A 144,179-nucleotide genomic window follows, 5' to 3' on the forward strand; every position below is an offset into this window, starting at 1 on the left:
AGCTGCCATGGCAACCGATCACCGGCCTCTGATGATGTTGCGGGGGGGGGGGGGGGATTGGCCATGCAAGATGGCGGAGCCCCTGTAATGGTAAGTTAGGTGCCACGGTTCGACCGCTGCACTTAACAGGTTAACTGCCGTGATTGGTGCTAGCACCGACCGTGGCAGTGACAGGCGGGTATCAGTTGTATTATACAGCCGACATCCGCTGTGTATGGAGAGAGCTCAGCCCATGTGCTCTCTCTATAACCCCTCGCAGTATGAGGACGATACAGTTCGTCCTTGTGGGCAAAGGTGTTAAAGGTCATCTACATCAGTTTGACTGAAAGGCAACGTTTGAAGAGAAAATTACTTTTTAAAAAATATGTAAATGAGACAGAGGTGCTCAGGCTTACGTTGCCTGAGTGCCTTTCGGCATCAGAGGGTTTTAATTTATTCCGCCCCCTCACTGTGATCTTACTTCCTGCTCCCAGCCAAGGAGCTAGGAGCCGGCCCTGTGACGTCACAGAGCGTGTCATGTGCCTTAACTTAAGATGGTCGCTGCATATATCTGACTGAATCCTTTGGCTACACCTGTTAGATGTGCAACACCCATGCCAATGCATAGGCAGGCAGGCAAATATTGCCCTCTCCAGGTCAGGATCTGTTAGGGGAAGTCATGGAACCACTAGGAAGGTTCTAAAACCTGGGTATTGTGTAATTGCAGCTGTAGATACTGCATGGAAAGGCAACAGTTAACTGGTGTATGTAATCATCCAGTGACCTATCTGTTATGTTAGCTGGAATGTGATTGGAGAGGTTCTACCACCTGACCAGGGGGAGTATAAAAAGCCCTGCTGGCTGGAAGCACATGGTCTTTATCCGAAGGAGAGTGTGGACCACACCTTCAGTTCTGCCACAGCCATCAATCCCAGGGACTACTAGTGCCTCAGGCCTACAGCCTGACACACAGGGCAAGTCTGGAGACTCAAGACCAGAACTGCAGCTTCATCTACTTGAACACTGTTCTCCCTGAACCATCCTAGTTTGAATCTACTATCAGGCTGAGTGTACCTTTCCAACATCCCAGCATCCAAGAATCTGCTGTGTTATTGTGTTTGGCCATTGCCTGCTGTTCAATAAAGAACTGTAAGTTGATTTGCACAATGTTACCTCCATCTGAACCCTGGATACAGCTGCTTAACATTACGGGCTCCCCATCCATCACCCAAGGACTCATCCTACAGACACTCGGGAATTGCCCCAGGGAGAAACCACTGCATCAGCCTCTCCAACCATATTTCTTCTACACACCACCTCCTGGAGACCTGCCAGGCTATAGGTCAGCCCTCCAGTCCCCATACCAAGCACCGTGACCAATACGTACCCAAGGCTGCACTAGTCAGCCACTACGGTATTCTGGGCCCAGCTGCCTGCAGGCCCCAAGAAAAGGCTAGACCCCGGTGGAGGATGTTGCAGATGATGATGTCATAAATGGGTGGAGAGTCTGCATATTATGTACCCCTTTCGAACAGGTGTAGTTAATGCTGCCATGTAGCAGCTACCTGAGTAGCACAATAAACCTGTTTAACTCTGTTTGGACTGCCCACTAACTTTAGACTTCAGAGACACCCGGAGACCCTAGGGACAAGGCAGTAGCGGTTTATTACCACTTCTGCTTTCTCTGTTCCTTACAGCATGGTGCTGAAGTAGCACAATGCATAGAGGAACAGAGCCACTGCTGCTGTATAGCTCTGATCAACCATTTTCCCCGGTAACTGGGGCCTTTATAGGTGTTCCCAGGGTGCATAATCTGGTGGAGGACCCCCACAGAATGTATCCCAGACAGGGAACACATTTAGCATCCATGTAATAGGTAGGATCCCTACCTAGGTCTCATGCACAAAAACGTAAAGGGGACTATGATCTGACAGCACAATTTGTGGATGGATCACTGTCCCCAAAGATGTCTAAGGTGCCCCAGTAATTAACATACAGCCCACAGTAATTGATAAATTTGCAGCAAGAGGACACGATCACTGGAGGGTGAGTATATAAGTTTATTAATTATGAAGGGAGGCTTCTGGGGCATTTTATTTGTAAAGGGAGGCTGCCGAAGAATTTTACAAGTAAAGAGAGGCTGCTGCTGGGTCATTTTATTAGTAAAGAGAGGCTGCTGGGGCATGTTATTTGTAAATGGAGGCTGCTGGGGCATGTTATTTGTAAAGGGAGGCTGCTGGGGCATGTTATTTGTAAATTGAGGCTGCTGGAGCATGTTATTTGTAAAAGGAAGCTCCTGAGGTATGTTATTTGTAAAGGGAGGCTGGTGGGTCCAAATTTAAGATCTTTGGTTTCAACCACTGTGTCTTTGTATGAAGCAGAAAAGGATTGAACTCTACAAGCCTGGTTCCCACTGTGAAGGATAGAGGAGGAGGTGTGATGGTGTGGGGATGCTTTGCTGGTGATACTGTAGGGGATTTATTCAAAATTGAAGGTATACTGAAGCAGCATGGTTACTACAGTATCTTGCAGCGGCATGCTATTTCATCCGGTTTGCGTGTAGTTGGACCATCATTTATTTTTCAACAGGACAATGACCCCAAACACACCTCCAGGCTGTGCAAGAAGGAGAGTGATGGAGTGCTACACCAGATGACCTGGCCTCCACAGTCAGCAGACCGGAACTAAATCGAGTTTTGGGTGAGCTGGACCACAGAGTGAAGGCAAAAGGGCAAACAAGTTGTAAGCATCTCTTGAACTCCTTCAAGACTGGTGGAAGACCATTTCAGGTTTCTTTTGAAGCTCATAAAGAGAATGCCAAGAGTGTGCAAAGCAGTCATTAAAGCAAAAGGTGGCTACTTTGAAGAATGTAAGACTTATTTTCAGTAAATAATTTACTGTGTTAATTCATGGTTTTGATGAGTTCAGTGTGAATCAACATTTTTTATAGTCATGAAAATACAGAAAACTCCTTTAATGACAAGGTGTGTCCAAACTTTTGGTCTGTACTCAGAGGACCTGTCACCAGATTTTGACAACCGTGACTAACAATGCCTGCTTATAAAGGGTTACAAGTCCTCTCTATATCACCTAAAATTAGCTGCCAGTGGGGCACTGTACCTTAATTACAGTGATACTGTATTCAAATTAGCTTTTGTGACTCATGTCGGGTATCTGTGACTCTCTCTGGCAGTGAACCACGCCCCATTATTGTGACTGACAGCTCTGTGTCTCTTATTATCACTACCCTGCCTCCTTGTACTTAGGGACTGTCTGCTAAAATTTAACTGTAGAAATATAACGCTCTATGTACAGATGAGAAATATTGTGTCAATTTTTTTACACGGTTCCTTGTGTTACATTCATGACGTGTGACCAGTGACATCATCCTGTCTTTCAGCTGTCACAAACAATAGCAAACTGTACACCATGTATGTGATTACATGAAATCATGCTGTGATTTCATGTGGTCAGATACATGTATGGGGTACAGTTTGCTATTTTTAAGAGACTAAAGGAGCTGAGATAATGTCAACCTGGTCACATGACATGAACTTTGACCAGTAAGGGGATGGGGGGGATTAGATGGGAGGGGCCGTATGATCAGGACACGCCCTCTCAGATGCCAGATAACATAAGATAAAAGGTCATTTATGTGGAAGTAAGGTAAACAATTTTTAGCTAAAAGAAGGGCGTGATACCCTGGTGATTTAGGCCCAATAACATACACAGAAGTTGAAACAAATGGGCTTGAATGGCTACTAAAGGGTCCAGTAACCTCCTCACCTATGACCTGTTTGCTTGTGATGAGAGTGTGTGCATAAAAGCTGAGTGAGTTTCTGGGATCCAGACAGACTCTGGCATCTTTCAACCTGCCACTGACCATCTGGCATTTTCATCCAGAAATTCCTGCACAAATGCCACAAAGTATCTCACCTCAAAAAAAAAAAAAGAAAAAAAAACAGCACAGAGACAAACCTCAAAATTTTAGGAACAAGGTAATTTGAGTGATGAGACCAATATCAAACTTTTTGGCCACATCTATAAACATTATATTTGGAGAGGTATCAACAAAGCCTAGTATAAAAGGAACACCATTTCTACTGAAAAGCATAGGTAGATCACTGATGATGAGGATGTGTGAGCTACAAAAGCACACAATACTTGGTCAAAGTTAAAGGAGAGATGAATGCAGCATGTTATCTGCAAATACTAGAGGCGAATTGGCAATAATCAGCCAGGAAGATGCGCATGTGATGTGCTTGGACATTCTAACATGACAACAATACAAAACACATGGCCAAGTCGACCTGTCATTGGCTACATCAGAACAAAGTGAAGGTTTTGAAGCGGCCATCTCAATCTCCTGACCTCAATATCATTGAGCCACTCTAGGGGGGATCTCAAGCACACAGTTCATGCAAGACAGCCCAAGAATGGGCAGCTTTACCATCTGAGAAAATAAAGAGCACCATCCACAACTACCAATAAAGACTTCATGCTGTCATTGATATTAGAGGGGGCAATACACTTTATTAAAAAAAATGGAGTATGTGAACTTTTGATCAGTGTGATCCGGATGTTTTTGGTTGTCATTATGATTTAAAGGACATCTACCACCAGGATGAAGGATTGTAAACCAAGCATATGTACAAGCTGCTGTGCACTCCCTCTTTGAGGACCTTTTCTTTTTTAGTTTCTCAAACCCTTGTTTTTAGAAAAAAAAGGTTTAAAAAATTATGCAAATGAACCTGGGTCGCTCCAGGCTTAATAGATGTGAATAGAGCCTGGAGCCCCTCGGGCTCATTTGCATATTTTTTTTAAAAAACTTTCGTTCATAAAAACAAGAGCTTAAGGAGCTAAAGGAAGAGCAGATCCTGACAGAGAGGCCACACACCAGTATGTCAGTGTGCTTGGTTTACAACTCTTCATCCTGGTGGTAGATGTCCTTTAAAAAGAGAACAATAAATTGCTACACCCAACCACTAACCATGAGAAAAAAAATGTTTGTGTCATTATTAATATTTTCTGAAAACAGGCCATGAAATCCAAAATTTTGCAGGGCTATATAGACTCTTGAGCACAACTGGTATATGTGTGTAGCTCTGTACACACTCTTAAACTCATCCTTGTTTGCATCTAAATATAAATAATTATTATTAAACTTATATGGGAAGATTTATCATGCTTTGTACACCAGTTTAGAAAGTCAGTGGTTATTGCTGAAACATCTGCAAGGTTAGAATTCATTCCAGCACACAAACAATGCCTCAAATCTGCTAAGAGGCTGGATCCTCTAAGTATATCGAGCATGAAGTACAGCGGTAGGGGGGCAAGTTAAGAATGGTGCACAATGCGCTAGATCTTAATAAGTTTCCTCCATACCATTGATTAAGGGGTAAATTGAGATTTTATTGAACAGATGTTTCATAGAATGTATTAACAATGACATGTCAAAAAGGAAGAGATACATTTACTAATTTTACCACTGTAAGTTTTATTTTCACAAGTAGTTAAAGAAGAAAATAAACCAAACAGTTTCTTACATAATGCAACAAAGCCCTACGTATGATCGGAAACTGCTTTAGGGGCACACAGCAGGAATGGAAGGAGCACTGCTTTTGGATACCAGATTTTACTAAAATGGATTTGAGGTGTTATGTCACAATTACAGAGGCCCATAAATATTTAAAGAGGACCTGTCACCCAGGAAAAACACCCCCAACAAATTAGCTCCCCCTCATCCTGTCCCCAGCCCCTATATATTTATTGCATTTTTATTAAAATTTTTAAACGATCCGACCTCTTATAGAGCCGCATCACATAGAGCCGGCAGCGACTGCGCAATACATGCGCTGCTGCCGGCGATTGTTACAGGTCCCTGACTGACAGGGGCGTGAAGGGGGTATGTCGGCCGGCTCCCTCATGAATACGGCCGACTGCTAGGGAACTCGTACAACTTATTTGATAAGAGGTGGGATCGTTTAAAACTAAGTATAAAAACACAAATTTTAACAAAAATTCAATAAATATAAAAGGGCTGGGGACAGGATGAGGGGGAACTAATTTGGTGGAGGGGGTTTTGGGGTGACAGGTCCTCTTTAACCTCTTAACGACCTGTCTTTTTTTGTTTTCTCATTTCTATTTTTCACTCCCCACCTTAAAAAATCTATAACTTTTTTATTTTTACTTTTTTAAGAGCTGTGTGATGGCTTATTTTCTGCGTAACAAATTGGACTTCATAGTGATGGAATTTAATATTCCATGGTGCGTACTGGGAAGCGGGAAAAAAATGCCAAATGCAATGAAAATGGTGAAAAAACGCATTTGCGCCATTTTTTTGTGGGCTTGGATTTTACAGCTTTGCACTGTGCACCACAAATGACACGTCTACTTTATTCTTTGGGTCGGTATGATTACGGGGATACCAAATTTGTATAGGTTTTATAATGTTTTCATACATTTACAAAAATTAAAAACTCCTGTGCAAATTTTTTTTTTTTTTAATTTTGCTATCTTCTGACACCAATTACTTTTTCTTACTTTGTTTTACGGAGCTGTGGGTGGTGTCATTTTTTGTGACTTTTCATGATGCTTTCATTGCTATCACTATTAGGACTGTGCGACCTTTCGATCACTTTTTATAGATTTTTATAGATTTTTCAAAATGGCAAAAAAGTGCAATTTTTCCGTTACGGAAAGGGTTAAAACAAGACAGCCTTGGATCTACGGAAGACCCGAGGCTGTCTTGGCCCCGGATTGCAGCTCCCCGATGACGTCACAGGGAGCGACGATCTTCGGCAAGATGGCAGCGCCCATGCGATCAGCGGGAAAACACCTGATCCACGAAAACATGCGGTGCAATATGCAGCAAAGACTTAATGCGAGCCCTCTCCAAATAAAAAAAAAGTGGAAAAAGTAAAAAAAAACACTACATATTAGGTATCAATGCTACCCAAAATTCCCAATCTATAAAAATGTAGAAACGGTTATTTCTGGCGGTAAACCCCATAACAGAAAAATGTGCTTAAATGGCTGAATGCCATTTTTTGCAATTTCGCAACACATAAAAAAAGGTATAAAAACTGACCTAAACATCGCACATTCCTGAAAACGGTACCAATAAAACGTCAGCTCATCCCAGAAAAAATGACACCTTATCCAACTCCGCACTCCTAAGTATGAAAAAGTTATTGGAGTCATAAACTTTTTGTACCTAAACAAATGTATTAACACCTAATAAAACCTATATAAATTTAGTATCCCTGTGATGGTACCTGAGGCCACATTTACACTCAGCATTTTAGTTGTGTTTGGAAATGCAATCCAAAGGCTCCACTCGTGATCACATATTTTGGTAACATTGGGGCTCATTACTTACCAGGTCCAGTCGCGATCCAGCTTTCTCCGACGAGGATTAGGGTTCTGCCAGGATTCACTAAGGTCGTGCGCCCGATATCTTGTGACACTTTTAGTTTTTTAAATTCTGCGGTTTTTCCGAATCCGTCGGGTTATCTGACGACCACGCCCTCCAATTTCTTTCGCGTGAAAGCCGGAGCGATGGCGTCGAAATCCGATCGCGTGCCCCAAAATCCTGGTGGAATTTGGCGCAATACGGAAAAATTCCAACACGTTAACTGAACATGAAAGAAAAGCAATTTTACCACAACATATGATTGCAGGTGGAGCCTTTGGATTGCATTTCAAAACGCAACCAAAATGCCACACGTAAATCTGGCCTCAGGGGCTCTACAAACACGTTGTGTCACCTGAAAACTATTCTGCCCTACAAAAGCTCGATGGTGCTCCTTCCCTTCTGCGCTTTGCCCTCTTACTCAGAAAAAAACTGCCTAATATATTGCTAGATGCATTTTCTACTTTTGTTAATGTGGGTAAATTTTGCAGATAAATTAATATTTTAATGTTAAACATAAGTGAATTCCAAATCATAAGTGAATTCTAAAATGTCTGTAAAATACATAAAGGGTTAACAAGCTTCCTACCTGCTGTTTTGAATAGTTTGAGGAATGAAGTTAATAGAACATAATATAATAGTGATATGTGGGGGGTTTCTATTAACAGAACTTCCAAAACCCTTATGGCCCCTACACACGTTCCACTAGTGCCGCGTTCATAACGTGAAGAGATACAATACTGCTATTGTATCTCTTCAAGTAAAATTCCCTGCCGTGACATTTGGTCCATCCCTTTATAATAAAATGCGTTCATAATGTGACGCTAGCACACAGGGTTATCAATCGCATGCGTTCGGCCTGAACCCCACCGCTCAGGCCGAACGCATGCGATTGATAACCCGATCGCATGCGTTTCTCTGGAAACGCATATGTGATCGCCCCAAGCCCCGGGCCCCCTTTGTGAACGCGCCATTAGAAAATGCATAACAACAGCTGAGGAGAGGTGATTTGCCTAATTACATTACTGTTTACATTTGTTAACGCAATGCGTTCATGGATGCATTTTGTACAGACATTTCATAGAGGTTTCATTGTATAATCAGGTTTTGACTGTTTCCTTTTACAATCCATAGGACAGATCAGTTATACAGTCCATAGCTCAGGATTCTTGTGTATTGCTAAGGTAAGTTAAGCAGTTACATAGAAGATGACATTCTCTTTCTATTTCTATTACATTCCATCTTTATATTAGATATTTTTATATCCACTCCATGGTAAAAAGTCAGTTAGGTACTTCTACTATAAGAGGAGTAGTATACTCAGAGTGTCGAATACCCATTGAGTATGCAGGTGCTTTGCTCTTGCCACTTGTTACCTTCTCTGGACTATAAGCACCAGGACCAGGGGCACCAGAGCTGGATTTTGAAGTCTGGTGTCTCCCAAGCATGGAGTAAGCTGGACCCCTTCGCATGTAGATGTTATTATCTGTTTGGTAATAGTGCGCTGGCCCAGGCGTGCTAGACAAATCTTCAGAGTGCCCTCCACGATGTGTTCGGCCAGAGAGACTGAAAGAAGGGGCAGATACTTTCAAGGGAACACGGGGACCCACTACTGGAGGCAAGGAATAGGTGTTTGGAGCTGGTACTTGATCTACCGATCTATACCGTGTTCTTGAACCCATGGAGTATGATGGTGGCTTACGATGTGTTGGAATGAGGCATTTCTCAGGTTTATAAACTCCAGGACCTGGAACAGTCGCCTTATTGTCTAGGAAACATAAAGCAATGGTTACAGTTAGTTTAACCCTTTTGTGACTGGGGGTCATTGGGACCTGAATGTCCAAGTCAATATTTGCAATTTTTACTTATTTCTTTTCATGACATGTGAAACTTTAACTTGACAGGATAGGATGAAATGTATGTGGTAATAAAATAAAACGTAAACTAAAATATGTAAAAACATGTACGGCATTAATCCGTCACTCTTGCCTGGCTACAGATGCATAGGGTGAATGTACAGGCGGTCCCCGATTTACAGACAACCCCTAGTTACAAACGGACCTCTGGATTTTGATAATTTACTGTACTTTAGCCTTAGGCTACAATAATCAGCTATAACAGTTATCAGAGGTGTCTGCAGTCAAGCCTTATTGTTAATCCTGATTCTTATGACAATCCAAGGTTTTTAAAATCCAATTGGCACAGACACCAAAAAACATTGATAAAATATACAGTTCTGACTTACATACAAATTCAACTTAAGAACAAACCTACAGAATCTTGTACGTAACCCGGGGACTGCTTGTACTTCTGAAACGGTCAGTAATGTCTCCCTGCAGCTCCTTTTGCATTCTGCCTTCAGCTGACAGGCTGGAGAAGGGCACATTTCAAACGGATATATCTTCTAAACAATCAGTTGTAAAATAACCAAGCATAATTAATATTAGGGATGTGTATAGCAGTTTCCACTAATTAATGCACAAGAGATTTTACAAGACCAATGTGGTATAGGTGACTCCTGACATCATGACATTGCTTGAACAGAGAATGCAAACAAGGCTACAGTTGTTAAAGATGGACATTGTCTCCCTCTAGTGGAAAAACTTATTAATTGTTGATAAAAATGTTTAAATACTTTGGTGACTTAAAAAAATGTAAAAGCTCTTTAACCTCTGTCCATATGTGTCTTAAAATAACTGATCCCCTTATGCATCCAAAAAAACAATTCCACACAGGTATAGGAAATGAGAGCTCCACCCACAAATTGATGCAGGCAGCAAGATACACATTTCTTCTCCCTTTCAGAGTGCCGTCAGTTTTAGAGTTCTAGAATTGCTCCACACAGCTTGGAACTTGTATGCAGCCATGTATAAATCAAGAACGTTCATTTATTATTGTGAGCTCTGTGTACAACCACGCACTAGCAGAAGGGGATTGTTCTATCATTTGTGGCCCAGATAGTCACCCAATGGGGCACATTTACTAAGGGCTGTGCACCAATTTTCCATCACACGTTCTTTTTAGTGCAAACTGCATGCACAGGTATTTTAGAAGTGCCTGCACCAAATTTGTGTCACACGCCACACTTTTGTGCAGCTGCACTAGGCCTCATTAGGGGGCGTTCCTGTGCTCAGTTGGACCATGCACCATATTTAACATGCAAAGTCTGACAGAATTGTGTTGCACAAACCATGTTAAAGGTGCACCCAAAAAAAAGTGGTGCACTCTGCCGAAGAAGTGCCAGATTCATGAAGAACGTGCTCCAGAAATCCTGAATCTGGCGCACCCTGCACTGTTGTTAATAAATGTACCCCATTTGTCTTGGAAACTATGGCCATCTGTATGAGTTCACTGAAATATATGGCCATGTGCTTGCCATTGAAACATGGGTTAGTATATAGAAATAATGCACATTTGATGCAGATTTACCAGAAAAAAAATTACATCAATTTTGAATTACAACCCTAAAGTCAAGTTTTATATACTGAATTTTGACCCTCATCCATGCATGCATTTTTAATTGCACGATGGTACAAAGTTATATATTTATGTGATATTCTCTGTTTCTAGTTATATTATATTCATATCAATTTATAGATGTGTTAAAAAATGAGACATATAAGCTAAAAGGGTTATTTCTTCCTTTGCTTATTCATTCATAGTTGCTGAGACACTCTTTTCGTCTTAGTTAGAATGTGGTCTTTCCTTTTCAGTGATGAGTCATGTTTTTGGCTCCATAGTCAGAGAATAGTCTAAAGACCGCATGGAAAAGTTTTGAAAAGACTTTCCTGAGGGAAGCTCCCACCAGTCCTTACTCCCAGCTATATGGAGGGGGGTTGCAGTAGAAATACTCTTCTCTGGGATGTCATTGGTTGGCAATAGCAAAGGTAACTTCACCATACATCAAATTATTATTCACGTTACTTATTCATGTTCATGTGTATGTTGGAGAAACCAATAAACTATTTGAATTAAAACTTTGGACCCACTGTTCTCAAATGGATTGCAGCAGTACACAGTTTGTTTTCTCATGTGTCTATGAAAGTGATCCGATTCCAGGGATATTCGTGATCTGTGTCCAAAGGCAGCCCCTTTTATGCAGACAATCGTAATAGGTAAATATGGTCACATACCCAGACCAGTTATGTATTACTTCTTTAAATATTAGGACAGACTATTCACTGCTAAGCAATGTTTGGAATTGTCATGTTGTAAATTGATATTGTAACTTAGTACCTGTTCTAAGGTACTGTGTCAGTACGTGGTAGCCACTGCACGTCAGTAATCTGTAATTGGGGCCACTGCCCAAGCTCACAATCTAACCTCCGCCTTAGAGGGATGAATGGGGCACAAGCCAGTTTTAGACCACTGCCACACAAGGTTTATTGCTCCCACTTGATTGTGTTCACCCCCACATAAAATGCAAAGGGCATCTATTCATACTATATCTGGTTAGGGTTAGTACACATTAGTTAGGGTAAATATTGGGACTTTCCCTTGTTAGGACAGGAGTTATAACTGGGATGCCCTTTGAGCGTTAGGGTAACAGGGATAGTCGACAAGATGCCCTTGTGAGTATAAACCTGCTCAGGCAACCTGAATACCGGTATATGTGGTAAGATCCACCCATTTTTTTTATTGTAGCTTTCTAACACCAACTAACCAATGTGCATAGGTGTGAGATCATCCCTACTAAAGTGTGTTGGCAAACTATGATTGATATCTTTATAGCTATCACATATTAGTACACTTGTATATGTTTTTTTTTCAATCTGGGAACATTAAAAGCTAAGTTTTATTCAGTCACTTTGCTAAATTGTAATTTTATTTGAAAGGAGTGTCAATTGTGTTTAAACAGGTTCTGTGGGTTTTTTTTAAAAGTGATTATTATTTTTATAAGAAGAAAAAGATTTTTGACTCTTGTATTCTTTGATGAAAAAATTACGTCATGGGAGTTGGTCACCAATTTATGATGGGGGTGCATACAACTAACACTTGAGAATGTATTTGTTAATCCATGTGGGTGAGATGGAGTGTTGTTACAATAACCATTAACAACCTTTAGAGATGGCAACAGTGAATTATAATGTAGATAATAAGTCAGCCAATTGGAGGCCAAAGGCTAGATGGGTCCCATGGCCACCCAAATTGCTCACAACAGAGCTGGCTTTGCTACAGGGATCTGGGTGTCAGGGATACCTATATTTGTAAGCTGCTTACCTGCACTATGCTTTCCCTGTCAGGATATTCTGCATGGTGCTTCACACTGGTGCTGCCTCCTGCTCCCAATTTTGGAGATTCCCCGGCAATTCCTCTTTTTCTGCTAATAACCTTACTGACGGACAGTTTCTTAGCAACATAAGGTGACAAGATTTAGGGTTATAATCAGGGGCGTAAATAGTAAGCATGGAGCCCCATAGCAAAACTTGGAATTGGTACAAGATACAAGATGACACTTTTAACAACACAATTCAAAAGGCTTAAAGTTAGATATTGATATCACAGTACCGATATAATTATGTAGCAGTACAGAAAATATAATGACAGCATTGCTATAGTACAGAGATAAAATATGCATGATGTCAGAGTAAAGCACACAGCAATGCCATTGTTCAGGAATAGCAGACACAGTTTACTTAAAGCACAAATATTTACACACAAAATAATGTCATAGAGGAATAATGCACACATGGATGTCAAAATAATCAGATAATAAAGACATTGATATAGTACAGGAATAACGCACACAGTAATATCATAATACTGAAATTATGGACAAACTGATGCAAACTGAAGCCAAGGTACAGAATCGTGATCCAGGCACAACGTCAGGAAAAGGCATGAAGTCTGGGAAAGCGGCAGAGATAGAGGTCAGGTCCGAGGTCACAAATGGGATACAGGCAAGGCAGACAGGGGAAAAGGTACAAGAACTCACAGGAAGCTTTCTCTTAGGCAATAGAGCTCAAAGATCCTGCAGGGTATCCTGGGAACAGCCAACCTTGAAGGAAACCTGGGAGTGCCAGCGCCAATCAGTGGTGCGTTGGCCCCTTAAATCCTCGAGTGCTGGAACGCTTAGACCATGCCCAACGGGAGCAGGAGCATGGAGAGGTGAGTTTGGTGCTGGGACAACGCACCGCGGGATCATGACAGGACCGGGTAAGTAAATGTGCCCCAACGTTCTTTACTTGTAGTGAATTTATTTCATGAAGTGCACCTTCTGCAGCAAACTAACCCCACAACATGCTGCTGCCACCCCTATGATTCACAATTGGTGTTCTCAGGTTTGCAAGCTTCTCCTTTTTTCCTCCAAATGTAACATTTAGTTTTAGTTTTGTCACACCACAGCACATATTCCCAAACAGTAAGCTCTTGATTTCTGTTTACATTTGCTAACATTAACCCCTTAAGGACGCAGCCATTTTACAGCTTAAGGCTTAGTCCCATTTTTTAGATTCTGACCTGCGTCTCTTTATATGGTTATAACTTTTGAACACTGTTACTTATCAAAGCGATTCTGAGATTGTTTTTTCCCCACATGTTGTACTTCATTTTAGTGGTAAATTTTGGTTGATAAGTTTTGCGTTTATTTACAAAAAAAAAGAAAAAAATGATGAATTTTTAGAAAAATTTGCCATTTTCAAAATTCAAAATCACCGCGTTTTCAGGCAGATCGATTTACCACCTAAATAACTTGCAGAATAACATTTCCCATTTGTCTACTTTACATTTTCATAATTTTTGAAATGTTTGGATAATTTATTTTGACGTCACGTGGCCTACAAATCGAATAGCGATTTTCCATATTTTCATATTTGACTATTTTGGGGAATAAATACGTTTTGAAATCAAATTTTACATATTTAGCAACAAAAACCCCCTATATAACCAACCCATTTTCAAATCTGCACCCCTCAAACTATCAGAAACAGCATTTACAAAGATTGTTAACCCCTTGAGATCTTCATAGTAATTTAATCAAAATGGAGGTGAAATTTAGAATGGTCAAATTTTGTCGGTTATACGTTCATTTAGCCCTAAAATTTACACATTTCCAAAAGATAAAAAGAGAAAACTCACCATAAAATTTGTTCTACAATTTCTCCTGAGTGCAGCGACCCCCCACACGTGGCCGTTACTTGTGTTATGGGGGCACAGCAAGGCGCAGAAGGGAAGGAGCACCCTGCAGCTGCCAGGATTTTAGTTTTCTTGTTGCCCCTTTTTGAAGGCTATAAAATTTTCGCTTTTCCGTTATTTGGGCCATGTGATGGCATTTTTTTTGCGGGACGAGATGCTTTTTCTAGTGTTACCATTTTGGGGTTGGTATCACCTATTGTTGAAAATTTAGGAACTTTTTTTGAGGTCATGAGTAGAAAAGCATCAATTCTGTACTGGATTTTTTATTCTTTTTTTTTTCGTGTTCACCGTATAGCCTAATAATCATGTTATCTTTATTCTATGGGTCGATACGATTACGGGGATACCAGCATGAATATTTTTTCTTATGTTTTACTAAATTTGCCAAATAAAACCCTAATGTGGGGAAAAATCTATCATTTTTGCATTGCCGTCTTCCAAGTGCATTGTTACGTTTTTGGCTACAGAGCTGGTTGATGGCTTGTTTTTTGCGGAACATGTTGTTCTTTGCAAAGGTATCATTCTGGAGTACATATGTTTTGTTGATCACTTTTTATTGCATTTTTAGTGGGATATAATAGGTAAAAATCATAATTTTTGGCAGGTTTTTAACGTTTTTTTTTTACGGCGTTCATCATATGGGTTCAATAGTTATTTAGTTTTATTCTATGGATTGTTACGGACGCGGTGATACTATATATGTGGGGTTTGTGTTATGATTTAGACTTTTTTGAGCGTTATATGTCTCTTTATATGTTTTGGGGCTTATGGGCATTTTTTGTGATTTATAAAGTAATTTTTTATCGAAAAACATTTTTTTTTACATTTTTTTACATGATCCACCATGGGATATGAACAAGCAATCATCTGATTGCTTGTTCTTGATAATACTCTGCAATACTAATGTATTGCAGGGTATTAGCAGTGCCAGCCTATGCAGATGCATAGGCTGACACTTTGCCTTTAAGATGACGTCACAGATGCCATCTTAAAGGCAATCCCTCCAGGCTTCTCTGGTGTCCCGATCGGACCCCAGAGGTGCCAAAACAGCGATCGCCCCCCCCCCCGAAAACGGTGCGGGGGGGGGGGGCGATCGTGGGGTAAAGACCCCCAGAAGGCATGTTAAATGCCGTGGTTGCGTTGACCGCGGCATTTAACGGGTTAAACACCCGCGATCGGAGCCCACTCCGACCGCGGGTGTTAGCTGGGGATGTCAACGGTAGATTACCGTTGAAATCCCGCGGCTAACGATGCCAGTTCGGCTGCTATGCAGCGCTGAACCGGCATCGTCTCTGCGCAGTAGCTGTACTGCGCTGAGCGCTATTCGCGGGACTCAGCGCAGTACAGCTACGGCGCAGAGCGCTAAGGGGTTAATCAGGCTTTTTCATGTTTCTTTTGTTGATTTCTGCGTGACAGTGGAGCTTGCTGAGTTTCTGTGTCTTTCTGTTCTGAGCCTGTACCCACGCCCCCCTGCAGTACCTGCACGGAGTTCACTCTGATCACTTCCTGTCAGCACATTGTGAGCAGAGAGCAGCTGCAATCTACAAACTACAAGGAGATAAGTGATCTGGGGGAAGGAGGAGGCAGGCACATTTATTTACAAGCCACTTGACTTCCCTGAACAGTGCATTGTCCGTGTGTAATGCTGCGTGCGGCAATTCACTAAGATCGTGCGCCTGAAAACATGAATGTGTCGCTTCCCCACTCAGGTCCAACAGAGTTCACCATCTTTTTTGTTTTGCATCTTTAACATAGGGAGTGTGACACAATTTCAATGATAAATACGGCGCTCAATTCGAATCACTCGGCAAGACCGGCCTGCACCTTATTTGTGTCGCATGGAAGCCAGCACAGCTGCACCACAAAAGGGTTGCATGCTCCATAAGTCGCAGCGTACACACTTTTTAAATACTTGTACAAGCTGTTTTAGGGATAAAGAACATGAACAGTCCGACTAAAATACGTTGCAAAGCCCTTAGTAAATGTGCCCCAATGTGACTGCTTAAAGAGTCCCACCCATACAGTTGTGATTTTGCAATGAGCAGCTTAGGAAATGATAGGAGCTAAAACAGCAATAAAACTGTAAAGTAAGGAGTTAAAATGATCTTTATTGCGTTAACATCAGTAGGTGATTGAGATGTGAGAATTTTCTTTCGTGGGAAAACCCCTTTAAGGACATAGTAATCTTAGTGTCTGTAAAGTTTTGACTTTGCAGAAAGTAATTTCCATCTGATTTCATGTCAGATAGTGAAAAATGCATATGTGCCTTTTATATGATGTATGTAAACTTCTGGTTTCAATTGCATACTGTGATAGTAGGGTCTGCTTCACTATAATTCCAATTTTTTAATTCTATTTATTTTTATTTATTTTATCTATATAAAGTACAGTAAGTGTACTATGCCATGCAATTATGGGGCACTGTGTGATTCTCCTGTGTACTGATCCAAGAGTTTTCAGATGTTGGCAAAAGAATTATGCTGTATGATGAATAGTGTAAATCATAGGTGTATTCTATTTTAAAAACCTTGTACATATGACTTTGCACAGCTAACTATGTCTATGTAGTAAGGGTGGTTCTGGTAATATATATAGATTTCACTGACTTTGTGAAAATGGCATGCTGTTCCAAAACCCTCCAGCAGCAGGGTGTCCACATTGAAGGCCAAAGACATGGCCTTATCATTGAGAGAGCAGTTGGTTGTTCCAAGTCTCTAATGTCTCGAAAATTATATCTTTATAACATCACAAACTCAGTCCCCCAAGAAGGCTGGTCACCCTCGAATGAGAAATGCAAGAGATGGCAGGATAATATGGAGAATCACCATAGGTAATTGTTTCAACACTGCAGCTGAAATTGTTTTCCAGTTCAGCTCTTAAAAGGGTAAGGACAAGTCTCATCATACATTGTATCAATGTTTTATAGCCTTTGGACTGATATCCCACTCTGCAGTGACCAAACCTCTCATTATCAGAAAGGGCTCACAGTTCATTTTAGTGAAGAAAGCAAGCAATTTATCCGGATCTGATGGGAACCATTATGTTCGTCAACAACCTGGGGAATTATGGAACCTAAAGTGAGTAACCAAGTCATTGAAAGACGGTGAAGGAAGTGTCATGGTGTGAGGAATGTTTTCTGCAGTGGGAGTGGGACCTCTCATACAGTTACATGGCAGAGTAAACGCAAGTGTGTATTACAACCTTCTTTAACTATACATGGTTCCTTCCATGCATTCCTCACTCAATCAGCCAGAAATTTTAATGCAGGACAATGACCCCCGTCACACAGCTAAAAGGCAGTTCCTTGAAACACCGAAACAATGAAATGGCCGTCCTTATCTAAACCCAATAGGAAACCTCTGGAAAATACTTGGTGACAAAGTTATGGTCAAGAAACCCACAGCAGTCAAAGAAATGTGGAAAATGTGGACCAAAATCATACCAGAGCAGTGTGAGAGACTAGTGAGAGATGTCCTGTGGCCACAAATGTGATGAAGTCATTCAAAGCAAAGGCCTGGTCATTTTGTGAAACATTTTTCTAGTGGCATACTGTACCCCATACCACCAAATGTTGATCAATGAAGATTACATGATTTCCTAACAAATAAATTGATCATAGACTCTACGTTCATGTTCTCAGAAAATTTATCTCCATTGTGTATATATATATATATGTATACAGCTAATAGAGGATATCCCTCTACATGATTTATATTGGTTTTCCTTTCACTTTGACCTTTCATTTTGGTGATATCTGATGGGCAACACTCCAATGTTGCCCATCAGTTTATATTATAAGGTCCCTTTATATGTACATATAGGTTTATATACACTCACCGGCCACTTTATTAGGTACACCATGCTAGTAACGGGTTGGACCCCCTTTTGCCTTCAGAACTGCCTCAATTCTTCATGGCATAGATTCAACAAGGTGCTAGAAGCATTCCTCAGAGATTTTGGTCCATATTGACATGATGGCATCACACAGTTGCCGCAGATTTGTCGGCTGCACATCCATGATGCAAATCTACCGTTCCACCACATCCCAAAGATGCTCTATTGGATTGAGATCTGGTGACTGTGGAGGCCATTTGAGTACAGTGAACTCATTGTCATGTTCAAGAAACCAGTCTGAGATGATTCCAGCTTTATGACATGGCGCATTATCCTGCTGAAAGTAGCCATCAGATGTTGGTTACATTGTGGTCATAAAGGGATGGACATGGTCAGCAACAGCAGTCAGGTAGGCTGTGGCGTTGCAACGATGCTCAATTGGTACCAAGGGGCCCAAAGAGTGCCAAAAAAATATTCCCCACAGCAGAAATCAAGACTCATCAGACCAGGCAACGTTTTTCCAATCTTCTACTGTCCAATTTCGATGAGCTTGTGCAAATTGTAGCCTCAGTTTCCTGTTCTTAGCTGAAAGGAGTGGCACCTGGTGTGGTCTTCTGCTGCTGTAGCCCATCTGCCTCAAAGTTTGACATACTGTGCGTTCAGAGATGCTCTTCTGCCTACCTTGGTTGTAAAGGGTGGCGATTTGATTCACTGTTGCCTTTCTATCAGCTCGAGCCAGTCTGCCCATTCTCCTCTGACCTCTGGCATCAACAAGGCATTTCCGCCCACAGAACTGCCGCTCACTGGATGTTTTTTCTTTTTCGGACCATTCACTGTAAACCCTAGAGATGGTTGTGTGTGAAAATCCCAGTAGATCAGCAGTTTCTGAAATACTCAGAACTGCCCTTCTGGCACCAACAACCATGCCACGTTCAAAGGCACTCAAATCACCATACTGATGCTCGGTTTGAACTGCAGGAGATTGTCTTGACCATGTCTACATGCCTAAATGCACTGAGTTGCCGCCATGTGATTGGCTGATTAGAAATTAAGTGTTAACGAGCAGTTGGACAGGTGTACCTAATAAAGTGGCCGGTGAGTGTACTTTTGTCTATTCTGTTTTTAATGGTAGCAATATGGTTAGTGACAATGTTAGTATTCTGTTTTTTTAAAAGACCATGGTAAATGTAAATGTGTTATGCCTATGATGACTTTGTAACCAAGTCAAAACAGGTTGCATCATTTATACTACAATAAAGAATCAAGTTTGATCCATATGCCTGTAAAGTTCTTACGGAAGCAGTGCCTGGTTAAACCCCGTCTAGCTCCTTTGGCCATCTCTTTCCACTTAATTTTTGAAAACATACCCCAACCTGGTGTGATTGTGCAACAGAGAACGACATGGCTGTTAGTTTCCCTCGTCATGTTATACAACAGCTGAACAAGGCGTTGTGCCCATAGTCCAGTGATGGCCAACCTATGACACGCGTGTCAGCACTGACACACGTAGCCATTTTCAGTGACACACGGCTGCTGGAGAAAAATTGCTGTAGTGCAGTTTCCTGGGGCCAGTCAGGCCGTCGGTCGGTGATGTGGTCTGCAGCGAGCGGCTGCATCTCAGTCAGAGAGATCGCAGCTGCTGCTCCTGTCCTCCAGTCCTGCTCTGCGGAGGCCGCGCAATGACTCCAGAGTGGAGCAGTCCCAGCTTGCAAAGACGAAACCTATGCTGTGCCTCCGCGGGAACATCTACAAAAGAGCTGAAGCGGCCTGAAGAGGAGTAACGGAGGTCCGTGGTGTCGTTGGAGCCTGTGCCAGTTAGGTAAGTTAATTTATTGAGTTGAGCTCTGCTGGGCTGGGCTGTGATGTACACTGCTTTGGGGGGCACTTCTCAGGACACAAATGTCCTTAAAACTAGCTGTTGCTGGACTGCCACAGGTTCGCCATCACTGGAATAATTCCCCCTCCCCCTCACTTATCTTAGTTCATGGAACCCCACACAAGTTAAATAACAGCAAGACCAACAAAAGAAACCAAATGACCAATTAACACAGAAGTCACTAAGCAGGTAAGTTAAAGAACTATACATATTTGTTATTTAAACTCTAAATATCACAAAATAAGGTTTTTTTTCTAAAGGTGACACACCACCCGAGTTATGGATGTTTTTTTGTCGAATTTTGACACACCAAGTTCAAAAGGTTGCCCATCACTGCCATAGTCCAACACGTGAGTGTCCAAGGTAAACATTAGTCATCTTCTTATTAATCTACCTTTTATGTTTAGACATACTACTTTGTGTCTTCTTTGCTGTCCCAGCTCTTCAGTTACTTGTCCACTCATTAGTTGGTGTGACATGACCACTTCTTTTCCCAGAACTGGAACTGGATCTGTAGTAGTCTTGGTTTCTATGTAGTACAGTTAAGAGATATACACAATACCAAACCTAACTGCCCTCGTTCTGCGGGACAGTTCTGAAATTCAGGGTCTGTTTTGTACCATGTGTCATGGGTGCCCCTGTAACCATGTCTCGAGTCACAGACACACCCGTGTTCCTCCATGTGCCCCTCCACGCCAGCAGCAGTTGCACTCACCTTACCATGCTCCAGCGGTCTGGTGCGCGGGTCCCTGCCTCCTAGTGCGCGCCGACTCTGTGAGACTTAAAGGGACAGCGTGACGCTAATTAGTGCTGCCGGACGTCTGGCCTGATAAGTGGCCAGCTCCTTCCTTTGACCCCTGCCCTTATGCCATTGGGAAAGCATTCTCTGACTGTCTGTGTGTTATCCATTGTGACCTCCTGCTACGTTCCTGACTTCTTCCAACCTGCTTTGCCACCTATACTCCGCTCCCAGGTGTTGGCTTGACTACCCCTGATCCTGTAAGTAAGATCTGGCCGTGGATCCGCTGATCTCATGTCCCAGCAGATTGCCACGCAAGGCCAACAACTTGGTCAGCTCACCACCATCTTGTAGCAACTGTTGGCTACCCAGTCTTGTCCATTTTGTCCACAGCGTTCTGGAAACACGCGCACCTAGGGTTCTTTGGAGAAGCGCCCGTAGGTTAGAGCAAAGCTTCTCCTCGTCTGAATATTCCGGTCCTACTTCAGGAACAAGTTGCCAATTTCAAGCTTCTGCCTTCCTGGATTCTGGCTCTGCAGGAAACTTAATGGATGTTGCCCTGGTCTCTCAGCATCATCTCCTTGTGGTCTGTCTTGAGAAGCTGATAGTCATCTCCTCCGTCAGTGGGCAGATCCTCTGCGATCCAGTCTGATACCGCACCAAGCCTCTCTTTCTGCAAGTCGACCATTGCACAAAGAGAGGCTATCATTTTACGTGCTACCCCGGTCCACGTCTTCCGTCCTTCCGTGGTCAACTGCGCCACCCACCCGTGCTCAACTGGCAGACGGGGAAGGTTCTTCGCTGGAGACCAGGATGCCAGTCACACTGTTTGGTGGTACCTCATCCTGTATCCACCACGACTTCCCTGCTAGAACTGTTGCCGGGCATGTGGGTCGGGTGTATCCACTGAAAGAGCCTGAAACCGCGGCTATGTCGGCTTATGTGAAGGAAAATCTGCAGAAGGGGTTCATGCGCAAGTCCTCTTCTCCTGCCTGTGCTGGATTCTTCTTCATGGCCAAGAAGGATGATTCACTCCGCCTGTGCATTGACTATCGCGGTCTTAATAAAGCTATCCACTCCCTCTGATCACTGAACTTTTTGACCACCTAAGTGGAGCCAAGATTTTCACCAAGTTGAACCTACGGGGGGCATATAATCTCATCCACATGCGGAGGGCTATGAATGGAAGACCGCCTTCAATACTCATGATTGGCACTTTGATTATCTGGTCATACCCTTTGGACTGTAATGCACCTGCCGTATTTCAAGAGTTCATCAATGACATTTTCAGAGGCATGCTTTATACCTGTGTCGTGGTATACTTTGACAATATCCTGGTGTTCTCTACGGACCTTGAATCCCATCAGGTCCAAGTATGACAAGTTCTCAGGCGCTTAAGGGCCAAGCTCGAGAAGTGGCAGTTCCACCAAAAGAGTCTTCCCTTCCTCAGGTATATCATCTCTGACTAGGCTCTACAGGCAATCCTAAGCTGTGGCCTCCAAGCGGCTGAAGAAGCTTTCTCCCAGTTGAAGTCTACCTTTGCCTCTGTTCCCGTTCTCACTCGGCCTGATACTGAGAAACCATTCCTGCTAGAGGTTGACGCCTCCTTGAGGGCCCAAAGGTTGAACCCTCACGTGTGGCTTCTTCTCTAAGACTTTCTCAGCCGCAAAGAGGAATTATTCCATAGGTGATGGGGAGCTTCTGGCCATTAAGCTTGCTTTGGAGGAATGGAGTTATCTTCTGGAAGGAGCTAGTCATCAGGTCTGTATCTGCACGGATCACAAGAACCTATTATACCTCCAGACCGCTCTTGTGTCTCAATCCACGACAGTCTCGTTGGTCCCTCTTCTTCTCACGCTTTAACTTCTTGATACATTTCCCTCCAGCAGAGAAGAATGTCAAGGCTGATGCTCGTGCCTCAGAAGTAATTGGGGAAGAAACAACTCCTTGACATATTGTTCCTCCTGAACGGTTGGTTGTTTCCACTCCTGTGGACCTCCAGCAGCTTCCTCCTGGCAAGACCTATGTCCGTCTGGCTCTCCGGAAGAGGATACTGACTTGGGGCTATTGGTCTTGTATGGCTGGGCCTGGGGTTCAGAGATCTGTCGCTGTCATATCTCGTTTCTACTGGTGTCCAGATCTGGTTAAGTACGTATGAGAATTTGTATGAAATTCCTGTTCCCCGTAACAAGTCGTCACGCCTCAAGCCAGCAGGTCTGTTCCTGCCATTACCGATAGCCAGTTCCCCGTGGACTCACATAGCCATGGACTTTGTTGTGGATCGTCCGTCCATCTTCTGTTAATACTGTCATTTGGGTGGTCACAGACCAGTTTTCCAAGATGTCCCACTTCATTTCTCTGCCTGGTTTATCGTCATCATTCTGGACCATGCTGTTCTTCAAAGCTAACTTCAGGTTAAGAAGAGGGGGAGGCCGAAGGGGGGGGGGGTTCTGTCACGGGTGTCCTTGTGACCCATGTCTCGTGTCACAGGTGCACCCGTGTTTCTCCGTGTGCCCCTCCACATCAGCAGCTGTCTCACTCACCTCTCCATGCTCCAGCAACAGCTCCTGTCGTCCGGTGCACATGTCCCCGCATCCTAGTGCGCACGCGTAACGGCTCTGTGAGATTTAAATCTAATTGGTGCTGCCAGCCATCTGACCTGATGAGTAGCCAGCCCCTTCCTTTGACCCCTGCCGGATCTTTGTGCCCTTATGCCATTGACAAAGCACTCCCTGACTGTCTGTGTATAATCCGTTATCACCTCCTGCTACGTTCCCAACTTTGATTCTCTGCCGCCTGTCCTGACCTTCCACTACGTCCCCGACTTCAATCCTATGCCGATTTTGTGTGTAGAGTCTGTGCCTTGCCTTGACCACCACTGCAAGCAAAGTCACGCCTGTGGAGCAACCTGGTGGTATCCCACTGCAGCAAGTCCAATCTAATTTTTGTGGCGGGCTCTGGTGAAAACTAGGAGCTACTTAGACTCCACTCCCAGGTGTCAGCTTACGTCATCGCTCACAGTGGTACAGTGGGTCCACTACCCCTGATCCTGACAACATGCATATTTAATTAGACTGTTTTCCGTAATGTTTCTTGGTTTTGGTACTGTATACATAGAATAAGCTTATTGATTGTTATCATATCTTTTGTTATGTTAATACCTTACAACCTTCGATGTAGTCACATCATATAAAAACTTAAGACCTGTAAGAGCCCACAAGCTTTACACAGCTCAGGGTTCATGTTTTGTTTCTATTTTCATAATTTTATTACTTTTCCTTCCTGCTTTTGTAATTTCAATGTTGAATGTATATGTGCCGGACACTTTTTATAGGACGTACCTGCTGATTTGCCTCGTGCCAATATGGAGTAGGCAGGTCCAGCACTTCGACCAAAACGTGTAAGGCATGGCTCCACATAATACCGCGGTCCTGGACTACAATCACTAAGATGAGCTACACGTAACAGTCAAACAAGAAATAAACAAAAATGGAGAAATAAAAAGAAATAAGATTGTCAGATGATAAAGTATGAAATCGTAGAATGCAAATAGATTGAGATAAAATATATAAAAGCTGCTATGATATCATACTCACCAGAGTGAGTTGTCCTTCCATGGAAAGAATATGCTGGACTGGAATATTTTGTGTAGTCATGACCCACAAACCCAACTGTAGGTGGCAGGTTGTACCGACCAGGACCAGGACCTAAGGATGTGTATGTGCATTGTGGTCATGTCCATTACATATAAGTATCTGATCATAATATGCATAAAACTCACATTCATCAAGAATTCTGTATCTACATAGATACCAAGATACCAGTGTGAACTGAAACATTACTTTTATTAAACGATGTTAGACATATTGGGGCAATTATTTAAGACTGGAAAATCATTAGGCAGTCTTATTGATTCTTGGACTAGGGCACAGCACAACAGATTTACTAAGAGGTTCCAGTCTATTAGCAAATCCAGTGCAGCATTTGTCTCCAGAATGAAACCTACACTAGGTCTTGCCTGGTATAGATTTCCACTATAACCTTTGCCACAATAACCTTTGCAAGCCATAATAAGTTTGGCAACCAAAGAATCCTACCGACCAAAACCCTGCGCCCGACATGCCCACTGTTCGAAAAAGTGCCGTTAGGGACAGAAAATCCTCATAAAGTCGTAATTGCCTTGCTGTGCGCCAGGAATTGAGACTTTTTCATGCCTTGTATGCCAGAAAATTGGCTACATGGGATTCTGCCACTGATTCCAAAGTATCACTGATGCAGTAGGTAAAGATCTGTCTACGAATTTCATACAGTTTAAAAATGTGAGTGTAACCTTTAGTTACAGATAACTCAGATGTGTCCATGGAAGAGCACAATAAAAGCACAAGATGACATTTGCAATTACATTATACAAGCAAAAAGAAGAAATCCATCCCACAACCTACACCAGTAACTTATTTTAGGCTCTATGGTGTATTATAGCACTTTCTAGAGATAAAACTATGGAAGGGAGACATGAAAAGTTGAAAGTTTTAATATTTAGTTATAACAGAGGAAATACAAAACAACTACCAAATAAAAAGTAATACTAAAAGCTCATATACTAAGTACTTACCAGTCTCCTTTGCAGCAATCATGGGTATCTTTCTTTCTGTATGCTCCTCCATCTTTTAGCCCTCACTTGGCAATCTTTTCTTGAATAAGGATTACATCCAGGAAAAAAAATGTTTACCAAAATAAAATAAAAGTCATCTAGGTAAACAGTTCATTTGGGATAATATTATATTAATAATAGTTATATTTCCACTTCAATATTATATAGCCTTGAGAAGAGATGTCCTGTCATAGATGTTTCTGTGTTACTTTGCAGGTCACAGCATGGTAATGTGACCTGAGGATGTTCTAATAAGTGTAAGCTTATCCTGTTGCTGTCTCATCGCCCCCTCCCAAACTTGCCAACAGCCCCACTCACTCAGGTTCCAACTCACTGGTGCAAGACCAGCTCCATTATGACTATTGCACTAGCTTATTTAACTATTTATTCACTTCAGTAACCGGTTGCACTGTGTATTTCTCTTTAAAGGAACACCATCAATTTACACTTTGTTTCAATAAATATAATGTTCACACTCAAATTTACTAAGTTAGGATTTCATTTACACATGGGTAGAGATGAGCGAACATACTCGTCCGAGCTTGATGCTCGATCGAGCATTAGCGTACTCGTAACTGCTCGTTGCTCGGACGAGTATTTCGCCCGCTCGAGAAAATGGCAGCTCCCGCCGTTTTGCTTTTTGGCGGCCAGAAACAGAGCCAATCACAAGCCAGGAGACTCTGCAATCCACCCAGCATGACGTGGTACCCTTACACGTAGATAGCAGTGGTTGGCTGGCCAGATCAGGTGACCCTGGGATAGACTAGCCGCTGCCCGCGCTGCTCGGATCATTCTCTGTCTGGATGCCGCTAGGGAGAGAGCTGCTGCTGCTCAGGGAAAGCGTTAGGGTGTTCTATTAGCTTACTGTTAGGCAGGAGTGATTCTAAAAGAACCCAACAGCCCTTCTTAGGGCTACAATAACGTTATAATTTTTTTTTTTTTTTTTTTGCAGCTAGTACCATATTGTGAGGAATTAGCAGGGGGACTTGCTACCGTTGTGTTTAGCTCTTAGTGACACACATATCCACCTCAAACACCAAAGTGGGAAAATTTATTAGGGGTTTGAGTAGAATTAGGCACAGTCTGCCAGTTTCTTTTTATTTTACGTTTATTTTTTTCATAACTCAGCGTCATCTCATCTGGCATAGTAGTGTGCTGTAATACTTGGCTAGAAAATAGCCATAGGAGAATACAAACGTCTTAATTACGCCTACAGTAGCGTTATATATATTTGATTTCTGGTTGATCTGCTGGTGGCTGTACTTGCTGCAGTGCATCTACTATCAAATTGGGAGCAATTTGGAGTCAGACTTGCGACCACTGTGTTTTAGTGACGCACATATCCATCGCAAAGACCGAAGTGGGAAAATTTATTAGGGCCCGGGGTTGTATTTCAATTAGGCACAGTCTGCCAGTTTCTTTTTATTTTACGTTTATTTTTTTCATAACTCAGCGTCATCTCATCTGGCATAGTAGTGTGCTGTAATACTTGGCTAGAAAATAGCCATAGGAGAATACAAACGTCTTAATTACGCCTACAGTAGCGTTATATATATTTGATTTCTGGTTGATCTGCTGGTGGCTGTACTTGCTGCAGTGCATCTACTATCAAATTGGGAGCAATTTGGAGTCAGACTTGCGACCACTGTGTTTTAGTGACGCACATATCCATCGCAAAGACCGAAGTGGGAAAATTTATTAGGGCCCGGGGTTGTATTTCAATTAGGCACAATCTGCCAGTTTCTTTTTATTTTACGTTTATTTTTTTCATAACTCAGCGTCATCTCATCTGGCATAGTAGTGTGCTGTAATACTTGGCTAGAAAATAGCCATAGGAGAATACAAACGTCTTAATTACGCCTACAGTAGCGTTATATATATTTGATTTCTGGTTGATCTGCTGGTGGCTGTACTTGCTGCAGTGCATCTACTATCAAATTGGGAGCAATTTGGAGTCAGACTTGCGACCACTGTGTTTTAGTGACGCACATATCCATCGCAAAGACCGAAGTGGGAAAATTTATTAGGGCCCGGGGTTGTATTTCAACTAGGCACAGTCTGCCAGTTTCTTTTTATTTTACGTTTATTTTTTTCATAACTCAGCGTCATCTCATCTGGCATAGTAGTGTGCTGTAATACTTGGCTAGAAAATAGCCATAGGAGAATACAAACGTCTTAATTACGCCTACAGTAGCGTTATATATATTTGATTTCTGGTTGATCTGCTGGTGGCTGTACTTGCTGCAGTGCATCTACTATCAAATTGGGAGCAATTTGGAGTCAGACTTGCGACCACTGTGTTTTAGTGACGCACATATCCATCGCAAAGACCGAAGTGGGAAAATTTATTAGGGCCCGGGGTTGTATTTCAACTAGGCACAGTCTGCCATTTCCTTTTTTATTTTACGTTTATTTTTTTCATAACTCAGCGTCATCTCATCTGGCATAGTAGTGTGCTGTAATACTTGGCTAGAAAATAGCCATAGCAATAGGATAGCATCGTTTGGTTTTAAAAACTAAAAAACACAAAAAAAAAACAAAAAAAAAAAAAAAGTTAAAAAAAAAATACAAGTTATAACTCTCATTTTCAAAATGTTTAACCCGAGGGCTAGGGGTAGAGGACGAGGGCGGGGACGTGGGCGTCCAACTACTGCAGGGGTCAGAGGCCGTGGTCCTGGGCGGGGTGAGACACCACCTGCTTATGAGGGAGCAGGGGAACGCCGCAGAGCTACACTCCCTAGGTTCATGTCTGAAGTTACTGGGAATCGTGGTAGAGCACTGTTGAGGCCAGAACAGTGCGAACAGGTGATGTCGTGGATTGCTGACAATGCTTCGAGCAATTTGTCCACCAGTCAGTCTTCCACGCAGTCCACCCATGTCACCGAAATCGGCACTCCTCCAGCTCCTGCACCTCAGCCTCCTCCCCCCCAGTCTGCCCCCTCCCAGCAAAATTTGCCATTTGAACCGGCATACTCTGAGGAACTGTTTTCTGGACCCTTCCCACAGTCACAAACCACTTGTCCGGTTGCTGATGAGCAATTTTCCGATGCCCAGGTTTTCCACCAGTCGCAGTCTGTGGGTGATGATGACCTTGTTGACGTAGTGGAAGAAGTGTGTAAAGAGGTGTCCGACGATGAGGAGACACGGTTGTCAGACAGTGGGGAAGTTGTTGTCAGGGCAGGAAGTCCGAGGGGGGAGCAGACTGAGGGATCGGAGGATGATGAGGTGACAGACCCAAGCTGGGTTGAGAGGCCGGGTGAACACAGTGCTTCTGAGACGGAGGAGAGTCCTCGACCAGAACAGGTTGGAAGAGGCAGTGGTGGGGCCAGACGGAGAGGCAGGGCCAGAGCTGGTGCATCAGCGCCAAATGTGTCAACTAGTGAAGCTCCCGTGGCGAGGGCTCCTGCGGCGAGGGCTAGATTTTCAGAAGTCTGGAGGTTCTTTAAGGAAACACCGGATGACCGACGGACTGTGGTGTGCCACATTTGCCAAACCAGGATCAGCAGGGGTTCCACCACTACTAGCTTAACTACCACCAGTATGCGCAGGCATATGAATGCTAAACACCCCACTCAGTGGCAACAAGCGCGTTCACCTCCGGCCGTGCACACCACTGCTCCTTCCCCTGTGTCAGCTGATAGTCAGCCCCCTGCCCAGGACCCTGCCACAAAAACCCCATCGTCACCTCCACGATCCTCCACAGCATCCACCAGCGTTCAGCTCTCCATACCCCAGACGCTGGAGCGGAAACGCAAATATAGTGCAACCCATCCGCACGCCCAAGCCCTTAATGTGCACATCTCCAGATTGTTAAGCCTGGAGATGCTGCCCTATAGGCTAGTAGAGACCGAGGCCTTTCGCAGCCTCATGGCGGCGGCCGCCCCTCGGTGTTCGGTCCCCAGCCGCCACTACTTTTCCCGATGTGCCGTCCCAGCCCTGCACCAGCACGTGTCAGACAACATAACGCCGTTTCTGACAAGGTCCACCTGACCACGGACACGTGGACGAGTGCTGCCGGGCAGGGCCACTATATATCTCTGACGGCACATTGGGTTAACTTGGTGGAGGCTGGGACCGAGTGTGACCCTGCGGCTGGTCATATACTGCCGACGCCGAGGATTGCGGGGCCTACCTCGGTCCAGGTGTTTGAGGCCTACTATGCCTCCTCCTCCTCCCACCCCTCCTCCACCTCCTCCTCCGAACGACCATCCGTGGGCATGGCGCCATCAGTCGCTAGCTCTAGGCACAGCAGCAGTGCCGTCGCTAAGCGACAGCAGGCGGTGCTCAAACTGCTGAGCCTAGGCGATAAAAGGCACACCGCCAAAGAACTATTACAGGGCATCACGGCGCAGACTGATCTGTGGCTGGCACCGCTGAACCTGAAGCCAGGCATGGTTGTGTGTGACAACGGCCGTAACCTGGTGGCGGCTCTGCAACTCGGCAGACTGACACATGTGCCATGCCTGGCCCATGTGTTAAATCTGATAGTTCAGCGTTTCCTCAAGACATACCCCAATCTGTCTGATTTGCTCACGAAGGTGCGCCGCATCTGTGCGCATTTCAGGAAGTCCAGCACAGATGCTGCCACTCTCAGGGCAGCGCAGCGCCGCCTCCAACTGCCCGCTCACCGACTGTTGTGCGACGTGCCCACGAGGTGGAATTCAACACTGACCATGTTATCCAGAGTTTACCAGCAGCGCCGAGCGATTGTAGACTGCCAGATGTCAACTTCCACCAGAACTGGTAGTCAGGTCAGTCAGCTTCCTCAAGTCTACAATGAGGAGTGGACGTGGATGTCTGATATCTGTCAGGTGCTGAGTAACTTTGAGGAGTCAACACAGATGGTCAGTGGCGATGCCGCCATCATCAGCCTCACCATCCCGCTGCTTGGCCTGTTGAAAAACTCTCTGGTCAGCATGAAGTCGGAAGCTTTGCGCTCCTCACAAGAGACAGGGGAAGAAGATTCCCTTGTTGATAGCCAAAGCACCCTTAGGTCTGTTTCTCAGCGCATATCGGAGGAGGTGGAGGTGGAGGAGGATGAGGAGGAAGAGGAGGAGAATGTTGGCGAGACACAAGAGGGGACCATTGTTGAGTCCTACACTGTTGAGCGTGTATGGGCAGAAGAAGAGGAGTTGGAGGAGTTGGAGGAGGAGGAAATGGACAGTCAGGCCAGTGAGGGGAGTGAATTCTTACGCGTTGGTACTCTGGCGCATATGGCAGATTTCATGCTAGGCTGCCTATCCCGTGACCCTCGCGTTCAAAGAATTTATTCCAGCACCGATTACTGGGTGTTCACTCTCCTGGACCCACGGTACAAGCAAAATCTTTCCACTCTCATCCCTGGAGAGGAAAGGAGTGTGAGAATGCATGAATACCAGCAGGCCCTGGTGCACAAGCTGAAACAGTATTTCCCTTCTGACAGCGCTAGCGGCAGAGTGCGTAGTTCTGCGGGACAAGTAGCGAGGGAGAGTAGGCGAGCAGGCAGCTTGTCCAGCACTGGCAAGGGTACGCTTTACAAGGCTTTTGCCAGCTTTATGTCACCCCAGCAAGACACTGTCACCTGTCCCCAGTCTCGGCAGAGTAGGGCTGATCTTTACAGAAAGATGGTGAGGGAGTACGTAGCTGACCATACCATCGTCCTAAATGATCACACAGCTCCCTACAACTACTGGGTTTCAAAGCTGGACATGTGGCACGAACTGGCGCTCTACGCCTTGGAGGTTCTTGCCTGCCCTGCCGCTAGCGTCTTGTCAGAGCGGGTTTTCAGTGCAGCTGGTGGCATCATCACCGATAAGCGTACACGCCTGTCGACTGACAGCGCTGACAGGCTGACGCTTATCAAGATGAATAAAGCATGGATTTCTCCTAATTTCAAATCTCCAGCAGGTGAAGGAAGCTCAACCTGAATAATTTATCCACTCCTCCTCCTCCTCATTTTCCTCCTTCTCCTCCTCTTTCTACAGTAAAGCAGAGGAAACTGGCTGTTTTTTGACAGGGCCCACTGGCTCTAGGTATAGTACTTTATGCATTTAATTTTTCTGGAGGGCCACCTACACGGTCCTCTGTTTTAAACAATTTTTGGGAGTGCCACATACAGGCACTCAATCTATTCAATTTTTCTGGAGGGCCACCTTTCCGGTCCTCTGTTTTAAACAATTTTTTGGGACTGCCACATACAGGCACTCAATCTATTCCATTTTTCTGGAGGGCCACCTACCTGCTCCTCTGGTTTAAAAACTTTTTTGGACTGCCACATACAGGCACTCAATCTATTCCATTTTTCTGGAGGGCCACCTACCTGCTCCTCTGGTTTAAAAACTTTTTTGGACTGCCACATACAGGCACTCAATCTATTCCATTTTTCTGGAGGGCCACCTACCTGCTCCTCTGGTTTGAAAACTTTTTTGGACTGCCACATACAGGCACTCAATCTATTCCATTTTTCTGGAGGGCCACCTACCTGCTCCTCTGGTTTGAAAAATTTTTTGGACTGCCACATACAGGCACTCAATCTATTCCATTTTTCTGGAGGGCCACCTACCTGCTCCTCTGGTTTGAAAAATTTTTTGGACTGCCACATACAGGCACTATCCAAATTGAATTGTCTCCATAGCAGCCTCCACACGTTGTCTCCATTGCTACCTCCAAAAGTCGTCCATATAGCTGCCTCCATACATCGTCCCTTTATCAAACGAGGTTTGTCAGGCCGAAATTTGGGTTGTTTTCATGGATTCCACATCAAAGTTGTTAACTTTGTCGCCACCCTGCTGTGTTATCCACAAAATACACTGGCAAACTTTTACCATTTACGGATATTATTTCAGCGCTTCTTGCGCATCTGTTTACATTCCCCTCACCCGCCATATCCTAAACTTATAAGAACGCTACTACACTTGATCTTATACAAAAGGTTCTTAGAAGTGCTGTTTGGGGAGTAGCCTAGAGACAGGGGCTTGGATTGGCGAAAGCTCGCCTAGCAGCGGAGCGCCAGCTCCATGCGCATCATGCGCTTCTTGCGCATTTGTTTACATTCCCCTCACCCGCCATATCCCAAACTTATAAGAACGCTACTACACTTAACTTGGTGCAGGCTGGGACCGAGTCTGACCCTGGGGCTGGTCATATACTGCCGACGCAGAGGATTGCGGGGCCTACCTCGGTCCAGGTCTCAAAGGCCTACTATACCTCCAAATCCTCCCACCCCTCCTCCACCTCCTCCTCCTCCGAATTACCATCCGTGGGCATGGCGCCATCAGTCGGTAGCTCTAGGCACAGCAGCAGTGCCGTTGCTAAGCGACAGCAGGCGGTGCTCAAACTGCTGAGCCTAGGTGATAAAAGGCACACCGCCCAAGAGCTATTGCAGGGCATTCCACATCAAACTTGTTAACTTTGTCGCCACCCTGCTGTGTAAGCCACAAAATATACTGGAAAACTTTTTTCATTTACGGATATTATTTCAGCGCTTCTTGCGCAGATGTTTACATTCCCCTCACCCGCCATATCCCAAACTTATAAGAACGCTACTACACTTGATCTTATCCGAAAGGTTCTTAGAAGTGCTGTTTGGGGAGTAGCCTAGAGACAGGGGCTTGGATTGGCGAAAGCTCGCCTGGCAGCGGAGCGCCAGCTCCATGCCAAGAACCAACTAACATAGTTTTAACTGCAGCACCTTTAATCTACTACTAGTTCACTGCCTCCATACATCGTCCCCTTATCAAACGAGCTGTGTCAGGCAGAATTTTGGATTGTTTTCATGGCTTCCATGTTAACTTTGTCGCCACCCTGCTGTGTAATCCACAAAATATACTGGCAAACTTTTATCATGTACCAATATTATTTGAGCGCTTCTTGCTCACCTCCTTTGGTTCCTCTCTGCTACCCATTGGTTTGAAGCCTGAGTCCATTTAGGGTATGTCGCCATGCCACTCTCTAGCCTTCCGCTGCTGCCGCTGCCTCTGCGTGCCGTCCCCTATAGTGTCAGGGTCAATTATTGGATGTTTTAGATGCTATCTAGCTTCATTCTGTCACTCTGTCATGGCCATGCTGTTGCCCATAATTTTGGCATAATGGTGCGATTAAGCAGCCTCAGAGGCATCCATGCATGCTGCCCCTGCTGTTTCCTGTCCATTTCCGTGGTGTTTCCATCCTTTTCTGAGGTTTCCAGGTGTTTGGCCAAGCTTCCCTGTGCAGAGCCTTGGTCCCCTTGAAAAATGCTCGAGTCTCCCATTGACTTCAATGGGGCTCGTTACTCGAAACGAGCACTCGAGTATCGGGAAAAGTTCGTCTCGAATAACGAGTACCCGAGCATTTTAGTGCTCGCTCATCTCTACACATGGGTATTAAGATTAGCTTTGGTGGCCTTAACTTCAGCTACAACATGGAATAAGCTAACCTGCTGTTTATTGGGGGTTGGTCTACCTGCGACATGGTGGAACAAAATGAATTGGTAATAGCTATTAACATTATAATGATTTGTGCAGGGCACAGAAAAGAAATGTGGATTTAATACAAAGATCTAGTAAGTCAAATTGCTAGAATTTGGTCTCAATTTATGACCAAACACTGGCACTTATATGTAATTTTGAAATGTTAAGTAGTTTCCTGGATCACTAGGTATGCATATCAGGAAAGAATGCTCATCTTGGTGGCTGGCTTGAAATCTGACTCAATATACAGCAAAAAAAAATTCTAGAAACTGAATGTGCATAACAAGTGGAGAGAGAAAAGGAGAGAGACTAAATTAACTGATGTAGGGACAATGCTGCAAGTGATAACAAATAGCTTTCCTGGGTTTCTCAGGAGGATGTGGATTGTATTGTAGAAGAAATTATATTTGGCACTCAGACAAATAGGTCTTCCAGTACGTATATAAAACTATGAAATTATAAAGAAGAAGAAAAAATACTTTTCTTATGAATACAAATATATAAACTAAACTGAACAATTATCAAAGTCAATAAAAGGTGTATGTATTTAATGTCTAACAGACACAAGGCAGCCCCTGCCTCCTCCTTACCTACTCCATTTTTATGTATTTCCCTTACACCCCCTTATATCCCCATTTAGATTTACCTTACTGGGGATTATCTGTATGGGCACTGTCAACCACCTGCACATCCGTGTATGGGGATTGCACCCCTCTTTTGATAGGTCCTCTATTGCTGATTCCCTCTTCTCCTCTTAATAAATGGCAGTGGTGGCGAACCACCAGAGGGCAGGCAGAGCTCCGCATCGCCCCCTCTGCACAGGTTCAGCTTATAATCAGAGCTCCGGCCAGGCAGGAGAGTAGGGCCGGAGCTCCAGAGAATCCATGGGGGTCTTTGTGTGCTATTAACTGTACTGGTGTACTGGCACCAATGAACTCAAACAAGTGGCAGCACATAGAGTTATACACTCTCTCCGCTGCTACTACTCACAGCAGCATATGACACAAGTAGAGAGAGGACTTACGGCAGCTCTTTATGATTTCCACTGACCTTCCTTACCTGCTCAGCATGCCTGCCCATCAAAGCATTGCTACAGGGATCAGTGCTGCTCCTGTGCCTTTGAATATCTGCTCCCAGAGAGCAGACAGTAACTTCCTCCAGCAGCAGTGGGGTAGGTGCACGCTCTGCCTAAGTGCTGGGCCTCGCCACCTCATCCTGCTAGCAGCAGCAGCCCCGTTCCCTGGCATCCACCCTCCTCCAAAGACTACAGAGAGTGACACGGGGATCATAAAGGTGAGGAATAAGGAGAGGCTGACACACTCCATATCTGGTTACTATTCTTCTTTTCCTCTGTGTATCTATAACTCCCAACATGGCCTTAGGGACCTATGGATCTGCTGGTAATTGTAGTTTCCTTTACTGCTGACCACCATGTGAGTACAGCAGTTATGCCCACAACAACACTGACTGGTGGAAGCTTATTCATACTTGTATTAGAATTTCATATAAAATAATTAAAAAACCTATAGTAATTCCACCACTTTCCTGGGCAATCCAGCAGAGATCACCCAGTAGCCAGTGGTCCTTTTATACTTGGCAGTGATTGGGGCTAAAAGTAAACAATGACAGTAAGCTTAGCCCTGATTGGTAACTTTTCCACTATTTGTGAGAGCGGTTGTGTGTATTGCCAATGCAGGAAGTGTATTACTCCAGGTGATGAAGATGATTCACTGTATGGCAGTAATATTTATCCCTGTATATATGGCTGTAATATTTATCCCTGTGTGTATGGCTGTAATATTTACCCCTGTATATATGGCAGTAATATTTATTCCTGTGTGTATAGCGGTATTATTTATACCTGTATGGTGGTAATATTTATCACTGTATTACAGTATAATGTATTCTTGTTTAACGGTAAAATGCATCACTGTTTGCTCTAGGTTAGTGATATTATTTGTCTTTGTATAGTAGTCTTTATTATCAGTATTGTGGTATTTATGTTGTTGTAATGGTGGTGGCCATCATGTAGCAGTATTATTTGACCTTGTATAGTGGTATTGCTGGTAATATTGGACTAAATTCCCATTTTGGGACTTTGTGATAGATATGTTGACTTTGGTTTGCAATTTGGGCACTCAGTCTCTAAAAGGTTTGCCACCACTGATATATGGGAATCCTGGTGGGATACCAGCTGCTCACACCATTGGCAACAAGAGGCCCTGACTCAGCCTTACTTGCCTTTTACAAATCATGGGTTAACGTTCACATTGCTTCTTGAGTTGGGGAGTTCTTAAGGGGTACCTCTTTTCCAAGTCTATGTGCTTTCTCACGCTAACATCCGCCCACTGTCTAATTTCATTATGACCGGAGAGAGTGCTGGAAGGCATGATTTTGTGGCAGAGTTACGACCTTCGACCTTCTGTGTAGGGTGCATCCCTGGCTGAGCATGTGGACTGTATCCCAATCACATGACCGGGTACAAGCGTTTCACAATCACGTCTCCACTCATGCCAGTGGAGGGAGGGTACTCGTCGATAGCAGGATGTGTGTTCGCGATTGGTGGAGGAGTGGCGCACCTCCGGTGAGGGGTGAGTTATTTAACATCAGTGTGTCATCGCTAGTATCAATGCGGTAGTACTCACCTATTCTACCCTTGCTAAATCAACCCCTAAGGATAGTTTATTTAGAAATGCATTGGGACAGTTTTATAAAATATAGGCGTTAGACAGGAGTCAGTGATAAGTGAATCCTCCTCTCTATGTTGACACTAGAACTGATGTCAAATTTTTGTGTAAGAACCTGAGAACTGGCCAATTAAACACAAAAGAGTAAACAGTAGAAAGATTATTTCCTTGCTGGTAGTTTAGTAGTGTAAAAGCTAGTGACAGTGTTTCTTTAAACATCAGTCAAAAATGTTTCTGCATATAGGCATTATTAAGAGGAAAATAGCATCAATTCAAGAAATAACAAATTTAAAGGGGTTTTACCACGGAGGAAAGTTAGGCCCTATCCACGGGATAGGGCCTAACTTGTTGATCTGTGGGGGTCTTAGTGCTGAGACCCCCGCAGCTTGTGAAAACGAGGGGTCAGTCGGACCTTCATGGAAAAACCCCTTTAAAGGGCTTTTCGGGCAAACCAACAATCCTTCTTTTGGCCAAGGAAGTATTTAATACAAAATTAGAGAATTCTTACCTCTCAACACCCAATCATTGCTCCTTCCACCAATGGTCCAGTCACAGTGATGTTCCTATAACCACAGTGGGCCAATTACTAGTGATTTGAAACCAAGCTTGAACACACAAAGCCAAAGTAATCACCAAACACATATGTCTAAGTTATATAAGTAATGTGTTTTGTCGTTTAAATTTTAAAGGGGTATTCCCACAAAGACAAGTGTCTTACATGTACTCAAAATAACACATTCTCTAATTCAGTTATTAACAAAAATACAGCATTTCAAAGATATAATTCCAACCTGTCTTTATCAGTTCTGGTGTGTACAATTTCAGTTGCCCCTAGACACAACCCATCTTGCCATCGGCTTCACGGAGCTTGTCTCTCTCTCTCTCTGCTCCCTGTACTCTAGCCAGGGGCAAACTCCGTCCGCCTGGCCCACCCGCACGAACTCCGGCCTGAACACCCACCCGCTGGCCCGACCGCCACCCTGGACACCCAAACACCAAGTGACATTATATGTATTTCTATATATTGTAAACCATCACTTGGTAGAGTGATAGATGGGCAGTTTGTCCCTTTAAGGTTCCTGGCCTCCATGTTATAGGGGTTTTGTAACTGAACTTTAGATCCAGGGTTTAGATGTTGCAGGGTTCCTGCATTGATGCCTCCTCTCCATACTCCATGACCTGTTATATACCTGACCCTTTAGCTGCAGGTGTGGATGTTCAGATTGTTGAGGAGCAAATGGACAGAGACAAGATTTATTGTTAATCCTGGTTCTTATGACAATCCAACATTTTTAAAATCCAATTGTCACAGAGACCAAAAAAGTTCTTGCTGAGATTACAATGAAAATATACAGTTCCGACTTACATACAAATTCAACTTAAGAACATACCTACAGACCCTTTCTTGTATGTAACCTGGGGACTGCCTGTATATATATTATTATATGTGCATTTATATATACAGTATAGCTGTGTGAGGGCTTATTTTCTGCATAACAAATTTTACTTCTCAGTTACAGTATTTATTATTCCATGCCGTAAAGTGGGAAGCTGAAAACATTTTTTTTAATTTTAATACTTTCCCTGTGCTCCCCAAATGTTTAGTCTGCTTTATTCTTTGGTTCGGTATGATCACGATGATACCAAATTTATACAAGTTTTATTGTGTTCTAATACTTTTTCAATAATTAAAACAATGCGTACGAAAAAAGAAAATAGCTCCGCTATCTTCTGACACTAATAACTTTTTCATACTTTAGTGTACGGAGCTGTGTGTGTTTCCTTAAGGAGCTGCCATTTTACAATGTTACAATTTTGAGGACTGTGCAACCTTTTGACTACATTTTTTTTTTTTACATTTTTATGTGATGTAAAATGGTGTAAATGTGGCGTTTCGGACATTTGGCTATTTTCCGTTAGGAGATTCACCGCCGGTATTAACCATTTTGATATTTTGATAGATCTGCCATTTTGGGACGCAGCGATACATACCGTGTTTGTGTTTTTTACTGTTTATTTAGTTTTATATCAGTTCTAAGGATAGGAGGCGATTTGAATTATTAGGGTTTTGCAGTATGTGGCACTTTTACATAGGATTCATTACCATAAGAGTCACTGGCGCATTGTATTGAATTTCCAGAAACCATACAGAATCGAGTCTGACGAAGACCCGAGGCTGTCATGGCAACCAATCGCTGCTCCCCGATGATGTCACAGGGAGTAGCAATCTCAACAAAGATGGCGACGCCCACAAAATCAATGCTAGCACCGATCGTGGATATTAGCAGTGGGTGTTTGCTGCAATATGCAGCGAACCAAACGTCTCACCCCGTGCGCCCTCTTCATACACCCTTTGTAGCTCTATACGGCGCAGAGCGTGAAGGAGATATTAGCATATAAATGTGTGTAATTGTATAAACAGGTTTGTACAAATATGTATATATTTTTTTCAGGGGAAGGGGAGCACCATGCAGAAGTTTGCTATGGGGCCCAGCCTCTCCTAATTACGCCATTGACTCTAGCCCCACCAATCTGCAGTCCAGGATGGAACTCATTTACCGATGCACACTGATACACAGAGTTCCAGAAGCAGCAGCATGAGGAGAACTACAAGCTACAGACAGAAAAGTTCTTTATATGGGGAGGCACAGCAGATCTAGTGTGTTGTGCATTATGTAAATAATTATGTGCAATATTCAGGGCCTGATAAAATTATCCATCCAATGGTTTGGGATTTTATGTGATTTTAACACTAGTTCTTTTTCTATCTTATCTTAGATTTCGAGCTGCATGATGTTTTTGGCAGTTCTTTTGATTGTACACAAGATATGAAGGACAATGATGTAATTTCTCTGAATCAAACTAGATCGGAAAGATGGATTGTATTCAGTATGTAATGGAAGGTTTATTTAAAACAAAGTCACTAATGAAAATAAACAGCTTTCTTCAGCAGGTGCAAAATGAAGGCATAACATAAAGTTGACTTTTCTTCAGGCAAAAGGCTTTAACATAAGACAGGTAATCCTCCCCATACAGTCTGTAAAGTTACAGCAGAGTCCTCCAGAGTCCTGCTAAACCTCCAGGCTAATAAATGCAAGGCAACCCCTGGCCTGGATACATGGGAGCAGTCATCCCACCGGCTCTCAGACTACTCCAGTAATACCGGCCCAGATCAGCAGCAGCAAGCAGCTATACTACTTTTAAATAACGGTCAGAAACCCAAGGTTCCTGACAAAGATTAGCGGCTTACCTCGGCACTTCGGTGACATGTATGGGCCCTCAACCACGATACCCTGTGCCTTCTCACATACCCCCCTCATTTGCCCAAAGCCGAGGTGCTGGGCACCTTGAACCAGCAAACGGTGCACCCTTGATAGTGCATCTGCTTTTCCATGCAATTTGCCAGCTCTGTGTTCCACATTAAACCTGAAGTCCTGTAATGCAAGAAACCAGCGTGTTATCCGGGCATTATTCCCCTTTTCCCTTCTCATCCACTTCAGTGGGGCATGATCTGAGACCAGTTTGAACTTTCTGCCCATTAGGTAATACCTGAGGGAATCTAATGCCCACTTAATGGGCAGACATTCTCTTTCTACTATGGAATATTTTTTTTCTGCAGGGGAAGGCTTACAGCTTAAATACATTACAGGGTGCTCTTCTCCATTTATATCCTGTGACAATATCGCACCCAACCCTACATTAGAAGCATCTGTCTGCACTACAAAGACAGCCTCCGGGGTCCAATTCACCATGACTGATTTTGTCCCTTTTGTGAGCTCCGTTAGTGGGGCAGCAACGGTGGCAAGGTCAGGGACAAACCGCCTATAATAGCCCACAATTCCCAAGAATGCCCTCACTTGTTCTTTTTTTTATAGTGGGCGTGGCCAATTTTGAATTGCTTCAACTTTTCTTATTTGGGGTTTAATTAAGCCCCTTCCTACGATATAACCTAGATATTTTGTTTCCTCCATAACAACCTTTGGGTTGATGGTAAACCCGGCATTCCTTAAAGCATCTAAAACTGCTTGTTCTTTATTAAGATGACTTTCCCAATCACGACTAAATATGACAATATCATCTAGGTAAGCAGTGGCATATTTCTTATGAGGAATCAGTATCCGATCCATTACCCTTTGAAACATGGCAGGAGCCACCTGCAGCCCAAAAGGCATCCTTATATACAGGTAGCATCCTTGAGAGTTGGAAAAGGCAGTCTTTTCCTTGGTCTCCTTTGACAGTGGGATCTGCCAATACCCCTTTGTGAGATGCAATGAAGTAATGTAATAGGCTTGCGCTAACCTTTCAATTAGTTCATCCACCCTTGGCATCGGGTAGGCGTCCACATTGGAGACTTCATTAAGCTTTCTATAATCGTTACAGAAACACCACTCCCCATTCAATTTGGCTACCAACACTATTGGACATGACCATCGGCTCTTAGATTCCTCATTGACCCTTAACAATTTCATGTTCAATGCCAGAGGTAAGACCAGGCAATTCAGAGAACATATCTTTATTATGCTCTAACAACTCCTTGCACTGCTGCTTTTGTGATGGTGAGAGGATGCTTGTAATAGAAACATCTCTAAAATCCACCTTTGACTGGGCAAGTAAGCAAGTGTCTCTATCTCTCCAAGGCTTTATAAGGTTTACATGATATAACTGGATAGGCGTCCTTTTTCCTGGCTGGTGTATCCTATAGTTAACCTCACCCACCTTTTAAAGAACTTCATATGGGTCCTGCCACTTTGCAAGGAATTTGATTTCCTGTGGGTACAAGCACCAGTACCCTATCACCTGGCTGGAACTAACTAATTCTGGCTGATCTATTATATACCCTACTTTGGGCTTCTTGGGCCTTAAGAAGATGTTGCTTAACAATTGGCATGACATCTGCTATCCTTTCATGCATCTGGGCAGCAAACTTAATTATGCTTTTGTATAGAGTTACCTCACTTTCCCAGGTCTCCTTCCCGGGGTGACGTCCATACAACAGTTCAAAGGGTGAAAACCCTGTGGAGGCTTGTGGTACTTCTCTTATGGAAAACAATAGGTAGGGTATCAGACAATCCCAATCGCGACGATCTTTTTCCACTACCTTTATTAACATCCCCTTCAGTGTTTTATTAAATAGTTCTACTAGCCCATCAGTCTAAGGATGATATACTGAAGTGTGTAATTGTTTTATATTTAGTATTTTACAAAGCTCCCTCATAACATGTAACATGAAGGGTGTTCCCTGATCAGTCAAGATTAGAGATGAGTGAGCACTAAAATGCTCGGGTACTCGTTATTCGAGACGAACTTTTCCCGATGCTCGAGTGCTCGTCTCGAATAACGAGCCCCATTGAAGTCAATGGGAGACTCAAAATTTTTCAAAGGGACCAAGGCTCTGCACAGGGAAGCTTGGCCAAACACCTGGGAACCTCAGAAAAGGATGGAAACACCATGGAAATGGACAGGAAACAGCAGGGCAGCATGCATGGATGCCTCTGAGGCTGCTTAATCGCACCATTATGCCAAAATTATGGGCAACAGCATGGCCATGACAGAGTGACCGAATGAGGCTAGATAGCATCTAAAACATGCAATAATTGACCCTGACACAAAAGTTACGGCATGCAGAGGCAGCGGCAGCAGCGGCAGGCTAGAGAGTGTCATGGCGACATACCCTAAATGGACTCAGGCTTCAAACCAATGGGTGGCAGAGAGGAACCAAAGGAGGTGAGCAAGAAGCGCTGAAATGATTTCCTATGTCAACAAAAGGTTGACGGTATATTTAGTCGATAACACAGCATGGTGGCGACATAGTGACCAAGTTCCATAACGTATCTGGTGAAACACCCGAAAAATGAGCCTGACACAGCTCTTTTGATAAGGGGACGACATGTGGAGGCAGCCATGGAGACGACTTCCAAGATTAAGAGCGACAGTATGGGGCATTCATATTGCGCTGCTATGATTACAACTTCAGGTCTCCAGCATGGCGGCGACAGATGGGCCGAGTTCCACTATGTATCTGGTGAAACACCTGAAAATTCTGCCTGACACAGCTTGTTTGATAAGGGGATGATGTGCTGCATATCCTCTCGTGCTCCAGCGTCTGGGGTATAGAGAGTTGAAATGAGACATTGGTGGACGCTGTGGAGGATCGTGGAGGCAAAATGGACAGGAAACAGCAGGGGCAGCATGCATGGATGCCTCTGAGGCTGCCTAATCTTGGGATGGAGCTGGCGGTCCAATGCCAGGCGAGCTTTCGCCTGTCCAAGCCCCTGTCTCTCGGCTCCTCCCCACCCAAAATGGGCCTGGGGGCCAGAAGCGTTTACTTTGAAAAAATTATAATTTTCAAAGCAGGCCGGGTCGTTTGAATATTTCACCTAGGAATAATGGAATAGCATAGTGGTTCTATTTTTAATTGTTTTTACGGAAATGGTTCCATGATTAAGAGCGACAGTATGAGGCATCCATATTGAGCTGCTATGATTGCAACTTCAGGCCTCCAGCATGGCGGCGATAGATGGGCTGAGTTCCACTATGTATCTGGTGAAACACCTGAAAACTCTGCCTGACACAGCTTGTTTGATAAGGGGACGATGTATGGAGGCAGTGAACTAGTAGTAGATTAAAGGTGCTGCAGTTAAAACTATGTTAGTTGGATCTTGAGATGGAGCTGGCGCTCCGCTGCCAGGCGAGCTTTTGCCAATCCAAGCCCCTGTCTCTAGGCTACTCCCCAAACTTCAAACTTCTAAGAACCTTTTGTATAAGATCAAGTGTAGTGGCGTTCTTATAAGTTTGGGTTATGGCGGGTGAGGGGAATGTAAACAGATGCGCAAGAAGCGCTGAAATAATATCTGTAAATGATAAAAGTTTGCCAGTATATTTTGTGGATTATACAGCAGGGTGGCGACAAAGTTAACAAGTTTGATGTGGAATCCATGAAAACAACCCAAAATTCTGCCTGACACAGTTCGTTTGATAAGGAGACCATGTATGGAGGCAGCTATATGGACGACTTTTGGAGGCAGCTATGGCGAAGACGTGTGGAGGTAGCAATGGAGACAACGTGTGGATAGTACCTGTATGTGGCAGTCCAAAAAAAGTTTTCAAACCAGAGGAGCAGGTAGGTGGTCCTCCAGAAAAATTAAATAGATTGAGTGCCTGTATGTGGCACTCCCAAAAATTGATTAAAACAGAGGACCGGGTAGGTGGCCCTCCAGAAAAATTAAATACATAGAGTACTATAGCTAGAGCCAGATGGCCCTGGCAAAAAATAGCCAGTTTCCTCTGCTTTAGTGTACAAAGAGGAGGAGAAGGAGGACAATGAGGAGGAGGAGTGCATACATTATTCAGGTTGAGCTTCTTTCACCTGGTGGAAAATGAAAATCCGGAGAAATCCAGGCTTTATTCATCTTGATAAGCGTCAGCCTGTCAGCGCTGTCAGTCGACAGGCGTGTACGCTTATCGGTGACGATGCCACCAGCTGCACTGAAAACCCGCTCGGACAACACGCTAGCGGCAGGGCAGGCAAGAACCTCCAAGGCGTACAGCGCCAGTTCGTGCCACATGTCCAGCTTTGAAACCCAGTAGTTGTAGGGAGCTGTGTAATCATTTAGCATGGTATGGTCAGCTACGTCTTTCTGTAAATATCAGCCCTACTCTGCCGAGACTGGGGACAGGTGACAGTGTCTTGCTGGGGTGACATAAAACTGGCAAAGGCCTTGTAAAGCGTCCCCCTGCCAGTCCTGGAAAAGCTGCCTGCTCGCCTACTCTCCCTCGCTACTTGTCCCGCAGAAGTACGCCCTCTGCCGCTAGCGCTGTCAGAAGGGAAATACAGCTTGTGCTGGTATTCATGCATTCTCACACTCCTTTCCTCTCCAGGGATGAGAGTGGAAAGATTTTGCTTGTACCGTGGGTCCAGGAGAGTGAATACCCAGTTATCGGTGCTGGAATAAATTCTTTGAACGCGAGGGTCACGGGATAGGCAGCCTAGCATGAAATCTGCCATATGCGCCAGAGTCCCAACGCACAAGAATTCACTCCCCTCACTGGCCTGACTGCCCATTTCCTCCTCCTCCAACTCCTCTTCTTCTGCCCATACACGCTGAACAGTGAAGGACTGAACAATGGTCCCCTCTTCTGTCTTGCCAACATTCTCCTCCTCTTCCTCCTCCACCTCCTCCGATATGCGCTGAGAAACAGACCTAAGGGTGCTTTGGCTATCAACAAGGGAATCTTCTTCCCCCGTCTCTTGTGACGAGCGCAAAGCTTCCGACTTCATGCTGACCAGAGAGTTTTTCAACAGGCCAAGCAGCGGGATGGTGAGGCTGATGATGGCGGCATCGCCACTGACCATCTGTGTTGACTCCTCAAAGTTACTCAGCACCTGACAGATATCAGACATCCACGTCTACTCCTCATTGTAGACTTGAGGAAGCTGACTGACCTGACTACCAGTTCTGGTGGAAGTTGACATCTGGCAGTCTACAATCGCTCTGCGCTGCTGGTAAACTCTGGATAACATGGTTAATGTTGAATTCCACCTCGTGGGCACGTCGCACAACAGTCGGTGAGCGGGCAGTTGGAGGCGGCGCTGCGCTGCCCTGAGAGTGGCAGCATCTGTGCTGGACTTCCTGAAATGCGCACAGATGCGGCGCACCTTCGTGAGCAAATCAGACAGATTGGGGTATGTCTTGAGGAAACGCTGAACTATCAGATTTAACACATGGGCCAGGCATGGCACATGTGTCAGTCTGCCAAGTTGCAGAGCCGCTACCAGGTTACGGCCGTTGTCACACACAACCATGCCTGGCTTCAGGTTCAGCGGTGCCAGCCACAGATCAGTCTGCGCCGTGATGCCCTGTAATAGCTCTTGGGCGGTGTGCCTTTTATCGCCTAGGCTCAGCAGTTTGAGCACTGCCTGCTGTCGCTTAGCGACGGCACTGCTGCTGTGCCTAGAGCTACCGACTGATGGCGCCATGCCCACGGATGGTAATTCGGAGGAGGAGGGGGATGAGGGGTGGGAGGAGGAGGAGGCATAGTAGGCCTTTGAGACCTAGACCGAGATAGGCCCCGCAATCCTCGGCGTCGGCAGTATATGACCAGCCCTAGGGTCAGACTCAGTCCCAGCCTCCACCAAGTTAACCCAATGTGCCGTCAGCGACATATAGTGGCCCTGCCCGGCAGCACTCGTCCACGTGTCCGTGGTCAGGTGGACCTTGTCAGAAACGGCGTTGGTCAGGGCACGGATGATGTTCTCTGACACGTGCTTGTGCAGGGCTGGGACGGCACATCGGAAAAGTAGTGGCGGCTGCGGACCGAATACCGAGGGGCGGCCGCGGCCGTGAGGTTTCGAAAGGCCTCGGTCTCTACCAGCCTATAGGGCAGCATCTCCAGGCTAAGCAACTTGGAGATGTGGACGTTGAGGGCTTGGGCGTGTGGGTGGGTTGCGCTATACTTCCTTTTGCGCTCCAGCGTCTGGGGTATGGAGAGCTGAACGCTGGTGGATGCTGTGGAGGATCGTGGAGGCGAAGATGGGGTTTTCGCACGGGAGGTGTTTGGGCCGTGGTCCTGGGCAGGGGGCTGACTTGCAGATGACACAGGGGAAGGAGCAGTGGTGTGCCCGGCCGGAGGTGAACGGGCTTGGTGCCATTGAGTGGGGTGTTTAGCATTCATATGCCTGCGCATACTGGTGGTAGTTAAGCTAGTAGTGGTGGAACCCCTGCTGATCCTGGTTTGGCAAAGGTTGCACACCACAGTCCGTCGGTCATCCGGTGTTTCTTTAAAGAACCTCCAGACTTCTGAAAATCTAGCCCTTGCCACGGGAGCTTGACTACGGGCAACATTTGGAGCTGATGCACCAGCTCTGGCCCTGCCTCTCCGTCTGGCCCCACCACTGCCTCTTCCAACCTGTTCTGCTATAGGACTCACCTCCGTCTCAGAAGCACTGTGTTCACCCGGCCTATCAACCCTGCTTGGGTCTGTCACCTCATCATCCTCCGATCCCTCAGTCTGCTCCCCCATCGGACTTCCTGCCCTGACAACAACTTCACCACTGTCTGACAACCGTGTCTCCTCATCGTCCGACACCACTTTACACACTTGTTCCACTACGTCAATAATGTCATCATCACCCACAGACTGCGACCGGTGGAAAACCTGGGCATCGGAAAATTGCTCAGCAGCAACCGAACAAGTAGTTTGTGACTGTGGGAAGGGTCCAGAAAACAGTTCCTCAGAGTATGCCGGTTCAAATGCCAAATTTTGCTGGGAGGGGGCAGACTGGGGGGAAGGAGGCTGAGGTGGAGGAGCTGGAGGAGTGCTGATTTCGGTGACATTGGTGGACTGTGTGGAAGACTGACTGGTGGACAAATGGCTAGAAGCAGTGTCCGCAATCCACGACATCACCTGTTCGCACTGTTCTGGCCTCAACAGTGCTCTACCACGAGTACTAGTAACTTGAGACATGATGAACCTAGGGAGTGTAGCTCTGCGGCATTCCCCTGCTCCCTCATCAGCAGGTGGTGTCTCCCTCCGCCCAGGACCACGGCCTCTGACCCCTGCAGTAGTTGGACGCCCACGTCCACGCCCTCGTCCTCTACCCCTAGCCCTCGGGTTAAACATTTTCAAAATTAAAGTGTAAACTTCAATTTTTTTTTTTTTGTGTTTTTTGTGTTTTTTTTTTAAACAAAACGATGCTATCCTATTGCTATGGCTAGTTTCTAACCTACACTGACAGCACACAACTGGATTTTGAACTGTGCCAGATGACTTTGAGTTATAAGAGAAATAAACGTAAAAAATAAATAAATCAGCAGACTGTGCCTAATTCAAATCAAACCCCTAATAAATTGTCCCACTTCGGTGTTTGAGGTGGATATGTGTGTCACTAATAGCTAAACACAACGGTCGCAAGTCTCCCAGCAAATTCCTCACAATATGGTACTAGCTGCACTAGTAATGCCAGCAAGCCCAGCCACAAGCAAACAAAAAAAAAGGAAAATATAACGCTATTGTAGGCCTAAGTAAGTCGTTGGGGTTCTCCTATGGCTATTTTCTAGCCCACACTCAAAGCACACTGCTTTGGCAGATTACTGTGAGTTCTAAAAAGAAATAAACGTAAAAAAAAACAAATCAGCAGACTCGGCGTAATTCAAATCAAACCCCTAATAAATTGCCCCACTTCGGTGTTTGAGGTGGATATGTGTGTCACTAAGAGCTAAACACAAGTCTCCCTGCAAATTACTCACAATATGGTACTATCTGCACTACTAATAGCAGCAAGCCCAGCCACAAGCAAACCAAAAAAAAGGAAAACAAAACATTACTGTAGCCCTAAGAAGGACTGTTGGGTTCTTGTAGAATCACTCCTGCCTAACACTATTCTAATAGAACACCCTAACGCTTTCCCTGACCAGCAGCAGCTCTCTCCCTAGCGGCATCCAGACAGATAATGACGCGAGCAGCGCGGGCAGGGGCTAGTCTATTCCAGGGTCACCTGATCTGGCCAGCCAACCACTGCTATCAACGTGTAAGGGTACCACGTCATGCTGGGTGGAGTGCAGAGTCTCCTGGCTTGTGATTGGCTCTGTTTCTGGCCGCCAAAAAGCAAAACGGCGGGAGATGCCATTTTCTCGAGCGGGCGAAATACTCGTCCGAGCAACGAGCAGTTTCGAGTACGCTAATGCTCGAACGAGCATCAAGCTCGACGAGTATGTTCGCTCATCTCTAGTCAAGATCTCTTAAGCAGACCTGTTCTAGTAAAAATATGGAACAACTCACGTGCTATACATTTTGAAGAGGCATTTCTTAAAGGCACTGCTTCTGGTTACCTTGTTGCATAGTCCATGATGACTAGGATATACTGGTGCCCTCTAGCAGATTTTATTAGTGGGCCTACCAGATCCATGGCTATGCACTCAAATGGGTAGAGGTATTAAGGGGCTCTGGAAATGAAAGACTGGAGCAGTTAATTGGCATACTGGACAGGTCTGACAATAATTAGATATCTCAGGCAAAGGGCTCTAACATAAGACAGGTTATCCTCACCATACAGTCTGTAAAGTTACAGCAGAGTCCTCCAGCATCTCTGACCCAGTCCTGGGACAACAGCAGGAGAAAGACACCAGACCAACACTTCAGGCTTGGAGCCACACACCCTCAGCACTGCTAAACCTCCAGGTTAAAAAATGCAAGGCAACACCTGGCCTGGATACATGGGAGTAGTCATCCCACCGGCTCTCAGACTACTCCAGTAAAAGCCGTCCCGGATCAGCTGCAGCAAGCAGCTTACTTCACTGAGGCCAGGCACCTCGGTGACAGGTATCAGCCCTCAACCAGAATACCCTGTGCCTTATCACAGATCATATATATTTACATGGAAATGCATTTTTCTATATTTCATGTACGTGGGTAGCACTATTTTGTTATATAGATCATATATCATGTATAGGTTATGTATATATTGTGTTTCACTTTTCACTTCGGGACTTTAGAATCGCATTATATGGCTGTAGCATTTGATCGGCTAGATCAACCCCTCCCATGTGTTGACTGTACTCTTGTATGCAGACTGGCTTGAGAACTGTGGCATTGGCTCCTATAACAGAGACAGGGGTGCTGTAATCTGCATGGATAGATGTGAGGACAAACACATCTCTCTTGTCCTTATATTTTGTCAGCATGATGTTACTCTGACACAACGACTTGCTTTCACCCCGTCTCAATTTAAGGTCCACCAGATTTTTTGGGAGGCCTCTTTTATTCCTCCTTATTGTTCTGCAGGACACTGTTTCTTTTTCAAAGAGGCACTGAAAGAGAGGGACACTTGTATAGAAATTATCTATGTAAAGGTGATAGCCTTTACCCAACAGGGGGAATAAAAGATCCCACACAATTTTACCGCTTGTGGTTAGGACAGGGGTGCACTCAGGTGGACAGATCTGGGAGTCCTTTCCCTCATAGATACGGAATTTGTAGGTGTATACGCTTTCACTTTCACAGAGCTTGTAAACTTTGATCCCGTATCTAGCTCTTTTGCTTGGCAAATATTGCCGGAATTTAAGCCTACCTCTAAAAAGTACAAGTGACTCGTCGATGGCTATATTTTTTGTGGGGTGTAGGCCTCCATAAATTTCTCATTAAAATGAGTCCCTACTGGCCTTATTTTGTATGATGGGTCTTGAGTAGAGATGAGCGAGCACTAAAATGCTCGGGTACTCGTTATTCGAGATGAACTTTTCCCGATGCTCGAGTGCTCGTCTCGAATAACGAGCCCCATTGAAGTCAATGGGAGACTCGAGCATTTTTCAAGGGGACCAAGGCTCTGCACAGGGAAGCTTGGCCAAACACCTGGGAACCTCAGAAAAGGATGGAAACACCACGGAAATGGACAGGAAACAGCAGGGGCAGCATGCATGGATGCCTCTGAGGCTGCTTAATCGCACCATTATGCCAAAATTATGGGCAACAGCGTGGCCATGACAGAGTGACAGAATGAAGCTAGATAGCATCTAAAACATCCAATAATTGACCCTGACACTATAGGGGACGGCATGCAGAGGCAGCGGCAGCAGCGGCAGGCTAGAGAGTGGCATGGCGACATACCCTAAATGGACTCAGGCTTCAAACCAATGGGTGGCAGAGAGGAACCAAAGGAGGTGAGCAAGAAGCGCTCAAATAATATCGGTACATGATAAAAGTTTGCCAGTATATTTTGTGGATTACACAGCAGGGTGGCGACAAAGTTAACATGGAAGCCATGAAAACAACCCAAAATTCTGCCTGACACAGCTCGTTTGATAAGGGGACCATGTATGGAGGCAGTGAACTAGTAGTAGATTAAAGGTGCTGCAGTTAAAACTATGTTAGTTGGATCTTGGCATGGAGCTGGCGCTCCGCTGCCAGACGAGCTTTCGCCAATCCAAGCCCCTGTCTCTAGGCTACTCCCCAAACAGCACTTCTAAGAACCTTTTGTATAAGATCAAGTGTAGTAGCGTTCTTATAAGTTTAGGATATGGCGGGTGAGGGGAATGTAAACAGATGCGCAAGAAGCGCTGAAATAATATTGGTAAATGATAAAAGTTTGCCAGTATATTTTGTGGATTACACAGCAGGGTGGCATCAAAGTTAACAAGTTTGTTGTGGAAGCCATGAAAACAACCCAAAATTCTGCCTGACACAGCTCGTTTGATAAGGGGACCATGTATGCCTACAGTTCATGCCAGTCGCTGCACTGGCTGCCAGTCTCCTTTCGAATACAGTTTAAAATAATAACCCTCATCCATAAAGCTCTGTATAATGCTGCACCCCCCTACAACTCCTCTCTTATCTCAGTCTATCGCCCAACCCGTGCTCTTAGATCCGCCAGTGATCTTAGATCAACCTCTACCCTAGTGCGGACCTCCCACTTGCGTCTCCAAGACTTCTCTAGAGCTGCACCAATTCTATGGAATGCTCTGCCCCGGACTATCAGACTAATACCTAACCTCCAAAGTTTCAAACGTGCTCTTAAAACCCATTTCTTTAGGCAAGCCTATAACACTCATTAACTGCATGAAGTTTTAACTCTTCTACTAACCCGTCCTGTGTCGTCCTCCCATCTGTTATCCAGCAACTAACAGGCACCAGACTTCTCTGCAGTCCCATTCACCCTGGACCTGGTATATAAGATGACGGCTGAGTGGTTCAAGCGACAGCAATTCCATTTATTATATTTTGTTCTATTCCCTAAGAAGAATGGCTTGACCATTAAATATTCTTTTACCTCGTGTTACCCCATCATCTTCATAAACCGTAAGCTCTGGCGAGCAGGGACCTCACTCCTGTTGTTCCATACAAATGTTGTGCTCTGTTACATTACATTTGTATTTGTTTCCTAAGATTTGTAAAGCGCTACGGAATATGATGGCGCTATATAAATAAAGATTATTATTATTGTTATTATGGAGGCAGTGAACTAGTAGTAGATTAAAGGTGCTGCAGTTAAAACTATGTTAGTTGGATCTTGGGATGGAGCTGGCGCTCCGCTTCCAGGCGAGCTTTCGCCAATCCAAGCCCCTGTCTCTAGGCTACTCCCCAAACAGCACTTCTAAGAACCTTTTGCGTAAGATCAAGTGTAGTAGCGTTCTTATAAGTTTAGGATATGGCGGGTGAGGGGAATGTAAACAGATGCGCAAGAAGCGCTGAAATAATATCGGTAAATGATAAAAGTTTGCCAGTATATTTTGTGGATTACACAGCAGGGTGGCGACAAAGTTAACAAGTTTGATGTGGAATGGCCTGTAATAGCTCTTGGGCGGTGTGCCTTTTATCGCCTAGGCTCAGCAGTTTGAGCACCGCCTGCTGTCGCTTAGGGACGGCACTGCTGCTGTGCCTAGAGCTACCGACTGATGGCGCCATGGCCACGGATGGTAATTCGGAGGAGGAGGAGGTGGAGAAGGGGTGGGAGGAGGAGGAGGTATAGTAGGCCTTTGAGACCTGGACCGAGGTAGGCCCCGCAATCCTCTGCGTCGGCAGTATATGACCAGCCCCAGGGTCAGACTCGGTCCCAGCCTGCACCAAGTTAAGTGTAGTAGCGTTCTTATAAGTTTGGGATATGGCGGGTGAGGGGAATGTAAACAGATGCACAAGAAGCGCTGAAATAATATCCGTAAATGGTAAAAGTTTGCCAGTATATTTTGTGGATAACACAGCAGGGTGGCGACAAAGTTAACAACCCAAATTTCTGCCTGACACACCTCGTTTGATAAGGGGACGATGTATGGAGGCAGCTATATGGACGACTTTTGGAGGTAGCAATGGAGACAACGTGTGGAGGCTGCTATGGAGACAATTTAATTTGGATAGTGCCTGTATGTGGCAGTCCAAAAACGTTTTCAAACCAGAGGAGCAGGTAGGTGGCCCTCCAGAAAAATGGAATAGATTGAGTGCCTGTATGTGGCAGTCCAAAAAAGTTTTCAAACCAGAGGAGCAGGTAGGTGGCCCTCCAGAAAAATGAAATAGATTGAGTGCCTGTATGTGGCAGTCCAAAAAAGTTTTCAAACCAGAGGAGCAGGTAGGTGGCCCTCCAGAAAAATTGAATAGATTGAGTGCCTGTATGTGGCACTCCCAAAAATTGTTTAAAACAGAGGACCGGGTAGGTGGCCCTCCAGAAAAATTAAATGCATAAAGTACTATAGCTAGAGCCAGTGGGCCCTGTCAAAAAATAGCCAGTTTCCTCTGCTTTAGTGTACAAAGAGGAGGAGAAGGAGGAAAATGAGGAGGAGGAGGAGTGCATAAATTATTCAGGTTGAGCTTCCTTCACCTGGTGGAGATTGGAAATTATGAGAAATCCAGGCTTTATTCATCTTAATAAGCGTCAGCCTGTCAGCGCTGTCAGTCGACAGGCGTGTACGCTTATCGGTGATGATGCCACCAGCTGCACTGAAAACCCGCTCTGACAAGACGCTAGCGGCAGGGCAGGCAAGAACCTCCAAGGCGTAGAGCGCCAGTTCGTGCCACATGTCCAGCTTTGAAACCCAGTAGTTGTAGGGAGCTGTGTGATCATTTAGGACGATGGTATGGTCAGCTACGTACTCCCTCACCTTCTTTCTGTAAAGATCAGCCCTACTCTGCCGAGACTGGGGACAGGTGACAGTGTCTTGCTGGGGTGACATAAAGCTGGCAAAAGCCTTGTAAAGCGTACCCTTGCCAGTGCTGGACAAGCTGCCTGCTCGCCTACTCTCCCTCGCTACTTGTCCCGCAGAACTACGCACTCTGCCGCTAGCGCTGTCAGAAGGGAAATAGTGTTTCAGCTTGTGCACCAGGGCCTGCTGGTATTCATGCATTCTCACACTCCTTTCCTCTCCAGGGATGAGAGTGGAAAGATTTTGCTTGTACCGTGGGTCCAGGAGAGTGAATACCCAGTAATCGGTGCTGGAATAAATTCTTTGAACGCGAGGGTCACGGGATAGGCAGCCTAGCATGAAATCTGCCATATGCGCCAGAGTACCAACGCGTAAGAATTCACTCCCCTCACTGGCCTGACTGTCCATTTCCTCCTCCTCCAACTCCTCTTCTTCTGCCCATACACGCTGAACAGTGAAGGACTCAACAATGGTCCCCTCTTGTGTCTCGCCAACATTCTCCTCCTCTTCCTCCTCATCCTCCTCCACCTCCACCTCCTCCGATATGCGCTGAGAAACAGACCTAAGGGTGCTTTGGCTATCAACAAGGGAATCTTCTTCCCCTGTCTCTTGTGACGAGCGCAAAGCTTCCAACTTCATGCTGATCAGAGAGTTTTTCAACAGGCCAAGCAGCGGGAAGGGGAGGCTGATGATGGCGGCATCGCCACTGACCATCTGTGTTGACTCCTCGAAGTTACTCAGCACCTGACAGATATCAGACATCCACGTCCACTCCTCATTGTAGACTTGAGGAAGCTGACTGACCTGACTACCAGTTCTGGTGGAAGTTGACATCTGGCAGTCTACAATCGCTCTGCGCTGCTGGTAAACTCTGAATAACATGGTTAATGTTGAATTCCACCTCGTGGGCACGTCGCACAACAGTCGGTGAGCGGGCAGTTGGAGGCGGCGCTGCGCTGCCCTGAGAGTGGCAGCATCTGTGCTGGACTTCCTGAAATGCGAACAGATGCGGCGCACCTTCGTGAGCAAATCAGACAGATTGGGGTATGTCTTGAGGAAACGCTGAACTATCAGATTTAACACATGGGCCAGGCATGGCACATGTGTCAGTCTGCCGAGTTGCAGAGCCGCCACCAGGTTACGGCCGTTGTCACACACAACCATGCCTGGCTTCAGGTTCAGCGGTGCCAGCCACAGATCAGTCTGCGCCGTGATGCCCTGTAATAGTTCTTGGGCGGTGTGCCTTTTATCGCCTAGGCTCAGCAGTTTGAGCACCGCCTGCTGTCGCTTAGCGACGGCACTGCTGCTGTGCCTAGAGCTAGCGACTGATGGCGCCATGCCCACGGATGGTAGTTCGGAGGAGGAGGTGGAGGAGGGGTGGGAGGAGGAGGAGGCATAGTAGGCCTGAAAGACCTGGACCGAGGTAGGCCCCGCAATCCTCGGCGTCGGCAGTATATGACCAGCCGCAGGGTCAGACTCGGTCCCAGCCTCCACCAAGTTAACCCAATGTGCCGTCAGCGATATATAGTGGCCCTGCCCGGCAGCACTCGTCCACGTGTCCGTGGTCAGGTGGACCTTGTAAGAAACGGCGTTGGTCAGGGCACGGATGATGTTGTCTGACACGTGCTGGTGCAGGGCTGGGACGGCACATCGGGAAAAGTAGTGGCGGCTGGGGACCGAATACTGAGGGGCGGCCGCCGCCATGAGGTTGCGAAAGGCCTCGGTCTCTACTAGCCTATAGGGCAGCATCTCCAGGCTAAGCAATCTGGAGATGTGGACATTAAGGGCTTGGGCGTGCGGGTGGGTTGCACTATATTTGCGTTTCCGCTCCAGCGTCTGGGGTATGGAGAGCTGAACGCTGGTGGATGCTGTGGAGGATCGTGGAGGCGACGATGGGGTTTTTGTGCCAGGGTCCTGGGCAGGGGGCTGACTATCAGCTGACACAGGGGAAGGAGCAGTGGTGTGCACGGCCGGAGGTGAACGGGCTTGGTACCACTGAGTGGGGTGTTTAGCATTCATATGCCTGCGCATACTGGTGGTAGTTAAGCTAGTAGTGGTGGAACCCCTGCTGATCCTGGTTTGGCAAAGGTTGCACACCACAGTCCGTCGGTCATCCGGTGTTTCCTTAAAGAACCTCCAGACTTCCGAAAATCTAGCCCTCGCCGCGGGAGCCCTCGACACGTGAGCTTCACTACGTGACACATTTGGCGCTGATGCACCTGCTCTGGCCCTGCCTCTCCGTCTGGCCCCACCACTGCCTCTTCCAACCTGTTCTGGTCGAGGACTCTCCTCCGTCTCAGAAGCACTGTGTTCACCCGGCCTCTCAACCCAGCTTGGGTCTGTCACCTCATCATCCTCCGATCCCTCAGTCTGCTCCCCCCTCGGACTTCCTGCCCTGACAACAACTTCACCACTGTCTGACAACCGTGTCTCCTCATCGTCGGACACCTCTTTAAACACTTCTTCCACTACGTCAAGAAGGTCATCATCACCCACAGACTGCGACTGGTGGAAAACCTGGGCATCGGAAAATTGCTCAGCAGCAACCGGACAAGTGGTTTGTGACTGTGGGAAGGGTCCAGAAAACAGTTCCTCAGAGTATGTCGGTTCAAATGCCAAATTTTCATGGGAGGGGGCAGACTGGGGGGGAGGAGGCTGAGGTGCAGGAGCTGGAGGAGTGCCGATTTCGGTGACATGGGTGGACTGCGTGGAAGACTGACTGGTGGACAAATTGCTCGAAGCATTGTCGGCAATCCACGACATCACCTGTTCGCACTGTTCTGGCCTCAACAGTGCTCTACCACGAGTCCCAGTAACTTCAGACATGAACCTAGGGAGTGTAGCTCTGCGGCGTTCCCCTGCTCCCTCATCAGCAGGTGGTGTCTCACCCCGCCCAGGACCACGGCCTCTGACCCCTGCAGTAGTTGGACGCCCACGTCCCCGCCCTCGTCCTCTACCCCTAGCCCTCGGGTTAAACATTTTGAAAATGAAAGTTATAACTTTAATTTTTTTTTAACTTTTTTTTGTGTTTTTTTTTTTGTGTGTTTTTTAGTTTTTAAAACCAAACGATGCTATCCTATTGCTATGGCTATTTTCTAGCCAAGTATGAAAGCACACTGCTATGCCAGATGAGATGACGCTGAGTTATGAAAAAATAAACGTAAAATAAAAAGAAACTGGCAGACTGTGCCTAATTGAAATCCAACCCCTAATAAATTTTCCCACTTCGGTCTTTGCGATGGATATGTGCGTCACTAAGCGCTAAACACAGCGGTCGCAAGTCTCACTACAAATTCCTCACAATTTGCTAGTAGATGCACTGCAGCAAGGACAGCCACCAGCAGATCAACCAGAAATAAATTATATATAACGCTATTGTAGGCGTAAGTAAGCCGTTTGGATTCTCCTTTGGCTATTTTCTAGCCAAGTATGAAAGCACACTGATGAGATGACGCTGAGTTATGAAAAAATAAACGTAAAATAAAAAGAAACTGGCAGACTGTGCCTAATTGAAATCCAACCCCTAATAAATTTTCCCACTTCGGTCTTTGCGATGGATATGTGCGTCACTAAGCGCTAAACACAGCGGTCGCAAGTCTCACTACAAATTCCTCACAATTTGCTAGTAGATGCACTGCAGCAAGGACAGCCACCAGCAGATCAACCAGAAATAAAATATATATAACGCTATTGTAGGCGTAAGTAAGCCGTTTGGATTCTCCTTTGGCTATTTTCTAGCCAAGTATGAAAGCACACTGATGAGATGACGCTGAGTTATGAAAAAATAAACGTAAAATAAAAAGAAACTGGCAGACTGTGCCTAATTGAAATCCAACCCCTAATAAATTTTCCCACTTCGGTCTTTGCGATGGATATGTGCGTCACTAAGCGCTAAACACAGCGGTCGCAAGTCTCACTACAAATTCCTCACAATTTGCTAGTAGATGCACTGCAGCAAGGACAGCCACCAGCAGATCAACCAGAAATAAAATATATATAACGCTATTGTAGGCGTAAGTAAGCCGTTTGGATTCTCCTTTGGCTATTTTCTAGCCAAGTATAAAAGCAGACTGATGAGATGACGCTGAGTTATGAAAAAATAAACGTAAAATAAAAAGAAACTGGCAGACTGTGCCTAATTGAAATCCAACCCCTAATAAATTTTCCCACTTCGGTCTTTGCGATGGATATGTGCGTCACTAAGCGCTAAACACAGCGGTCGCAAGTCTCACTACAAATTCCTCACAATTTGCTAGTAGATGCACTGCAGCAAGGACAGCCACCAGCAGATCAACCAGAAATAAAATATATATAACGCTATTGTAGGCGTAAGTAAGCCGTTTGGATTCTCCTTTGGCTATTTTCTAGCCAAGTATGAAAGCACACTGATGAGATGACGCTGAGTTATGAAAAAATAAACGTAAAATAAAAAGAAACTGGCAGACTGTGCCTAATTGAAATCCAACCCCTAATAAATTTTCCCACTTCGGTCTTTGCGATGGATATGTGCGTCACTAAGCGCTAAACACAACGGTCGCAAGTCTCACTACAAATTCCTCACAATTTGGTAGTAGATGCACTGCAGCAAGGACAGCCACCAGCATATCAACCAGAAATAATATATATATAACGCTATTGTAGGCGTAAGTAAGCCGTTTGGATTCTCCTTTGGCTATTTTCTAGCCAAGTATGAAAGCACACTGATGAGATGACGCTGAGTTATGAAAAAATAAACGTAAAATAAAAAGAAACTGGCAGACTGTGCCTAATTGAAATCCAACCCCTAATAAATTTTCCCACTTCGGTCTTTGCGATGGATATGTGCGTCACTAAGCGCTAAACACAGCGGTCGCAAGTCTCACTACAAATTCCTCACAATTTGCTAGTAGATGCACTGCAGCAAGGACAGCCACCAGCAGATCAACCAGAAATAAAATATATATAACGCTATTGTAGGCGTAAGTAAGCCGTTTGGATTCTCCTTTGGCTATTTTCTAGCCAAGTATGAAAGCACACTGATGAGATGACGCTGAGTTATTAAAAAATAAACGTAAAATAAAAAGAAACTGGCAGACTGTGCCTAATTGAAATCCAACCCCTAATAAATTTTCCCACTTCGGTCTTTGCGATGGATATGTGCGTCACTAAGCGCTAAACACAACGGTCGCAAGTCTCACTACAAATTCCTCACAATTTGGTAGTAGATGCACTGCAGCAAGGACAGCCACCAGCAGATCAACCAGAAATAAAATATATATAACGCTATTGTAGGCGTAAGTAAGCCGTTTGGATTCTCCTTTGGCTATTTTCTAGCCAAGTATGAAAGCACACTGATGAGATGACGCTGAGTTATGAAAAAATAAACGTAAAATAAAAAGAAACTGGCAGACTGTGCCTAATTGAAATCCAACCCCTAATAAATTTTCCCACTTCGGTCTTTGCGATGGATATGTGCGTCACTAAGCGCTAAACACAGCGGTCGCAAGTCTCACTACAAATTCCTCACAATTTGCTAGTAGATGCACTGCAGCAAGGACAGCCACCAGCAGATCAACCAGAAATAAAATATATATAACGCTATTGTAGGCGTAAGTAAGCCGTTTGGATTCTCCTTTGGCTATTTTCTAGCCAAGTATGAAAGCACACTGATGAGATGACGCTGAGTTATTAAAAAATAAACGTAAAATAAAAAGAAACTGGCAGACTGTGCCTAATTGAAATCCAACCCCTAATAAATTTTCCCACTTCGGTCTTTGCGATGGATATGTGCGTCACTAAGCGCTAAACACAAAGGTCGCAAGTCTCACTACAAATTCCTCACAATTTGCTAGTAGATGCACTGCAGCAAGGACAGCCACCAGCAGATCAACCAGAAATAAAATATATATAACGCTATTGTAGGCGTAAGTAAGCCGTTTGGATTCTCCTATGGCTATTTTCTAGCCAAGTATGAAAGCACACTGCTATGCCAGATGAGATGACGCTGAGTTATGAAAAAATAAACGTAAAATAAAAAGAAAATGGCAGACTGTGCCTAATCAAAATCAAACCCCTAATAAATTTTCCCACTTTGGTGTTTGAGGTGGATATGTGTGTCACTAAGAGCTAAACACAACGGTAGCAAGTCCCCCTGCAAATTCCTCACAATATGGTACTAGCTGCAAATAAATAAAAAAAAAAGTATAACGTTATTGTAGTCCTAAGAAGGGCTGTTGGGTTCTTGTAGAATCACTCCTGCCTAACAGTAAGCTAATAGAACACCCTAACGCTTTCCCTGACCAGCAGCAGCTCTCTCCCTAGCGGCATCCAGACACAGAATGATCCGAGCAGCGCGGGCAGTGGCTAGTCTATCCCAGGGTCACCTGATCTGGCCAGCCAACCACTGCTATCGACGTGTAAGGGTACCACGTCATGCTGGGTGGAGTGCAGAGTCTCCTGGCTTGTGATTGGCTCTGTTTCTGGCCGCCAAAAAGCAAAACGGCGGGAGCTGCCATTTTCTCGAGCGGGCGAAGTATTCGTCCGAGCAACGAGCAGTTTCGAGTACGCTAATGCTCGAACGAGCATCAAGCTCGGACGAGTATGTTCGCTCATCTCTAGTCTTGAGCATGGTCACCAGCAGCAGGACACTGACTATTATTGCTGTAATGCTAAATTTTAACAGCGCCTCAAAACGTGGTCTTGTCATTACAGCCCTGTACATCGCTATGTCGTATAAAATGACCGGATGCTTGGCTTTTTAATAATAGATAATGGAAGATGGCACTCAATCAAATTTGAATAATAATTGCTTTTTATTTTTGTACAAATCCACAGAATAGCATGACGTTTCGGTCAAAATGACCTTCTTCAGATGCGGATTGTACTTGTAAAAAGTGCTTGTTAGGTAGGAGAAGAGGAGCGGTGTCCGCCGCTCTGGACCTCAGCTGTATGGCAGCCACGTTCTGGTCTCTGAGAGCATACAGCTGAGGTCCAGAGCGGCGGACACCGCTCCTCTCCTCCTACCTAACAAGCACTTTTTACAAGTACAATCCGCATCTGAAGAAGGTCATTTTGACCGAAACGTCATGCTATTCTGTGGATTTGTACAAAAATATCCCTAGCCACTAGCCCTGATCACTAACCCTAATCACTAGCCCCAATTACTGACCCTAATCACTATATATATTCAGCAGCCCTAACCACTAGCCCTAATTGCTTACCGTAATCACTATATATATTCAGTAGCCCTAATCACTAATGGCCCGATGTCAGTGATGATCAGCTGTCTGCGACAACTGTCGTCACAGTCTTGTCACCAAGATGATATAGATTGTCATTTACAGGAAGAACCCGCTGAAGAAGACAATCTATATCGTCTCACGTCTTTAACCTGTTAACATTAGCAATAAAGATTAACAATGTAAAACAAAGGTTCTAACTAAAATAATACATATGAGTTTGATGGTGCGTTTCTCTCAATGGTCCACATTTATTAAAGCACCACTACACCAGTTTTTTGTCTATGTACGTTCCTATCAGTGCAAACTGCTTGCTCAGGTATCTACACAAAATTCTGCACTGAAACAGGCGTTCTAGTGCAGAGTTGGACCATGCGCCATATTTATCATGCAGTGGCCTACAGAAATGTGTTGCATACCCTATGTTAAAGCTGCACCCTGTTTTTGATAAATGTGGAGAAATGCGCTTCATAACACAATAGAAATGCATCATATGACCACAGCCACAAGAGTCTTTATACAGCCCCCCCAAATAGTCTATATACAGTCACCACAGTCAATATACAGCCCCCAACCCCCCCCCGACAGTATACAGCCCCCCCCGACAGTATACAGCCCCCCTCCGTCTATTCTTATGCAGCACCCTCAGTTTAGCTATAGCAGCTCCCTTGTAATCTATAAATAGCCCCACTCACAATTTATATACATCCCGCCAACTATATACAGCCCCCCCACCCCCCCTCATAATTCTATACAATCTGTATGTGGCAATTAGACAGTTATGTTGCTGCCATCTAATGGCCGAAGATTGAAATTACTTGCACTGGCCCCATCCATCCTCCCATACACCCATCCAGTGTGCAGTCATCCTATTTCCATCTCCATGCTTTACATTTAAGACGTTATTTTTAGGGTTGGATTCTTCATCTTTGAAAACCGCCATTCGGAATTCATACTAAAAAGTTCTATTTTGGTCTCATCGGAATACATGACCTACTCCCATGCCTCCTCTGGATCATCCAGATGGCCAGTAGGGCACTGCAAATAAGGGCTTGGACATGTGCTGGCATGAGCAGGGGAACCTTGCAAGCCCTACATGATTTTAATCTTTGACTATGTAGTGTATTACTAATGGTAATCTTTGTTCCCAGCTGGCTTTAGGTCATTGACCAGGTCCTCCAGTGTACTTCAGGGCTGATTTTTTAAAGTCGATTTTAGAAGGAAAAAGGTAATGTATAACAAAATATAAGATTACCACAGTCATAGTGCCTGAATCTATGAGTAAGGCCCCTGCACGCTAATTTATTTTTATGGCCATGTTCTAGCCGTACTGTAATGTTTTAATTGACTTTAATGGTAAATACGGTCACCTGAATGGCACCAGGATGTAGGAGCCATTATACGTCTTATTTTTGGACTGATTTGCAGGTGACCGCTCTTCTCCATATGGAGAGGAGTGGGATAAGGAGAGCTCACGCCCCCTACCTTCTCTTCTCCACACCTGTAGTACCTTGCCTGGTAGAGCTCACTCCCCCTACCTTCTCTACTCCACACATGTAGTACCTTGCCTGGTTGTGCTCACTCCCCCTACCTTCTCTACTCCACACATGTAGTACCTTGCTTGGTTGAGCTCACTCCCCCTACCTTTTTTTCACACATGTAGTATCTTGAATGGTTGAGCTCACTCCCCCTATCATCTCTTCACACATGTAGTACCTTGCCTGGTTGAGCTCACTCCCCCTACCATCTCTTCACACATGTAGTACCTTGCCTGGTTGAGCTCACTCCCTCTACCTTCTCTACTGCACACATGTAGTACCTTGCCTGGTAGAGCTCACTCCCCCTACCTTCTCTACTCCACAACTGTAGTACCTTGCCTGGTAGAGCTCACTCCCCCTACCTTCTCTACTCCACACATGTAGTACCTTGCCTGGTAGAGCTCACTCCCCCTACCATCTCTACTCCACACATGTATTAGCTTGCCTGGTTGAGCTCACTCCCCCTACCTTCTCTACAGCACACATGTAGTACCTTGCCTGGTTCAGCTCACTCCCCCTACCTTCTCTACTCCACACATGTAGTAGCTTGCCTGGTAGAGCTCACTCCCCCTACCTTCTCTACTGCACACATGTAGTACCTTGCCTGGTAGAGCTCACTCCCCCTACCTTCTCTACTGCACACATGTAGTACCTTGCCTGGTAGAGCTCACTGCCCCTACCTTCTCTACTCCACACATGTAGTAGCTTGCCTGATTGAGCTCACTCCCCCTACCTTCTCTACTCCACACCTGTAGTAGCTTGCCTGGTTGTGCTCACTCCCCCTACCTTCTCTACTGCACACTTGTAGTACCTTGCCTGGTTGTGCTCACTCCCCCTACCTTCTCTACTCCACACCTGCAGTACCTTGCCTGGTAGAGCTCACTCCCCCTACCTTCTCTACTCCACACATGTATTAGCTTGCCTGGTAGAGCTCACTCCCCCTACCTTCTCTACTACACACCTGTAGTACCTTGCCTGGTAGAGCTCACTCCCCCTACCTTCTCTACTCCACACATGTATTAGCTTGCCTGGTAGAGCTCACTCCCCCTACCTTCTCTACTCCACACATGTATTAGCTTGCCTGGTAGAGCTCACTCCCCCTACCTTCTCTATTCCACACCTGTAGTACCTTGCCTGGTAGAGCTCACTCCCCCTACCTTCTCTACTCCACACCTGTAGTACCTTTGCCTGGGTGAGCTCACTCCCCCTACCTTCTCTACTGCACACATGTAGTACCTTGCCTGATAGAGCACGTCATGTGCAAGGAGCCTTAGTGCCCCTGGTTTATTATGCTTAATTTTGATGATAGATTTGCACTGATCAATAAGGACTGTGGATCCAGTGCTATGTGCTCTGTGACACGTGAAGCCGCTCACAAGCGGTCACATAAACATGTGCATCACATGGAGGAGGATGACAGCCTCCACTCGCGCCCCTCATAATATGGAGCCGCTCGCCAGTCCGATATTCATCTTGAGTCACGGGATTCAGCCAAACAGCTCGTGAAGGACACGAGCAGCAGCCAATGAGAACGCTCCGCACAGAGCCGCTGCCTACCATTAGACCTACAGCGAGTAAGGGGTGGAGCTAGCGGCGGAGGCCGGAAGCAGGGACGGGGGAAAGAATGATGCGGAGGGAGCCGCCGTTTCCATGGTAGTATGGCCGGGTGAGCTGTGAGGGCCTGCAGCAAGAGCCTTTCCCGTTGTCGGGATGTCGGGCCTGAGCTCACCATGACGGGGGAAAAGAAGAAGAAGAAGAGGCTGAACCGCAGCATATTGCTGGCCAAGAAGATCATCATTAAAGATGGAGGGACGGTGAGTGAGCTCTGACAGGAGCACATATGTCACCACAGCTAGTGAGGAGAACTGGGCACACTCCAGCATGGGTGCAGCTGTGTACTAAGGGAACATATGGCAGACGATTTATGAGTTCATGCAAGGTGTCTGACGTCACCAGTAGACGTTTATACACGTCATCATCATACAATACTTCTCTCGCTTTATGAAATCGGTGAAGAAAATGCCATCTGCCCATCACCAGCTCTGATGCCAGCTGCCTGGAGTAAATGCCTAAATTACTTTGGTCAGGATACCTACCAGCTGGACCAGGCGGGCACAGGATTCCTGGTTCATAGTCCTCACCACCCCACCATGTGCCCAGGTTATGATCTGCCTTGGGCTTGATGAATATGCATTCTTATTCATTGTTTGCCTGCACATCACAGGACTGATGCCCTGAGAACTCCACCAGGTCTGCTGATGACACTCGTACAGAAAAATATTGAAAGAATGAAAATGCCCAGAGTATCAGCCCCTCATGTGTAAATAAGGATGAGGATCACAGATAAAAGTCAGGCACATGGGTGAGCTACCCAAAATACTTAGCAGCCATGGTAGAAGGATATCCACAGATGTTAGTCAAGATGAAGCCGTGTGTCTATTAAAAGGCAACTTGTCACCTTTGGCCAGTTTTACTGCAGGGATAGGCACAGATGGGCATAGCCGTGCATCTAGTACAACATGTCATAATTAGTTATTCATTTTTAACAAACCCTGCCATAAGTGGCACCAGTATTGATGTGGCAGATTAATGTCCTTTTTCATAGGTTCCTAATTTATACAAAGAACAGGCAGCTCCTGAAAACACAAGCAAGAAATGTATCATGTTTTAGGCAGTTAAATCCTTGACATAACTTCCCTACTTGGAGCAGAGAATTCAGAGGGCTATATGGAGGTAGCTCGTAGAGAGGTTGGGAGAGCCTTGTTCTCAAGTTAGGTGGGACCCCTCATCTATCATTTGTCTATGGCATATGCTGAGGCTACGTCCTAGGTTTCTGAGATTGGGCTACCCATTTAGGGAGGAGTCGTGTGACAGCCACCCTGCTTCTGTTATTGTGTAAAAATATAAATGAATTACCGGTATTACTTTTATCTGTTACATCTTTGTAGGCCAAATCATAGTGCCTTATTTTTGCTTTTCTATGGTGCCTGGAAACCAGTCCAGTGGGTATTACAGAGCTGTGTACAAGCTGGCACAAAATGGTGCGGTACACAAGGGAATTACAAGCAGAAACCTCTCCCCACACTGTAAGTGTAAATCTGTGCTGTCTACCAGGCTGCCAATATGAGCGCTCCATACAGAACAAATATTAACTCAAGAGCAGGTTACTATGCATGCCCTCCACCCCACCTGTGTCTGGCATCCCGTATCTGCCATTCAATAAGTCCATGCAGACCATGTCTCCAGACCTAGCAAACACAATTATTACTATTGAGAGAATATCCAGCCAAAATCAAATGACACCATAGTTACTTGGTCATTTAATACAAGAAAATTCAGAATAAAAGTCACTATGAAAAGGGTGGTGCAAAGCCATGGTACAAGTTGGCATATAAAGAAGTAGCCGGGTGCAGCAGCAGACATGGGTTCTGCCCCCTGGTGCACCTAAAAGCTTATTTACATAAAAATAAAAAAAACTTTAAAAAAAAAGTAAACTTAAAGGATACGGATTTATGAAAGTGTCGGTTTTGTGCAGACTCCACAGTTTTATTCTGCACCAGATATATCATGCTGGATGATGTGTCTGGAGTAGAGTAGAACTGTGGACCCCACTTTAGATCAGCTATTAGTTGGCCTGCTCTCTGACTGAATTTTATGGCACACAGACTGTCACGTTCCTTTTTTCAGACAAGTTGGAAAACTGCCTTAAAATGGTCTAAGACCCTTCATAAATGTGGTGCAAGCCATTGCAGGATCAATTTACTCCAGATTTGTAGTGGTGTGGCGCCATTCCACACCGTACAAGGGGTAAAGCGGCCGGGCAGGCATACGGCTGTGTGAATGTACCCTTACCCATTGGGTCTTATCTCTGGTTATTACTAGAGTGCTGGTTGCACTTGGCATTGTTATGCTATTTGATATCTATGGGACCGATATAAACAGCCATATATACAGCTCTTGGCAGTCTTTAAACCCATAGGGGTGAAATGGAGTAACCATGGACATGCAGGACCGCAAATCAATTTAACTGGGGGCACAGGACCATTAGTGAGGCCTCCAACAATGAGAGACTCGTAAGCTACTAAACCCCTTCAAACAACTATAGATTCCCCACATGTCTTCAAGGAGCAGTAAACGGAAAGTCCACAACATTCTTGTATAAACATTTCCCTGCATCCCCTTTCTTCAGGGTGTACTAGTGCACACCAGGTATCTAAGTTGGGATTGTTGCTTAGGATTAGGGATCCAACTCCAAAATCACGTGTACACATATAATCCAAGAACACCAATATGAAGTTGAAGCGCCATTTTTCATAATGTACACAGATGTACTTTCTCTCGGTGCCATCTCTACATTCCTCCACTATCTGTCGGCCTTTGTGTTTGTTAATGGCTGTTATGTCAGCCAAAAACGTTTACATGAAAATTGTCTGTGTATCCTAATAAAATCCTTAAACTGCACGTTGGTGTGCTTGGATTATACGTTTATGCATCCCCTGTTCTGTTTCCTATTTCTCCCAGCCAGTAGTCCATAATAACCTATGTAGCTGGATTGGTTGTAGGCATATTAGAAGTAATGGCAGCTTTGCCTTGTCCCTAGCATTTGTTAATGGTTGATGGAATGATTTGTCTCCTTCACAGCGTCAAGGGGTTGGAGAGCCCAGTGTCTACCATGCCGTGGTGGTTATATTTTTGGAGTTTTTCGCCTGGGGGTTGCTGACAACACCAATGCTAACAGTAAGTAAAATGACTTTGGATGATACTATTCTACTACTGTCTGAACGTACTGAAGATTAGATGTTGTCTTGTTAGGTTCTGCACCAGACATTTCCTCAGCACACTTTCTTAATGAATGGCCTAATTCATGGAGTGAAGGTAAGAAATGGATCTACATTCTGCTCTGTTATCTAGATTCATGTAGTGTATTTGTAATGTCTCATTTGTCTTCTAGGGACTTCTTTCCTTCCTGAGCGCCCCGCTCATTGGAGCATTGTCTGATGTGTGGGGTAGAAAGTCTTTCCTTCTTCTAACGGTTTTCTTCACATGTGCCCCTATACCATTGTTGAAGATAAGCCCATGGTATGTATACAGGATAATGCGCTGCTCACCCCTTTTCCTCTCCAGTGCGCCAGACGGGCGCACGTTCATGTGAATGTATCCTAAGGCAGTGTTTAATATATATGAGCCCAATTCTGAAAAACTGTTTGAAGTACCTCAAGGGTCTGTCATAAATGTTAAAAATATGTTTTACTCTACTGCCATCTTCTCTTGAGGAGAAAAACAGCACAACATTCTTTCTTTCATTGCATTTTACCCTGTGTAGCACTCTTGTTCCCACATATAAAGGCGAGGGTTTGCAAAATAAGAGGCAACAGTGGCTTTTACATACTGTGAATAGGGCACTGGTGACTCTAGGGCATCTGTGACAGGCACATATTGCTACAGGTACTCACCTGTGCCTGGCACACACCTGTAGCCAAAATACTGTTAGCTCATTCTGGATGGCACACAATCTTATAGGGGAGCCTTAGTACCACATTGTTATGAGGGAATCTGTGACTTACTATGGGATCACCTGTAACTGTGTTATGAAGGTATGAGTGACTCGCACATGAGAACCTGTGGCCTGGCATGTATGTGTGTATATGTATATATATATATATATATATATATATATATATATATATATATATATATATATATATATTTGTGTTATTGGTGCGCTTTTTGTTGTCACATGCTTTTATGGGCACTGACACATACAGTCTTCTCATGCCACTCATGTGCCTCATCACACGGCCATATTCAAACTTTACACTGATATGTGAAAAAAGGGTTGTTTTTGTTGGCCCTTTTTATGCTATAAAATGATGTACTCATTTCTTTCTAATGTGAAGTGGCAAAGCTGATGTCATTTTCTTTGCTTTCCTGCAGGTGGTATTTTGCAGTGATTTCCATGTCGGGTGTCTTTGCTGTTACGTTTTCTGTGATTTTCGCTTATGTAGCTGATATTACACAGGAGCATGAGCGCAGCACAGCATACGGTTTGGTAAGTACTTTAGGAATAGAATTCTTGACTTTCTGAAATGATTTGGCAGATTCACAGGAAGATTAAAGGGGAGTAGATTGAAGTCCCTTCTTAATCCCCTATTCTGTGTGTGATCGTTGGGGCACTGCCTGATGAGACCAGCAAACTGAGAATATGGGAGTAAAAGTCCCCTAAAGGGCCTTTTCTGTGACTTCCAGAACGGCCTTCTCTTTCTGTTGTGAAAAAAAAAACCCTTTCACTGCTGCTCAGTCAGTCCCAGCTGATTCTGCAACCATGACCTCACCTGCCTCATGTACATGGCAGCTTCAGCCGAAAACAGGCCCCGAGGTGCTGCCTACATGTACAGCAAATGTAGGCAGAGGTGAAAAAAAGCTGCTATGTCAATGATGTAACACATATCACTGCAGGGTTCCTGGGGATCATTGACGTGGTGGTGGATTTAAAGGAATGCTGTCACCATGATTTTCCTCACCAAGCTTATGTCTCCCACAGGTGACATATTAACTCCTTCAGGACCTTCCTTTTTTTTCCTGAATCCAGTTGAATTGATAAAAAGGCACAGTCTTTTGTATCATCAAATGCTGTGGCATAATTTTTTTAATCTTGGGCGTATATAGAACTGTGTAATCTGCCTTTTTTTGCAGGACAAGTTGACTTATACTTGATACCATTTTGGAGACTGTATGACATTTTGGTCACTTTATCCAAATTTATTTGGGTGGCCTTTTGGACCCTTTTTTTTTTTTTTTTTTTTTTTTACATTCGCAATTGGCAACGTCTGCTGCCAAAGTGTCAATTTTATGTTTAAAATAAGACACCGACTGAAGCAGCTGTATAACGTGTGCAAGGAGCCATCCAGTCACTATTTCTGCAGTAACCTTTTCACAGCACGCCCCTTCCCCTCCCCAATAAGTGCCCTGGCATGTCTTTGCATTGCTTGTTTTTCCCAAGTTGGATTATTGCCCAGCTTCCATAAAGCATCCATCCCCCTCTGTGCTTCTTCACCTTGGGGTGTTTACATTCGCCTTAAATCCTGCTCTTTATAAGGGGAACAGGTTTGCACAGTCTACACTGTTTGTCTTTTCTCAGCAAACCTTGTGGGACTGAAAAGAAGCGGAACCAGTATTTTGTGACTTTATAAATAAAATGGAATATGGAGAATTGTTTAGGTTCCTTAATCTAGCTCAATCATATTTATGTGCTTCTTTATATCAAATAGAATTGTTTCATGACAGAATTTCTTTACACGCCTGAATTTTAATAGTAAACTTTATTGCTCATTCTTATTTTAGGTGTCTGCAACCTTTGCCGCCAGCCTTGTAACCAGTCCTGCAATTGGTGCCTATTTGTCTCGGGCTTATAGTGACACATTGGTAGTGGTATTAGCCTCTGGGGTGGCACTGCTGGACATTGGTTTTATTCTACTTGCGGTTCCTGAGTCACTGCCTGAAGAAATGAGACCAGTGTCCTGGGGAGCCCCCATATCATGGGAGCAAGCAGATCCATTTGCGGTAAGAGTTAAAGCATTTTTAGCTACCTTAGGTCATCTTCCCACTGTTGAGTATTGCTGTATGGCTTAGATATGACTTTTATAGGGCACAAGTGTGCACATAATAGCAAAGATTCTGCACACTACATTACTGTTTGAAAATATAAAAAAGGCATCAAAAGAATATTCTAGGCTACATGGTCCTAATGTCATCATTATTATTAAAAATCATATTCTTGTAGGTGTCTTCTATACCGTATATACTCGACTATAAGGTACCTAATTTTACCACCAGAAACTGGGAAAACCTATTAACTCGAGTATAAGCTTAGGGTGGGAAATGCAACGGTCACAGCTTTCCCAGTACATAGCAAGCAAGCACATACCCCCCTGTAGTATATAGCCAGCCTGCCCGGCAGCCCCCAGTATGGCAAGCACATTAAAAAAAAAAAGTACTCGCCATTCCGACGCCCCGGAGCTCCTCTTCTTTCTTCATTTGCGTCGACGACAGGTCAGTAACAGATTGCTCCTCCCCGATGACCTCACAGGGAGAGACGCTCAAAAGAATGATGGTGGCGCTTTGTGAGCCCTTTTCATAGTTTTTTAGCCTCTCCATGACATACTGCTATGTCATGAAGCATGGTTAAAAATAAAATTAAATTTGGCCCCAGTATGCCCATCATATAAAAAAAATCTGTACAACCCCACCCCCAGCAAGGTCCTCCTCTTCATTGCTGCTGGCGGCAGGTCCTTGCACTCTGGCCATGCACACACAATGATGTCAGCCCAAAGAGGATCAAATGTTTATCATTTCCCTCCATTACTTAAAGGGCACCTGTCATCAGGTCTCTGCCACTTGTCCTGTCACCTCTACCTGTTGGAGCAGCTCACAAGGATCCCATCCCAGCCTTTATCTAGTTATTTCATACATTGTAAAATCATATTTTCTTTATTATGTAAATGAGGCTGGTCACATGGTCAGAGGCAGTGATGTCACTCCTGTTACCCCTCCCCTCTCCTCCCCCTGCTCATGTCTGTGTGTAATGTATAGTAAAGCATGGCTGGTGTGTGTGCTGCATCCTCCTAATATACAGGTGAGAGACACAGACATCAGCTACACATGAATCTGACATGTTTTGCTGTAACATGGCTGCCTGGAGCTGCTGTATCTCTCCTAAACACACACACATGCACACACAGGCTGCAAGGGGCGTGGCCACCAGCACCAGGAAGCACATCATTATACAGCCTCACTCCATTACACAGGCTGTCAGTCATGCACTGGGGGTGTGGCTGTGCCTCCCACTCATGAATAGAGTGGACAGCTTGAATATGCTAATGCTTCATTGGACATTTCACAGGTCATTTGCATACAGCTTTAGGACCTCATTGCTTAGGTTTACAGGCATGTAGAGGGACAATGAAGGGATAGAGGCAATGCTCTCTAATGGCAGTTTATGAAAATATATTTAGCTTAGAAGGGTTATTTTGCATGACGGGTTCTCTTTAAAACGATGATCACTCAATATATGACAATCGGCGAGCAATTGTGCTTTCTGATAGGACAGTGTGAATAACGTGAACGTTAGTTTGTGTTGTCAGTTTTCAAAATTTACCACAGATAAAGTCAATATTTACTTTAGCTGTGAGAAGCTCCTGAGTGCATCCTGCTCCAGCTTTTGCTGCAGCCTCTGGAGGACCTGAGTGTAGTTGGCCCCCCCACCTTGTTCAAATCAAATAAAATTGGTGTCAAACGTTTGTGCTGGTTTGTGCAGCAGAAATTTTCGTTTGTGCCGCTATCGTTTTTAAGATTTTAATGAAAGTTTCCAGAGGTCAACCAGCCCCCCCACATTGGCCAAATCAAACACGTTTGTGCTGTTCAAATTTTAGTTCAAAAGTTCAAAATTAAAGTTCAAAAGTTCAACCAGCCCCTCCACATTAACCAAATCAAACAAAACTGGTGTCAAACGTTTGTGCTATATTTGTGCTGGTTTGTGCAGCAAAAATTTTCGTTTGTGCCGCTATCATTTTTAAGGTATGTTCAGGTGTTTAAGGCTGGTGCCACACGTAGTGCTTTGTCTGCGCTTGCAAACACAGACAAAGCAGCGCCCACCGGGCCTCGGCCCGATCGAATCGGAGTTTCTATGGAAACGCCTGCGATCGGGAATGAGCCGCCGGTGTTTTGCGTTAAATTATCACAAAACACCGACGGCTCGTTCCCGAGCGCAAGCATTTCCATATAAACGCCGATGCGATTGGGCCGAGGCCCGCCACGGTCGGCGAGGCTTTGTTTGCGTTTGCAAGCACAGACAAAGCGCTACGTGTGGCACCAGCCTAAGGTGTTTAGAATGGACTGGTAAAAAACAAACCAAGTGACACTTCCCTGGCTTGATCACCAGGGGGAGCAAGCAAACACATTGTACTTTGGAAGAAATGAACTCCGATGACCTCTGCAAAAAAGTATGAATATATTAAAAATGATAGCGGCACAAACGAAAATCTTTGCTGCACAAACGTAGCACTAATGTTTGACACAAGTTTTGTTTGAACTTTTGATCTTTAATTTTTTGTTCATATAGTCAAAACAAAAGCAGCACAAACAAAACTTTGAGCAGCACAAATGTAGCAGAAATGTTCGGCGCCAGTTTTGTTTGATTTGGGCAATGTGGGGGGGGGGCTGGTTGACCTCTGGAACTTTCATTAAAATCTTTTAAACGATAGCGGCACAAACGAAAATTTCTGCTGCACAAACCAGCACAAACGTTTGACACCAATTTTATTTGATTTGAAGAAGGTGGGGGGGGTCAACTTCACTCAGGTCTCTGGAGGTGGAGCACACTTCAGAGGTATACAACTTTGGATCTAGGACGTATCTCATATGTCCTTGGCCATAGAGGCTCCACCCTGTGAGGACGTATGAGGTACATCCTTGGCAGAGAAAGAATTAAATAGAAAATAAATTAACTTCTGACATTCCAGTAGGTGAAATTTGCCAAAATAATGCGAATGCAGGCTGCTGGACCTGCAATGATGTAGGGGATGTGGCAAGTCTGGTCTGGAACAAAGGCATTTTAGTACCCTGATGGTTTTAATGAGATTACAGTTTTTTGTCATTAAATCTATTAACAGAAGTAGGATTAGTAATGATTCTCAACACTTCTCTTGGTAGGACTGTAGTCAGTGGCATAACTAGGAGAGGCAGGACCCCAAAGCATGTTTCTGCATGGGGCCTCCTTCCCCTTCAAAAATATTCACACATACGCACACGTTTATACAATCACACACATTTATACACTTAAATACACACACATAACATTCTACACTCCCCTTTATATACTCATACACACATTCATACATACATATACACTCATATGCACACATTTATGTACTCGTAAATACATTTATACACTAAAACATACAGTATATAAAACTCGTACTATATATACATACAGTACATATATGAATCAAATTGTCATACATACAATACTGTTATTATACATATAGCATACATACATCATATTCTTTTACATATAGTATACACCCAATGTGTATACACATACATGCAGTATAAAAACACCATATATGTTAAATACTGAATCTATATACAGCATATACACACATACATACAGTGTATACACACAACTCATATATATACATACATACACACATACATACATACAGCATATACTATACAGCACATACACACACATAAATACATCTAACTATAAATTCATATATAGGGATTTACTTGCATTTCTTGCTGTGAAGTGGGGTGGGTCGGTTTAGAGGATGGCTGTGGCATCATGCCAGTGGGTGGCTGTCTTTTTGGGCTGGTAGGTGGTTGTGGCATCGTGTGGCCCTGGAAGCCCCGGAAGTAAAGTGAGTCCTGAATGTGAAGCAATCTAGATGCAGCATGTTATAGAGTAGGAGGAGCTGAGCAGATAGTGTCCTATTGCAGGTAGGAGGAGTTGAGCAGATTGTATATAATGTCCATTCGTCAGGTACTATGTTACAGAGCAGGAGGAAGTGAGCAGATTTTAGCATATTTTTAGGGAACCTATGAAGTTGATAATTCTATAATTTTCTGCAGGCAGTGTATTTTAGATCAGGAGAAGCTGAGCAGATGATTCATGGTGTCCTATCTTCAGGCAGCATTTATAGAGCAGGAGGAGCTGAGCAGGTTGTAGCAGACGGAGGATGCCGTCTGGGCGGTCGCGGATGGAGCGGGGCGGCCGTGGACAGAGCAGTGTGGCCACACAAGGAGTAATGGGCACGCCGTCAGTGGATAGAACAGTCCGCCGTTGGAGCCATCTGGGCAGCAAATGAAGTGGGTGGGCTCAGTGGCCGCAAATGAAGAAGCCGATTCGGGCGGATGAGGGTGGATAGGGACAGTGGAACGGCACAGTTGCCCGTATTACTGTAAAAGGGCAGTCCCATCGCCCCAGTACGCAGGGAGGGATGGAGAAAATAGCATTTAAAAATGTTGTCTCGGCTGTTCATCCCGGGCCCCTGTGCCACCCGGGCCCCTTACCAGATGTTGTTACGCTGCTGGCTGTAGTCTCCATTCTATATAATAGAGACCCAGTGGTTGGATTAAAGCCTGTAGAAGTGTCACACTCCAGGCTATCATGGCAACTGATTGTTGCTCCCCGATGACATGAAACCCAATATGGCTGCACAGAAAGCAGGCAGCAACACAAAGCTGTCTATTTTGTATACAAAGGCACATACAAAGTTCACACTCCCCTTGGGTTAACAATACTCCTCAAAAATGGTAAGAGGCGTATATTTAATCTTCTGAAAAGATGTTAGTTTGACCTCTGTGGAGACCGCAGTAGACCTTAGTAGACCACAGCAAATACCCACCGCATCACCCAAATATGTTCATGAAGTAGAAAACGCACAGAAGCATGTGTAATTTATTGTATAGACTAAGCGTTTTCTGGTTTTGGATTATTTAGAAATGGTACAGCTTTCAGGAAGGTCAGTGCAGAAATTTGGCATTGAGTCTGGCGTCAGTGTTGTTTACATGGTGGTAGACGATCATGTGATAAAATACAAGCTTCACTACACATTAAAGTGGAAGTGAAATGACACCTCATTAGATTGATTTGGGGGAAAATTAAGATCGCCTAAAATACAATTATATTTACAACAGAGGATATGTTTGTTAGTGTTCTGTTTCCTGTCTTTTTGTATAGTGATACTTGTAAAGCCTTTCAATGGTGTAAACTATGGACTTCACATGCCCTATGTCTGAAGTGCCTTTACAAAGGGGAAATCTGGTTAGGATGTTAAATGTTAGGAATAGAGAAGGATGAACCCTATGGTCAGAAATTCCTGGATAAAGTCAGGTTCATCTCAAAGGGCAGAAAAGTAGAAATTTAGCTGTAAAGATCTTTATTTATAGGGCAATTTATTTCATGCCATTTAAAGTTCATACAGATTAGTTTGTAGCGAAGTAATGCTCTCTGCGCTACAATATTGAGAAACTGAATTACATGATTCTACCAGTCTCAGGCCTCCTGCGCACACAGCATTTTATTATGTAGGACATGGGTAGGGTTAAGCATTTGTGTGCAGGTAGGGTTAACCTATTTCAGATTTATCAAATTGTATCCCACTTTTGTGTTTTAATTCCCACACTACAAAAGCCATAATTTTTTCTTATTTTCTGTTTTCTGTGAGATGAATTATACTTTGCTATACTTTTGGCACCATTTCATGTGCCACTCAATATAATGAAAAGATATAAATGCAAATAAATTTGGTGGAATTAACAAAAAAATGGACAGCTTTTATTATGCTGTCCAAATGATGCATCCTTCTTACCGTTCGAATCGGTGTGATAATAGAGTGACCAAATTGTATCAATGCTGACCATCCATAACTTTCTTAAAGGACATCAGAGGGATTTAATTTAGATCTTTATGCAAATGAAGTTCTTGGTGCCTTGAGTAAGGGGTTACCCTTTTTAAGGGTAATGCCGTTTATTGTGAAAAAGGGGTATGTTGTGCTGCGTAGAAAAAAGACAGGTCCTCCAGCTGACACCCAGCAAATGCCATGAGTAATGTTTACCTCGCAGGGTGAGTATATAAGTTTTTTTTTTTTTTTAATTGCTGGGTGGGCTGGCTGTATACTACTGGGGGTTGGGTGGGCTGTATGCTACTGGGGGTTGGGTGGGCTGTATGCTACTGGGGGCAGGCTGGGCTATATGCTACAGGGGGCTGGGGAGGGGGCTGTGACCAATGCATTTCCCACCTTTTGCTTATATTCGGGTCAATAGGTTTTCCTAGTAAAATTAGGGGCCACAGCTTATACTCGGGTTGGCTTATACTCGATATATGTTTGGTTCATAATGCATGAAATGAAATGGTTGATTTCCTTTAGCAATGAGAAATAAAGCAGATATTAAGTTGTGCTCAGTATTCACATAAAAATATTTTTTCTTAGTTATGAGTACAGGCAGTCCCCGGGTTACATACAAGATAGGGTCTGTAGGTTTGTTCTTAAGTTGAATTTGTATGTAAGTCAGAACTGTATATTTTATCATTGTAATCCCAGCCAGAACTTTTTTGGTCTCTGTGACAATTGGATTTTAAAAATGTAGGATTGTCATTAGAATCAGGATTAACAATAAAGCTTCATTACAGACACATTTGATAACTGTTATAGCTGTTTATTGTAGCCTAGGACTGAAGCACAATAAATTACCAATATCCAGAGGTCTGTTTGTAACTAGGGGTCGTATGTAAGTCGAGTGTTCTTAAGTAGGGGACCGCCTGTATTGTATAAATTGTTTTGTTTATCCCCCTTTGTACAGTCATTACGGAAAGTTGGCCAGGATTCCACAGTCCTTCTCATCTGTATAACAGTGTTCCTGTCTTACCTCCCTGAAGCTGGACAGTACTCAAGTTTTTTCCTTTACCTTCGGCAGGTAAGAGAAATATGGGATAATATTTATGTCTTATAGCGATTATATTTATAACCTTGTATTTCATTGAGAAGCAATTTGTTGATGTTGTTATGGATATCGATAGTAATTTTTGTTTCAGGTCATTGGCTTTACATCAGAAACCGTTGCAACGTTTATTGGTGTAGTTGGAATTTTGTCAATTTTGGCTCAGGTGAGTGGTATGGATTTTCTTATTTTGTGTGGACATTCTAGTTAGAGGTCATGAACGTTAGATAGATCGCTGTCATTTGACAATTTACATATTAAAAGCCTCTATTCCTTTTTATGCAGACAGTAGTTTTGGGAGTTCTTATGCGATCAATTGGCAATAAGAATACTATACTACTAGGTCTTGGCTTCCAGATACTGCAGCTTGCTTGGTATGGCTTTGGTTCTCAGCAGTGGTAAGTAGTACATGTATTAATAAGCAGATATCATTGTGGACCAAACTAAAAACCTCTAGACATCCATTGCTTACCTCCGAGCAACACTGCCCTTTTTCTTATACGTTTTTATTGATCTAGTAATATTCTCTCTGACATGTTTGATATGAAATATCTAAAACAAAAAACTGAAATAGAAACCAATCGCAATGCAGCTTTTAGGGTTTTTAAACCCTTTACTTATACAGCATAAAGAATTATACTAAACCCCCCAGTTTGAAGACATGCAATTTTGAAATAAAAAAAATAATAATTAGTTTGACACCTGGTGTATGTAATAGATGTGCATGTGTAAAGTTCATTGATGTCTTACAGTCCTATGTTCACATAAATAACTAAATATAGCGATTAAAAAGTAAATGCACCCCCCTCCAACCTATATATTTAAATATTGCATATATGAACATAAGTTCATGTTTCCCCTTTTCCAGAGTTAGGTACAGATGCAGATAATAATTGGGATATCTGCATGATGTAGCTTCCCCTTCTAATGGATATGTAAAACATTGTAGTTTATGGTTACATAATCTTAATTTGGGTAACTGTCTTGCAGCCAACCTGCAAAGGGTCAATGTTGTACAGCACTTGGCCGTACTCTCCATTATTTGTAACATTTTCAATTACTGCTGGTTTTTTTTTTTTTTTTTTTTTTTTTTAGGTAAAACATGATGATTTGCTTCATCATAAAACTTCCACTTATTGGGAACAGCTGTAATCTATTGGGAAAGTGAACGGCTAATGTTAAATTTACCTACAGCTTTACAACAAAATTAAGCATCCTAAAGAAAATCTACCACCAGGATGAATGAATGACATACTAGTGTGTGCTCCCTCTGTCAGGATCCAATTTTCTTTAAGCTTCATATGCCCTTGTTTTAAGAAGAAATAATTTGCATATTATGCAAATGAGCCTGAGGGGCTCCGAGCTCCAAAGGGGGTTAATGGAGCCCCTCGGGCTCATTTGCATAATTGTAAAGGCTTTTTATTTCTTTAACACAAGTACATAGGAAGCTTAAAGAAAAGTGAATCCTGCCAGAGGGTGCACACAGCAGTATGTCAGGTTTACAATCCTTCATCCTGGTGGTGGATATGCTTTAAAGTTTCTCTTCAAACACATGAGCTTTCTGTAATACAGGTCCTCCAGAGATTGGGATACTACTATAACTCAGTATTCAAAAGAAAGGTAAATAAAGTATGTTTTCTAAACTGTACTGCCACCTCAAGGATTTCCATTTTGTACACCACCAGGATGATGTGGGCTGCTGGTGCGGTAGCTGCAATGTCAAGTATTACCTTCCCAGCTATCAGTGCAGTGGTGTCTCGTAATGCAGATCCAGACCAGCAAGGTAAGTTATACAGTTATGACAAAGTAATATACATGAGGGTCAGGTCTTTTATTTATGTAAATGAACGTGGTAACCTCTGTTGTAGGTGTTGTACAAGGAATGGTCACTGGAATTCGTGGCTTGTGTAATGGTCTGGGACCCGCATTATATGGTTTTGTCTTTTATTTGTTCCACGTCGAGTTGAACGAGATTGCTGCTGAGGAGCCTTCAGACAAGGTCCTAAAACCCAATATGGCAAACCCTTCTGATGAGGTAAGCTCCTTGTTAAGAACATTTTTTTTTTTATGTAATAGGTACAAGAAGGCATTGAGGGAGATCTATCAATCTGTCTGTGGACAATCTAATCTGTGAATTAATTTGCTCCTGAAATGCTATGCACCACTCCATTTACTGGAGGTTTTAGGCCATTTTTCAGCTGTTTTTCAACTCCTACAAAAAATGACTTCATGACTGCCTTATCCAGTTTTTGCACTGACCAATTTCATCACAGCCCAGAACCAGCACTAACACCTGGGATCGAAAAACTCCCGGGTGTGTGACCCCTTGCACAACGCAGTCAAGCATCGGTGCAGAGTGTAAGTGTGTTCCCCCTGAGCTTACGAGGTGATCTGATCCATCTTGTGGCAGCCCCCAAGGCTGCCTGGTCCTCTGTTTGCCAGGTTCTGTCTCCTGGCACATTTGTATTGCAGTGTGTAAGGGCTTGAACAAGTCATACGACAAACGCTTGTTAAAGGAAACCTACCATTTCAAATGGTAGGTTTAAGCTGTAAACACCGAGCTGTAAACACTTTTTAAACTTTATAGCATAAACTGCTTCAGCGCTGCGCGCCTACATAGGAAATGCCGCAGGCGTTGCGCGCGCACGGTCGCTCGCAGCGCCGAAGCGGCTTCTGCTATAAAGTTTAAAAAGTGTTAAAACCGCGATACCGCGGTTTTAACACTAACGAAACTAAGCACCGGCACCAGCTCACCCTGAGCTGGTGCTCGGTGTTTACAGCTTAAACCTACCATTTGAAATGGTAGGTTTCCTTTAAAGCCCAAATGAGGGGAAAATTTAAGAATTTAAAAAAATAAAAATCATTTTATAATACAAAAATAAATAAAATAAATCTCCTAATTACCACAGTTGCCTATAAAAACTAAATAAAGTTTATAAAACACAAAAAAAGTACATATTTGGTATTGCCATGTCCGTATTTATGAATACAATAAATCTAAAGCAATATTGAACCCGTACATTGAATGGCGTAAACAAAAAAAAAAAAAACTTAAGAAAAACTTTCCCTAATTTATAATTTTTCATCAGATACCCTCACAAAAAATATTCTGAAAAGAAATCCAAAAAGTTACCGTATATACTCGAGTATAAGCAGTTACCACCAAAAACTGGGAAAACCTATTGACTCGAGTATAAGCTGAGGGTGGAAAATGCATTGGTCACAGCCCCCTATAGTATACAGCCACCCCAGTATTTAAAAAAAAATAATTAACTTATATACTCACCCTCCTGTGGCCCCGATGTCAGCGCGGCTCGTCTTCTGGCTTCCTGGCTGGCAGGTGCATAGTATAACGCGCCGCTGCTGACGCCCGGGGGAAAAACATGGCGGCGCACGGCAGGAGGTTACAGAAGAAAGAAGACAGGCGCGGAAGCCAGAAGAGGAGCCGGGAAGCCAGAAGAGGAGCTGCGATGACATCTGGGGAGCAGCGCTTCGCATCGGGCCACCGGAGGGTAAGTATATAAGTTTGTTTATTTTTTAAGTGCATTGACATGTATTGACTCGTGTATAAGCCGAGGTGAGGATTTTCGGCACATTTTTTGTGTTGAAAAACTCGGCTTATACACAAGTATATATGGTACATGCCCTAAAATGATGAAACTCAAAAGAACAGCACTTCTTTTTTTTATTGCAAATAATAAGTTCTCAACGAGATCTGTCAACAGAATAATAAAAACAGTATTTCTCAGAAAAGTTGTCGATGCTAAAAAAAAAAAAAATTTCATGAATAAGCTATAGACCCCAAAATGAATTATCTATACCAGTGGTGGCGAACCTATGGCACGGGTGCCAAAGGTGGCACTCTGAGCCCTCTCTTTGGGCACCCAGGCCATCACCCCAGCATGAAGTTCACCAGACAGAACTCAAAGAATCTGCCTGCAGAATCTTCCTACAATGATAGGCAAATATGCCCTCCTCCTTTCAACTGCGTTGGTGTCCTTAGGAGGCTGAACGATTGAAAGTTGTCAAAGAAAAAGGAGAAATGAATTACTGCTTATATTGCTGTGCTGGCACTTTACAATAAATATGTGGCTTTTGGTTAAAGTTTGGGTACTCAGGCTCTAAAAGGTTAGCCATCACTGATCTATACTGTGTATCCCGCATATAATAAGCCCTCATATATGTTCTCATTACCAAAAAACTAAAATGCATTGCCCCCCTCCCTCCCCCATTATACTTGAAGAAATAAAAATATTAAATCCGTTACTCCCACCGAATGCCATTTCAGGCGGCATGATGTCATCACACACCGCCTGGGTCCTCCAGAACAACAGAGCAGCCCAGACAAACAGGCCTGCGCCGCTCTGTGTAATAATCACATCTTAAAGAACCAGACGCAATTAATATCCTGGTCGATCGTCATAATGTTCATCCCCAGGGTGGCCGTTCTCATCGGGGCTCGGACATCTGCTGATATTCTCATCTCGCCTCACCACATGGCAGATGCAGTCCTGGGTATCAAACTTTGCAGTGCATTTAATTTATTGTAAAAGTTTCTAAATTGCACTTCCGTTTTGTTTTAAGCCCTGAGAAATATCTAAAGGATTAATAGACTTGATAGAAGTTGTTTTAAATACGTTGAGTGGTGTAGTTTCTATGTTGGGGTAATTTATGGGGTTTTGCTATTCTTTCAGAAGGAAACGCAAAACCTAACACAAAGTACAATGTGTCACGAGAAAACAATATCAAAATCACCTGGACATGTTAAAGCGTTTCGAAGTTATAACCAATTTTCATGACAAATGTCAGATTCTAAACATAGTTTGCTAATTAAGCTGAAAACAAGCTACAGTGATAAGCATTAGACACAGCATTTCTCCCTCCCCCCCCCCCCTGCAACATCTTTATAAAGTCTTGTATCTATTTGCAAATGTGTTGTTTTTATTTTGTTTGTTTTTATTTTTATTTGAACCAGATTGTTATATTGATCAAGCAATACATATTGACAGACAATATGCATACCATACAGATATAAACAATCCCATTTTACTGTTATGTTTTATGTAGGGTTAGGCACAGGGATCTGTTACATGCAATTTTAACTTTTTTTGTTTTGTTTTTTTCTTGCCACAGAGAAGTATAATCCCTGGTCCACCCTTTCTGTTTGGAGCTTGCTCAGTTTTGTTGTCCTTGCTTGTGGCACTCTTTATCCCAGAGCACACCAGCCTTACACTGCGCTCTGGTGCTCATAAGAAGCACAGCAATGGTGCCCAGAGCCATGCACTTCTACCTCCTGCCCACCTCCCTGAGGGCAAGGAACCACTCCTTGATGATAGTAGGGTATGACCCAAGGACTCCATGGGTGTCCAAGCAAGAAGACTTGATTGTAGATTTCTTTACAACAGCAGGAAGTAGGACCAAGCCTGACAATGTCGTTTTGAAGTAAAAGCTGTTACTTATGTGCCACTACACCATGCCGGCAGGGAATACATTAGAAGGTCTACAGAATAGTTATGCGTTATCCGGCAGGGAACTGGCTGATAATGGACTGGCTGAGTAAGAAGCTATGAAATCGGAAAATGACTTGCCAAATCCACAGAGGAACCTGAGTAGCACCAGATGTTCTGTCTCTTGGCCTAACTGCAGAAGAAGAGCCCATAGCATTGTGGCAAAAAAAAAAAACTTTTTTATTGTTTTAATTTTTGCTAGAGTTGACTGAAATAAGGGGTACAAAGTTTTCCATTTTTGTATATTATGTTGTGTTAATTTTTTTTTTTTTTTAACTGATTTTCCAACTTTTGCCCGGTGCCACAGTGCAGCTCCTGAGTCGCGTGAAGAGCTCATATACTGGTCGGATAGACCAGCCTCCCTCCCCCTAATATATACATATAACATTAAAATATGTTGTTGTTTTATTTTATTTCCCAATCAAACTTCTTGTCTTTGTTATTTAAAATCCCTTTGTTTTGGAGTAACAAAATTAAAAGTAATGAATGTCAACAAATGGAAGTTAACAGGGCAAATGATAAGCTAATTGTATATTTAGTAAAGCAATCTGGAAACTAAATTGTATTTCCTGGCTTTCAGTCTAGCACTTGGGCCACTAGGTCAAAACGGTCATGGTGTAGCATTAGTCTGGTTTGGACAACTTCATGTGAATAGAACCTTATATAACCAGGAATAGTATTTTTTCACTAAGAATCACTTTTAGTCTTGGGGAAAGAAGAAACGCACAAGACTGCCACAAAACTAGTGATTGATATCCCTAATTAGGACGTTTGTTAACTCTGCCCCTTTTCACCTATATTCTATATTGTCAGGATCAGGGGTAGTGGACCCACTGAACCACCTCAAGCGATGATGTGAACCGACACCTGGGAGCGGAGTGTAAGTGGAACCCGATTTTTACCAGAGCCCACCGCAGCAAGTCCAACACGCTTTGCGGCAGGCTCTGGTGAAAATCGGGTGCCCCACAGGCGTGACTTTGCTTGCGGTGGGGGCCAAGGTAAGTTGTGGCCAGTCAGGAACAAGGCAAAAGGTCAGGGCTGGAGGCAGAGGAGCGAAGTCGGGAACTGAATTGAGGTCACAACGGGAAAACACTATAATCCCACAGGGTAACAATAGGAAAGCTTTCTCGATTATTGGCGCGCTGGCCCTTTAAATCTTACAGAGCCGGCATGTACTAGGAGGCAGGGATATGTGCGCTCCAGTGCTCTGACTGCAGTTAGAGCAAGGAAAGGTAAGTGAGGCTGCAGAGGAAGTCCAGGGCACAGAGAGGCACACGGGGGCTTCTGTGACCCGGGACATGTGGGGGTTTTTTTTTTTCTTCTAAATGCTAATCCGGATAGCGGTAAACAAATTGATACAGTCCAAGGATTGGAAGAAAAAAAAAATCTTTATTTATTTTCCCCTCCTTCCACAGTCTTTAGAAATGAAATGTCTGGATTTCCCGAAAAATATTACAGAATGCCTTCACTCTTAGAAATTCTTGTATTTCCTAGAGGAAATGTTTATTTTCCATAAACAATTGCTCCCATGGTAATCTTTCTGATAAATAATATGTGCTGTGCACTAAATATTTTAATAACTGCTATGGCTGCTGAAAAAGCAGTTCTGTATTCTGACTACTGTCTCTTACTCACACAGGCACAACATCTCCCTGAAGAGGTTTACTTAAATAAAGTATAATTGTGACACATTCAGAACCTCCTTTGTAGTTTGCTACCCATAAAAGAGAACATTTTACATGTAGTAAAACTTGATTTGGGGGTCATGTGGCTGGTTTTAAATGGGATTTGTCATTAGGTTTTAAGCACACAAGCCATCATCAACTGGTTATGCAGGGCACTGACAATAATCACAATGATTTCCTTCTGTTTTCTGAGATATTCAGCATGGAAATTCACACAGGAAAAGCGATAGTGGAAAAAGTTACTTTTAGGGAACGGTGGAAGATTTTGTTCCTCACTATTTTTTGCAGGAGACTTCTGCATCAACAGATCTGCATAGACACTGCCCTCCTCCTAGATATACACAGCAAGAGACCTCTGCCACAGTCTGTCACAAACATAAGCAGCGTATCCAGGGGAGACAGCTACTACAGGGAAGGACTAAACAGAGGAGTATAGCAAAGAAACTGCTAGACATAAATAATGAAAGTAAACAGCAAAGTTGTTTCGAGAAAGAAAATCAATTATCATACTCACACTTTTAACCCCATAATGACAAACTCCGTAATAGTATGGCACTCGTCGAGTGCAGGTACATGGAGAGGGCTTACGGTAAGTCTTTGCTGCATCTCTGCTAGCACCGTTCACAAGCTTTATCCCGACGGCGGCTTGACGATTGTTGTTCCCCAAGACATCTGCCAGGAGTGGGGAAGGTCGCCATGACAGTTTAACCCATGTCTCGTTTTAACCCATTCATTACAATGTGCAATTTGCACATTTTAATGAATGAGTTGGAAAATCCCCATATACTGCCAGACTGTAGTATGGCAGTATATGATAGGATCGTACAGACAACCTAGGCCAGTGATGGCGAACCTTTTAGAGTCCGAGTGCCCAAACTACAACCCAAAACCCTGCTTATTTATCGCAAGGTGCCAACCAAAAATTAAAGCAGTAACTTATTGCTCCCTGTTCAACAACTCTCAATCATATTGGCCTCCTGAGGATAGCAACACAAGTAGAAAGATGGAACATTTTCACCATTTTAGCTTCTTTCCAATGTCCCTCTGTACACAGAGAATTATGGGGCCAGCAGAAGATCCTCCAAAAATAATTCGGCCCTGTCTATTCCTTCTCCCTCTTCCTACAGTCCCAAGTAGAGACGCAAGTATCAATTTATGACTGAAAGCAGCATCTTTTAAGTTGCTTGGAACTGCAAGTTCTGTGCTGGGGCAATGGCCCGGGTGCCCACAGAAAAGGCTCCGAGTGCCGCATCTGGCACCCGTGCCATAGGTTCGCCACCACTGACCTAGGGTTAGAATAGCCTAGGGAGTCTGAAAAAAGTGAAAGTTAAAAAAAGTTACAAAAAAAATGTAAAAAAATTAACCCCTTACTGACATGTGATGTAATAGTACGTCACATGTCGGGTCCCGGTGCATGGAGAGGCACCACCCACAGCTCCATACACCAAAGTATGAAAAAGTTATTAGCGCCAGAAGATGGCAAAATCCCCCCAAAAATTTTTGTACAGGAAGTTTTAATTTTTTTAAATGTATGAAAACATTATAAAACCTATATAAATTTGTTATCCTCGTGATCGTACCGACCCAAAGAATAAAGTAGATATGTCATTTGGGGCGTACAGTGAAATCCGTAAAATCCAAGCCCACAAGAATACGGCACAAATGGGGTTTTTTACCAATTTCACAGCATTTGGAATTATTTTCCCAGTACATGGCATGGAATATTAAATACCACCATTTTGAAGTGTAATTTGTTACGCAGATAATAAGCCGTCACACAGCTCTGTACATGGAAAAATAAAAAAGTTACAGATTTTTGAATGTGGGGAATGAAAACGAAAAAGGTCTGCGACGGGAAGGGGTTAATAAAAAAGCCTAAAAATTCAATTCCGCCCCCTTTCCCTAGAACTGATATAAATATAAACCGTAAAAGTTATAAACACATTAGGTATCGCCGCATACGAAAATGCCAGATTTATCAAAATATACCGTATTTTCCGGACTATGTGAAGAACACATTGCAGATGTATTTAAACATCTGCAATGTGTTCTTCACACACATATATATTGTTCTTCACATGCTATTTTGGGCGCACCGTTCCGCGCGTATCTCCCGACAAGTAAGCAGATGTGCCGAACATCTGTAATCTATTCTGCACTGTGTTCTGCACTGTGTTTTTCTCTTAAATGATACTGTGTTCACTGTTTTTATTCTATTCTTCACTGTTCTTCACATCTGCTAACTTGTCGGGAGATAATATACACGGGGAACAGTGAAGAATAGATCGCAGATGTCTGCAACTTATCAGAAGACATTATTTTTCAATTAAATAACACATTTTAATCCCAAACCATGGTCCCTTTAAAAAATGCTCGAGTCTCCCATTGACTCGCGCGTGAAAAACGCGCCGAAAACGCAAAAAAACGCTAACAACACGCGCGTGAAAAACGCAAAAACGCTAATTACTCCAAGGAAAAATGGAACAAAAATGCAGCCAAAAACGTCAGTTTTTCACGCATTGCACCCTGACGTGAAATGCAACGCTAGTGTGAAAGGGGCCTTGCTGTGGTACATAAACCGACTATTCGGCCACCCCTAAGCAGAAACGGTTGCAGTTGGTCCGGACATACATAATGACAGTCCTGTTGACTGATGAGTGTTGTGCAACTGTGGATGGTTCTCATTGGGAGGTTTGTTTAATAAAATTTAATTTATACTCTAACGGGTAATGATTTACTATAGAGACTGTCATTTTCATCCACCATTTAGGATCATAGAAATCATAGAAAAATATGATTTGCATAATAATTTGGAATGTAGTGTAAGAACAGATCTTCTGTCAGTGACATCTTAACCCCCTACCGACCTGTGATGTATCTGTGATGCTCCGCTGTATGGAGAGGGTTCACGGGCTGAGCCCTCATCAGTTGCTGTGACAGCCTCAGGTGACATAACCCTGAGTTATTTCTTATCTTGCGTAGGAATGGTTCAAGCGTGAATGCAAAAATGAGGGGGGAGGGCGGACAACCTCGTTGCGCCCCATTTTTAATTGTAAGAGAATCAGAATACAGTTCCACCTTACTAATGCCGTTCGGTTTGAATATAGCGCCCCAATCCACGCACATCATATGCATCCCCAGGCCCAGATGTCTCAAAATGCCCATTAGGAAAGGCTAGCCTACCCTATCAAAGGCCTTTTCGATGGCTTTATGCTTTACTCGCCAGCTTGGAGAAGCCTCTGCTCCCAGAAGCTCATTCACTTATTAGACAATTGGCGCGGAGATGCTCACAAGTCCGAGCGGCCGTGGAACATCGGGATGATGAGAGGGTCTATGCTTTAAACTTGTTCATCTGTCTAGTTGGCAGCGAGATCTAGCAACGAGATCTAGCGGATTCCTTTCAACCATCTTTATGTTATGACTACCTACCTACCATTTTTCCTACATAGCAATACCTAAACCCACCCTAGCAAGCTTCCTTCCATTGAGTAGTTCACAACCATGTTTCCTCCAAACCTGGAGGAGATAGAGGTGGCAGTCAAGTCTATTGACCTTCCTGTTTCTTGCGCCGTTGAAGGATCACGCACTCAATAATTGCACGGCTTTCTGGTTTGAAGACTTGACAAAAAAAACACACCCCTCACTTACTGCTCTATAAGTTTATTTTACCATGTTCCACATTTATTGGCCAAAATTAGATTGAGTTGAAGTGCCTGAAAGGTTTTGGAAATCATACGTTCATACCTTTTATCTACCCCCTGCATTGGACCCATTCTCCGCCAGCAGGACCTGCATGGACTCCTCGTCGGGACTAATGTGGTTGAAGCCGTCTGTAGCATGGAAAACTGTGACTCATTTTATACAAAATTATTTGTATTGTTGCATTTTTTTTTGTGTGTGTATTTTACCTCTGCAAGTAATAACAAAGAAGTTGTCCCGATCTTCATACATGAAGCACATACAAATGTCTTGTTCACTCTATGAAGATTACATTGCACTTCTATTGTGGAAGGTCCACAATACTAATCTAAGGAGGCAAAAAATAAAAATTAACTTTCTGCAGTCCAGCTTATTCATGAGTATGAGGCACAGCCACACCTCCCAGTGCTTGAATGACAGCCTGTATAATGATGTGACACTCCTGGTGTTGGCGGTCACAACCCCTGCAGCTTGTGTGTGTATAAGATACCCCTATACACATGACTGACAGCTTGCATAATGATGTAACACTCCTGGTGCTGGCTCTTCTATGTGTTTCCTGGTGTTGGCGGCCACAACCCCTGCAGCTTGTGTGTGTATAAGATACCCCTATACACATGACTGACAGCCTGTATAGTGATGCGACACTCCTGGTGCTGGCTCCTCTATGTGCTTCCTGGTTCTGGCGGCCAATCCCCATACAGCCTGTGTGTGTATGAGATACTTTATACACATGGCTGACAGCCTGTATAATGATGTGACACTCCTCCTGCTGTCTGCCTCTATGTCCTTCCTGGTTCTGCTGCCTTGACCCCTGCAGCCTGTGTGTGTATTAGACACTCCTATACACATGGCTGACAGCCTGTATAATGATGTGACACTCTTGGTGCTGCGGCCATGACCCCTGCAGCCTGTGTGTGTAAGAGATACTCCTATACACATGGCTGACAGCCTGTATAATGATGTGACACTCCTGGTGCTGGCTCCTCTATGCTTCCTGGTACTGGCAGCCATGACCCCTGCAGCCTGTGTGTGTATGAGATACTCCTATACACATGACTGACAGCCTGTATAATGATGTGAGGTATAATGGTGTAATGGCTCCTCTATGTGCTTCCTGGTTCTGGCTGCCATGCCCCCTGCCACCTGTGTGTGTATGAGAACTACAACTGCTACAGTATTCAGCCATGTGTATGGGACAACATATAAAGTAATAATAATAATAATTCTTTATTTATATAGCGCACACAGATTACGCAGCGCTGCACAAAGCATGTCAAATCGGTCCCTGTCCCCAATGGGGCTCACAATCTAAACAGCCTAACAGTATGTTTTTGGAGTGTGGGAGGAAACCAGAGTACCCGGAGGAAACCCACGCAAACACGGAGAGAACATACAAACTCTTTGCAGATGTTGACCTGGGTGGGATTCGAACCCAGGACTCCAGTGCTGCAAGGCAGAAGTGCTACTCACTCAGCCACCGTGCCGCCCAAAGTAATTGTGTAGCTGATGTCGGTCTTTCAGATGTGTATGAGAGGAGAGAGCATTTCAGGTACTTTTGTAGCTGACGTGTGTGCCTCTCACAGGCATACATTACACACAGACATGAGCAGGGGAAGGAGAGGGGAGGGGTAACAGGGGTGACATCACTTTCTATCCCCGTGTTCCCAGGCTCATTTTCATAATAAAGAGCAACAAAAATTGCTCTTACCGGTAACTGGATTTTTCATAACCATTTTTCATAACAACGGCACTGACAGGAGGTATTCCCCGCCCCCAGGGCCAGGAAACAACACAGAATCTTTAAAAGGAGTTCCCTCCTCTTATATCACAGCAATAGAGTAGAACAATACCATTATCAACAAACCAAGTTTATTAGAAGTATTAACAAAATATGGAGAAACTTTCCAAGGCTACAAAAAGGGTGGGAAATTCCTGTGCCGTTTTGGAGATTATGAAAAATCCAATTACCGGTAAGGAGGAATATCAGAGTAATGGACATAATCAGGGCAGGATAACGACAGACAGAACTTTTTCTGCCATAAGACAGATCAGAATTGTTACCTACATTAAGCTTGAAGTGTCTGAAAAACGTAGGATTTTTTCATGTAGCTACCCAACAGATCTGCTCAGTAGAGGCAGATGCCCTTTCTGTCCATGAGGCAGAGACTGCCCTTGTAGAGTGAGCTTTTATCTGTCCCGGAGAATCGAAATTAGAGTTTATAGCACATTTCAATAGTTAATGTAATCCACCTTGCAATGGATGCTTTCCCTGCCGCTCTGCTTTAATTCTTGCCCTGAATATGTAGAATTCCTGAACTGTTCCGTAGACTGAAGGTACCTGATAAGGCATCTTCAGACATCTCAACAGTAAATTTTTCTTCCTTTGTATTGGAAGGATGATTACATAAGGAAGGAAGCGTCACTGACTCTTCTCTGTGTAATTTTAAAACTACCTTAGGATGCAGGGACAGAGAAATTCTGTACTCTTTAATTTCCAAATAAGGGGCCTTATTGTAGGCTTGTATCTCTCCCACTTTCCGAGCTGTGGTTATAGCAAGGAGAAAATACTGTTTTGGACTTTAGAAGACAACTAGCAATATCCTCTATGGCAGTGGTGGCGAACCTATGGCACGGGTGCCATAGGTGGCACTCAGAGCCCTTTCTGTGGGCACCCAGACCTTCACCCCAACACAGAGTTTCCCAGATAGGACTCAAGGCTTCCATCTGCGGTCCAATACAGCCCGGGACTTGCCACTTGCCTTGGCTGCCAGGGCTACAGCAGGAACAAGAAGGTGTGGATAGAGACAGATTATTGTTGGCGCTGTTGCTCTGAGAACCCTGATTCTTCCTCTTCAGGAGACCCTGAAGGGAAGCTTCAATCCAAATTTCTCCATCATCTTTCTATTGTATCGGTGAACTCATAACACTAATACGATTGAAACCTGTGATACAGCAGGGATTAATAAGTTACTGCTTAAATTGTCATGTTGACACTTTGCGACATATAAATAGGTTTTGGTTGTACTTTGGGCACTCTATCCTCAGCACAACATTAATGCCATCATTTTTATGTGTCTTATGCATCTTTTACTGAAGGTTCACCCTGTGGCCTTTGGATTTCGGCTAAAGGCAGCTACCACAACATCTTAATTTTTGTCTACCTAATTTTACATATCCATAAGAACCAGACCAGCTTGGTTCCCCATAGTGGCGTCTTCTCTCTCGGAAGGTGGTGGTAGAGGAGAGCAGCAGAGGGGAGCCTCAGTGTTTTGAGGCAATTTTTATATATTATCCACTGCAGCTCATATTAACTTTTCAGGTGCTAGGTCACACATAAGGTTCTCAGAGTGTTGAGACCTTGGCCGTGCCTTATGGACTGGTAGCACAGCGTGCAAATGACACATGGTCTATCTTCTCCTCTCTGGTATAAAAAAATGCCACCCCATGGACACCCTGCAGGTCGGTCTTTGTGAAAGGAGTACCTGGGCACAGTGAAAAGTAGCAGACAATGTCATGGAAACATTTCATCAAAAAAATAATCCTTCCATAGACAATGTATCTTAGGTCACTCAGATAATATTGTCCGAAGACTGCACCAAATAAATAAACCACTAAGTGGCTATAGAGTTCTAGACCAAAAATTCTTTATTATTAAAAAAGTGAGATAGTTAGGTATATTTTACATACATAATTCAAAAAAACTAAAATTCTTTTTCAAAATAAAAACACAAAGGGGCATATTTACTTACCCGTCCGAGTCACGATCCCTGATCCGGAATATCTGCCGGAATGCACATCTACCGCGATCCACGTAAATCATGCGCCCGATATCCTGCATGTGTCGCACCCCGCTCAGGTCCGCCAGAGTTCACCTTCTTCTTCCCGATACATGTAAGTGCTTGGCTTGCGACAGAAATTTGAATGTTAAATCCCGCGCTTACGATATTCAAATTGTATTTGTACTTACTAGGGCAGACAGCAGGAGGAGGGAGAGGGCTTGGCAGTAGAGACCCAGCGCCCAGAAGAGACACAGAAACAGGCAGACCACTGTGCAATGGCACCCTTCTGCTGGCTTTCTAGGGTTCCTGAGCACCACCTCTTTATCCAAACTATCACTGTCTTCGATTCATGTTTGGTCTAGGACTTCATCCTCACCCCTCATATCTTCTACTACCGAGTTCTCACCGCTTCCCTCTTTTCATTCTTCACATTGCAGAAAGCCACAGCAGGTGGCAGTTTGGTTTTATTATCATCGTAGATGACCTCTGATAGCCCACTGTCTACATCCTCATCCTCCAACATGAGTTTTTGGGAATCTTGCAACTCTATGAGGAGCCTGACACACATATCTTTATTTTTTGCTGTGTCTGTTGCAGTATTCCTAATTTTTTTGGAAAGACAGATGTTTTCATTGATTTGCGCCTTTTTCACAACAATTTTTTTCAGCAAATTAAAGACTTTTAGGCAAAAATTGACTCATACTTACTTCCATACATGTTTAAAAATGCAGCTAAAAAGTCACAGAAAATCAAAAAAAGTTCAAACTCACACCACCAAAAAAAGAAAAACTCATGTTTTCATGTATCTAAAACTGATATAGATAAGAAAACATAACAGACAACTTTGAAAAGAGGCTGCAGAAATACAATGATACATGTGCCCCTAGGTCTGCAACTGGAGAATCCCAATTGGTAGAGTTATCATATAGCATGTTTGATGGCTCCATGACATGGCTGAAACAGCTTTGCTCTATGGAGGGAGGGTTACAAAGGAGAGATGGGGGGTCTGCAGTTCCAACAGTGGTTGAGTGTGGCAAAGATAATGAATTTAGGCACTGTCTGCCATATTATAATAAGTTGTGTACAACGCCATGTGTTTTTTTATCCAAAAATTATGGGAAATCCTATTCTACAAGGTGTTTACCACCAAATTTGGTAACCTGTTAATAAAATTAGCAATTTGCTTTGTTTCACTTCAAAGGAATAAAAATAATAATATAAAATTAAAAAACATAGAAAAACACAACAAAAATAAATAAAGAATAAAAAAGAATAAAACAACAATCAAAATAATGTTCAATAAATAAGGAGAAAGAAAAATGGGGAAAAAAGAGAATAATAAGAATAGAAGAGAAAACATAGAGGAAAATCCCTAATTAAAATTAAGAATAGTATAAAAAAAGATGGAATCAGACAGAACATACATGAGTAATGTATAAAATATCTCATCCTTTTGAATATTATATCCCTTTTGAAGTATCTTTTTCACATGTTTCCTTTCTAACTCATAAACATTGAGAAAATAATACTACAAGTTGATCCATATATAGGAAGAATCATTCAAGAGTGCATAAGAAGCACCAGTGACGCACTACCGCCGTAGGGTTTTTCATAAGGACAAGAACGTGTTGAATGGAGGGCTAGATCATAGACAAGGCGTCTCAATACTCAAACTTATACAGAGATAGAACTGAAACTGAGGTGGACCATCGCAATGCAGGATTATGTCTTGCTCGTTATGGAAGGGAAGCCAGTGTGATGGGGAATCACAATGCTAATAACATATAACTTATTGCAGAGAGGAGCAATTGGATACTAAGTAAAAGCTGCACACTGATAATCAAGGGTGTGTGTATATATGAGAGAAAGTGGATACCATTTATAACATCATGTAGCCAAGCCTGACATACACTCACCGGCCACTTTATTAGGTACACCTGTCCAACTGCTCGTTAACACTTAATTTCTAATCAGCCAATCACATGGCGGCAACTCAGTGCATTTAGGCATGTAGACACGGTCAAGACAATCTCCTGCAGTTCAAACCGAGCATCGGTATGGGGAAGAAAGGTGATTTGAGTGCCTTTGAACGTGGCATGGTTGTTGGTGCCAGAAGGGCTGGTCTGAGTATTTCAGAAACTGCTGATCTACTGGGATTTTCACGCACAACCATCTCTAGGGTTTACAGAGAATGGTCCGAAAAAGAAAAAACATCCAGTGAGCGGCAGTTCTGTGGGCGGAAATGCCTTGTTGATGCCAGAGGTCAGAGGAGAATGGGCAGACTGGTTTGAGCTGATAGAAAGGCAACAGTGACTCAAATCGCCACCTGTTACAACCAAGATAGGCACAAGAGCATTTCTGAACGCACAGTACGTCGAACTTTGAGGCAGATGGGCTACAGCAGCAGAAGACCACACCGGGTGCCACTCCTTTCAGCTAAGAACAGGAAACTGAGGCTACAATTTGCACAAGCTCATTGAAATTGGACAGTAGAAGATTGGAAAAACGTTGCCTGGTCTGATGAGTCTCGATTTCTGCTGCGACATTCGGATGGTAGGGTCAGAATTTGGCGTCAACAACATGAAAGCATGGATCCATCCTGCCTTGTATCAACGGTTCAGGCTGGTGGTGGTGGTGTCATTGTGTGGGGAATATTTTCTTGGCACTCTTTGGGCCCCTTGGTACCAATTGAGCATCGTTGCAATGCCACAGCCTACCTGAGTATTGTTGCTGACCATGTCCATCCCTTTATGACCACAATGTACTCAACATCTGATGGCTACTTTCAGCAGGATAATGCGCCATGTCATAAAGCTGGAATCATCTCAGACTGGTTTCTTGAACATGACAATGAGTTCACTGTACTCAAATGGCCTCCACAGTCACCAGATCTCAATCCAATAGAGCATCTTTGGGATGTGGTGGAACGGGAGATTCGCATTATGGATGTGCAGCCGACAAATCTGCGGCAACTGTGTGATGCCATCATGTCAATATGGACCAAAATCTCTGAGGAATGCTTCCAGCACCTTGTTGAATCTATGCCACGAAGAATTGAGGCAGTTCTGAAGGCAAAAGGGGGTCCAACCCGTTACTAGCATGGTGTACCTAATAAAGTGGCCGCTGAGTGTAAATAGGTAATGTAGTACTGTATGAATAACTAACATGTCTATTTTAGTGGTAGCCCTTTCCTTTTAAATCAATTTTGTGCCATATATCATAAGGGATCATGAATAAGGCTTCATGGCGAAATGCATAGGTAATGTCCGTTTTTTGTAACCAGCATCTCCTGCATTTTTTAAAATTATGGAATAAAACGTTGCATTTTATGGATTTGAAAAAGCTTGTGGCTCTGTTTTTCTGAAGTTCATGCATTGATCCATTCCAGTACTGATCTTTACCTGGGCCATGATAAAGCTGCTTTGGACACAGCAGGTGAAGGCAGGTCAATGTTTGTGGCACTTTGAGTTTTAGGCTCATTGCACAAGAAAAAAACCTGTGGTCCACTATATGCACCCTTTGCGCAAATGAAGTCCGCTGACATACAGAAGACAACAATAAAGGCTGTCTATGCACAAGGATCCTTGAAAATCATGGGCGTGTGTGTGAGTCTCTTTTAAGTGATAGCACACGGAAAAGAAATGTTAGCGTGCAGGTAACCTAAGGACGATAAAGGAAGTGATTTTCAGCTTTCTGCAACTGTTTCTGCATTGATATTTAAGGACTTATGCAAAATAATTTACTTTAATGAGGTTATCCCATTTTCAGTGCTCCCATTGACTTAAAGAGCAGGTGGTCAGTTCAACCATTCAAGAAAGTGAGTGAGATGTTGGTTATTAGACCTTAATTCTCAAAAATGGTGGGGGATGTGAGCCGCACCTATTAGGTATTTATGACATTTCCTAAATACAGTGGTGGCCAAAAGTATCCACACCCCTGTAATTCTGTACAATAATAATAATTATTGATTGCAATCAGAAATTATTTGGTATTATTATCTTTTAATTTATTATCATTTAATTTGTCTTCAATGGAAAACCACAAAACGAATTGTCAATAAAGCCAAATTGGATATAATTCCACACCAAACATAAAAAAGGGGGTGGAAAAAAGTATTGGCATATTGGTATTTTGAAAAATCATGTGATGCTTCTCTAATTTGTGTAATTAACAGCACCTGTAACTTACCTGTGGCACCAGTTGGTGGCAATAACTAAATCACACTTGTAGCCAGATGAAAAGGAATTAAAGTTGACTCATCCTCTGTCCTGTGTCCTTGTGTACCACATAGAGCATGGAGAAAAGAAAGAAGACCAAAGAACTATCTGAGGAATTGGAAATTAAAATTTTGAGGAAGCATGAGAAATCTCAAGGCTACAAGTCCATCTCCAAAGACCTGAATGTTCCTGTGTCTACCGTGCGCAGTGTCATCAAGAAGTTTAAAGCCCATGGCACTGTGGCTAACCTTACAGAAACATAAAAAAGCCAGGCCGGAGTTTGCCAAAACTTACCTGAGAAAGCCTAAAAAGTTTTGGGTGAATGCTCTCTGGTCAGATGAGACAAAAGTAGAGCTTTTTGGGAAAAGGCATAAACATAGAGTTCACAGGAAAAAAGAGGCCTGCAAAGAAAAGAACATGACAGAGGTTCCCTTATGTTTTACTTTGCTTTCTCTGGCACTGGACTGCTTGTCCGTGTGCATGGGATTATGAAGTCTGGAGACTACCAACAAATTTTGCAGCATAATGTTGGGCCCAGTGTGAGAAAGCTGGGTCTCCCTCAGAGGTCTTCCAGCAGGACGATGACCCAAAACACACTTCAAAAAGCTCTAGAAAATGGTATGAGAGAAAGCACTGGAAACTTCTAAAGTGGCCAGCAATGAGTCCAGACCTGAATCCCATAGAACACCTGTGGAGAGATCTCACAATGGCAGTTTGGAGAAGGCACCTTCAAATCTCAGGGACCTGGAGCAGTTTCAAAGTAGTCTATCAAAGTAGAATGGTCTAAAATTCCAGCAGAGCATTGTGAGAAACTCATTGATAGTTACCGGAAGCAGTTGTTCGCAGTTATTTTGTCTAAAGGCTGTGCAACCAAGTATTAGGCTGTGGATACCAATACTTTTGTCCGGGCCATTTTTGGAGTTTTGTGTAAAATGATCAATGATTTGACCTTTTTTTCATTGCAAGCTAAATAAATGAAGATGAAATGAAGATTTTAATACCAAAGAATTTGTTATTGCAATCATTTTCTGGAAGAAAACAAGTATTATCAGAATTGCAGGGGTGCCAATACTTTTGGCCACCACTGTATATTTCATAAATATAGAAGATAAGAAAACCCCTTCAATTTCTTGAAAATGATGAGAAACTGACATAATAAATATGTGAAAGAAATTGTACAACCTATTTCCTTCACTTTCTCCACCCTTTCACGTCAATTTCCCTGCATCCCAAAGAGTCCCTATTATCAGTAAAGGTTAGGCAGAAGGATATATATTGGCAGCATTAGGACAGAGAGTAGAAAGAGGAAGGAACTACTTGTGAGAGAACTCTGATGCTATGGCTCCTTGTTTACTTCTCGCCATTATTCTACATCGCTTCCTTCTAGGCAACGGTGAGTCAAATGAAAGATGCTCCTTAATCTGAAATTGCATATATTTAATCTGTGAATAACCTTTCTTGCCTCCAATAAAATAACATGGTAAAAGGTTTAAAGGGGTTCTTTGTCCTTAGACAGAGACTCCATGTACAAAAATGTTGTCATTGAGATTACTGAAAAATGATTTGGGTCTAGAAGTAAAGTAGCTTGTGTATTACTGTTCACAGACTTATAAAAATGTTATGGACACCGCTACATACAACTTCTAGAAATACATGTATTTGTCCTTAGAGTAAGGTTCATGTAAAGAGATTGATACGAGAAACAAATAATACATATTTTTTGATAAGTAATACCTTCACCATACACTCAGAAGTCTATTGCTCTCAATTGCTTGTGTTGTTTTATCGATAAATTGACTCCTGCATAGACTTATTAATCATCTCCACTGATGTTCAATTTTTGAGCAATTCTCATGATAAGAAAATAAATGTTATTAATAACTCTAAAATCAACACAGATCAATAGCGTTTAGTAGAATCTGGAGGGTGGAGTGGTCCCAGTGCTATCCTTGCCAAACACATCTTTTTTTATCCTCTGGTATTAACACACACCAGGATCAAACAAACTTATTCTGTGCTCTTTGAAACTGGCATAATTCAATGGCTAAAACCTAACACTTATTAATACCTTTAAGACATTACCCTTATGCAGTCAAAAACCACAGTTAAAAACTGTGGCCTATAACAATTGTAAAGGCGATTTCTACCCTTTTGTTAGTCCAGTTAAAATTTCCAGTACTGTCAGTTTCAATTCCCTCTATAGAATGTTCCAGACCAAGGTGAATCGAAAATACTTTTACTGTTTAATCCCAAACGCTTCCGAATAACTTAAAGGGGTATTCCGGGAATATGAACTTCTTATACAAAAAACCATGATGCTATAAATAAATGAATATAACAAAACTCAATGGGGCAGATTTACTTACCCGGTCCTGTTGCGATCCAGCGGCGCGTTTTGTGTGGAGGATTCACTAAGCGATTCCAGTGATTCACTAAGTTGGTCGGGTGTCTCAATAGTGCATGCATGAACACCGCTGCCATAGTCTGGGGTTGGTCGTATCCAAGGACAGCTATCTTGTTTCCTGTGGCTACGGTAATACCCCTTTAAAAACCTCAAATCACAGTAAATCATTGACCAAAAGCAAATGAATCAATTCCAATGTGTTTCCTCTGTTCCATCTAAATAAGAGGTTCTACAGATGACTTCTGTAAAGCACAATCTCTACCAATAAAGCCAGATGTGACCAAAATTTTGTTTTTCATCTTTATAAGTCTCATTTTTTAATATATTCCAATAGAATAAATCAGTTTATTGAGTAACCACAAAAGTGATAAAGCATGAGGTACTGCCATGAGGTAGGGAACCACACAGACAACCCTTATAACAAGAAAGGTGACCACAGTTAACAAATAAATATTGGTCATGTTTTCCTATATAGATTATTGTTTAAACATTGGGATACACATTGGAACCTGTTTGTGTACACGTGGTTCATTTGCTGACACGCATCTCAAGGCTCTTATTATTGCACATAGTCCTTTTAGTCCATACATTGGTTATCAAAAGACAGCGCCCCCCCATCTTACATCATTTAGGGGCATAAATATTAGGACTTATACAGTATCTCTTCCTGCTCTATTACAGTGTCGCCTCTGTACAATATACATGTAACATAACATGTACAGGCGTCGGCTGATGAGTTTTCATTATAAATTCACAAAAATAAGCCCATTAGTTGGGAACCAGTACTAATAAATAATATTTTTAAAAATCCGCGACAATGTGAGAGGAAACACTAAAATAAGCATAAACCAGCTTTTTCTTTTGTGTGTTTGTATATAATCCTCTTTTCTTCCTATGTATGCAGCCCAACACTTAACTGTGCATCCTGTTGATCCAGTGGTGGCCGTAGGATCATCAATACAACTGAATTGCTCTCTCAATTGTTCTTCGGGGAGAGTCGCCTGGAAAGGACTTGACATTTATCAAACTAATCAAATTATTGCTCCCGGTTACAGTGTCCAGACCTTAGAAAATATAAGTATCTCCATTGGAGGCAGGAAATACTGTGAGGGGACTTGTCCAGGTCAACGGAAAACGTACCATAAATCAGTTGAACTCCATGTATATGGTATGTACCATTATGTAATAGATATGTATATATATATCATGCTATGTAGTAGTGTGACAGAATACTGATTATTTTCTACAACTATATGTATAGTGCAATAATAAAGAAATTGTTATCAACTTAATATACCAGATGACTATACGTAACTAGATCTTTTATGTATTGTTTGTTATTTTGCAGCTTTACCAAAAACTCTCCTTCTAAGCAACAGCATGAAAAATGGTGTACATTATCTGAACTGCTCAGTAGAGCGTGTGCTCCCTCCACTTCATATCACTTGCTACAGAGGATCCAAAATGTTGGCTGAGCCCATTGACATGAATGAGGTTCCTGTTGTGGATGACTTATACAATGTAATGGGGAGCTGGGTTATCCCTGAGGAGGACTGGCTGTCACAGGCCTCATACAGGTGTGAGGCAGAAGTGTCTGTAAATGGTCAAGTGTTCAAAAGCCAAGGAGTCTTGAATATATCCAGCAAAGGTACATTTAAAAAATTCAAAAACTTTCTGTACAAAAAAAAAAAAAAAAAATTTGCCATCTTCTGGCACTAATAACTTTTTCATACTTCGCTGTACGGAGCTGTGTGATACATCAACCTTTACAAGATGAGATGATGTTTTAATTGCTACCATTTTGAGGACAGTGCAGCCTTTGATAACATTTTATAAAAATGTTTATATGTTGCAAAATGGTAAAAAAAAAGTGGTGTTTTGGACATTTAGGTGCTATTTTACATTAAAGGTTCATTACTGTATTTGATTTTTACTGTTTATTTTTATATCTGTTCCAGGAAAAGGGGAGTGATTTAAAATTTTATTTTTTATTTTTTTGCTATTTTTAAGACTGCCTAGGCTTCTTTAACCCTATCTTGTCTGATAAGGAATAAAGATTTAATGTAAGTTTAACAAGGTTTAACATATCACTTAAAAATTGCATTGACATCATTGTAAATTTTATGTCATCTGTTATGTTCCGTTTAGGCAAGGATCCATTATCTATGAGTTTTTTGGACAGAAAAAATGATGGAGGCTGCAGGACTCCGTTTGAAAAAAACGCTCCTTGATAAAATGGATCCATGAGAAAACTTAAGGATGACATAAAATTTACATTGATGTCAGAGATTTTTAACTGAACATTAAACCTCCATTCTACACTTTTTTTTAACATAGGGAAAGAACAGAGTAGCGTGAATTTAGCCTTACAAAGACCCTAGGCTATCATGGAGACAGATTGTCACTCCCCAATGACTTCATGGGAAGCGACAATTTACGACAATATGGCAGTGCCCATGCTATTTACAGACAGCCCTTTTTAACACCCACAATATCGCAGCGTCGATTGGCATATTGCAGCAAACATCGACCTTGTTTGGAGAGGGATCAGCCGGTGAGCCCTCTTCATACACCTAGAGCCGACGTGTTACGTACAGGTATGTCACATGTCGGTAAGGGGTTAAATAAAGATAAAAGTTTATTTTGTACATTAACCCCATTTTGACTGTGTTTCCTTGGTCAATTTTGGCAGTTCTGTTCTGCTCTTCTCTAAATGACTATATCTTACAATATTTTTACTTTGTTTTTTTCATGACTTTCACTTTTTAAAATCAAGAATGATCACCATTTTCCAGGTTCACTTTCTGGCTTCAGCTTACAGGCTGGAGGGAGGCTCACTCCTAAACCTTGGCACCTAGAATTCTGTCTCCCCTTTAATATGATATCAGGATTTTGTTTCTAGGTGAAACTGAACTGAAGATATCCACTTTTAAATCTGCAGTTTGGAATTGAGATCTATATATAAAAATCATTTTTTTCTACTGCAACTCTTTGGTTTTCTTTCACATATAAACAGAACGCTGATATCATATTAACCAGGTAAGAATGAAGACAGATTGTACGTTAAGGCTCAGTTTTTGTTTTGTTTTTTTAAATCTGACATTCATCTCTTTCTGTGGTTATAACTTTTGAACCCTTAACTTATCAAAGTGATTTTCAGATTGTTTTCTTGTGACACATTGTAGTTAATGTTAGTAGTAATTTTATTAATCGGTTATGTTTTTTTTGGGGGGGGATGAATGTATATAGCAAGTTCTCCAATTTTCAAAAATCTATATTTTCAGTGACCAGTTTAGTTTGGAAGTCACTTTTAAGGGCCTGTGTGCTATAAACCCCCATAACTTACCCTATTTATACATGTAAAGGAATTTTACCAGGATGGAGGATCATAAACCAAGCACAATGACATACTGGTGTGTACCCCTCTGGCAGGGTCTGCTCTTCTCTTAGCTTCTTATGCTGTTTTTTGTTTTGTTTTTTTTACAAAAAAAATGGTTTTAAAAAATATAAAAGCCTTTTTTTTAAACCAGGGAATAAGAAGGTAAAATAAGAGCAGATTCTGACAGAGGGGGTACACAGCAGTATGTGTGTGTGCTTTGTTTACAATCCTTGATCCTGGAGATAGATGTCCATCTACAACTATTCAAATCAACATTTAGAAAGTCTTTAAACCCTTTAATAATGCAGGAATCAAGTAAAAATGGAATTAAAATTTTAACATTTTAATTTTTTATAAGAATATTCTCATTTAGCCCTAAAATTTACACATTTACAGGGTTTCACAGGTAAAAATAAACCCCAAATTGTGTTTCCTAAATGTTTTGTTTCCTAATATCTCACATGTGTATGTCAACTGCTGTTTTGAGGCACAGTGGTGTGCAGGAGGGAATTAGAGCTATTGGGTCGTTGGTGGGCCGATTTGGCTACTATTGTTTTCAGGTGCCACAATGTACTTGCAGTGCACCTGAGGTACCAGAACCATAGAAAAACACCAAAAACATGACCTCATTTTGGAAATTACACCCCCTCAAATAATTTATCTAGGGATGCCATGAACAATTTCAGAGTTAAAATTAAATTTTTTCCTCAAATATGCCATTTTAATGCCAAATATATTTGCCCAGCTAATGCTACTGGAGACAAGCACCCCAAAAAACATTATGTGGGTTTCTTCTGGGCACGGCAATACCCCATATAAGCTATAGTCTGGGAACATGGTAGGGCTCAGAAGAGTATGAGCAAAATTTAGCTGTCAGAAGGGGTAGACTGGTATTTGGAGAACAGAAACCCCTCAAAGAATTTATCTAGAGGTGAAATTAGAATTTTGACCCTACAGGTGTTGATCCAAAGATAATGCATAATGGATGGTGGAGTAAAAAATGCCCTTTTTTCTTAAATATGTTAGTGCTCAACTCATGCCTCTGGAGACAATCACCACAAAATTTATTGGGGCACATTTACTTACAGGGTCACCGGAGTCACTGTGTTGCATCTTTAACATAGGGCGTGCAACACAATTTAAAAGTTTAATACCGCATTCTGTCCAAATCAGTTGGACTGTACAACGGCACGCCCCCTAATTTGTGGTGTATGGAAGCCCAGCACACGCACTTCTTAAATACCTGTGCAAGCCATTTTAGCCCCATAAAAGGTGCACAGTCCGACAAAAGTGTGCAGCGCGACCCTTAGTAAATGAGCTTCATAGAGTGGGTTCTCCGAGGTACATCAATACCCAATTTGTGAAAATAATATACAGTGTGGGCCCAGGGCAGGGCTCAGAAGGGAAGGTGCAGCATGGGTTTTTATGTGTACTGTGCTGAGCACATCAGGGTAACTCATTCAGTGAATGAAAAAAATTAAACATCCAGGGAGGTATGATATAGTCTTAAAATATTCCTTTATCCAAAGTCCAGTTTTGTTGAGGCATGTGTTGCACTGGTAAAAAAAAATACTTATACCCCTTTTGGGGCACATCCTAAACCTTTTTTGTTTTCTTCATTCTCTTCTTTAAGAGGACGCAGAACTGTGCCCTGGTTCAGAAGATAGGGGGACAATGTCTTGACATTTATATACATGATATCTGTATGGGGCATGTGCAAATAGGATGTATTTAGCTGTAATGGCAATCGTGCAGGATTAAGTACTGGACAAAATCCCCTAATAAACATATAGCTGTATTCACACTGCTGGGAATATAGTTAAAAATTAACAGTAATGGTTTCCGCCATTGTTTATTGATGAAAAAAAGCCCATGCTATTTTTTCTGCTTTAAATAATGAACCATGACAAAATCTACCCTATAGTGCCGTGATGGTGAACCTTTTAGAGATTAGGTGCCGAAACTACAACCAAAACCCACTTATTTACCATCAATTGCCAACATGACTATTTAAACAGTAATATATTGCTCCCGCTTTTTCCACAACATTCAATCGAACTGGCCCCCTGAGGACACCAATACGGTTGAAAGCAGGAGGGCAAGGGGACCTCCAAAGATAGAAAGATCCAGCCATGTTCACACCTTATTATTATTATTATTATTATTATTATTATCATTATTCCTGCAGTTCTAATCTGTCAAAGATGTGTCAGCTTAAAAGAGCGTTGAGAGCAGCATCTCAAGTTCTCTGGGACTGCAGAAAGATTTGAGTCCTATCTGGTGAACTGTGTTCTAGGGAGACAGCCTGGATGCCCACAGAAAGGGCTCAGAGTACCAACCGTGCCATACGTTCACCATCACTGCTATAGGGCATGAAAAATCATAGCCCATGAACTTTTCCTCACTTTTAAAGGTAAATCCATAAATTGTAATATATTTTGATATTTTATATCATTGAATAACACAAAGACCTTTCATAGTTATCCTGTGTTATGCTCTTCTATAATCTAAGCACATTATGTAAACCTATGCTGTAAGTGTGAACTGGGCCATAATGTTATCCATTATTCTGACCTTTTCAGTTTGTAATGTCACTACTATATAACCTAAGCTTTTTCCCAGTAGATTCCTTCCTTAACATATTCCTATATTCTATAGAGAATTACTATAATCTCTTATCATTTTGATTTGTTTATAGAAGACACTACCACTGCAATCACAGATTCTTCTACGACCCAAACCACATCTGTACAGTCACAAAAACCAGAGACACCATATCTCACAACCTCTATTGGCCCTTCACAAGATCCTCAAACAGTGCAGTCTGTGCAGGAGAGAACTACAATGAGAAGTCAACCAGGTAAAGATTCAATAAAGGATATGATGAGCACAATAACCACACACGATACAACCTACCAAGATCCTACCAAGTCTATTTACGTAGGTTGGTTAGGCTGTAATCTCTATCTATACATTATCACTGTACCAAGGTGATTCTGTAATTAATTTTCACTAGTCGTCTAGTATTCATATATATTCTGTAATATTAAGTACAGCCATAGATAAGCAAGTTGGTGGAGGGCAACAAAGCAGAGATAGTGGTATATCTAGTATATTTTGAGTACATATGATATTTTACATATTATACATGTTGATAGAGTGTGGATCCCCTCAGGCATTTTTGCATAATTTTTCAAGCCTTTTATCTTAAAAACAAGGGCAGAAGAAGCTTACAGAAGAGCAGATCTTGTCAGAGGGGGCACACACCAGTATGTCAGTTTACAATACTTTATTCTGGCGATAAACACTTGCATACATAATTATCTCTCCTCGGTAAACGAACAGAGCGGACAGTAATCACCTGCTCTGTTCTGATGTATTAAGGACAAGTCCCAACTGCAGGGTTGGTCCATTATTCCAAACCTGCTGCTCTGGTATGGGCCCCCTGTGTCTCCAAACTGGTGAAGGCCCCGAAGCACGCTCTCCATGAGCCATCCCTATAATCTGGCCCTGTTTCCCTTATACAGCCAGTCTGCCCAAATCATTTTTATTCACTCTGACGCTTAGTAGATATCTAGATCAAGAAAAGTGAGCACACTTTCTTCCTTCAAATAATAGCAAAATAGCCATTGGCCACAAATACTTCTGGGTGCAATGTATCTGTATGGTATTGTGCAATATACTATAATTTGAAAGATGTGTATGCCTCCTGTGTATGAAGTGGATCTGAACTGCATAGTGTCCATAGGAAGTCTAGGAAGCATTGGTTTCCAAAAGCTGACAGCTCTGAAGCTACTTTCATCTTTTATAATGTCCTCATATGTAAGACAAGTGAACCGTGGGTTAAATACACAAATAATAAGTTAACAGTAATAAAATATCAATTCAGGTTATGCCCTTAAAGGCTAAGATCACATTCTCCAACCTTATTTGTATTTTTTTTTTGTCTTTTGTATTTATAAATAGACTAAAATACCAATAGGATTGGCCTAAAAATGTCAGAACCTTTGTGTTAAGTCAGGGAAGTAAGACTACTTATGGAGACTTTCCCCTTAAAGAAAATCTACCAACAAATCAATTATGATATGCCAGGAACACTTACTCATAGATTCGGGCACAGTGACTGGTAATCTTCTTATATTGGTTATCCATGGCCTCCGTCCTTCTAAAATCAACTTTTAAAATTATGCTTATGAGCCTGAAAGACTCCTAGGGTATTAACAGAGCCCATCAGAGCTGTAGCTTCACAATTTATACTGTATGCCCTTCCCCCTCTACAGCCCAAAAGGGCTCTGGTAACACCCTCCATGGCCCTTCTAGCTCATTAACAAAATTTTTTTAAAAGTTTATTTTAGAAGAACGCAGGCCTTGGACAACACATATAAGATTACCACAGTCACAGTACCTGGATCTATAAGTAAGTGCCCCTGGTTTATCATGCTTGATTTTGATGGCAGATTTACTTTAAATGAGCTTGATAGATAGATGTTGATAGAGTGTGGATCCCCTCAGGCAGATTTGCATCATTTTAAAAGCCTTTTATCTTAAACACAAGGGCATAAGAAGCTTACAGAAGAGCAGATCCCATCAGAGGGGGCACACACCAGTATGTCAGTTTACAATACTTCATCCTGGTGGTAGATATCCGTACACAGACTTATCTTTCAAATCTGCCACTGACATGTGTCACTACATGCATTATAACTTTAGAACACTTTAACTTAGCAAGGTAACTTTCAAAAAGTTTCATGACTTGTTGTTCTTCACATTAGTGGTATAAAATAACGGAAATTTGTTGAGAGTTTAGAAAAATTAACCATTTACTTAATTCAAAATGTTATACTTCAAATGGTTACTAATTAACATCTACCAGATGTAACATATATGTCTGCTTTAGGTTGGCATCATTTTTTTTCCTTTTTTTCATTAGGATGTTAGGAGGTTTACAAATCGAATAACGATTTTCCAAATTTTCAATGAAAATTTCACATTCAATTATTTTTAGAGGGGTTTTTAAAGTCATAGTTATTTGAAACTCTCCACAAGTTAACCCATTTCTAAAACGGCATCCTTCAAACTATTCAAAACAGCCTTTGGTACGTTTTGATAACACTCTAAGCACCTCACATGAATTAAAATAAAATGGAGGTTCTAGATTGAATTTTCAAATTTTGACAAAATATTTATTCAGCTAAAATATATATGTCTGATAAAAGTAGATAACAAATCTCAAAGTTTGTAGTTCAGATTCTTATGTATGAGTATGGCGATACCTCACATGTAGATGAAAAACACTTTAGGGAACACAAAAGTGAGGGGGGCTATTTATTGCGCTTTTTTATTGTATGGGTTTGTACCAATTCAGCAATACCAAAATGTGGGGTTTGTGTGGTGATTTTTACAATATATGAGGCATTTTTAATGTTCCACTCTGGGACTTGAACAGGTGATCATCTGATTTAAGTCTATTATACCATTAATACCATATTAATGGAAATTAGTAATTAACTATTAGGTAATTAACTATATTAAAGTCTATTATAACAGTTAGTCTTTGCATAAGCACAGTCTGACACTGGTACTGCTTGATCCTGCCCTTGGCAGGATGTAGCAGTTAGATACAGCTTGCAGACATGGGATCCTTTATAAGACCCCAAGGTTGCTGTGGAGGTGAACAGCACAACCCAAACCTAGTGGGGTTGGGAAAGATGAGCAAGCCCTATAGATGCTGCAGTCAAGTTCGACCACGAGTTAAACAACCGCCATCCGACTCTCACGATCCCGGATGTTAGTGTAGGAACCTGGCTGTCAGATACAACACGGCTCTCTCTAGTACCAAGGACTTACTAGTACCAGCAAAGGATAAATCCCACCCAAAAATACATATCAACATCGAATATACTATATATAAATATATAACAGCAAAAAATTTACTGCATACCAGGGCTTTCCATAAGGTAAAAACAAATATTACTTGCTATATAAATCAGTCACAGCTGCTGCCTTCTCTCAATGTGCTGGGCTTTTTTGTCCTGGTCTTCATCCGTGTGGACTCCTCACAGGTCACAATTCTTCTCCATCAGGTGTAGTACAACTCCTAACAATGATTTATTGCTGATAAATTTGCTTCACCGGTGTATTCAGCTGCTTGCAGCACAGTAGGCCCCTAAACATCCATAATTAATTTATTCACAACACTGGAACCCCATAATTAATTAATATGCAGCACTAGCACCCTCTCAATAGTATGAAGCAAAGCAATCCAATTAATCAATATGTAGCATTGTACACATTGTACTCTTACCAAGTGCAACAACCCCCTTCTAAATTAATATAGAGGTCAGCAGCCCTCCCTTATTCATTAATATAAACTTCAGCAGTATCTCCATCTCATTAATTTACACACATGTAGCAAAGTGTCTTGTCTCATATGTAATTTTAAAGAAAGACCCACATACAACTGACTATCTTTCTTCCCTCATGGACCAGAAATCTTGCACAGACCCCCACCAGCTTCAGACGAGTAAGACTGAAGCATATTCCCACTTCTCCTCATGCAGGAGCTCCAGCAAGCTCCATTTAACACTGAAAATATATCTTGATTTAGGCTATAGCTACACTGCAATGTTAGTTGTGCATCACCACAAAATGTTTGTGATTTGCTTGCATCTTGCTGTTAAGAAAAAAATAGTCATGGCACTTTTAAGTCATTCACAGAAGACCTACATTGAGTGTGACTATAATCTCTTATACAAAATATGTTCATTTATAACAGAGAACACCACTGCAGTCCTTGCAAAAATCACATGTACGCAATCATTGACACCAGAGATGCCATATGGGACACCCACTATTGGCCCACCTCAAGATCCTCAAACAGTGCAGTGGGTGCAGCAGAGCACTACAATAAGTCGACTACTGATTCTTCCAGATCAATATACAATAAAGGATACAATCAACAAAGTAAACACCCACAGCACTCAACCTACTAAAACAATGGGTCCCAAACCCATCGGTAAGTACACAGAAAATAAGTAGAAAATTACATGAAACCTTTGTCCTTGCTATCAGATTGACTTAGTATTTAATTCTTTAGTTTTGCACACATAATGTACAATCCTTAACGTATCATTTAGAATTGTAGAGGCATAATATAATATATTTTAACATTGATTTAATGTCATCAGGATCACACATTTTCACCTTAAAGGGGTTATCCGGGTTTAAAAATCTTTTTATGGCCGGGCTGGGGAGGGATAGTTAAACATAATAAACATGGACTCACCTGCTCCGGCGCCGCCGATGTCCCGCGCCGCGGTCACTTCGATCCGTGCCCAGGGAGCTTCCGGTCCGCGTTGTGGACGGCTCCTCCCATCCGTCCCTATCTCTCAGCGTTGTAAGCGCTGGGAGATGGTGCGCATGGGAGCATCCGGCCAGCCGGAAGCTCCCTGTGCGCCGGTGTAATGAAACCGGCGCACGGAGAAGACAGGCCGCGGCGCAGGACATCGGCAGCACCGGAGGAGGTAAGTACATGTTTATTATGTTTAAATAGCCCTCCCCAGCCCGGCCATAAAAAAAATTTTAAACTCGAATAACCCCTTTAAGAAATTCCCAATCTGCTTTTATGATTAACTTTAATGGTTCCACTCATTCCACTTAATAGTCAATAAAAGTTTATCTGACTACATATACATTTAAGAGTGAGTGGAACAAGTAATGTTAATAATAAAAGCGGATTGGAAAATAGTATTAAAAAGGCTATGGAAACCTGGGTAAAAACGTGAAATCCTTAAAACAGGTTTGAAATCTACTATCAAAATCAAGCATGATAAACCAGGGGCAATGTGAATAGATCCAGTTACCCTAGCCCAGTGGTAGCAAACCTTTTAGCAGCCGAAAAAGCAACCCAAAACCCCCCTTATTTTTTGCGAGGTGCCAACCAAAAATTAAAGCAGTAACTTATTGCTCCCTGTTCAACAACTTTCAATCATATTGGCCTCTTGAGGACAGCAACACAGTAGAAAGATGGAAAATGTTAGCTTCTTTCTGAAAGCAGCATCTTTTAAGTTGCTTGGAACTGCAGGAAGATTCTTTGAGTTCTGTCTGGTGTGCTGAAGCAATGGCCCAGGTGCCCACAGAAAGGGCTCTGAGTGCCGCCTCTGGCACCAGTGCCATAGGTTCGCCACCACTGCCCTAGCCCCACTATAATGTAGCTTTAGCACTTCTGCAGTGAACTAATTTTAAAAGTCGATTTGAGAAGGAAGGAGGTCATGGATAACAAATATAAGAGTCATATCAGAGTGACGGTGCCTGGATCTATGAGTATGTATCCCTGGTTTATCATGCTGATGTTTTTGCTTTATATTTCCTTTAAGCTATTAGTTTTTCCTGGTCATAAAAACAGGAAAAACAACAAAAAACAGCATTTACAATGCCTTTCTACCACAATAAACAAAAGAGGAAGCTTTATTAAAAGTGTCTCAAAGTTAGTGCAGAGTCATATTAGATAGATCTGGCACAACACAAAACTATCAAAGTGTCTGATGTGCGCTAGTAAATCTGGTGTAGTATAAGACTAAATAACAAAAAAATTGAGAAAACTAAGAAAAGGGGAATGGAAGGGAAGAATTGAATATACAGCCACATTGTACCTACCAGCATAAAGCCATCATACTATTCCAACCCTTGTAATCATGATACCATATATCTTTGTTTTTCACTAAAATTACACCTATTGTACTCCATGAATATAGAGTGCCCAAACCAAGTGACAACACCAACAATCATATAGTATTTAAAAAAAGTATCTATATTATTACAATAATCAGTTAAAAATGCAATACGCAGTCGGTAGAACACAGAAAAAAAGGAAATTAACCCTAACAGCTAACAGAGGATGGTCATGTGACCACATTAAGAGGTTAAATAAGACCTACAATAATAATCAAAGGGTAATCATCTAACATAAAGTAACGTGAGTCACCATTCACATAATAGTATAATAGAACCAGTGTAACTTTGGGCTCACAAACACACTCATGTAGGATGCAATCCATAAAGAGAGTCCCACTTACCCATGGTAGATCAAAAAGTAATCTCCGATGCCAGAGATATCGGCCCTGACACGTGTTACAGCTAAAACTAGTCTTTGTCCAACAAAAAGCAAAAACAGTGCACAAGAAGAGTGGTTTACAAGGCCCTTATACCACAATACACAAAACATGCACACTGGAACAACAATGTAAGTGATCCTACAACCACAATATATCAAACTTTTGTATGGAAAGAAAAATGCACAATGAAAATTGCCTTGATCTGTATAGCATATGGTTAAAATGTTAAATCAATCCATCCTTGTTTGTCCATAGTACCCCAGTGCTACAGAAATTTTGGTTTTAAGTTCTGTTGGGTATGTTGTAAGAGAATCGGACTGAATGGAACAGTATCTGAAGATCCTTTTCTTTATTTTGCAGATGGATTTTACATTATGTGGATAATTGTCCCAGCTACAGGACTGGTTGGGAGCTTAGTCCTTTTTGTGCACATTTATAGACAATTGAGCAAGAAAGGATTCTTCCAACCCAATCATATGGAACTTTCAAATAAAAATGGCACTAAAACCCAAGAAAGCTCACAGGCAGTCTGTTGTCACAATATGTCATCCAAGAAGAAATTTTCTATGTACTAATAAAATGTTACTGTTGAAAACCATAAGAATGGCAGTTGTTAAAGGGAACCTCGCACCAGGTTTTACCCCATTAAACTAATAGTGCCCTCAGGTAGGGTATAAAATGTCCATTCTAGAATTCCCTATTTTATGTGAAATCTTGTCTGTTTACCTAATAAAAAATCTTGTTAAGCGTAAAGGCTGGAGGGGAAGGGTAACTTCAGCTGCCCTTTTCTTTGGTTCTGTAGTAACTTTTTGTTATAATAACCTTTGTTTAGTATTTTTGTGTTTCACTTGTTTGCTCAGATCCATCCACAAACTGTATTTCTTTGATTTTTCTTTTTACAAAGCTGTATGAGGGTTTATTCTCTACAAGAGAATTTATTTTTCCATGTCACCATTTAATATTCTGTTCCATGTATTGGGAAGCTGGAATAAAATATCAAATGAAATGGAGAGGGTTTGGTCCGTGGGCCCTCTCGATACATTCCTTCACAACTGCCCAACATATACTTATGTTGACCAGTCTTGAAGGTAAGAATCTCACCTTTAAGATCTTTTCAGGCTTGTGGTTCTGTTGTGATCTGAACGAAGAAATTCTTAAAGGACACCTGTCATCAGGTCTGTGTCACTTGTCCTGTTACTACAAACTGTTGGTGCAGCTCACAAGGATCCATCCCAGCCTTTATTTAGTTATTTCATACATTAATCATTGTAAAATCATCTTTTCTTTATTATGCAAATGAGGCTGGTCACATGGTCAGAGGCAGTGATGTCACCCCTGGTACCCCTCCCCTCTCCTCCCCCTGCTCATGTCTGTGTGTAATGTATAGTAAAGCATTGCTGGTGTGTGTGCTGCATCTGCTGACATGCTGCATCCTCCTAATACACAGAGACACAGACATCAGCTACACAAGTACCTGACACCTGACATGTTCTGCTGTAACATGGCTGCATCCTGGAGCTGTTGTATCTTTCACATACAGGCAGCAGGAGGCGTGGCCACCAGCAAGCACATGGAGCAGCCATTACATGGAGCAGCTGTCAGTCAAGCACCGGGGGGTGTGGCTGTGCCTCCCACTCATGAATAAGCTGGACAGCTTGAATATGCTAATGACTTATTGGACATTTCACAGGTCATTTGCATACAGCTTTAGGACCTCATTGCTTAAGTTTACAGGCATGTAGAGGGACAATGAAGGGATAGAGGCAATGCTCTCTAATGGCAGTTTATGAAAATATATTTAGTTTAGGGGGGTAATTTTTCCTTACGGGTTCTCTTTAACTCTAAGGCATATTGCCCACAAGCGTGTTTGATGTATGCTGACTGGAATGCCCAGCCAGAATGCTCATAAACTGAACTGATATGCTGTGTTCAGTTCCGTTTTATGAGTGTTCGGGTGGACAGTCCAGTCAGCACACAATGTGAGTTTGAGTTCCATGCATCAAACTCGCAATAGGCATGGTATGAAAGAAAAATGTTTCTATGTACTATGGCACTTGACTATAAGCTGAATGCATGCTCAACATGCTCCCTGCAATCATTAGTGAGAATAGGACCCCCCTTCTCATAATCGGTGAGGGTTCCATCAATCACACCACACCAATCACATTGCTGTTCCCTTTAAATAAAGTGTATGTATTGTAACAAGGCATTATCCCTAGCATGTGCTATTGTGTGTGCTGTGTGTTGTGTTGCAGCGAGCCATTTGGTTCTTTTTGAGCAATGGAGGCCAGGTGCTGTATTTCTTGCATGCCAAATTTTTTTCCACTATTATTTTGGGGTACATATAAATGAGAATATCATTATCGTTATTTATTAAATATTTCACACTTTTTGCAGTCCAACACACTTGGGCTTGTGTTTGTTTTACACAATGTATATTAAAAAAACAAAGTATGTTTATTGATTTTTTTCTGCAACTTTTTGTATTCTATATACCATTGAACAGTAACTTACCTATACAGACAGTCCCCAGGTTTCATACAAGATTTTTTTGGTCCCAGTGACAATTGGATTTTCCAAACTTTGTGCTGTCATGGAAACAATAATAATTACAGACACCTTACAGATGATCATTGCAACCTGGGACTAAAATAAAGCATCCACAGAACTTCACTGGAGGTCACAGTGGGCAAAGAGGTCCATCTGTAACTTGGGAATGTCTTAAAGTCGGGGACCACCTGTACTGGGAAGCTGGAAAAAAATTCCGAAGGTGTTTACAGCTTTTTCTGAGCTGTCAACTGCCAAACCCCTTATTCTAATGATTAGTATGAACTCAGTGTGTGGTTGTGTCTTAATAACTTTAAAATAAATGTAACATCAAATTCAAGTATGATAAACTCAGGACACTTACTCATACATCCAGGCACTGTGACTATGGTAATCTTCTCCATGACTCCCTTCTCCTTCTAAAATCAACTTTTAAAATTTTGCTACGTAGCATGAAGGGCTCCTGGGAGTATTGCCAGAGCCCCTGCGTGCTGTATTGTAAGGTTTAGAGGTTGTGGATCCTCTGAACCACTGCGGACGATGACACAAGCCACTACCTGGGACCGGAGTCCGGTTTTCACCAGAGCCCACCACAAAGCGGGTTGGACTTGCTGCGGCGTGGTACCACCAGGTCGTTCCACAAACGTGACTTGTCCGCAGTGACAGCCAAGGTCAAGGTACAGAAACGGCAGGCAATCTTGCAGTCGGGGACAGGTAGAAGGTCAGGACGGGCAGCACAGGATCGGAGTCAGAGTCGTAGCAACAGGTCAGGGCAGGCGGCAAAGGAGCGAAGTCAGAAACGGAACCAGGGTCACAATGGGAAATCTTAATAACAACACTAGGCATCAGACACAGCTTTCTCTAAGGCACCCGGCACGAAGATCCGGCAAGGGTAACAGGAAGAGGCAGGGTTAAATAGTTAAGCTAGTTAAATCTGCTGAAGCCGTTGTGTGCGCGCCCTCGGAGTCGGGGACGCGCGTGCACAGCCGAGGATTACGGAGCAGCAGCAGCCGGGGCCGGACGAAACAGATCAGGAGCCGGGACTCGTGAGTTGTGCGTGCGAGGCGCTGGCAGGGGATGAGAGGCATGGGTGAGCCATTAGTTTAGACTATTATACTGTCTCCCCTCTGCTCCCTCAGCACTTCTCCATTCCTCTGTATAATGTAATCTCACTGCAGCACAGGAAGTTTCAGCACACAGGGAGAAGTGCTCCTTGCACACTGTAACAGTCTGTGAAACTACAGCATGAACTGGTTCAGGTAACGCCTCCTTGCTCATAAGTAAAATGTTAATAGTTGATTTTAAAAAAGAGGCCATGGATAAAATAATTGTCCCTGTTTTATCACGCTTGACTTTTAAGGTAGATTTCCGTTATAAAAAAAATTCAAAAACTTTACATGTAAAAATAAAAAGTCTTGCATTACCATATTCTGACACCCCAGACATAACATTTTTTAATTTTCATTTTAAATTTTGCACTGTTTATGGCATAAATAATATGTTTATTGTAATAATTACAGTGTTTTGCCCCTTGAACTTTTCTACCTTTTTCCACATTTCAGGCTTCAAACATAAAGATATAGATAGATAAAATAATAATAAACTGAAAAGTGGGGTGTGCAATATTATTTGTCCCCTTTACTTTCAGTGCAGCAAACTCACTCCAGAAGTTCAGTGAGGATCTCTGAAGGATCCAAACAGGGGTGTAACTAGGAGAGCTTGGGCCCCATAGCAGATTTCTGCATGGGGCCCCCCTTCCCCTTAAAAAAAAAAAATACATATTGGTACGGACACGTTTATACGATCGCACATATTTCGATCTCATGCATTCATGTACACACATTTATATTATATACACACAGGTAAAGTTCTAAATTCATTCACTCACTTTTATATACTTGTATACTCTTATACGCACACATTTAAGCACTTACATATACATTTATACACTAATACATACAGGTTATACAAACTCATACAGTATATACACACATACCATGCATACACATGGGCATACAAGTTATATACATATATATATATCTATATTATATATACATCATATATATACATACAGCATACACAGTATATACACATGGTTATTTAGGTGGTTATTTAACATACGCCGCCGCAGCCGCATGCATCACGAGCCTTCAGCCTCTTGATGTATCCGCGGGATGCTGGGGAGTGTCTATCGCTACACCAGGCACGGTCTGGCATAGAAATAAACGCAGCCAGCAAATTTTTACATATGTAAGTTTGCCAGCAGCAGAAAGTGCACAGGCGCGGGGACAGGAACGCCCCGCCCCGGCCCACTGTCTGTCATGAAGGTGGTGGATTAGCACATTAGGGTGCAAAAGTCCTGATAAATACCCCCCATACTTTGTATACTGTGATACCTGTGCAGGACAGGTTGTGGAGGGGAGGTATATTTCTCCAAGGTTCCTCTCATATGTGAAGTAGCAGTCCAGAGACTCACCTGCTGCCTAATTAATGAGGTGTTCAGAAGGAAGGTATTTAGGGAAAGTCAGGTGGGGAACTCTCTCTCTCTACCTGGAGACACAGGGCCTGTCTGTGTGAGAGCCACATGCAAGTAAGGTTGCAATACTGCTGTGTTTGTTAGCTGGCAGGGGGAAGCCCTCCAGTTGTTAGTTAGGGCTGTACTGTGTATAGTCAGTGCCGGACAGGCAAGGAGTTTTGTTTGTGAATGTTTTTTGATTCTTTTCTTGCAATCTTCTGCAATAAACCTGACCCAGAGTCAGCTTCTACCTACCTGCTGCTGTTTGCCTCGTATTGATGGAAAAAGAAGCGTGACCTTTGACTCCGGCAATCCCTAACCAATTTCCTACAAGTGGTGGAGGACGCGCGCAACGCGCTAAGGTGACGTTGAAAGATGGAGGAAGTATTAAAGGCTTTGTTGCAGTCTACTGCAGCCCAGCAGGATGCTACCAGAGAACAACAGCGGACCAATGCACACCAGCAGATAGCAAACCGCTTATTGTCAGCACAGCTAACCACATTGATAGATGCTACAAATAAAGACCTCCAGATTCTACAGGAGGTGGTGCAGCAGGTGGCAAATGTTCCCGCGGCTCAAGGAGAGTCAGAAAGGAAAACTATTAATGTGAGTCATTTTTTGCAAAAAATGACAGCAGAGGATGATGTGGAAGCATTTATCACCACGTTTGAAAGGACCGGCGAGTGTGAGGCATGGCCCAGAGCATGTTGGGCAGGACTACTGGCCCCATTCCTTGCTGGGGAAGCACAAAAGGCCTACTTTGATTTGGAGTCAGAGGCAGCCCAGGACTTTGATAAGCTTAAGGCAGAGATCCTGGCTCGTTTGGGAGTAACCCTAGCAGTCCGAGCGCAAAGAGTGCACCAGTGGACATACAGAGCAGACAAACCACCACATTCTCAGATGTTCGACCTCATTCATCTGACCAGAAAGTGGCTACAGCCTGAGGTTTTGTACCTAACGTGGTTCAAAGAGTGGTTATGGACCGATACCTTAGGGCTCTACCCCAAAAATTAAGGCAGTGGGTAAGCCATGGAGACCCTGAAACAGCCGACCAACTTTTGGATCTGGTGGAACGGTATTCTGCAGCTGAAGGACTACTGACTGACACCCAGTAACAGACCTCGACCCCTAGGATGACAAGGTTTCCGGGAGTTCCTGGTAAGACTGTTCTGGGGCCTAAGGGAGCTGGGAAAAATGTAAAGACTTTGTCTGAGGATAATAATGAGACTGAGGGTCCAGAGAAGCCAAAAATGCATGGACATGGCAAAGGGCCATTACGATGTTTCCGTTGCCATGAGTTGGGGCACATTGCAGTGAACTGCCCACCTGACTTTCCCTAAATACCTCCCTTCTGAACACCTCTTTAATTAGACCGCAGGTGAGTCTCTGGACTGCTACTTCACATATGAGAGGAACCTTGGAGAAATATACCTCCCCTCCACAACCTGTCCTGCACAGGTATCACAATACATACAGCATATATACACATACAGTATATACAGCATCTACACATATATACATACAGCATATATACACATACAGTATACAGGCGGTCTTAAGACTTAAGAACACCTGACTTACAGACGACCCCTAGTTACAAACGGACCTCTGGATGTTAGTAATTTCCTGTACTTTAGCCTTCGGCTACAATAAACAGCTGTAACAGTTAACAGAGGCGTCTGCAATGAAGCTTTATTGTTAATCCTGGTTCTTATGACAACCCAACATTTTTAAAATCCAGTTGTCACAGAGACCAAAAAAATTCTGGCTGGGGTTACAATTATAAAATATACAGTTCCGACTTACATACAAACTCAACTTAAGAACAAACCTACAGACCCTATCTTGTACGTAACCCGGGGACTGCCTGTATACAGAATCTACACATGTACTGCGTATACATACAGCATATAGACACATTCATACTGAAAATATACACATATATACATACACACCATATACACTCATTCAGAATATACATACTCATACAGCAGATACACACATACAGCATATGCATACATATATACACACACATACAGCATATGCATACATATATACATATATATACACACACGCATACGGCATATGCATACATATATATATACACACACATTCATACGGCATATGCATACATATATATATACACACACATGCATACGGCATACTGCATACATATATACTTTGTGGGAAACTTGGCCCAGTAGAGACCGTGGTAGCGGGGTGCTGTGATGCAGTTCAAGACAGTGACACCAAGGTACAGTCCAAAAACAGGTCTAGCCTGCGTTTATTGCAGCAGGAACAAAATAAAACAGCCTTCAGTTTCAGGCAATAAAACAAATAATATCCTACCCGTCAGGGTGCTAACTATACAGTGATTCTCTAACTCACCACTACAAAATACTTTGCTGCTCCAGGCACAGAGGTCAGGGCTGTGTGCGCTCTCCAGCCTTCACTCAGAGAGAAGACCCTCTCAGCTCTGCTCAGCCACTTTATGCAGACTGATTAGGCTGCTCCCACCACCTGTGTCCAAGGTGCTGGACAACCCAACCTTAGCACTAAGGCCTTGCATAATAGGAAAACCTAGGGGAAACATACTGCCCATCCACAGTTAACCCCTTCAGTGTCTCACATACCCTCCCCCTCTGTTTGACCCTGTGGGGGCGAACACTTTTGGCCAACAGACAGTGGGTACGAGACAGGGCATCAGCATTCCCATGCAGCTTTCCTGCCCGATGTTCTACCGTGAACTTGAAATTCTGCAACATTAGGAACCACCTTGTGACCCTGGTGTTCCTCTCTTTGGCCTGACTCATCCAGGTGAGGGGAGAGTGATTGGTTACTAGCGTAAACTGACGCCCCATTAGGTAATATCTCAGGGATTCCAGAGCCCATTTGATCGCCAAGCACTCCCTCTCAACTATACTATAGTTCTTATCAGGGGGTGTGAGCTTGCGGCTCAGGAATGTCACAGGATGTTCCTCACCCTCCACTAATTGGGACAGGACAGTCCCTAAGCCCACGTCAGAAGCGTCAGTCTGGACAATAAAGGCTTTGGTGAAGTTAGGGGTGATCAGTACAGGTCCCTCACACAAAACCGTCTTAAGTCGCTGAAACGCCCCCTCAGCCTCTTCACTCCCCTTTACCATTACCGACCCGCTACCCTTGGTCAGGTCAGTCAGGGGTGCCGCTATTGTCGCAAAATCGGGAATAAATCGGCGATAATAGCCCACTATGCCTAGGAAAGCCCTCACTTGCTTCTTTATCACAGGTCGTGGCCACTGCTGTATCGCCTCCACTTTATTTACTTGGGGTTTGATGACACCTCGCCCCCAATACGGTACCCCAGGTAACGGGCCTCTTCCAGACCAAGTGCACATTTTTGGGGGTTCGCTGTCAACCCTGCTGCCCTCAGGGAGTCTACCACTGCTTGTACCTTGGCTAGATGACTCTCCCAATCGTTACTATAGACTATGATGTCATCCAGGTAGGCCGAGGCATATCTCCGGTGAGGTTTTAGCATGAGATCCATTAACCTCTGGAATGTGGCGGGAGCCCCATGTAGCCCAAAGGGGAGTACCACATACTGAAATAGCCCATCAGGAGTAACAAAAGCTGTCTTCTCTTTAGCCCTGTCAGTAAGGGGTACCTGCCAATACCCTATCGTCAGGTCAAGGGTGGAGAAGGATCTAGCCTGTCCAAGTCGTTCTATCAACTCGTCAACTCTGGGCATAGGGTAAGAATCAAATTTGGATACCTTGTTCAACTTCCTAAAGTCATTGCAGAACCGTAGGGAACCATCAGGTTTGGGAATTAACACAATATGACTCGACCAGTCACTTTTAGACTCCTCGATAACCCCCAGGATATGGCTAGACGGCGCGCTTCAGGGACCCGGTAGGGTTTTTGGTGTACCCGGATGTGGGGTTCGGTTATGATGTCATGCTTGATGACTGAAGTACGACCCGGTAACTTAGAGAACACATCAACGTTTCGGAGCACAAACTCCTTCGCTTCCTGAATCTGGGCCCTGGAGAGGGACTCCGAGATCCGTACTTCAGGCACCTTGGCATCGGGTACACCCACCTCCGGTGTCACCTTCTTGGGAACAGACGCTTTTTCTACTCCCACAGCTATAAGGTAATCTCTATTCCTCCAATGCTTTAGGAGGTTCAAGTGGTATATCTGTTCGGGTTTCCTCCTCCCCGGCTGAGATACCTTGTAGTTATAATGTCCCCCACTTTCTCCATGACCTCATATGGACCATGCCATTTCGCCAAGAACTTACTCTCAACGGTGGGCACCAGAACTAACACTCTGTCGCCTGGGTTAAAGGCCCTGAGTCTGGCTGATCTATTGTAGACCCTACACTGGGCCTCTTGTGCCCTTGTCATGTGCTCCTTTACAAGTGGCATTACTGCCACTATGCGGTCCTGCATAAGGGAGACATGTTCAATCACACTACGGTGGGGGGTCCTTTCCTGTTCCCAGGTCTCCTTAGCTACATCCAAAAGCCCATGTGGGGAACGGCCATATAACAGCTCAAAGGGTGAGAAACCTGTGGAGGACTGGGGAACTTCACGTATGGCAAACATCAAATAAGGCAACAAACAATCCCAGTCCTTCCTATCTTTGCTGACCACCCTCTTTAGCATCCCCTTCAAGGTCTTGTTAAACCTCTCGACCAGGCCATCTGTCTGAGGATGATATACAGAGGTGCGAAGCTGTTTAACCTGCAGTAATTTACACATCTCCTTCATTACTCTAGACATGAATGGGGTTCCCTGGTCAGTCAAGATTTCCTTGGGAAGGCCTGTGCGGGAGAATACCTGGAACAGCTCCCTAGCAATTTTTTTTGGAGGAGGTGTTCCTTAACGGGATTGCCTCTGGATATCGCGTAGCGTAGTCCAGGATAACCAGGATGTACTGGTGCCCCCTTGTGGACTTGACTATGGGGCCAACCAAATCCATTGCAATCCGTTCAAACGGCACCTCTATGATTGGTAACGGGACCAGAGGACTCCTGAAGTGGGACACCGGGGCAGTAAGTTGGCACTCAGGGGAGGAGCTACAATACCGGTTTACCTCCTCCCACACCCCGGGCCAGAAAAATCTCTGCAGGATCCTCTCTCGGGTCTTCTCAGCACCTAAGTGCCCTCCCAGCACATGTTTATGTGCCAAATCTAGCACCAGCCTACTGTGAGATTGGGGTACTACAAGTTGCTCAACCTCCTCACCCCGTACCTGGTCAACCTTGTACAACAGTTCCCCGTATATACCCCCAGTTCGGGGGTATATTTTGTCAGCCCCTGGTATTTGGAGTACCCCATTTATCACTTTAACATTCTCCCGTGCTTTAAACAAGGTAGGGTCCTGTAGCTGTGCAGCCCCAAAATTTTCACGGGAAATCTCAAGGTCCGGCAGGTCGGCTACCTCCTCGTGGCCCTCGACCTCACCAGCTAGGACCTCTAGGGGAGAGAATTCATCACATGGGGTCACCCCTACTGCTGGTGTGGGTACATTGGCCTCAAAGGGTTCAGGGGCCAAGGCCAGACATACCTGATGTCCATTATCTGCAACAGCACCTGAGGTGGGTCTTCGTCTCCAGAGGTCCCAAAACACCGGTAAGTCTCTGCCGATAATAGCCTCATGAAACAGGGTCCCCACCACCCCCACTTCATGGGTAATAGTACCACAAGGTGTATGTAGGTTGATGACAGCAGTGGGATATTCGCGAGTGTCCCCATGTATACACAACACTCCCACTTTCCACCCACTGTATAGTCCAGGATCAACCAAAGTTCCCCGCACCAGGGTGACCAGACTCCCTGAGTCTTGCAAGGCTTCCACTGTGTGACCCCCGATTGTGACCATACACACTTGGGGTTCTGCATCCGTGACCGACTCGGCTGCCAGAACCGGCCGGGCAAACAGTGACACTCGCTGGGTCTGGTTGCAGTCCATTGGCTCCACTGACAGTGGACAGTTGGCAGCAATATGGCCCATTTCATAGCATCGCCAGCACTGGATACAGCTATGACCTATGTCACGAGCCTCACTGGGTTTCTGGATATCCACGCCCCCCAATGAACCCCCTCCCAACCTGACCTGTCTCCCCTTTTCCGCAGTAGCAGTCTTGCCAGATGGTTTGGTGACCTTGTCACTGGCACTGCTTCGTGTGGGAGAGGTAAGTAGAAGATCCTCCGTAGCCCGATACCTCTCTACTAGGGACACGAGTTCCTCAGCATTTGTGGGACCGGCCTGTCCAACCCACCGCTGGAGCCGAGAGGGCAGAGAACGGGTGAACTTGTCAAGAACCACTCTCTCTACCATCTGTGCTGGGTAGCAGTCCTCTGGTTGTAGCCACTTCTGGACAAGATGGATCAGGTCATGCATTTGGGAGCGTGGGGGTAGTTTTTCTGAGTATGCCCACTGGTGGACCCGGCTGGAACAAACTTGAACGGTGACCCCAAGACGAGCCAGAATCTCCGCCTTTAGCTGGGGGTACTCACGGGCCTCCGTTTCACTCAGGTCATAGTAAGCCTTCTGCGCTTCGCCCGTCAGGAACGGTGCCAGGACATCTGCCCACTGTTCAGCTGGTAACTCCTCTCACTCAGCTACTCGCTCGAACACAGTGAGATACGCCTCCACGTCGTCGGTCGCCGTCATTTTTTGTAAAGCCTTTTGTACTGCAGCCCGTGCGGAACGCTGGACAACCGGGTACCCTTGCAAACCAGTATGGGACCCCTCAGTAGTCGTCGCTTGCGGTGCTGCCATAATGCCAGAAAACATTTCCATCATCAGCTGGAACATGGCTCGGGACTCTTCCTGCTGCTGGCGGGACCTCTCCTCCTGCAGCTGAAACATGGCTTGCTGCTGGCGGGACCTCTCCTCCTGCAGCTGGAACATGGCTTGCTGCTGGCGGGACCTCTCCTCCTGCTGCTGGAGCATGGCTTGCTGCAGCTGCCGATTAGCCTGGGAACCTTCCTGCTGCTGCTGCCGATTTAGCTCTGGCCTCCTCCTGCTGGTGGGCGGGTAGGTGATCGTGGAGGTGGGCAGGGGATTGTGGAGGCGGGTGGTTGGATAGGAGGATGTGGAGACAGGTGGGCGGCAGGCGGGCAGACATGCAGGTGGGCAGGAAGGGGATCGTAGAGGTGGGCGGCAGGAAGAATGCTGGTGGGCAGGATGACTTGCTGGTGGGTGTTTGGTAGGAGGATGTGGAGGCGGGTAAGTGGCAGGATATGCCGGCAGGCGGGCAGGGGCACATGCTGGCGGGGAGGATTTGTTGCCGTCTGTCAGGGGGGCCGGGAGAGTAATCGGACAACGCGGGTGATTGGCTCTATGTTTAGCACAGCAGGCTTCACTGCTGTGCTGTTCATAGGATGGGGAGGGGAGAACAGCACTAAGTTTTGGCTTCACGTCCATCCCAGGCCCTCTAGCAGCACGGGCCCCGTAGCAACCGCTATGGCTGTTGTTACGCCACTGGATCCAATGTTGTCCTATATGACTGATGATGATAAAAATAATCCACCTGTGTGTAATGTAGTACGAGGGCAGTTCAATAATTACCCGTGTTTAACGGCAGAGGGCGTTCCTGAGGGAAGTTGGTGTTATCATTATGTGCTGTCATCTATCAAACACCGGCAAAACAAATTGCACACGGATTGATAGGTTAGTTTGGATTTGGCAGCCATTTGAGTAAGACGTGATTCGTGATTTTGGCTAAAATGGATAAAGAGCAGTATCGTTCGGTAATTCGCTTTTTGTTTTTGGTTGGAAAAAATGTGAGGAGATAAAAGCAAAGTTGGATGCTGTTTATGGGGACACTTCGCCATCTATGACCACAGTTTTGGTTCAGCGAGTTTAAACGTGGGCGAACATCCGTTTTTGATGAGGAGCAACCAGGACGCCCGGCAGATGTGGTTACCGAGGAAATCATTCAAAATGTCCACCGGAACGGCAATTAATATTTTACATGATAAGTTAGCGATGAAAAAATTGACGGCCCTATGTCTGCCGCGATTGCTCACGGTGAACAACAAGCATATGCAGCTTTTAACTTTGAAGCAGTGTTTGGAGGAATTTAACCCCTTCCCGCTGCAGCCCTTTTTCTTCTACATTCAAAAATCTGTAACTTTTTTTATTTTTCCATGTACAGAGCTATGTGACGGCTTATTTTCTGCGTAACAAATTACACTTCAAAATGGTGGTGTTTAATATTCCATGCCGTGTACTGGCAAGCGGGAAAAAAATTGCAAATGCAGTGAAATTGGTAAACAAATGAACACGTTTGTGCCGTATTCTTGTGGGCTTGGATTTTAAGGATTTCACTGTGCGCCCCAAATGACAGGTCTACTTTATTCTTTGGGTCGGTATGATTACGGGGATAACAAATTTATATAGGTTTTATAATGTTTTCATACATTTAAAAAAATTAAAACCTCCTGTACAAAAATTTTTTGGGGGATTTTGCCATCTTCTTTTGAGGATTATGATGACGTTTACAATGTTATCATTTTTAGGACTGTACGACCCTTTGATCACTTGTTATAGAATTTTTTAAATTTTTTTTTTTAAATGGCAAAAAAGTGCCATTTTCGACTTTGGGCACGATTTTCCGTTACGGGGTTAAACGTAGTGAAAAACCGTTATCATATTTTGATAGATCGGGCATTTTCGGACGCGGCGATACCTAATGTGGTTATGATTTTTACTGTTTATTTTTATTTATATCAGTTGTAGGCAATTTTTAGGTTTTTTATTATAATTTTTTTTTAACTTTTTTTTTATTTTTACAATTTTTCAGACTCCCTAGGGTACTTTAACCCTAGGGTGTCTGTACGATCCTATCATATAGTATGGCAGTATATGTGTATTTTACTACTCATACATTACAATGTGCTGAAAGGTTAGCTTCGTGAGACCCGAAGCTACCATGACGACAGATCGCCGCTCCCCGATGACATCACCGGGAGCGATGATCCTCAGAAAGATGGCAGCGCAGGGGCGTGGGCTTTTTGAAGCCGCCGGCACCTTTGCTGGCGACGACAGCAGGAAACCACTAGCGATCGTTGCCGGCACCAATCGCGGGTGTTACCGGTAAGCCTTTGCTGCAATATGCAGTAAAGACTTACCGGCTATGGAGAGGGCTCGGCCCACGAGCCCTCTCTATGCACCAGGACCGGACATGTGACATACTATTACGTCACATGTCGGTAAGGGGTTAAGCAAGATCAGAAGGAGTTTTTGCATCGAGTTGTCACTGTTGATGAAACCTGGATTCATCATTACAGTCATGGCAAGTTTTGAGAATGACACAAATATTATATTTTCACATGATCTGTTGCCCTCTGGTTTTTATGTGTTTGTCAGATGTTTTTATCACATACAGAAATACAAGTGCAATCATATTATGAGTAACAAAAGCTTTTATTGACAGTTAGAATTAGTTAATGCAGCAAGTCAATATTTGCAGTGTTGACCCTTCTTCTTCAGGACCTCTGCAATTCTCCCTGGGAGCTCTCAATCAACTATCTCTGTTTTGTTCCCTGAGCCATTTAGTTATCACCTTTGCTTTATGGTAAGGTGCTCCATCATGCTGGAAAAGGCATTGTTGATCACCAAACTGCTCTTGGACGGTTGGGAGAAGTTGCTCTTGGAGGACATTCTGGTACCATTCTCTATTCATGGATGTGTTTTTAGGCAAGACTGTGAGAGAGCCGATTCTCTTGGCTGAGAAGCAACCCCACACATGAATGGTTGCAGGATGCTTTACATCGCATGAGACAAGACTGGTGGTATCCCTCCCCTTGTCTTCTCTGAACAAGCTGTTTTCCAGATGTTCCAAACAATCGGAAAGGGGATTCATCAAAGAAAATGACTTTACCCCAGTCCTGAGCAGTGCACTCCCTGTACCTTTTGCATAATATCAGTCTGTCCCTGATGTTTTTTTCTGGAGAGAAGTGGCTTCTTTGCTGCCCTCCTTGACACCAGGCCTTGCTCCAAGAGTCTCCACCTCACAGTGTGTGCAGATGCACTCACACCTGCCTGCTGCCATTCCTGAGCAAGCTCTGCACTGCTGGTAGCCCGATCCCGAAGCTGAAACTCTTTTAAGAGACAGTCCTAGCAGTTGCTGGTCCTTCTTGGGGCCTTTTTGGCAACAAAGGAACCTTTCTCCTTGAATTCTTTGATGATGCGATAGATTATTGACTGAGGTGCAATCTTTCTAACTGCGATACTCTTCCCTGTTAGACCAGTTTTGTGCAGTGCTATGATGACTGGACGTGTTTCTTTAGAGATAACCATGGTTAACAGAAGAGAAACAATGATGCCAAGCACCAGCCTCCTTTTAAAGTGTCCAGTGGTGTGATTCTTACTTAATCATGACAGATTGATCTCCAGCCCTGTCCTCATCAACACCCACAACTGTGTTAATGGAGCAATCACTGAAACGATGTTAGGGTGATACCACACATGGCGTTTTTAGGCCGTTTTTCCCAATTGTCTTAATAGATAAACAGGTTGTAAGCAGCCAAACGCATGGTAAACAGCCAAAAACGGACTGAAAATGGATGTTTAACAACGGACCAAAAACGCCATGTGTGGCATCACCCTTAGCTGCTCGTTTTAAGGCAGGCCTACAATGAACTTGAAATGTGTTTTGAGGGAAAAAGTTCATTTTTTAGGCAAATATTGACTTTGAAATTAATTGCTTTTAAGCTGATCACTCTTTATAACATTCTGGAGTATATACAAATTGCCATTATAAAACCTGATGCAGTAGACTTTGTAAAAATTAACATTTGTATCATTCTCAAAATGTATGGCCATGACTGTATGTAGATATATTACTGGGCGGTTGGCGGCTGTATGTAAATGTCTTTCTGGGTGGTTGGCGGCTGTATGTAGCTGTATTACTGGGGGGGAAGTAGATAGCGAGCAGGAGGATGTGTATGTGCTCTACATTCAGTGGGGGCTTCCACCAGATTTTGCGTCCAGGGGCCCTCACCGACCTTAATACGGCCCTGATGGCTTGTGTTTCTTGCTCCTCCTGCAAACTCCCTGAACCCCCTTAACAAGACAAGCCTTTCTCACCAATCATTCCATTCATATCTCATACAACGCAACATTCCTAAAGCCCCTTCCAGCTTGACAACCGAGAGCGTCCCCCAAATGTGCACTGCAATAACTCTATAGCTCACAACTGCCTCCCTGCAATCCACAGCCACATGTCCTATTCACACTACACCTCTATGACAGCAACTACAGCCGGCTCCCAGCGTGTCCGTGACTCGTCATGTGACCTGAGGCCGGGCAGTGCCTACACAAGTGCAGGGCTCAGCCTCACCGGTTGTTTGTGTATGCAGGAGCTGCTGCCATAGCGCAGCCCCTCCATGAGATGGCGCCGGACCGGCTCATAACACCGAGTAGAAGCATGGCGGATAAGAGACGAGCTGCTGGCTCCCCGGTACCGCGGTCACAGCCGCGAGCCACCAGCGAAGCGGATTTTCTGTCGCAGGCCGGAGTACGGGACATGCTGAGGGAAGCCGTGCTGAAGCTGCTGGAGGCCCGGCCCGAGGACCCGGTGCTATTCCTAGCCGATTACTTCGAGAAACTGGGCGTGGGAGCAGCCGGAGGGTCCAAGCCTGGGGACAGGGGGTCGCACTTACTGGGGCAACAGCGCATAGGTCATGCCCTGTGGTACCTGAAGATGGCCCACCACTCTCAAAGGTCGGTGGAGGGGAGTGGGTACTGCTCCATAGCCATTGTTCTAGCTCCACACCTTTACAGAGATCTGCTCCGGGCCCCCCTATGATAACATTCTGCATCTCACACTGGGGGCACACTGTGGTGTGGAAACTCCAACACAATTATTCTGTGTATTTTTCATATTTCTGGTGCTGGATAGTGGAGGAGACCCTTTGTGGCACTTGATAAAGAAAATGGTCCCAGGGACAGAAGCGCTACACAAAATTAGATGCCTACCTCATTACAGACAGGTAGTCTGAAACCAAACTGGAGGAGGTAACAAATGTTCCCCACTGGATATATACGCAGAATTGGGGATAGCTGCTGTTCAGTGCTGAGACCTCCACAGATGGCAGGAATGTGCTTGGTGTACCCCCAAGTGAATAGAGAAGCCTGCACACATGCACCTGCTGTTCTATTTATCTCCATGGGTGATGCCACACATGGCGTTTTTGGTCCGTTTTTAAGCATGCATTTTCAGACCGATTAAAAATGCATCCGTTTCTGTCCATTTTCCCAATTATCTTAATAAACAGGTTGTAAGCAGTAAACGGTCAAAAACGGATGCGTTTTTAAACAGACTAAAAACGCATGCTTAAAAACAGACCAAAAACACCATGTGTGGCATCACCCTATGGTGGAGCACATTACCACTTTCATCAGTGCCATAGACACACTCAATCTCCCCACTCCATTCACTGTCTGTGTTGGCGATCTCTGTCTGCCAATGAGATGCATAGTGAGGAAGGTGCATGTGTGACCAGCTGCGCTATTCCTTTGGGGTATAATGGACTCCCTTTCTGGTGACCCATAGGGCTCACACCAATGAAACCTGCACCAATCAGCAAGTTATTTCCCATTTTTGATATTTCCCTGTTTAAAATTTTTTTCTTTAATTCCTGGAACCCCCCTCGGGAACCTGTGAGTAGAGATGAGCGGACCTGTCGTTCCCATTCAGCGTTTAGGTACTGCCATGCGATCCAGTCCCAATGGGCAATCTTAGCCATAGTTAGTTGCTATGGACGTCAGTTTGCCGGATTGGCTGTTTGGCCAGCAATGTGTCCAGGTCACGCGGCCAAACCCTAACACAGTGGTGGCGAACCCATGGCACGGGTGCCAGAGGTGGCACTCGGAGCCCTTTCTGTGGGCACCCAGGCCTTCACCCCAACACAGAGTTTGCCAGCTAAGACTCAAGGCTTTCTCCTATCTGGCTTCTAGGACTACAGGAGGAGCAAGAAGGTGTGGATAGAGATGGATTGTCATTGGAGCTCCTGCTCTGAGTCCCCTGATCCTCCCTCTTCATGGGATCCTGGAGGGAATCTACAATCCAAATTTCTCCGTCATCTTTATATTGTATTGGTGAACTCAGGGCACCAATACAATTAAAACCTGTGATACAGCAATAAGAAAGTTACTGCTCAAATTGTCATGTTGGCACTTCACAACATATAAGTGGGTTTTGGTTGTAGCTTGGGCACTCTGTCTCCAAAAGGTTCGCCATCACTGCCCTAAGGGGAACTACAGGTCGGTTCATCTTTGCCTGTGAACACAGACTGTGTCGTATTATGTCTCATTGTAAACTGTAGTGGCAAACACAAGGTGAAATCTGTAGTACTTACTGCAGCTTTTCTTTGTGAACCCCATAGAACTAATTGATGTTTAGTGCTGCTCACTATATGCTGTTGATTTTAATAAATGCATATGGATGAGATTCTTTTAATTCTTGCAAAGAGTTGTCTGACACTGTAGCAGCGCAGTCACTGTCTACAGTACTGATCAGACCCAAGTAGGATTGGCATCTAGTTAACAACAGGTGGTGATTCTGCTAGGTTAGGTCCAGAACTTGTCATGGTAATCTGGGAACATGTTTTTTTTTTTTTTTTTGTGCAACCAGTCCTCTCTGTTTCCACTATATAAAAAAAAAAACGACAACAAAAAACCTTTTATACTTCCCTAGAGCCTTCAAACTGAAAAGGCACTTTGGACTCCTAACTGGTACTCCCTGCACAGTAATCCAATGAAGCCAGAGTATAATGCCACATTTCCTGAATAAGATATATTGTAGTGCTTCCAAATAAATTATACATAATTTACCTTTTATGATTTATATTAGTACAATGCCTGCCACTGAATTGTCTTGTTGACTTGTAAATTGGCCCTCACTTTTGTGCTCCTGTACAGCTCCTCCCTCCTGCTCTGTCACAGAGGTCACAGCGTGGCAAGTTGTTTTTTTTTTTTTTGTTTTGTTTTTTGAAATGCATCCAAACTAGAGCCCAACCACTGGGACTTAACAGAGGATTCTGTCAGGGTGCAAGGCAAGTTATAAAACACAATTATATTGTAATGCAAATGCTTAGAAAAGGCAGAAAAACATATTTGCACTGCAGGTGTGATGGGCTTCTGCAACCTGTCTTTAATGAAAATGAGGTCCCTGATGACAGGTTCCCTTTAAGTAAGTTTTACCAAGCTATGTTATAAATATGTACAGCATTATTCCATCACCCTTTCCCAGGTTCGGACACAGAGGGTGCATGTACTTGTGCAAAGTGAGTCTTTCCAGCAGCTTCATCTACATTCTTAATAAGACCTTAATAAACTGATACTTGTCCCACGCCGTCGTCTCTCTTGGCTATGACCATGTTTGTTTACAGGGACAAGGAAGTTGCCCTCAGTATAGTTCCGGCCTGTTTGTTTACAGGCTGCTTCCGTGCCCCAGTTAGCAAACAGGGGCGAGGTTGGAAGAGATGGCAGCGCAGGACACCGGGAAGGACTGTGAAGGTAAATACATGTTTATTGTTTTAATTGGCCCCATCCCGTCCACGTATCAGTCTTTTTAAGGTCTCGGACAACCCCTTCCCCTTTAAGCTGACATGCTGAAGGGGGCACACTTCTAACGCCTATATCTCCCTTGCACCTAGAAACACAATTCTGATGTCATATTAAACAGGAGTCTCCCATTTAATATGATATAAGAATTGTGTATGGATATTCACAATTAAAATTAAAGTTAAAATCAGAAATAGAAAGCTTTGCTTAAAAATCAAAATTTTTTTAGTAAAACTTTAAGGGTGCAGATCTTTGGTTATGTGAAGCATCAATACACAATCCATGTATCATATTAAAGGGGAAATTCTCTTGTTTAATATGACACCAGAATTGTGTTTCTAGGTGCCAGTGAGATCTCAGCCAAGATGGCAGGTTAACACCTGCGATCGGTGCTAGGATGTCACGGGTGGGTGTTTGCTGCAGTATGTTTGCATATAACTCCATTAAAATGAGTCTTTTTTTTTGCACAGAGCTGCTTTCAACAACAACCTTACCATTGCATATGACTGTCTCAGTGCTGGCGGCAGAAAGAAAAAACCTGGTCTGAATGGAAAGACATACAGTGAGGTCCTGATTAGGATTTGTCAGGAAGGCAACCTCCCTTCTGAGATCTCCTCTGCTCTTCTGAAGAAGATCCAGTGCCGAGATCATGAAGCTGTTCCTTTTGATGTTTTCCGTTATGGGGTACTGACCTGCTTTGTGTTGGTGGAGTTCATGTCTAAAGCAGACACTCTATTTAATATTCTAGAAGGGGACAACCAGTCAGACCAAAGACTGTGCCAAGCTGTACTTAACACTTTAGAAGAAGCACTCATTACTAGTGACTTATCTATTCCAGCTAGCTACCTTGAGGCTGGCTCCAAACTAGGACCAGACTTTTTGGCCATTGCCATGGACCAAGCGCTCCAGAGCAGAAAGCCTGGTGCGCCTATGGGGCGTAGTGAATTTTTGAATGTGGCAAGCCTGCTGTTCCTTGATAAAGTCAAACCTGTTCAATAAATGGCCTGTTTGCTAATCTGATGTTCTTCTAAAGTTTACATATTCTCTTTTCTAGTCTTCCAGTCTCTGATCGTAATTTGTACAATTTGCTTTTGTTCTGATACTTTTAACTATTAAAGGGGTTTTCCCAAGAAGGGAATAACTTGCTGATCAGTGTGGGTCTCGGTGCCAAGACCCACACAGATCGCGTGAGAATGAGGGGTCCGACCGACCCCTCGCCGCTCCTCAGACTAATGGAGCAGACGGGCGCGCATGACCGTTCTGCTTCATTAATCTCTATGGTGTTGAGGGAGATCGCCGAGAGATTAAAGAAGCAGAATGGTAATGCGTGGCTGTCTTTTCCATTAGTTTGAGGAGTGGCGAGGGGTTGGCGGGACCCCTAGTTCTCGCGATCTACGGGGATCTCAACTTCACTTAGAAGTGAATCTGCTGCAAATCCATGTCGAGAATGGTTGTGTCATATACATGAAGCAGAATGTGGGTAGATGCCGCTCGGAATATAGCGGTATGTTGTTCAGGATCTATATCAGGAAGCCTGACATCAGATTTTGAACTGGTATTTAACACCATTGTATAAACATGTCTCGGACTGCTGGCACCCCCTGGATTTTTTAGAGCAGGGGACCACACGTCCCCCTTTTTTCTTTTTTACTGTTCGGTATTGCATATTTCCAGCATCAGGCAGTTGTAGAAGTTGGATACTAATCTATGCAGAGCAGGGTGACTTGTTCTGTGCTCCAACATGCTCCCCCCCTCCCAATAAACACACTTTAATCTCCTTATCTTTATTTAATTCTTTGCTTCCAAATCTTCCCTCAAACTTAAATTTTACTTCTAGTTTCTAGCTTTTGAGATTCTTCCCCCAACACCAATAAAGGAACAGCTACCTAGAGCAGTGATTTTCAACCAGTGTGCCATGGCACACTAGTGTGCCACGACACATGGTCGGGTGTGCCGCGGGGAAAGTTCCCCAATCTATGGTGCCCCCTGTGTTTTGTTTCCCGGCGATGCGCAGTCACGGCTTCTTACAATGTAGGAGACGTGTACAATAACACATGCGCAAGCTTTGAACCTCGAGCGACAAAATGACGTCACCGAGGCCGGCGCATCATCCTGAGGCGCAGAGACTCTCACATTTGCCCACTGCCAAGGTAATGCCCACCAATAATGCTGACTATATGAGCTTTTGCCTGAGTATATGAACTGTTGGCAGAATACTCAGCATATGAGCTGGTACTTTTAGTACTCCAGCAGTATACTGCATATAACAATGAGAAATGTAAAATGAGAAATACTATAGTCATGAGGCTGGAGTACTACAAGTACCAGCTCATATGCTGAGTATACGAGCTGGCACTTGTACTCTGGCCTCATGGCCATAGTACTTCTCATTGTACCCCTTTATTTTGCAGTATATGAGCCACATAATAATCGGCACCATATACTAAAAACAGGGAGAAACTGAGAACTGTTGAGCTTTGTGTGTGTCTTTCCACCATTCCTGCCAGGATATCCCTTTTGTGTTTATCTAAACAGGCCCAGGTTTCACACTGAGTGAGAATAATATAGATTCTAAATTTATTTTAAACTATATGTATAATATGACTGTTTTAGTGTCATTTTGTGCTATTTTGGTTGGTGGTGTGCCCCAGGATTTTCTAAGTATAAAAAGTGTGCCACGGCTCAAAAAAGGTTGAAAATCACTGGCCTGGAGTATCTCTCACTCTGGACTATTCTGCATTATTATGTTCTACATGGCTCCCAAAGTATTAACATCATCCACACAAAATTAAACACAATCAAAAAACTGAACCCCAAGTTTGAACAAATAAAAACTACACGTCTTTACACAAAAAATAAGCCCTCAAATAGCCACATTGACAAAAATAAATTCCCCTACATTACAAGACCAGTTACGACACAGGAGCTTCCTCCCAGCAAGTAGGTAGTAGAGACTTGCTCTACAAGCTACAGACAAGATAGGGTCTTAGTCCAGGGAGAGGCATAGCAGAGCTGACTGTGTGTGTTACAGATGAGATAGCAGAGCTGCATGTTTCATTATATCTAACTCATGATTCTGATCAGTCTTTTTCTATGTGTCAGACACTAGTAGACTGTTCAGAAGCTAAATGAAAATGTAGCTAAACCCTGTACCCTGATAATCTTAGCACATTGTCAGCACACAGCTTCTCATAGCACAGAGGAATCATGCAGTGTCTGCTCAGCTAGCTGCGCCAACACTTTAGAACTAGCACAATTGTAAAGTATGGGGGTTAAAAATTATCTTCATTATGTTAACCTTACTAGGGGAGTAAAATTTGAGAATCTTTTTTCATGGGCAAATCCCTTTAAATCCTCGATCACTGTCATTAACCCCTTTTTGTAACTCAAGGCTCAGTCCAATTTTTTTGTATTCTGACCTACGTCGCTTTATAAGGTTATAACTTTTGAACACTGTTACTTATCCAAATGATTCTGAGAGTTTTATTCCCTCACATGTTGTACTTCATTTTAGTAGTAAATGTTGGTTGATAAGTTTTGCGTTTATTTACAAAAAAAGAAAAAAAAAATTTGAAAAATTTGCCATTTTCAAAATTCAAAATCATTGCGTTTTCAGGCAGATAGTTTTACCACCTAAATAAGGTGCTGAATAACATTTCCCATTTGTCTACTTTACATTTTCATAACTTTTGAAATGTCTGGATAATTTATTTTGTCACACTGCTTACAAATCGAATATCATTTTTTTTTTTTTTTTTTTCTTTCCCTGTATTTTCAGAATTGACTATTTTGGGGACAAATACTGTTTTGAATGAAATTTTACTTTCATTTTAAATTTTGAAATTTTAACATAAAAAACCCTATATACCGTATATACTCGAGTATAAGCCGAGTTTTTCAGCACAAAAAATTTGCTGAAAACCCCGAACTCGGCTGACCCCCTGGCAGGTCCTCTTCTATCCATCGCGGCATCGGCTCCGTGTCCCTGCGGTCCGTCGGAGCCATCGTGACATCAGCCGCACACTGATGTTCTTATTGTGTGCCGACATCGGACATCACAATGCCCGCGACGGACCGAGGGGACACGGAGACGATGCCTCAATGGATATAGAAGAGGACCTAAGGAGGGGCGTCGGAAGGGGAGTACACTTTTTTTTTTTTTTCCCAACAGCCTATATACTGGGGGGGCTGCAGGCTATATACTACAGGGGGCTGGCTGGCTACATACTATACTGACAGGCAGGCTTTATACTGGGGGGGCTGTGACCAATGCATTTCCCACCCTCGGCTTATACTCGGGTCAATATGTTTTCCATGTTTTTAAAATTTTGTTAAAATTGGGGGTCTCGGGTTGGCTTATACTCAAGTAGATACGGTAATCGGCCCATTTTTAAATCTGCACCCTTCAAACTATCAGAAACCGCTTTAAAGAAGATTAACCCCTTGAGATCTTCATAGTAATTAAATCAAAATGGAGGTGAAATTTAGAATGGTCAAATTTTGTTGGTTATACTTTCATTTAGCCCTAAATTTTACACATTTCCAAAAGATAAAAAGAGAAAACCCACCATACAATTTGTTATGCAATTTCTCCCGAGTGCAGAGACCCCCCACATGTGGCTGTCACTTGTTTTATGGGCGCACAGCGAGGCGCAGAAGGTAAGGAGCACCCTGCAGCTGTTGGGTTGGTATCACCTATTCTTGAACATTTAGGAACTTTCTTTATGAGGGCAGGAGAAAAGCATCAAATCTTTACTGGATTTTTTTCCTTTTTCTTTTTTTGGTGTTCACCGTATAGCCTAATAATCATGTTATCTTTAATCTACGGGTCGATACAATTACGGGGATACCATACTTGAATATTTTTTTTATTACGTTTTACTAAATTTGCCAAATAAGACCCTAACGTAGGTTCTAAAATCTACAATTTTTGCATTTCCATCTTCCAAGTGGCATAACATATTTTTATTTTTTTGGCTATGGAGCTGGTTTATGCCTTTTTTTTGTGGGATATGTTGTATTTTGCAACAATATCATTCTGGAGTACATATATTTTTTTGATCAATTTTTATAGAATTTTTTTGTGGGATTAAATAGGTAAAAATCATAATTTTTGGCAGGTTTTTAAAAGTTTTTTTACGGCGTTCATCGTGCAGGTTAAATAATTATTTTCTTTTATTCTATGGGTTGTTATGGACTCGGTGATACTATATATGTGGGGTTTGTGTTATGATTTAGACTTTTTTTGGGTTATATGTGTCTTTATATGTTATGGGGCTTATGGCCATTTTTTTTTTTTACTAGTTCCACCATGGGACATTAACAAGCTTGTTCATGATAATACTCTGCACATGAGTAGGCTGACATCATAGACGCCATCGGACCACAGGGCTGCCATAGCAACAATCGGCGCCTCCCCAAAGATGGCACGGGGGGCCATCGTGGGGGAAAGACCCCTAAAGGCAGTTTAAATGCTGTAGGCCTACATTACCAAGCATTTGTCTGGTTTAAATCAGTTTTTCTTCATTGCAGGAAGTGTAAGCAGCTCTGTTGACTTTTTCACAGCTGATTACAATTCCAGAAATGAAGGAAAACGTATTCATACCAGACAAACTGTAAAAGATTGTTATCTAGTGCTCAAACAGACCTTCAGTTGTAAGGTGACTAGAATTTTAAAAATGGCTACCAGTACTGGGATGAGAGCAGACACTAAGACACACCAGTCTTAATCATCTTCGTAGGGGTGTGAAAAGGTGATAAAATACTGCAATGCTATAGGCCAGCTTGAATATCTCCCCATAAATTCACTTTCCTAAAACATGCAGAGTAACTTTACATATTATTTCTCACACAGAGCACTGGTCTCCAGGGAGACAGACTGTTTTTACTAAAAGTCCTGAGAAGAAGACTCCAATGGCTCCTTGGTGAGGCCAAAACCTAAGATAAGCAGGTGCTGAAATATAGGACAAGAGTCAAGGACAGAAGTGTCTCTCAGCCAAAGTAAACAAAATGATGTATGATGAATAGAAATTTTACAATATGGCTGAAGGTGGTCAGCATGACAAGATGGCGTTCGCTTGTCCCAAAATGGCGTCTGTAGAGAAATATATCTCTCACACAAGCGCATGGTAACATGTAAAACGCATACAAATTCAGACCAAGCCTCTCCCATATCCATTTGCATTGGGTTTCTAAGCACATTGCAAAGCAACTTGTGAATGCAACTTGTTTAACCCCTTAAGGATGCAGCCATTTTACAGCTACAATTTTTTGGATTCTGACTTGTCGCTTTATATGGTTATAACTTTTGAACTCTGTTACTTACCAAAGTGATTCTGAGAGTTTTTTCCCCACATGTTGTACTTCATTTTAGTGGTAAATGTTGGATGATAAGTTTTGCTTTTATTTACAAAAAAAGAAAAAATGAATCTTTTGAAAAATTGCCATTTAGATAGATAGATTTACCACCTAAATAAGTTGCTAAATAACATTTCCCATATGTCTACTTTACATTTTTAGAATTTTTGAAAGATCTGGATAATTTATTTTTGTGTCACGAGTCTTAAAAATCGAATATTGCTTTTTGATTATTTTGGGGATAAATACTGTTTCGAATGACATTTTACATACCATATACACTCTCCGGCCACTTTATTAGGTACACCTGTCCAACTGCTCGTTAACACTTAATTTCTAATCAGCCAATCACATGGCGGCAACTCAGTGCATTTAGGCATGTAGACATGGTCAAGACAATCTCCTGCAGTTCAAACCGAGTTATATAAGTTATGGGGAAGAAAGGTGATTTGAGTGCCTTTGAACGTGGCATGGTTGTTGGTGCCAGAAGGGCTGGTCTGAGTATTTTAGAAACTGCTGATCTACTGGGATTTTCACGCACAACCATCTCTAGGGTTTTCAGAGAATGGTCCGAAAAAGAAAAAACATCCAGTGAGCGGAAGTTCTGTGGGCGGAAATGCCTTGTTGATGCCAGAGGTCAGAGGAGATTGGGCAGACTGGTTCGAGCTGATAGAAAGGCAACAGTGACTCAAATCGCCACCCGTTACAACCAAGGTAGGCAGAAGAGCATCTCTGAACGCACAGTACATCGAACTTTGAGGCAGATGGGCTACAGCAGCAGAAGACCACACCGGGTGCCACTCCTTTCAGCTAAGAACAGGAAACTGAGGCTACAATTTGCACAAGCTCATCGAAATTGTACAGTAGAAGATTGGAAAAACGTTGCCTGGTCTGATGAGTCTCGATTTCTACTGCGACATTCGGATGGTAGGGTCAGAATTTGGCGTCAACAACATGAAAGCATGGATCCATCCTGCCTTGTATCAACGGTTCAGGCTGGTGGTGGTGGTGTCGGGAATATTTTCTTGGCACTCTTTGGGCCCCTTGGTACCAATTGAGCATTGTTGCAACGCCACAGCCTACCTGAGTATTGTTGCTGACCATGTCCATCCCTTTATGACCACAATGTACCCAACATCTGATGGCTACTTTCAGCAGGATAATGCGCCATGTCATAAAGCTGGAATCATCTCAGACTGGTTTCTTGAACATGACAATGAATTCACTGTACAGGCAGTCCCCGGGTTACATACAAGATAGGGTCTGTAGGTTTGTTCTTAAATTGAGTTTGTATGTAAGTCGGAACTGTATATTTTATCATTGTAATCCCAGCCAGAACTTTTTTTGGTCTCTGTGAAAATTGGATTTTAAAAATGTTGGGTTGTCATAAGAATCAATATTAACACTAAAGCCTCATTACAGACACCTTTGATAACTGTTTCAGCTGTTTATTGTAGCCTAGGACTAAAGTACAATAAATTACCAATATCCAGAGGTCCGTTTGTAACTATGGGTCGTATGTAAGTCGGGTGTTCTTAAGTAGGGGACCGCCTGTACTCAAATGGCCTCCACAGTCACCAGATCTCAATCCAAAAGAGCATCTTTGGGATGTGGTGGAACGGGAGATTCGCATCATGGATCTGCAGCCGACAAATCTGCGGCAACTGTGTGATGCCATCATATCAATACGGACCAAAATCTCTGAGGAATGCTTCCAGCACCTTGTTGAATCTATGCCACGAAAAATTGAGGCAGTTCTAAAGGCAAAAGAGGGTCCAACTAGCATGGTGTACCTAATAAAGTGGCCGGTGAGTGTATACTCGAGTATAAGCCGAGACCCCTAATTTTAACACAAATGGAAAAACCTATTGACTCGAGTATAAGCCGAGGGCGGGAAATGCATTGGTCACAGCCTCCCAGTATATAGCCAGCCCCAGTAGTATACAGGCTGCTCAGCCCCTGCCCGTAGTATACAGGCTGCCCAGCCCCTGCCCGTTGTGTACAGCCTGCCCAGCCCCTGCCCTTTGTCTACAGCCTGCCCAGCCCCTGCCCTTTGTATACAGCCTGCCCAACCCCCTGGAGTGTACAGCCTGCCCAGCCTCCTGGAGTGTACAGCCTGCCCAGCCCCCTGGAGTGTACAGCCTGCCCAGCCCCCTGGAGTGTACAGCCTGCCCAGCCCCCTGCAGTGTACAGCCTGCCCAGCCCCCTGGAGTGTACAGCCTGCCCAGCCCCCTGGTGTGTACAGCCTGCCCAGTGCCCTACCCACAGTACAATTCATTTAGGAAAAAAAACAACACACTGTACTCACCTTCCGATGTCCACCCAGCAGGTCCTCTATATCACGATGCTTCGGGACCGGCTCCGTCCCCGCGCAGTCCGTCGCAGGGATAGTGACGTCAGCCGCTCGCTGACATCATTGTGTGTGCCGAGCGACTAACGTCACGATCCCTGCAACGGACAGCGCGGGGACACGGAGCCGATGCCGGAGCATTGGGATATATAGACGAGGACCTGCCGTGTGGACATTGGAAGGTGAGTACAGTGGGGTTTTTTTTCATGACTCGAGTATAAGCCGAGGTGAAGTTTTTCAGCACATTTTTTGTACTGAAAAACTCGGCTTATACGGTATATACGATATGTAGCATCAAAACCCCCTATACAATCACCCCATTTTCAAATCTGCACCCCTCAAACTATCTGAAACAGCTTTTAGGAAGATTGTTAACCCCTTGAGATCTTCATAGTAATTGAATCAAAATGGAGGTGAAATTTAGAATGGTCAAATTTTGACGGTTATACGTTCATTTAGCCCTAAATTTACTCATTTCCAAAATATAAAAAGAGAAAACCCACCATACAATTTGTTCTACAATTTCTCCTGAGTACAGAGACCCCCCACATGTGGACGTTACTTGTTCTATGGGCGCACAGCAAGGTGCAGAAGGGAAGGAGGGCCCTGCAGCTGCCAGGATTTTAGTTTCCTCATTGGCTCCTTTTGTAGGCTATAAAATTTTCGCTTTTTTTGTTATTGGGGCCATGTGATGGCATTTTTTTTGCAGGATGAGATGCTTTTTCCAGTGTTACCATTTTGGGGTTGGTATCACCTATTGTTTACATATGGCAAATGAATGAAATGTAAATGCCAGATGGGAATATCTCTTTAACCCTTTCACGACTAAAAAATGCACGTCACGGATCGGCCGCAAGTGCATGGAGAGGGCTCACGGGCTGAGCGCTCTCCATTGACGGTAAGTCTAGGCCGTTTTTAAGCAGTCTTTTAAAAAAACGCATCCATTTTTAACAGTTTTTCCCAATTAATTAAGATAATTGGCAAACGGACAAAAAATGGATGCGTTTTTTTTAAGACTGCTTAAAAACAGCTTAAAAACAGGTTCAAAACGCTAATGTGTGCCACCACCATTTAAAAACGCATGCGTTTTCAGTCCATTTAAAAACGGTCCAAGAATGTGACGTGTAGCAGCACCCTGAAAGTACATATGTGTTGTTAGCAAAATGTCTGATTGTTTTTTTCAGGCACATGGAATTTGTCAGGTACTGCAATTTGATCCCATTAATGGAATATCAGAGAAGGATTTCCCATTATTATAACCATATCAAAAGACATATTCTGGTCTGGTTTTGAATAGGTCAGGGTCCTTACAGTGCTGATAGTGATACTGCTGTGGACGATACAAAAACCCCAGGTTGGATTTCCTTTTTGCTGGGATAGTAAACACTACTGCAAGGAAATTATAACTGTGTTTTCCCACAAGTGCCAGTAAGTTTTTAAATTCATGGTTGTATCCATTGTGGCCAGTATCGGACTGGGTTTCCTTATTCGCACCAGAGAATATCTATTTGGGGGACCACTCTTCATTATCCCCCAGGAAATATACTCTAGCAGCCTTCGAATTGTGGTGTTTTCTGATGGACCTCTGAGGTTCAGTATTGGGTTGAGCCGGGGCCCACAGGAGGATCCTCTGATACTCTGGTGGGCCAGTCCGACACTGATTGTGGCAACTGAAAAGAGTGCCACTGAGAAAGACAAAATTGTTAAAATTCTATTGTTATATATTTATGTTTGCAAAAAAATATGACACTCAATTGTCTCCAATCATAGAAACCCCTTTAATACTGTATATAATTAAAAGGCAGCAAGAAGAGCAGCTTTGTTCTTCTGTTTGTTTGTTTGTAGCTACTCTTTCCCCTCAGGGGTAACAGTCATTTATAAATCATGTAGACGATGGCTGTCATACAGGCAAACACAAGCTTGTTTTCTTATTCCAGGTGGTAACTAAGCTACCTACACACATGTCTGGCATACACAACTGAAAGCGTGCAGGTGAAAACTGTACACATAAAAAAAGTTTTACAACTTTATGATTATTGAATATAAAAATGTAATGGACAGAGTATTACGTGTGTAAATATATATAGTCTTTGTGAGCCAGGTGTGTAGACTATACAAAGATAAAGTATAATGGAAAGCTCTGCACCTGTTCTGCAATAATAATAAATCTTTATATATCACTACCATGCAGTACAAAGATTTTTTTAGCTGCATTTGTGATCATTTTGCCTTATTGCCTTTATCAGGTGAGCTAACAAAGCAAATAACAAAAGTTTTATTTCCCTCAAGAATCTGAGATAATAAAGCAGCTTGTTTTCTTTGAACACAATATGAGTAGTAAAATGGTCAAATGAAACAATAAGGATGAGGGTATTGCTTGCAAAAACTTTTGTATGTTCAATCTCTTCTGGTTTCTGCTCAAAATAAGTTATGCAAAAAATGTGAGCTGGATAAATGCAAATCAACACAAAATTAGAGAACACACAATTTCTTAAATGTCAATGTCATTGTGTAGTCCTAACATGAGTAAAATGGCAGTTTATTAAGCTTATTTCATAAACTGGATATATTGTAAAGCACAGAATAAAAATGTAAATGAGATTGTAAAAGAACACTGATCAAAATGAGAGAACCCTTTCAGATATCTGCAAGTTATTTGTGTTAATCTGACACCTGGTGCTAATTTCCTTAGTTATCTGAAAAACCCTATTTAACTGGCAACCTAACTTTCCAATTTTTACTGACTTTGCAAAATTAGTGTGCAGTCCAAAGTGACTAAAACCCTCCGGCAGCAGGTTGTCCAGATGAAGGTCGAAAAGGTGACCCTATCGGTCATAGCAAGAGAAGTTGGATGTTCTAAGGCTGTGATTATTAGAATATTGCATATTGCAGTTCATTTTAGTGATTAAAGCAAGTTTAATTTATTTGAATATGATGGACAACACTGGGGAAAGATGAATCCAAAGTATGCAAAGAAGTCAGTGAAAAATGGTGGAGCAAGTGTCATGGTTTTGGGAATGTTTTCTGCAGCAGAAATTGGGCCTCTGATATATGTACAAGGCAGAGTGAATGCAAGTGTGTATGAGAACCTTCTTCAACAACACATGGTTCCTTACCTGTGTTCATCACACAACCAGACAGAAATTTTCATGCAGGACAATGCCCTATGTCAGTAAAATGGGTAAAGGAGTTCCTAGAAACACATTGACACAATTAAATAGCCCAGAGTCCTGATCTAAACCCAACAGAAAACCTCTTGAAAATCCTTGGTGACAAAGTTATGGCCAAGAAACCCACAAAAGTCACAAAACTGTGGAAGAAGACTGGACCAAAATCACAGCAGTGTGAGAGACTAATGATGTCCTGTAGCCACACATGTGCTGAAGTAATTCAAAGCAAAGTCCTGTACACTTTCCACTGGTTGTAGACCGTTGTAACCTTCGGAAAATTTAGTTATAATCTTCCTCTGTGCTACAGTCATTGGGGCTCATTTACGGCCTCACCTTGGTCAGATAGTCAGACTATTTCCGATCGACGCCATATTTAGCAGGGGGGGAGGCGTCGGGCGGTCCAACTGATTCGGACTAAGAACAGGATATAACTTTGAAATTGTGTTGCAAGCCAAGCACTTACATGCACCGGGAAGAACATGGTGAATCATGGCAGAGTTCATCCTCATTGGACATCTCGGACCGGGGATTGCACAGGGACTGGGTAAGTAAATGAGCCCCATTGTGTTCACTAAAGACCTGTATCAATAAGGAAAAGCTGCTAAGATACATCTGACCAGCAGAAAAGCGAAGAAAAAGTATCAAAGAACAGACAGACAAAGCCAGACCTAGGTGCTCTATTGTCTGGATTCTAGAATTACTTTTAGAGATTATTTTGTTGCAGTTGAGACTGTTTCAAAAAGTAATACAAGAAATTAGACAACATGGTGAAAAACCCACTCGTCCCTCTCCCTCACTACCGCCAGTCAATCCTGGTTATATCTTGTGTTTTGCATTTTATTCATAAATTATTAATGTTAGTAATAAACATTAATAAAGGCAAAACACAAGATGCTGTTTACCAAATGCATGTGTTTAGAAGTGTCATTATATTGATAAAATAATTACCGTAGTTGGGGAGCACATACAGCATAATTTAATTTAGGGGGCATTGAGGGGTTGTAATGTAATTTTTGATATCCACAGGGGTACAGCATTTTTAGGGGGGTATATTTGATATATGTTTAGGCACATAGGGGTTTGTTGTGTTTAAGGGATATATTTTTTTTTTAGCATATTTTGGACATTTCTGTTATCCAGGAAACACAATACTGTAAGTAACTGTAGTATTTTAGGGGCACAGTGTGGAGAAGTTTTGCCTAGAGGTAAAGACATCTGGTGGAAGATTCTGCATGGATAAGTCATGGGAGGATCACTGCTGGGGACATTTAATAAATGGGAAGAAGCAATCTTAGGAACATTTTATGGGGTGGGCAGCGCTGTTGGGGACATTTCATTAGTTGGTGAGAACTGCTGTGGACATTCCACTGGGTGGGAAACGAACTGCTGGGAACAATTCATTGTGTGGGGGAGCACTGCAAGGGACATTGCATTGGGGGGGGGGGGAAGAACTGCTGGGAATGTTTCATTGTGTGGGGGGAAACTGCTGGGGACTTTGCATTTGGTGGAGCACTGCTCGGGACGTTGCATTCATTGGGGAGACTTAGCTGGGGACATTTCATTGGCTGGGGGTCTCTGCTGGGAACATTGTGTTGGGTGGAAGAAGAACTGTTAGGAATGTTGGGAACGTTTCATTGCATTGGTGGGAGCACTGCTGGGGACGTTGCATTTAGGAAAGCACTGCTGGGGACATTGCATTGGGGGGAGCACTGCTGGGGACATTGCATTGGGGGGAGCACTGCTGGGGACTTCGCATTTGGGTGAGCAGTGCTGGGGACTTTACATTGGGGGAGCACTGCTGGGGAAATTTCAGTTAAAAGCCCAAAGACAAGAGAACCTTATAGGTGTGTGAGAGGCTATGTCTTCTTATCAAGACATTAAAAGAGGGCTACAGGAAAAGGGGCACTATAGAGGGGAACTGCAGGAAGGGGGGCATTTTAGACCAGAGGCTGCAAGAAATGGGACATTATATGGGTTGGGATTTCATATGGAGTATTTGTGGGGCACAGAATTCTTTTTTTCAATGACCATGGACCAAGAGGGTTACCCGATCCTGGGCAAAAAAATTTGTTGCAGCCGTTTCCCAGCTACAAAATGGATGGGAAACACTGATGACTGATGAGACACCTTGCGCTATACTATGCCTATCAACAATATTAGTTTTTTTTTTTTTTCAAATCAGTGATTTCTCACTGAAGCCATTTCAAATTCTTTTCTCCTGTCTAATTCTGACCTTCCCGCTGCTATCTTTCATCCAGTTTGCCTCT

At 43.4% G+C, this 144,179-nt stretch overlaps 4 protein-coding genes across 8 annotated transcripts; 3 read left to right on the top strand and 1 right to left on the bottom strand.

The window, feature by feature from the left end:
• Positions 1-8,283: 8,283 nt before the first annotated feature.
• On the bottom strand, positions 8,284-64,291 carry CIMAP1D (CIMAP1 family member D). Of its 5 annotated transcripts, none has more exons than XM_072110963.1 (7): positions 64,214-64,283; positions 39,991-40,174; positions 37,249-37,303; positions 25,589-25,662; positions 24,573-24,683; positions 24,318-24,431; positions 8,284-9,161 (listed from the first exon to the last, which is right to left on the bottom strand). In XM_072110963.1, exons 4-7 carry the CDS (start codon positions 25,638-25,640, stop codon positions 8,677-8,679), a joined length of 762 nt encoding a protein of 253 aa, XP_071967064.1. In that variant the 5' UTR covers positions 25,641-25,662; positions 37,249-37,303; positions 39,991-40,174; positions 64,214-64,283; the 3' UTR covers positions 8,284-8,676. The 5 variants fall into 5 exon arrangements, with proteins under 5 accessions (XP_071967064.1, XP_071967041.1, XP_071967057.1 ...); XM_072110940.1 differs by having other exon boundaries at positions 25,589-25,667; XM_072110956.1 differs by lacking the exon at positions 39,991-40,174 and having other exon boundaries at positions 25,589-25,667; positions 64,214-64,291.
• On the top strand, positions 63,661-82,536 carry LOC140064235 (hippocampus abundant transcript 1 protein-like). The gene is made up of 12 exons (XM_072110928.1): positions 63,661-63,931; positions 66,759-66,854; positions 66,930-66,992; positions 67,069-67,196; positions 68,052-68,166; positions 69,459-69,677; positions 76,479-76,592; positions 76,711-76,782; positions 76,902-77,014; positions 78,302-78,399; positions 78,485-78,651; positions 81,750-82,536. The coding sequence occupies exons 1-12, from the start codon at positions 63,848-63,850 to the stop codon at positions 81,960-81,962; spliced, it is 1,482 nt and encodes a 493-aa protein (XP_071967029.1). The 5' UTR covers positions 63,661-63,847; the 3' UTR covers positions 81,963-82,536.
• Positions 82,537-96,807: 14,271 nt separating this feature from the next.
• Positions 96,808-112,692, top strand: LOC140093568 (uncharacterized). The gene is made up of 6 exons (XM_072126561.1): positions 96,808-96,899; positions 98,815-99,078; positions 99,259-99,558; positions 103,988-104,149; positions 108,065-108,304; positions 110,763-112,692. Exons 1-6 carry the CDS (start codon positions 96,845-96,847, stop codon positions 110,975-110,977), a joined length of 1,236 nt encoding a protein of 411 aa, XP_071982662.1. The 5' UTR covers positions 96,808-96,844; the 3' UTR covers positions 110,978-112,692.
• Positions 112,693-126,760: 14,068 nt separating this feature from the next.
• Positions 126,761-131,050, top strand: TPGS1 (tubulin polyglutamylase complex subunit 1). Its single transcript, XM_072110985.1, has 2 exons — positions 126,761-127,191; positions 130,506-131,050. Exons 1-2 carry the CDS (start codon positions 126,860-126,862, stop codon positions 131,032-131,034), a joined length of 861 nt encoding a protein of 286 aa, XP_071967086.1. The 5' UTR covers positions 126,761-126,859; the 3' UTR covers positions 131,035-131,050.
• The last annotated feature ends 13,129 nt before the right edge of the window (positions 131,051-144,179 follow it).

This window comes from Engystomops pustulosus, chromosome 1, assembly GCF_040894005.1.
Source record: "Engystomops pustulosus chromosome 1, aEngPut4.maternal, whole genome shotgun sequence".
Taxonomy (NCBI): Eukaryota; Metazoa; Chordata; class Amphibia; order Anura; family Leptodactylidae; genus Engystomops; species Engystomops pustulosus.

Coding starts and splice junctions, on each gene's coding strand:
- CIMAP1D (XM_072110956.1), bottom strand. CDS start 25,640: ATGGAGGAGCATACAGAAAGAAAGATACCCATGATTGCTGCAAAGGAG. Junction 24,684..25,588: donor GATTGCTGCAAAGGAGACTG/GTAAGTACTTAG, acceptor ACACATCCTTAG/GTCCTGGTCCTGGTCGGTAC. Junction 9,162..24,317: donor GGCACGAGGCAAATCAGCAG/GTACGTCCTATA, acceptor TATGTTTCCTAG/ACAATAAGGCGACTGTTCCA.
- LOC140064235 (XM_072110928.1), top strand. CDS start 63,848: ATGACGGGGGAAAAGAAGAAGAAGAAGAGGCTGAACCGCAGCATATTG. Junction 69,678..76,478: donor AGCAAGCAGATCCATTTGCG/GTAAGAGTTAAA, acceptor CCCTTTGTACAG/TCATTACGGAAAGTTGGCCA. Junction 76,783..76,901: donor TTTTGTCAATTTTGGCTCAG/GTGAGTGGTATG, acceptor CTTTTTATGCAG/ACAGTAGTTTTGGGAGTTCT.
- LOC140093568 (XM_072126561.1), top strand. CDS start 96,845: ATGGCTCCTTGTTTACTTCTCGCCATTATTCTACATCGCTTCCTTCTA. Junction 104,150..108,064: donor TACAATGAGAAGTCAACCAG/GTAAAGATTCAA, acceptor CATTTATAACAG/AGAACACCACTGCAGTCCTT. Junction 108,305..110,762: donor AATGGGTCCCAAACCCATCG/GTAAGTACACAG, acceptor TTTATTTTGCAG/ATGGATTTTACATTATGTGG.
- TPGS1 (XM_072110985.1), top strand. CDS start 126,860: ATGGCGCCGGACCGGCTCATAACACCGAGTAGAAGCATGGCGGATAAG. Junction 127,192..130,505: donor ATGGCCCACCACTCTCAAAG/GTCGGTGGAGGG, acceptor TTTTTTGCACAG/AGCTGCTTTCAACAACAACC.